At 43.4% G+C, this 129,640-nt stretch overlaps 3 protein-coding genes across 3 annotated transcripts; 1 reads left to right on the forward strand and 2 right to left on the reverse strand.

The window, feature by feature from the left end:
* Positions 1 to 3,353: 3,353 nt before the first annotated feature.
* Positions 3,354 to 77,070, forward strand: LOC310786261 (connector enhancer of kinase suppressor of ras 2-like; the record flags this gene model as incomplete). Its single annotated transcript, XM_083647420.1, has 22 exons — positions 3,354 to 3,417; positions 9,314 to 9,477; positions 14,990 to 15,192; positions 21,280 to 21,367; positions 27,403 to 27,444; positions 27,532 to 27,651; positions 29,503 to 29,562; positions 31,788 to 31,856; positions 43,362 to 43,508; positions 49,035 to 49,168; positions 49,824 to 50,026; positions 50,209 to 50,298; positions 55,264 to 55,454; positions 55,558 to 55,606; positions 61,163 to 61,341; positions 61,467 to 61,540; positions 67,459 to 67,530; positions 68,358 to 68,425; positions 70,218 to 70,318; positions 70,423 to 70,912; positions 76,714 to 76,913; positions 77,023 to 77,070. 22 exons carry the CDS (start codon positions 3,354 to 3,356, stop codon positions 77,068 to 77,070), a joined length of 2,856 nt encoding a protein of 951 aa, XP_083503546.1.
* A 14,088-nt stretch (positions 77,071 to 91,158) lies between these two features.
* On the reverse strand, positions 91,159 to 92,103 carry LOC310779335 (putative olfactory receptor 7A2; the record flags this gene model as incomplete). The annotated part of the gene is made up of 1 exon (XM_083639873.1): positions 91,159 to 92,103. The coding sequence occupies one exon, from the start codon at positions 92,101 to 92,103 to the stop codon at positions 91,159 to 91,161; it is 945 nt and encodes a 314-aa protein (XP_083495999.1).
* Positions 92,104 to 100,425: 8,322 nt separating this feature from the next.
* Positions 100,426 to 101,391, reverse strand: LOC310779439 (olfactory receptor 51L1-like; the record flags this gene model as incomplete). The annotated part of the gene is made up of 1 exon (XM_083639972.1): positions 100,426 to 101,391. The coding sequence occupies one exon, from the start codon at positions 101,389 to 101,391 to the stop codon at positions 100,426 to 100,428; it is 966 nt and encodes a 321-aa protein (XP_083496098.1).
* Positions 101,392 to 129,640: the final 28,249 nt, after the last annotated feature.

Here is a 129,640-nt window from a genome sequence, read left to right on the forward strand (position 1 = left end):
GCACATTCTTAGTTGCCTATTAATTGTAGGATCCCCAAAGGACCAGTGGTAAACAAAACAATAGCCATGTGCTAGGTCGCTAGGCTCCACTTTTGGTCCATATATGGTCAATGATGTCACCCTTTACTTTATTGGTATTTAGCAGACGCCTTTATCCAAAGCGACTTACATCATGATCATACAGCACACAATAACATGAATAGATAAAATAGAAAGACAGTAGTAAAAATATGAGAAGCCAATATAAAAGGGGAGATTAAAGGTGAGAACAATTAAAGGAGCAAACATTTAAGAAACAGAAAATTCAATTAAAAACACATGGAAAGCAGGCAGAGAGAAGGGAGGGAATTCAGGAAGAGTCAATATAAAGTCTTAAGAGATGAGTTTTAAGTTTTCTGCCGAAAATGGGGAGTGATGCGGCAGTCCTGATGTCCGGGGGAAGTTCATTCCACCATTTTGGAGCCAGGTAGGAGAAAAGTCTCAACCGAGAGCGGGGCTGCGTTCCAATACCCATACTTGTACTTTCTTGTAGTATGTACTGCCGCTGCCTTCACAAAGTATGGATTGTAGTGTGCAGCATGCATGCAAAATGCATACTATTGGGACACACTACATCTGTCGTCACGTGAGCTTCCTGAACTCCGACCTCTTGCTCACTTCCGCCGACGTCCGCAGCGCCACATTTGAGTTTTTTTTTTTTTTTTTTTTTTTAAATTCAATAAACAAAGTCTGGCAGTAACAAACAGTACATTATACAAAAAATTCAGACTAAACATTTACAAAATTGGAACAGACAATCAAATAAACAAAATAAAATAAATAAAGCAAAAACATTAAGTCAGAGTTCTAAACAGGAATCAAGATATGCATGTTTTGGTACACACTCCATGCTTGTTTGGTTTTAACATATTTCAAGGCTTTTAAAGTTAATTATCTCATTCATGAACACGCAGCTCAGTCAGTGCGACGTAACTCCAGTAGGTGGCGGTAATGCACAAAAGGTTGTTTGCCAACCGCCATAAAACATTAGAAGAAGAAGAAGAAGATGTAACTTCCTGCTGCGCAAAGGATTGTGGGGAAGATTGGCTGACGCAGCATGCATCGATGCATACTCCGAAATAGGAGCTGATGTAGTACAACATCCTGGTACTCTTGGCATACTGCATCTGACATACTATGTATTGGGACATACTAATTCTTTTTTTGCCTACTAAATAGTATGGAAGTATGGGTATTGGAACGGGGCCCGGGTTCTGAGCCCACGTAGCAGGGGAGGGGCGAGACGTCCTGCACTAGTGGAGGGGCGGAGCAGGCGGTGAGAGGTTTGAAAAGTGACCATAGACTGTAAGTACGAGGGGGCTGTTTGGTGAAGGGCCTTGAAAGCTAGTGCCAGAGTTTTGAATTTGATGCGTGCTAGGATGGGAAGCCAGTGAAGCTCTCGGAAAAAGGGGGTGACATGGGAAAATCTAGGTAAATTGTAGACCAGACGGGCTGCTGTGTTCTGAATGAGCTGAAGAGGAAGTATTTTAGAGGCAGGGAGGCCTGCCAAAAGGATGTTGCAGTAGTCGACAATACCAGTGACTGTACCAGAATTTGTGTCGCTTCTCTGGTGAGAAATGGGCGTATCTTACGAATATTGAAGAGGGAGAACCGGCAGGAGCGTGCTGTTGCGGCAATGTAGGCAGAGAAGGTGAGTTGGTGGTCAAGGATCACTCCCAGGTTTTTAGCTGTTTGAGATGGAGTTGTCAATGGATATGGAGAGGTCAGTCAGGGGGGATTCTTTGCCAGGGAGGAAGATGATCTCGGTTTTTTCAAAGAGGAGTCTCCGCTAAAGACATGTTTGAAGAGAAGACACGTTCGTATTTTCCCATACAATGTATGAGGCAATCCAGTAAACTAAATTTAAAGCTATAGCGTTAGCCGAGTAAGCTACATGAGGGCAAGTGGTGGACTGGACATAATACAGCATGGAAGTTTATTTGGAGTATTGCACTGCACGGCAGCAGAAACCGTAAGTTCGCTCCTTTTATAGTGCTGTGAAATGTCGGGTGCATGGCGGGGGCGGATCTATAAATAGTATGAAATAATTTGCGTGGATTTATGGCGGGCGGTTGGTTCATGCATACACGCGGATTAGGATGGCATAAAAGCTAATCCGCGCATCTCTAATACATACATACATACATACTATACATAGGCTACATACATACATACACTACATACATATGTACATACATACATACATACATACATACAGTACATACATACATAGGCCGTAGTCATTTTCACCTCTAGATCTGGGAACCCAGAGTCTATTTTGGCACGTAAATAGACTGGAACAGCCGTACTTTTTTTTTTAGGCTTCCTGTCCAGTGCCTTTTAAAAACATACATTTCGTCGCTTTTATTTTGAATGATAAACATTAGAATTCTTATATATTCACTAGCATTCAGGACCGGAACTCTTATATTCACCAGTACAACAACAGTACGGCACTGTGCGGAGGCGGAAGTCCCGGGCGGAAGATTCGCGCTCTACAGGAATCCTTAAAAAAAGGTACGGCTGTCCCAGACTCTATTTACCTGCCAAAATAAACTCTGGATTCCCAGATTGCTAGATTCTAAACTCTATAATCTCTCATCATAAATACCAAATTGAGAGATTAATGCATTTATTGTGACCTTCTTGCATGCCAGGACATTTATGTCCTAGGTTAATTTCTATTATGCTAATTCCTACATACATACATACATGCATACCGGTACATGCATACATGCATACATACATACAGATATACATACATAGGTTTGCCCATTCATGTGTAAGATATGAATAATTATATTCATAGGCATATATTTTAATTTTCTCCCCAAAAAGCGGTGCAGTGTGAAAGTTCTCCCCTCCTCCAGCTTCTTTGCGGCATGAATCACCCCTCATACCTAATACACAGCACGGTGCGGGCTATGACTCCATCATGTCTGTGTATGAGAGGGAGGATTGTGTAGACTAGAGCGAAGCAGCAAACCTTCCCAGACACCAGGGTGATGCGCAGCGCGTTGTTCTCCTAGGCTAGCTGCTCTGGATGCTATTGAGATGTATTTGAAAAGGGGGTCGGGCGGCCAGCAGCAGCCTGCCAGCATCACCGCCGAGCCTGACATGAATGACAAATAAAAGGGCTCTTTCAATATCAAAGGAAAGTGCAGAAGTCTGTCGGGCTACACTCAAGCTGCTCAAAGCGACATTTTGGACCTACCACGTTTGTAAACACCCAACGTAGTGCTCCTTGGGAATTTTTGTAGGGGTGGGTTTGTTGGGGTTTTCTTTGTCAGGCGTGAACAAGGCAAACTTCTACCATGGCACTGGTCATGGAGCCTGTGAGCAAGTGGAGCTCCAGTCAAGTGGTTGACTGGATGAAAGGTAGGTTATAAAACTGAAATTTAGATCACCAAACTGATCTTTCGAAATAGCCTACTAGGCTACTGCACGGAAATGAAAGGGCAAAACACCTGCTGAGCATCCGTTTCGCGTTCATATCTGCATGTGGAAGGCTATTTTAAGAATAACTTGGAACAATCGATTTATCAGTCACTAGCAATATGTAAATCATTCGCCCTTACAGACCACACATTCTCTTGAACCTGATCATTTCAAATTAGCCCACTTAAACGGTGTATTGTCAATTGTGGTTATTGTTGAACGGGATCGCCTCGCGGGTAGCCTATTGGAAAACACTTGGCGGAAATCCAGTAATTACAGAAATACCTTCAGTTAATCTTCTGGGGTCAAACTCTATGATAGAAAGTTAGCAGTGTAGCCTATTCAGAAGCATTCGGCTACATTACCGCTGCTGCAGTAACGTTTGCTAGTTTATATTTTTGCAAAAATATTGAGGAGAACTTAGGCTAAATGCATGTTGCCCATGCCTAGAGATTAACCCGTATAAATAATGCACTGAAACACAAAGGTGATGATAGCCCACTACTAGACCATCCAATATATTATTAAAGGAGACATGTTCTTTGTGTCTACAGACCTTTTGTCAGACATGCGAGCATTGTATTTGTTGCTGACCTTACTGACAGAACAGCTCTTCAAATAAGAAACATACAGACCATGCAGTGGCCACAGTTGAAATGCACGTGTAGTGTACAGATATGGCCAGTTGTTAATCAAGCTTGCTCCACAGAGACAGCATCATTTTTCTAGAAGTCTCTGAATGTAACTATTTTTGGACATGTGGACATTCAGTTTGATTCATTCATCTAAAAAGATGAACTTGATATCATTCATGTGATTCTGTCTGTTGGATGAATACAGAGGATCCTCAGAGTTCTAGGAAAAATTGTCCTTTCTTCAGTGAGCGTCTTTCTCTCCAGATATCTAGATGGCCTGTATCTTGTCTGCTGACACTGACAGCAAAGACAGTAACATGTAAAAACTCACAAGACTAACACCATTAAGACAACAAACTGTTAGGCTACGCTAGTTGAATGAATGCATGACTTTATTTAAGACAGTTGTTAAAAATACAAATGAACAGATAAAATCCATACACTGGTATTAAAATTGTTGAGGAATAAAAGTTAAAACACAACAACGTCCATGACTTGTTTCCATTGTGGTCCTCATTTGTAAACACACACACACACACACACACACACACACACACACACACACACACACACACACACACACACACACACACACACACACACACACACAGTGGTCGGATCGGCCCAGCACGAGCCATCCATGACAGAATAAAACAGCACATCGAAAATACACACAACACCAACAGAAACCACAAACAAGTTAATGAACTTGTGACCTATTGCTTAGCAACAAAGATGACAAAGCAATAATGAGAGGAAAGATTTTTACCTAATGAAAGATAATGAGAATGTAAAGTTAGAATGCAATGTTATACATTTATTAATAATATTCATACACTGTCTGAGTCTGTGTGTGTGGGTGTGCATTTTCTGTAAACATAATATTCTCTGTACAGTGTGCTGTTTTTGCAGAGCGACATGCTTACAATATGTGACAGTTCACAGCCTTTGAGAGATGCTCAACATAAAACATATGTTGCTGCCTCAAAACACGCAGACATTCCAAAGTCGTAGGCCTTTTTCTGCTGGCTCAGATGAATGCACCACGGATCAGACGTCAATCAGTAGTTGTGTATTACATGTGTGCCTGGATCCCACAGTGTCTTTTTTTAATCTTGTGAGCATGCCAGCCGAGTTAAGAGACAAAGCTTAAGTGTAGCTGGAGGAGTGGAGTTCCTGTAGGACACAGAGAAAGAGAGACAGTAGTTAGCATGAGATCTAAGATGATGTGGATGAGGGCGTCACATGAGTGAGAGATGCAAGGAATGAGAAGCGGAGATTGGATGAGAGAGGGCTCTTTATTGGCCCACATCTGACAAGTGGAGCAGAGACAAATTCTTGTGTCCAGAGTCCAGTAATGCTAATTTAAAGTGTGTGTGTGTGTGTGTGTGTGTGTGTGTGTGTGTGTGTGTGTGTGTGTGTGAGAGAGAGAGAGAGAGAGAGAGAGAGAGAGAGAGAGAGAGAGAGAGAGAGAGAGAGAGAGAGAGAGAGAGAGAGAGAGAGAGAGAGAGAGAGAGAGAGAGAGAGAGAGAGAGAGAGAGAGAGAGAGAGAGAGAGAGAGAGAGAGAGAGAGAGAACATCCACTCTGAGGACTGGCAGCATTTCATCATTAGCATTCACAAGGTCCATTATTAGCATACAGCGCAGTGATGTCACTGGAGGCCAAACAGGGCTGCCCTGTGACCTTCCCACAATCCCACTCTCCATCCCCCTTGGTGTTTTGTGTAACCAAGACACTATTCCCAGCTATGACAAAGCCCCTTCAAAGGAGAGATTTGCATTACGAAAGGCTTTCACTGATAGTTTGTGCTTGACATACCAAGTGCAGTTTAGTTTTGATCTGTGATATGTTTTAGTATTTGTTTTTACCTGCATGTTTTGAGGTACTCTCAGAGACATTTCAGACACAAAACTAACACACGCTTTGCATAATGATGTGTTGGGCCTGGAAGTGTGCATGCATTGGAGCCCGACCGATACTGGATTTTTGAGGCTGATGCCGATACTGATTTTAAGGAGTAAAAAAATTCCGATAACAATATATCGGCCGATATTCTTATATTATATATACCGTACACATTATATTACACAATTTCTTTTGCAATGATCCCTCAAATATGAAACACTTGACAAAGATATGACTTGACATGACTTGAGATATTTAATGTAGGTAGGATATTTTACAGCTTATCAATAAATGTTATTGTCTAAATTAATATCAATGCAATGAATAAACATCACTGGGAATTTAATAATGATAAATAACTAGAAATACAAAAACACAAATAGAACGAATATAATGTAACTTGAGTTAAGAAAAAGGATCAAATATACACAACATGCTGTCTATAACTTAAAACAATATATATATATCGGCCAATATGTTGGCCGATACCGATATATCGGTCATCGGCCAATATTGGCCGTTAATATCGGTGGACCGATATATCGGTCGGGGTCTAGCATGCATATAATTAATGTTTTGTAACATAACTTTTTATCTTTATACTTCATACAAATGATCTTTCTTTCAGTCTTTCTCACTCAGTCACTCATCATTCTCTCTTTAAATTCTCTCTATAAACACATGCACACACACTTTATTTCTTGACAGTGATCAATGAGAAGTGAGATGAACAAAAAACAAAAAAGCCAATATGGGAGTGTTTACATCCCTAAATGTATTTCTCGCACACCACATTCTGAGCTGGATTATCTATCATGATGTGTCAGCTCTATGCTTTTCATTTGTCTTTAGTGTGCCTGGTAATCTGACCCATACACAGAATGGACAGGGCAACTGATGTAGGAGACATCACTTAGTTCAGTATATGTCGTCAGGGGGCTCTATCTGGGACAGCTGTCAACAATATTACAATCAAAAGAGGAAAAGTGTTTGTATGGACTATGGAGCATGATATGGTCCCTCAGTGCACTGGAACACCACTACAGCACTGCAGGATGAAGTATTTTATCTGGTGCCAGACTTTCATATACTACTGTTACTGTAATATAATGTTTATTAGTGATGGTTACTTTTTCACATCTTGGCTCTTTGTGAAATCATAGTGGTTCTCTTAGTTGTGTGAATTTTATATTATTGATAATAACCATTATACTATCCTTTATTTATACAGCAAATGCTTTACAATGGCACAAGTAAGTACAAATAAATAAATAGGGCTCTCTGTCTTTGTATGAGTTGTTCATATTCCACACAGTCCAGAGGGGAGTTCTGTAATGAGCAATATATTCCCATTGAAATTAGCAGATAAATTGGCTAGATCGTTCATGCTACCAGCTATTCACTTTTTCTTTTTTCTTTTTCCGAAAAAGCACCCTTCTCTTCTCTTATTTGTTTGTTTTGTCCTGCAGTCAGGGAGAATCGCTGCCAAAACCCTGCTTCATGGTTTCTATGGAAACATGGGAATACACTGACATAATGAGTCTCAATTAACTTGGTAAAGAGGCTGATTAGTTAAGCCTTTACATTTTATGCAAAACCATGAAACTCCCGCCCATGTTTCCTCTCCATGATTTAGCTGCCAGCTGAACTCGAGGTGAATGCCTGATTAGATTTAGGCAGAGGAAAACACCTAGACTGGTTCATATACGATTGATCTATCTACACTCCTTTTTTCTGTGGGACACTGATGAAAGGAAGAGAGAGTAAAGAGTTGGATGAGAGAGAAGGGAGAGACAGAGAGGAGCTGGAAGCAGAGTTAGAAAGAGTGTCCAGGGAATGCTTAACAAGGACTCTGCTTTCCACACACCAACTCTGCTCTATATACTGTATATAGGGGCAACTGTAGGATTTGTTTCAAGAAGTGGCCAAGGATAACCAGAGGACATTGTGTGGTGACATTCAGCTATGATACCTGCGAAGTTGTATTGTTGATTTCTTATTTTAACCCAACTAGTATAGATTTTACTGGAACTGTAAACTCCAAACTTCAAAACCAGATCCTTTCATGGGCCAAAGCAAATTGCATTATAATAATGTGCTGCACACAACACTACCATAGACACTGATACATTACATTCACTACATTCAATCAACACTATTTATCAAATTGTTTCAATTAGTAATATTTTTACCCTTAATTAGTGTGCATACTTGCTATCAAAGTTGTTTCAATCATGAGAGACTAGTAGAAAGTTTAACAAGCTTTAATGATACAAAAAATTAATTTTGGCGTATGACTCCATGATATGATGACGCTCTCCTGAGATGATGAGAGGGCGTCGTCAGTGAAGAATAGGATAGGAAGTCCCCCATAGGGAATTCTTCAATCAGGAGTCATGACAATGGTGGTGGTTAGGGGAGGAGGTGGGGCAAAAACCGCTTCAGCGATGATAAGCAACTGAGAATGACACATGGCACATACACAGCACATAGCAAACAGAATAAAACATGGACCCTGATATACGCTGATTAGGTGATTGGGATCAGCTGGAGAGGAATAGTTTGGGCTGATTGGTTATTGCCACATGTGTGATAAACTGTGAATGGGTGAGGAGACAGCATCAGAGAAGGGGGGCGAGCCTAACAATGAATGGGTTATACAACCTCAAAGAAAGGGGGCGTGCACTGTGATATGACCTGAACTGGGCGTTAGCTGCTAAGTAGTCTTCATTATTGAAAATAGTCCAAGACATTATTTCTCGACAAAAGTTTAGCAATAATACACTGGCACGCACTGAGACAGACATTTTGAATCCAAAACAGGTTTCAGTATTTAAGGAACAAAATTCAGAAGTATTATGAAAAAGTATTTGCTAGTTTAGTTATCTGTAACATAAAATTGTACTGACAATTTAAACATAGTGGTCTTAGGGGAGTGGGCAGGTCTGAGTTCATGTGTGTATGTGTTAGTCTAATCATGCATAAGTCTGAATGTTTCTGTCAGATACCTGCTTTTTAATAAAACTTTTTCTTTATGTTATTGTCTAGTTTTAGATATAGCCAGATCAAAGTCAAGGCTTCTTAATTTTTTATATTTCTAAAGCTTTTTTTTCAGTTTGCTTTTATTTTTTACTTTATGTTTCAGTTACAGCTGTAGACTGCTGTTTAAGGCTGAAAATGCACCGATCAGATCATGACTGTCAGATCAGATTGATACAGATGATGAAGCAAAATAAAGCTGTCTTATATGGATCCACACTGAGAGTATCCCTCTTGTCCTGTGCTTCTCCCCCAGGCCTGGATGACTGCCTGCAACAGTACATCAAGACCTTTGAGAGGGAGAAGGTAGGGGGCGACCAGTTGCTTCGTATCACCCACCAGGAGCTGGAGGACCTGTGTGTCTCCAGAATTGGCCACCAGGAGCTCATACTGGAGGCCGTGGACCTACTCTGTGCTCTGGTCAGTCCAAGCTTCCCATAATATTGTCAAAACTACACTGCATTAACCCTCTGAAGAGTCACACATATCACAGAAAATCTTGCAAACTTACTTGGTGATTGTCATGTTTTCAGTTGAAGAATCACATGCTCCACTATGGGCTGAGAATTTTTTTTTACCTCTTGGACTTATGAAACCCATTCAAAACCCATTGGATAATGGTAAAAAAAAATCATCAAGCTACAAACGAGGCTGTGTTTCTTAATTCCTGAAAAGCTGACATTGTGGAGATATGAGGTTTTCATCCAAGAGCGACGATATGCTGAACAAATGATCTTAAGTATCCTAGTGGCATCCGCACATACAGTACAGTATCATCCAGTAGCCACTGATGGCTTCATACATTTCCTTTTTCATTTTTATAAGTGATGGTTAATGTCTCCAATTGTTCCTGGAGGCAATATATGACTCATTGCTTAATCGGCGAGACAACCATTCCAGGAATTAGCGATTGTACATTCCTGCAAATATTATATTATACAAGGACATGCATTTGACCATTTGACCTTCAATCACCACAGAAGAAGAACATGCTTAAAGGCTGCCATTTTCATAAATCAGATAGAATCTACCACAGTTGATAGTCTAATCGAAATATTCCCTACAGGCAAATCTTACAACTGTCATTCATGCTGACATGGATGAAGCCTGTTCTTGGGGTGATTTCATGATCGACTGCTGTTCTGCTGATTGGGTTCATGTATAATGAGAGCAGTGAAAGCATATTTATTAGTCGTCTTGTTATGCTCAGTCCCTATACTCACTGCACATGCCACTACAGTGACCCTGGCTAGCGAGCTGTGTTGCCTTGTTGTGATCCAGGTTAACAGCAAGGACTGTATCTTCCTCTCTTCCCAGTCTTGAACCCACAAGTCCTGATAGAAAGCTGCAGCACTGAACTAATTCAAAAGCACCCGAATCTGAAGAATAGTATATAGTAGAGAGACTCGAGGGAAAAAAATCAATTCATTTATACAAATCACTCTTTATACGTGACCCCCCCCCCCCCCCCAAACGTTTTTCATAAAAGCATTTTTTCTTTCTTTCTGGACATCTGCAGAATAATCAAGCTGTTTTATTTACAACTGGTCATAATCAAACTGTTGATTTTCTAATTATTCATCTGCGTTGTTTTTATTGATTATTTGCTTGCTTATGATTTGTTTTTTCATTATTTCTTGATTATTTACTTGTTTTTTTAGATATGTGTATATGTATTTATGTATTTACATACATTATTCATACTGTACATCAGCGATTCCCAACCTTTACCAACTCAGGGCCTGCGTTCACACCAGGGTGAAAAAAAGCTTCACTTGCACAAATTATTTGCCACAGTTGAAAATTTCAACTCGAGCGAACGGGCGATGAGGCGAAAATCGCACCGAAAATTCACTTTTGCATTGCCTTTGTATGTAATTTCATCACGTGAATTTGCGAAAATCACCCCAGTGTGAATGCCCAGTAACTCTGTTGGCGGAGGTAATAAACATCGATGATCTTTGGTAATGCCCAGGATTAATCACCAATCTGCTGCAGTCTCTCACAAATACACAGAGATGCTTTGAGCTGTGATGCACTGCTGAACAATGGGAAAAGAAGTGAACATTAGGAATTAGGGATGGGCATTTCTAGCAAAAACACTATTTGAAATTCGCTGGCCAAAGTCGACTTTTAATCGAAATTCGGAAATAAAAATGTAAAAAAAATTCAAAATGTAAAAAAAGATTTATTTTTTCATTTTAGCACGGCGTGGGGGGCCCAGGGGGGGCTGTGCCCCCCCGGATAATTTTTTTTGTCCATTTTAAAGTAAAATGCTTCAATCTGGTGCACTTTGAGAGCAAAATGAAGAGGCTAGATCTATAAAGAACTACATACATCATGTTAGATTAATATCCTCTTTACTGTGCTGTTGCTTTAAAATGATCCAAAAAATAAATGTCTCCCCATATGATATAATTTATATTCTGCATACAGGTCACATGGCAGAATACTGCTCAATTAAATACAATGGCCCATCTACACAAACATCACTTACAGGGGAGTTACTTACCCATTCACTTCAATAGAACTGTCCCCAAAGTCTAGCCCCAATCTAGCCTCAATGCAAAATCTGAATGTTGTGAGTTATCTCTCTTCCTTCTATAGCACACAGAGAGGAAGCAAATTGTTGCATTTCCGATCAACTGTCGCATTAAAACATCAATGACAGATTAATAGATCTGGGGACCGGGGCTATTTTTCAATTTTTCAATTTTTTTTTTTTTGGTGTGGAAAATACCGAGGTCATGACCTCGGTGTCCTCAATGGTAGCTACGGGCCTGCATGTTACATGACATTGACATTTTCGAAAATAAAAAACAGTTTTGACAATCATGAGTGGTTCATTAAATATTTAGTAGGCTCAGGTCTGAGTGCCAAAGGGGTGCCAAAGTCACCCCCTCTCCCTCTTCATGGGATTTCATCCGCCATTCATTTTTCCATAAACCTTGCTTAAAATGCTTATAAAAATTGTTTTACTTGCTCAAACCAAGCGATTCGACTATACTTAGAATCAGGGGAGACAATGCAACATTTCACAATTTTTTTTTTCGAATTTCGAATTTCGAATTTCAATAATAAAAGTCGACCTTGATAATAACAACGATTATTCGAAAATTCGAAATTCGATGCCCATCCCTATTAGGAATGAAGAGGAGAAAGTGGAGTGGACTGGAGAGGGAGAAAGATGTGTTTTAGCCGAAGAGACCAAGAGAGATTGGATTGAGAATTAGTGGACTGAGGTCGCAGATGTTATCTGGATCTAAAGCCCTCTCATCCAAAGCCCCTTATGTAACTGGGATTTGGTCTTAAGTAGGGGTGTCACAATATATCGTCCCACGAAATTTCGCGATAGTAAAACGTCACGATATGTATCGTTGAGATGAAATATCATATCGCAAAAAAAAAAAAAAAAAAAAATTTTTTTTTTTTTTTTTTCCAAAAAATAGACTAAGAAACGTCTTTGTTCGTTGAAGTTCAATGTGTGGAAAGTAGTTCAGTTGAACAAGTCTCTGAAGAGACACATGAGAAGTTATACAGGAGAGAAACCATTCAATTGAGTTTCTGGCAAAACTGTTTACTTGACAGGAAAAACTGAAGATGCATAAAAAATAGATTAAGAAAAGTCTTGTTGTTTGAGTTTGAAGAAAAACTGAAGATGCATAATGAGAATTTATACTGCTGAGAAACCTTTTAGTTCAAAGTAAATCTAAGTGACGGTGTAACTCATTCTATTTCAAGATAAGCCTTATCTCCAATCTCATGTTTTTTCTAGTTGTTATTGTAATAACAATTTCCCACAACAGCATGTTTTGTATTTGTGCATTTCAAATAAAATACTACTTTTCCAGTCATATATTGTGATTATTCAAGTTTAAAAAAATATTGTTAAAATCGTATCGTATCGTATCGTTATCGTGAACCCAGTATCGTGATACGTATCGTATCGTGAACTGAGTGTATCGTGACACCCCTAGTCTTAAGTCTCTCAGGCACTGCTGTATTAAATATGACTAGAAATCTTGTGCGCTGCGCATGCTCGATTCCTGATGCGGAGACTGGATATAATGCACCATCATCGGTGCAGTTATGGAAATTGCCCGCTCCGCGGGCTCGCAGACGCAGCTTGGACGCTTCAATCACAGTTGCTCGAGTGACATCACAACTGCCCGAGTGACATCACAGTTGAAGTTGAACAATTCGGTCCGTAAAGTTGCTCGGGTGACTGTGCGCTATGAGCAACTGTGCGAGCTCTCCAAAATTGACATCACAGTTGAGGCATCTGTGCGCCTGTGCAACTGTGCGCCAATGGCTCTCCAATTACAGTATGAACAGATTACTCCCCCTCCTGCCGTGCAACCCCCTCTCAAGAAAGTCTGACATGACAGATGCCTACAGGCCTGCACGTGCAGTGTGGCATTGTGGGTAGCGAGCGTTCCACTTTCCCCAGACATGCAAAGTGACAGCTGGAGGGGAGCGGGGCTGGGCGGACGGGTCAGTGCTTTCTTCCTCACATGTTTGTCATATCAGCACGATCTCCAGTAGCACAACAAGGTGGACTTGGCCCCCCTGCCAGCTCCTTTCACTGTTTCTGTCTTTATTTACAAGACAAATCATCTACAATGAGATGGCATAGTGCCAGTCACTTGTTTGTGTTCTCTGGTGTCCCTACATGTGAGGCACTTTCAACACATTTGATGTATGGGTATGGGGCATCTGGGTAGTGTAGTGGTAAAAGCACTCACTCGCCTACCACTATTCAATTCCCGGCGGCGGTACTTACGGCTTGGTCAGATGTTCCTACAGACACAGTTGGTCGTGTCTGCGGGTGGGAAGCCGGTGGGGGTATGAGTCCTGGTCGCTGCACTAGTGCCTCCTCTGGTCTGTTTGGCAGGGAGGGGAACTGGGGGGAATAGCGTGATCCTCCCACGCGGTATGTTCTGCCGGTGAAACTCCTCGCTGTCAGGTGAAAAGAAGCAGCTGGCGACTACACATGTATCAGAGGAAGCATGTGCTAGTCTATGGCCCAGAGGGGGTGGGGCAACAAGCGGGACTGCAGGGGAAATAGAGTACTGCAGGGATGACGTATTTTTGTAGTCGGAAGGCGGAAGTCCCGGACGTTGGAGTTTACGGGGAAAAGTGAATGGGGTTGGGGGGATATGGGGTTTCACTTAAATGCATAAAATAAGGTCTGTGATTAACAAAAGTTTATGGGAGTGGTAATTTGTGTTCAGCAGCATAATCTTCATGAATGTGAATCACTTTTATGCATTTTGAAGTGTTTTCTGAAAGTCGTGTTTAAAGAAATGCATTTACGTTTCAAAAGTCATAAAAGTGATTCACGTTTGTGAAGATTATTCTGATGAACACAAATTACCACTCCCATAAACTTTTGTTAACCACACACTTTTTTTCTGCATTGAAGTGATAGCAATGTCAGACATTGATGGAAGCCACACAGTTTTTTGACCGTGCGTTTAACATTGTAACTTTGTGTTTTCAAGTAAACATTTTAAATTGAAAGTTGTCTTGTCTCGTTTCTCAAGTTACAAATACTGTTTGTAGACTTACTCCAACAAGGGGTACAGTCATGAGGAAGAAGAATGAAACGGAGTGCTACTACAGTCTTGTTTTCTGTCTTTTTAAATGCCATGGACTCTCTTCTGAGTCTGAAATAAAGTTTTGAAAATAAATTTTTGAATTGAATTCATCATCATCATCTTCAACCGCTTATCTGGGATCGGGTCGTGGAGGTAGCAGTTCCAGCAGAATTGAATTGAATTGAATTGAATTAAATCTCCACCACTATTTAGTGTGGTGAAAAGGCATTTCAGTCTTTATGTTGGTGACATTTTTGGAACTCTCTGTGTAATTAAAGCAAACAATGAAAAACCGGCCACACAAAGCAAATATAATTTCCCCTCTCCTTTAGAATTATGGGCTGGAGACGGAGAATCTGAAGACGCTGTCTCACAAGCTCCATGCATCTGCCAAGAACCTGCAGAACTTCATCACAGGGAGGCGTCGCAGCGGGCATTACGACGGCCGCGCCACACGTAAGCTGCCCAACGACTTCCTTACCTCCGTGGTGGATCTCATCGCCGCCGCCAAAAGCCTTCTGGCGTGGTTAGATAGGTGAGATTTGCAAAGAGTTGCATCCATAACACATACACACATGTTAAATGACTTATGTTGTTCCATTAGTTTCTGCAGCAATGGTGGGAAGGGTAATTTTGGCTTTAATTTTGCATCTCTGTTTTGGTGCAATTTTGTTCTTTGGGCAGGTTTTACTTTCATCTGGATACTTTATTATGACTAGTGCTGATACCCAGGCCGTTGGAGCATGCAATCACTAATTGGTTATTTAGTGAGCCTTAATGACCAAATAAAAAGAACTTGGCCCTGTCACTGTCTGCTCACGAGCCCTGGTGGTATCTGTGCCAAATATCAATCAATGCTACCTGGCGATGGTTGCCCTCTCCCGTGAACGGCGTTGCTGGTAAAACAACTGGTAAACCTGTATTTTCTCTTTGGCGGCATATTCATTCATGAAAGTTGACTGCCTGCAAATTGACTTTGTGCGTTTGTGTATCCCTGGTGTGTGTGTGTGCGTGTGTGTGTGTGTGTGTGTGTGTGTGTGTGTGTGTGCATGCGTGCGTGCGCCCACATTGTGTGCCACCTGCTTGCTGCTGTGGGTAGTGCTATCACTAATTGGCTGTTTTTGGCTGTTTAATCGGCCATAATGACCTAATTCCAAAATCTGGCCCTGTCACCGTCTGCTCGGGACCTCTGCCGGTACCCGTGCCAAATAGGAATGCTGTCAGGCCGACGGTGGCCGAGGAAATTGAAACATTTATGTGCTCATTTATGTGTAAGATGTGTAAGATGATGGTGCTATTTCTCTCAGATTTCTGTCTGTCCAAAATATTGACTTGTTTTGGAGAAACTTGGCTAAATACAGTGGGGCCCCTATCGTTGCATCGGCGCAGTTTCTAGGCCGAGCGGCAGGCGCAGATCAAAGCAGTGGGCGTGGACAGGCGCACTTGATATCGTCGTGCTGGCGCTAGATGCAGCCCAAAGCATTACAACCACGCCTTTTAGGCGTAAAATTATGCACCGTCATGCTCATTGGATAAGTGCAATAAACGAATCGCACGCTTGCCTTTTTAGCTCCAATTCCAGTGATCCCGCAAAACCAGACGAAAGCCAAACGCTCTGCCCCCCCCCCCCTCCCTTCATCCAGCCTGTCTGTCTGCATTATAGGCTATTATTCCATATTATTATGCTTCTCAAACCAATCTAACTGCAGTTTCAATACTGCAAGCATGTAAATACGCTACACTATAGCAAGATCAAAGTGAAAATAATGTTCTATGCATCAGCTAGAAAAATATAGCCTATTAGATTGGTGAAAGTTTGTCCAGAAAGATATCATTTTCTCTCGCCTGCTGCAGGAAGGATGATGCACATAAATATACCCTACATTATGTCAAGTCATTGCATAAATGTGTTTTTATTGTAAAACTAAATGTGAAATAGGGCCAAGTTATTGGAGGGACATCACAGTATAGCAGATGCCATTAGAAGCGCGTTCCGAAGCGCGTTCCGCTGTTACTTCTCTAAATCACGTTAACTCGACAAGGGGTATATATAGGCCCAGGAGGACATATATGTTTCACATAGGGTGGTGTTTTCATTTCGATGTTTTATTTGGTCCAATATTGAAATGTTGACAATGGCAGGCTGTGTTACCATTACACATTAATTTAGAACTACCTTTTATATCTATTTTGGCTCATTTGGTGGCTATTTAGTAGCGAAATGAAGAAACACAATGCATGCTGGGAACTCAGAGAGAGAGAGAGAGAAGGGTGACAGAGAAGAAGCAGTGAAGGCAGAGAATAGGCCTGCTTTTCAAAAGCGCAAAGCGCTAAATGTAGGCCAGGTCCCAAGATATCACTAGGCTGGTATTTAGCGCCGACACGCCCACTTTGGGACTGCGCCACGCCCATTCGGCCTAAAGCGCATTTGGCAGCCTAAAGCCTATTGCTATCTTGCCGAAACAGGCGCAAGGCACGTTTTTTTGCGGTTAAGGCCCGTAATAGCGCCGATGGCCTGTGGGAGAATAGAGCCCATGGCCCCTATCGTTGCATCGGCGCAGTTTCTAGGCCGAGCGGCAGGCGCAGATCAAAGCAGTGGGCGTGGACAGGCGCACTTGATATCGTCGTGCTGGCGCTAGATGCAGCCCAAAGCATTACAACCACGCCTTTTAGGCGTAAAATTATGCACCGTCATGCTCATTGGATAAGTGCAATAAACGAATCGCACGCTTGCCTTTTTAGCTCCAATTCCAGTGATCCCGCAAAACCAGACGAAAGCCAAACGCTCTGCCCCCCCCCCCCCCCTCCCTTCATCCAGCCTGTCTGTCTGCATTATAGGCTATTATTCCATATTATTATGCTTCTCAAACCAATCTAACTGCAGTTTCAATACTGCAAGCATGTAAATACGCTACACTATAGCAAGATCAAAGTGAAAATAATGTTCTATGCATCAGCTAGAAAAATATAGCCTATTAGATTGGTGAAAGTTTGTCCAGAAAGATATCATTTTCTCTCGCCTGCTGCAGGAAGGATGATGCACATAAATATACCCTACATTATGTCAAGTCATTGCATAAATGTGTTTTTATTGTAAAACTAAATGTGAAATAGGGCCAAGTTATTGGAGGGACATCACAGTATAGCAGATGCCATTAGAAGCGCGTTCCGAAGCGCGTTCCGCTGTTACTTCTCTAAATCACGTTAACTCGACAAGGGGTATATATAGGCCCAGGAGGACATATATGTTTCACATAGGGTGGTGTTTTCATTTCGATGTTTTATTTGGTCCAATATTGAAATGTTGACAATGGCAGGCTGTGTTACCATTACACATTAATTTAGAACTACCTTTTATATCTATTTTGGCTCATTTGGTGGCTATTTAGTAGCGAAATGAAGAAACACAATGCATGCTGGGAACTCAGAGAGAGAGAGAGAGAAGGGTGACAGAGAAGAAGCAGTGAAGGCACAGAATAGGCCTGCTTTTAAAAAGCGCAAAGCGCTAAATGTAGGCCAGGTCCCAAGATATCACTAGGCTGGTATTTAGCGCCGACACGCCCACTTTGGGACTGCGCCACGCCCATTCGGCCTAAAGCGCATTTGGCAGCCTAAAGCCTATTGCTATCTTGCCGAAACAGGCGCAAGGCACGTTTTTTTGCGGTTAAGGCCCGTAATAGCGCCGATGGCCTGTGGGAGAATAGAGCCCCATATGTTTTCAATTTCACATTTTGTTTAACATAGGTGCAATTGACCTGTTGTTGTGCTGCAGCCTGCACCACTGCAGAATGAATATAGTGGAAGCACAATGTTGACTAGTATGAAGCAGTCATGGTTATGTGGCTTGATGCAATGGTTAGTGCATAGTGGAAACTGCAGTGTTTTGACCACGTGTTTTGACCACGTATTGGTGTTGACCACGTCAACACCAATATGTTTGTTTTCTTAGACAAAAGGTTTATGTGTGTGTGTGTGTGTGTGTGTGTGTGTGTGTGTGTGTGTGTGTGTGTGTGTGTGTGTGTGTGTGTGTGTGTGTGTGAGAGAGAAAGACAGACACCACATTTGATTATTAGACATTTATAAAATAAAAGGGTTAAAATATATTTGTATATATTGAAGAGTTCATTTCCAAAAACAGGTATCTCCGTTTGGATTTTTTTTAATAATTTCATATTATGTATTGGTGTATTTGTATTGTAATTTATTTACTTTTTGATAAAATTTTTCAATCAATCAATCAATCAATCAATCAATCAATCAATCAATCAATCAATCAATCAATCAAACCTTTATTGACAGACACTTGGTCCATAGATGTCACATACACAATTACAAATGTGACAAATATTATTATTCCTATGACAATATATATTTCAAAAATAGGTTTATTTATTTATTTATTTGTTTATTTATTTAATTTTAATATTTTGTATCCATCGACTAGTCATTTGTCGTTCAGACCACCAAACAATTGGCTTTTTTGGTCAATGTGTAGTTGATCTAGTAGTGCAAGTCACCAATTCTCTGGTATAGGTGAAACATCGCCACACCTGACTATTTCGACCACCATGTCGGACTGGGGGTTTTATGCACTGTTTGCATTAAGTTCTCATGTGGTTGTCTCCTCACGTAAGCTCTCTCTGATTGCAACTGTAAAGTTCAAACTTTGATTCATCTGTAAACAGGACATTCTTCCAGTCAAAACAGTGAAATTTTGTTATTGCGTAGCCCATTTTTAACATTCAGACTTGTTTTGTCATCAGAGAAGTTGTTTGGAAACGGCTACTCTCCCATTAAGGCTGCAGTTTGCAAATCGTCTTTTGACTGTACTTTTACTAACTGGAGCAGAGTCCTGCGCGGGTCTGATTTTCAAGACCCGGTTCCGCCCGGCCCCGCGACGTGCAGTACCGACCCCGCTCCGCGAACCCGCACATATGATCAATCAGTACCGCAACCCACCCCGCCCCGCAGACATGAGGCCCGCCCCCCGACCCGGAACCGCATATATATAATAACCGTTAATCTGCAGTGCAAACATTTTGTAGTGAACCAAACGAAACTGCCACCGTTTCACACGAGAGGCGAACAGCAGTCTTTCTGGCCGAGACTCGTCAGCTAATGTACGTTAATTAGCTTTTAGCAGCTGCTAGCTCACTAACCAGCTGGATAGCTCTGTTATCAGACACACAGACAGTTACAGCAAGCAAAGTGACTTACCAGCTATTTCCAATATGTCCGGTATAATCCATACTGCCTTTATGATTGCTGTTGGAGGAACGTAAATCCACGTTGGGATGAGACCTCTCCACTTTCACGCTATCTATCCATGACATGTTCTTGCCTGTTGCTATGAAAACAGCCAGTGTGTATGTTTGACTGGAAGCTAACGTAGCCTACTATATTATCTGTCCGACTCGTATTGTCTCCAATCAATCACCTTGACCGCAGCTGAGTTTTGAATGTTTTGTGCAGTCCATATAGCGTCACACATTGCACAGTATGCGCATACTTGAAACGATGCCGGTTATGTAAACAAACTGCGAAAACGTGCGTCAGAAACTTTTCTCCTGTTCGAGTCAGACCAGCTGCCAGACACCCCCCCTGCCAGACACCCCCCCCCCTGCCAGACACACCCCCTGCCTCCATCTGAGTGCAACAGAAAAACATACAAGGCTCATACGTTGTCGTTGTTCCACCCGCCGCCCGTCCGCATTTATTAATTTTTACCCGCCGCCCGACCCACCAATTTACAGAAGTGTATTTTTTACCCGCCCCCCCGCGTTTTTTTGCGGGAACCCCGACCCGGTGCAGGACTCTGAACTGGAGTGGGCCGTTCTTTGTTCAGTTTGCCTTGTATCTTGGATACAGATGCTGCTCTGTCTCGTGAAGATGTTTGTGTGATATATACTGGTCTTCAGAGATGGTGTGGTCACTTTAGGTCTGCGTGGTCTTGCCTTGGACGAAAATGACTTTGTTTGTGAAAATCACTCAAGCGCGTGCTGTAGGCTACTGCTCCCTTAGAAACTTTCGATTCAGCTGCAAATTGTCGCTGTGATAGTTTTTCAGTTCTCCGGAGAACAATTTGGCGGCTGAACCACTTCACTAAGCTCTTTTGACATTGTCACGGATAATAACAGCTGGATAATATTTTTCAACACAAGTCCCTTTTCAAAGTTAAAGCATTAGCAGTTACAACAATAACAGATGCAGGACCATCCATATTACTCTAACGTAGTCAACATCTGGTATTATTTGTTACACATTTTATGGGTTCTTCCTTGCCCCATGCTACACCCTTGTAAAACAAAACAATTCACATTGTCTATAAGGAGCATAGATTTGTTCATATTTGAATGAAATATATTGTGTGACAACAAATTATATTCAGATATATTTCAATTTCATGCAAGCATACAAACTTTTTGATTTGTATTCTTGAATGTTGAATACAATTACAATGTTCACTGTGTATCCAGATTGCTTCTCAGAAACATGATATGAGAAAATATCTACTTGGGAATATTGAACTAATGTGAGTGGCATATGCAATATATTTACCAATGAATCAGGCTCAAAGTAAGAATGATCTTATGGTTCATTCCAGGTCCTACTTCTTTTTCAGGTCTCCATTTGCCGCAGTGGCAGACTACTCCATAACAAGAAACAATGTGATCCAACTGTGTCTTGAGCTCACTACAATCGTACAACAGGTAATTTTTTTTTAATAAAACACAGCTCAAACCCAGTTATTACTGTTATTCCAAATGAAATGTTCCATTATAAATACCTGTAACAGTAACCCAATATAGTACCGCAGGGATGACATATTTTTGTAGGCTTAACCAGAAATTGCGGCCATTTTGGTTCGTCAGGGAGAAAGGAAATTTCACTTAAAATTAGGGGTGTCACGATACACTCAGTTCACGATACGATACGTATCACGATACTGGGTTCACGATAACGATACGATACGATACGATTTTAACAATATTTTTTTAAACTTGAATAATGACAATATATGACTGGAAAAGTAGTATTTTATTTGAAATGCACAAATACAAAACATGCTGTTGTGGGAAATTGTTATTACAATAACAACTAGAAAAAACATGAGATTGGAGATAAGGCTTATCTTGAAATAGAATGAGTTACACCGTCACTTAGATTTACTTTGAACTAAAAGGTTTCTCAGCAGTATAAATTCTCATTATGCATCTTCAGTTTTTGTTCAAACTCAAACAACAAGACTTTTCTTAGTCTATTTTTTATGCATCTTCAGTTTTTCCTGTCAAGTAAACAGTTTTGCCAGAAACTCAATTGAATGGTTTCTCTCCTGTATAACTTCTCATGTGTCTCTTCAGAGACTTGTTCAACTGAACTACTTTCCACACATTGAACTTCAACAAACAAAGACGTTTCTTTGTCTATTTTTGAAAAAAAAAAAAAAAAAAAAAAAATCACGATATGAGATTTCATCTCAACGATACATATCGTGACGTTTTACTATCGCGAAATTTCGTGGGACGATATATTGTGACACCCCTACTTAAAATGCATAAAATAATTCAGAACCCCTGGTTCTGAATGACCACCATCTAGAAGTGGTGCCGTCAGTCATGGTCCTTGGCCTATGGATCCAAGATAACTTAAAATGGGACCAGCAGGTCAACCAAATGCTTTCCACTGCCAACTGTAAGCTGCATGTCTTGCGTAGACTTAAACGCTTCGGTGTAGGCAGAGCTGATCTAGTGACCATTTTCAAAACATACATCCGACCCACTATAGAATATAGTACTCCAGTGTGGCACTCCTCCCTATCAGCTTTCCAATCCATGCAGTTGGAGAAAATCCAAAAAAGAGCCTGTCGCATTATTCTGGGCCGGGAGTATGAACACTACCAGCCGTCCCTCAGTATCCTTGGCATCTGCCGATTCTCGGAGAGAAGAGAAGAACTGTGTTGGAGTTACGCTCACCATGTCCAAAACTCCCACCTGAGAGAACTCCTCCCCCCCTCCAATGGCTCTGTCTTGCCGCAGCACAAGAGAGGCCTGTAAGCTCCAATCTGTGAGAACAAGAACTGAGCCCTAGAAGCCCCTCAAGGACCCCTGGTGGTTGGTAGGATGGGCTGGTTGAGCCAATGTTAAAACGATCTTTATTTATTATTTATTTTTACTTTAAAACTCTATCTTTTAATTCGGTGCCAATACCATTTGTAATGACACCTTTGTAAATTAAGTGATGGCTTTGTTGCTCAACATTAAAGTAATTATTTTCAGATTTGTTGATGTCTTTCTAGTCACACAATTTAATAGTCAGTGTTTCCCATACACTGATCTATTTGTGGCGGTACACCCCAAATAGATTTTGACCACCACAACTGCCACATATTAATTTCAACTATAGTTGACTGCAAACTCCTGCTTTAGGGCTTACAGTATATTATTATCTTGTCTGAATATTATTCCAGCCAATAAGTTAGGAAGTTCCCTTTTGATTTCATTTTACTGTTGTTTTCAAAGCAAATGTTACTTCAGTTGAGTTCTCCCCTGGCAGTGATTTTGGTATATGGATCATTGTATTATTTAAGCAAGCAGAATTCTACCATATACCTGTATGCAGAATATATACTGTATATAGGGAGACAATTATTTTTTCATCATTTTAAAGCCACAGAACAGTAAAGAGGATATTAATGTGATATGTGTAGTTCTTCATAGATCTAGGGCCCTATCGTTGTATGGCGCTATCGTTTGCGCTGCCTTTGTGCTGCGTTTGCGCGCCTCTTATTGCTATCGTCTGCCTCCACCGTCCAGTTTTGTGCTGTGATGACACAGGTGTAGGCGTGGCCCAGGCGTGTCGGTGGGCCTCTAGCCTATCATGTGTCTCGCGCAAGTGTAATTTAGCGCTGTGGGGAAGATACCGTCGGTATGTGGCGAGCGCAAAGAGAGGTTTGGGAGTTGCTCTCAATTTTAACGCCAGGAAATAGCTGGTCTTAGCGCAAACGCAGACGTACGCCTGAGCGCAGACAGTCTCCACATCTCCGTGCAGTGCAGGAAATCCTTGATTGGATCCATTTATGCACAGCATGGATGCCACTCCACTCGCGCCTGCACACACTCTTCTCTCCTCGGAATGCCACGTTGATTTTCAACTATTGCCTACATTGCAGAAAAAACACACCTTGATTTAAAAATGAGAATTCATTCAAGTTTGTCATGGTTTTATTAGGCTACATAATTCCCGACCATACAGGTCTGTGGTGTAACATTACATTACTTTAGGTAGGAGAGGGTAGGAGAAAATAAAAAGCAAATGTTGATCTTTTCCAACCATTATACGTTTAATAGCACCGCAATAGCCCTCTCCACTTCCCTCGTCGGGGGAGAGAGAGAGAGACACCCTCTCCCCATCAAGCAGACAGTGACGGAAGCATGTGTCTTTATGTGCGCCTAAATTGGTGGGATTCGATGTAAATATATTAATAGAAACAAATAGAAAATAGCTGATTAATAAAATGTGTGCTGGTGGAACAAAATTCAACTTCAAATAGAGCAGCATCACTCATCGCCGGCTCTCAGTACGCTGCGCAATTACGCATATACTGTATGCCCGCAGCGGAGATGCAGGAGAAGAGAGCCCGAAAAGGAATAGGCTAAGCATACGTCCATGTTCAAACAAACTGGCATAATCCAGCAGCGAGCACACTCACAGGTGTTTTTAAAGTTTCGGTGCACGGCACAGGAGATACTTAGTAGGAGAAAGAGAGCCAGCACACAAAAATGTCCTTTCGTTGAGTTTATTCAGCAACACCAGGTACAGCACACGGACGTTTCAGCCTAACGGCCTTCTTCAGCGTGTGAACACGCTGAAGAAGGCCGTTAGGCTGAAATGAACACATGAACACATGAACACATTTTCAATTCGATTACAGATTTATGATTTGTGTAGTCTTTGATATCGATAAAAAATGCAAGGAACGTTTCACATAATACCGTGTATAAACATCTGGGGCTCTATCGTTGCAACGGCCTAAAAACTGCACTTAGTGCCAGGCGCAGCGCAGATTAGTGGGTGTGGACCAGCGCACTCGATATTTTGGTGTCGGCGCTACAGGTGGCCTTAAGCATTATAACCACGCCTTTCAATCTGGCTTTAGCACCAAGGAAAAAATAGGGAATGCGCGTGACCATGCCCACTAATAGCTCTGGGCCAAGCCATAAACGCAAATTTAAGGCCAGGGGGAGAATAGAGCCCTTAGTGTGCTAGCTAATCATCCTTTATTGATCTAGATAACCTTTTATAGTTCTTTTTAACAATTGTCTCCAGAGAAGAGTATGGGCTCTATTCTCCCACAGGCCATCGGCGCTATTACGGGCCTTAACCGCAAAAAAACGTGCCTTGCGCCTGTTTCGGCAAGATAGCAATAGGCTTTAGGCTGCCAAATGCGCTTTAGGCCGAATGGGCGTGGCGCAGTCCCAAAGTAGGCGTGTCGGCGCTAAATACCAGCCTAGTAATATCTTGGGAGCTGGCCTACATTTAGCGCTTTGCGCTTTTGAAAAGCAGGCCTATTCTCTGCCTTCACTGCTTCTTCTCTGTCACCCTTCTCTCTCTCTCTCTCTGAGTTCCCAGCATGCATTGTGTTTCTTCATTTCGCTACTAAATAGCCACCAAATGAGCCAAAATAGATATAAAAGGTAGTTCTAAATTAATGTGTAATGGTAACACAGCCTGCCATTGTCAACATTTCAATATTGGACCAAATAAAACCTCGAAATGAAAACACCACCCTATGTGAAACATATATGTCCTCCTGGGCCTATATATATCCCTTGTCGAGTTAACGTGATTTAGAGAAGTAACAGCGGAACGCGCTTCGGAACGCGCTTCTAATGGCATCTGCTATACTGTGATGTCCATCCAAAAACTTGGCCCTATTTCACATTTAGTTTTACAATAAAAACACATTTATGCAATCACTTGACATAATGTAGGGTATATTTATGTGCATCATCCTTCCTGCAGCAGGCGAGAGAAAATGATATCTTTCTGGACAAACTTTCACCAATCTAATAGGCTATATTTTTCTAGCTGATGCATAGAACATTATTTTCACTTTGATCTTGCTATAGTGTAGCGTATTTACATGCTTGCAGTATTGAAACTGCAGTTAGATTGGTTTGAGAAGCATAATAATATGGAATAATAGCCTATAATGCAGACAGATAGGCTGGATGAAGGGAGGGGGGGGGGGGGGGGGGGGGGCAGAGCGTTTGGCTTTCGTCTGGTTTTGCGGGATCACTGGAATTGGAGCTAAAAAGGCAAGCGTGCGATTCGTTTATTGCACTTATCCAATGAGCATGACGGTGCATAATTTTACGCCTAAAAGGCGTGGTTGTAATGCTTTGGGCTGCATCTAGCGCCAGCACGACGATATCAAGTGCGCCTTTCCACGCCCACTGCTTTGATCTGCGCCTGCCGCTCGGCCTAGAAACTGCGCCGATGCAACGATAGGGGCCTATATATCTAGTTCCAAGTACCTGAAGGTTGAGACTATTGGTATCTCTGAGTCAAGATTTAGGTTAGTCAATGATATGAATCATGGAAAGTCACCAGGCTGGGATGGTATTCCACCAGAACTGTATCTAAGGTTTTGAACTAGGCCCTTTTTTTTTACATTGAATGATGCAAACTGATATCCACGAAGGGAGTTTTCATAGAGATGTGAATACAGCAATCATCTCTTTGCTCCACAAGACTGGTAAAGACCCTAGTTTATGTTCATATTGGCGCCCCCTATCTCTTATTAATGGAGATATTAAATGATATGCCAAAGTTTTGGCTCGACGCCTTGAGACCATTTTTCCTGCATTAGTGCATCCTGATCAGACAGGTTTTATCAGACATAGACTGGCATCAGATAACATTAGAAGACTTTTACACATTTTCCGTTCAGCATCTTCTATAGCATCACCATGTGCATGTCAGTTGATGCTGAAAAGGCATTTGATCGCCTTGAATGGCAATACTTATGGCACACTTTACAGAGTATGGGTTTCGAAACAAAGTACATGAATATGTTGAAAACCTTATAGAGTAATCTAACAGCAATGGTCTTAACTGGTAGTCAGTGCTCCCGCCCCTTTGCTATAGCATGAGTACGCACCAAGGATGTCCAGCCTCACTGTTTGCCCTATCACTTGATTGAGCCCTTAGCACAAAAGATATTGCAGAATTGCCAGGAGGTGAGGCAAATAGTGGTGGGGGGTACGAACCATAAGACAGCTCTTTATGCGGATGATTTGTTATTGTTTCTTGATCATGTCCCACTATCACTACCAACTGTTTTCAATATTTTCAGGGACTTCAGGTCAATTTCTGGCTATAAAATTAATTTGAATAAATCTGCCCTATTATCATTCAATACAGCTTTTGTTTTTGGATGGGCACCATGGAAGATAATGTCTACATGGAGTTCAGAGGAAAATAAAACTAGGAAAAATTAAAGGTGGGAGCGAGAGAGGCTGGAAGGCAGAGAGAGAGAGAAGGGGAGGGGGAGAGAGGCCTCTGCATTGGTGACTCATATGTTTTGTGTTTGTGCATGTACATGTATGTGTGGGTGTATTGGGGTTATAGGTGCCAAGCTGCTCAGTGTTTGCTTATATCCACCTCCATCAGAAATTCCAATAATAACTCCATTTTGACACATTCTATTGAGATAACAGCACTCTCTAAATGTTCCTTTCAGGACTGCTCTGTGTTCGAAACAGAAAACAAAATCTTACATGTGGTGAGTTGCCCACTTTATTCCACTTCATCCAATGGAAATGAATTCTCACTCTTAAAGATGCTATTCATCATCATATCTCATCCCTAGTGTAAGACTCTGTCTGGAGTGTGCGACCACATCATCTCTCTGTCCTCGGATCCCATGGTGTCGCAGGCTGCCCATTTGGAGGTGGTGCAGCTAGCCAACATCAAATCCACTGAGGGCTTGGTAAGATCATGTCTAAATGACTACACTGACTTTTTGGGAGTTTGGCCCATTCATGAGAGGATTGGCACCAAGTCACCTCTGTGTCTCCAGTAGATATATGTCCAGTGTGCATGCTAAGGCTTTAGCATACATTATGCTGAGTCATCGTAGGCGATTAGCTTTATCTTAAAAGTGAGAAAATGTAAATTCATATTTGAAAAAAGAAGGCACTTCCAGTGGCAGAAGATCTCTCCTCCTACAAGCTTATGAGCATAACTTATTGAACTTATTGATTGAACTTATGATGAAGACTGAGATTTAGTTTTCAAGAGTTATGAATCTACAGGCCATAGAATGAAAACCAATATGAATTTGAATTATTATTTTATATTTCCATACTTGGGATAACCTACAATTACTAAACATACTGTGTTAGCATGCACACTGGACAAATGTAGGCTACTTGAGACACAGATCATTTTAGTGCCAATCCTGTCATCACATATTGGGTAAGATCGGTTACCAATGGGCCAAACTCCAGAATTTCTCTGTCCCCCTTTAATTAATTCATTTTTAAGACTTTTGACACATATTTGGCTTCAGTGTGGGTCATATTATGTGCAAATTATCTTGTAGTATGCTGGTTTATTTTATACCACTCCTAAAAATGACAGCACAAAGCTTTGACAGCTGCCACCATCACATAACTACCGTATGTCTACTGAACATCAAACAACATAGACTTGTCCCTTTTGGCACCTTGAAATCAGCAGAACATGTACAAAAAGGAATTCTTAAACTCTTCACACATTATGGCTGAAAATACCATAAAATTAAAACTGACAGTTGGCACTTAAACCTCAGTCTATGCGTCATTTCACATCCAAAGAAGAATATCGAGCGAAAACATTAAAACTGAGTGCTGCGGTCTTGTAACGCTAAAGATATTTTCAATGTAACAAGTGATTATCTTTATACTTATTTTTGAGATACAATGACTATGTTTAATACCAGAGAAGGCACTTTACCTGTCACTGTATAACTATCCGCTTCCATCTTAGCACTGACCCACACTCAGTATGAGTGTCCTGCTTGGGGCAGTAAAGACCCCCACCCCCACCCAAATGCTTGGGCATGGAAGTTCTCTCATCCGTTCAATAAAACCTGTACACAACACTGGGCCAAGCGGCCTAAAAATAAACCTCTTACACTCATCTTGGACTGGAGACTGTCATGCTGTTTATACGCGTGTGTGCGGACTGTGTGCTGGCACGTCTGTGTGTGTGTGTGTGTGTCTTTTATTTGCTATGCACTTTAGACCTCTAATCCTCTATTATGGCCTGCATTATTACTATTATTATTACTATTAATGCAAGCTTTGTGTTTTATGTTCTCTATCGACAGACTTGGGTCAGACATTATTGGCAAATAATTCTCTCTGTTTGTTTCAGTCTGCTTGGATGAGCATTAGGGGGGGGTTCACCACATTCACCGTGGCAATTCAGATTGTGTTAGGTAATTGTCAAACACAGGAAAGTATACCAAATTGATTTTAAAAAGTTCCCTGTAATTATCTCAACATTTTGTATTGTCTGATAAAGCAAATCCTAGCTCAGTTGTAAAAGAGTGACACACACCTGCAAGTCTTTCACATGGTGCTGGACAATAATGAAGATCAATCCATATAAGATGCTACACATCTTGGAGAAGAAATGCTGAGATGCAAAAATGTTGTTGTTTGGCCTTGGTCTCTTGTGCGGTGCTGAAGCCAGATGCAGTGTGTTTAATGAGCCTTGTGTTTGTGTCTGTGTTTGCATTTGAGTGTGCATTAAAATGTCAATGTGACTTTGTATTCCTACTGTCTTTCTACAGGGCATGTATATCAAATCAACATATGATGGTTTGCATGTAATCACTGGGACTACAGAGGGAGTAAGTACTCGACTTTTCTAGAGCGCTCTGTCAGAACTAGCGGATATTTGGCACACTGATCATCCACTGTTGGTTGTATCACAGTCAATGTAGGAAATTTTAAAAAATATTTTGGGGGAAACTTTTTTCCCCCATTGTCTAGAAAATCGGGGCATTTACAAAATGTTGAGGGCACTTAAAAAAATAAGTAATTAATGCATTAGTTGCTAAAGTGTAATGTGAACAACAGCGTTGTTTGTGTGTTTTTCGTCGTCTTCTTCTGGCAACCATCTTGCAGGTGCTGAGTGTGTGTTAGATGGAAATGGAAAGTAAATTAATTGAATGAAATTTAAATTATGAAATCTTGGGGGCAATTTTTGACCCTCGATCAGGGTTTTTAGGGGTATTCTAAGATTTCTTGGGGCATTTTAATTTCATTTATTTATGTAAAGTAGGGACAGGGCCCAGTTGCACAAAGCACCTTAGGTTAAGATTTCCCTTAGAGTCAGAGTTGATGGGCTCTATTCTCCCACAGGCCATCGGCGCTATTACGGGCCTTAACCGCAAAAAAACGTGCCTTGCGCCTGTTTCGGCAAGATAGCAATAGGCTTTAGGCTGCCAAATGCGCTTTAGGCCGAATGGGCGTGGCGCAGTCCCAAAGTGGGCGTGTCGGCGCTAAATACCAGCCTAGTGATATCTTGGGAGCTGGCCTACATTTAGCGCTTTGCGCTTTTGAAAAGCAGGCCTATTCTTTGCCTTCACTGCTTCTTCTCTGTCACCCTTCTCTCTCTCTCTCTCTGAGTTCCCAGCATGCATTGTGTTTCTTCATTTCGCTACTAAATAGCCACCAAATGAGCCAAAATAGATATAAAAGGTAGTTCTAAATTAATGTGTAATGGTAACACAGCCTGCCATTGTCAACATTTCAATATTGGACCAAATAAAAAATCGAAATGAAAACACCACCCTATGTGAAACATATATGTCCTCCTGGGCATATATATACCCCTTGTCGAGTTAACGTGATTTAGAGAAGTAACAGCGGAACGCGCTTCGGAACGCGCTTCTAATGGCATCTGCTATACTGTGATGTCCCTCCAATAACTTGGCCCTATTTCACATTTAGTTTTACAATAAAAACACATTTATGCAATGACTTGACATAATGTAGGGTATATTTATGTGCATCATCCTTCCTGCAGCAGGCGAGAGAAAATTATATCTTTCTGGACAAACTTTCACCAATCTAATAGGCTATATTTTTCTAGCTGATGCATAGAACATTATTTTCACTTTGATCTTGCTATAGTGTAGCGTATTTACATGCTTGCAGTATTGAAACTGCAGTTAGATTGGTTTGAGAAGCATAATAATAAGGAATAATAGCCTATAATGCAGACAGACAGGCTGGATGAAGGGAGGGGGGGGGGGGCAGAGCGTTTGGCTTTCGTCTGGTTTTGCGGGATCACTGGAATTGGAGCTAAAAAGGCAAGCGTGCGATTCGTTTATTGCACTTATCCAATGAGCATGACGGTGCATAATTTTACGCCTAAAAGGCGTGGTTGTAATGCTTTGGGCTGCATCTAGCGCCAGCACGGCGATATCAAGTGCGCCTTTCCACGCCCACTGCTTTGATCTGCGCCTGCCGCTCGGCCTAGAAACTGCGCCGATGCAACGATAGGGGCCTAGGTGTCCATAAAATAGAATCGGCTGCACAAAACACCCTTAAATCTTCTCCATAAGGTTAAACATTTTAAGGAAAACATAAGCACAAGATTTAAGGGTGTTTTGTGCAGCTGATTCTATTTTATGGACACCTTAACTGAACTCTGACTCTAAGGGAAATCTTAACCTATAGGTGCTTTGTGCAACTGGGCCCAGATACATATAACATATAATATTTGTCAACATCTGATATGTACCACAGTATTTGTAGCCGTGGCTAGTTTGCAATGCCTGTCCCTAGATGTTATTAAAAGCACCTGTTAAATGCAAAGTACAGTAAAATGCAGTAAAATATACAGTAAACATAAACAAGGATATCATAAAATCAGTCAGTCAATCAACCAATCAATCATGGAGCAACACAAACAATCATACATAAAGGATATAAACATGTATATTGTAATTTTCTTCCCTTGCCCCTGGCTAAATTCCTACACTCACAGTAAATCTCTATCATGACAATGAACAGAAGCAGCAGCGGCTATAGTGTGTTTATGACTCTGCCTCTGTCTGTCCATCAGTCCCTGGCTGACCGCTGTAAGAAAATCCATGCTGGCGATGAAGTCATCCAGGTCAATCATCAGACAGTGGTGAGGCTCTCTGCTTAACTCATATTTGCCCTTTGGCTTGATTTGTTTTGTTTTTGTTTTTATCACCATCCCCCCTCCCATTTTCTCCCCAATTGTACTTGGTCAATTCCCCCTGCTGTCCCGGTCGTTGCTCCACCCCCTCTGCTGATCTGGGGAGAGCCATAGACTAGCACATGCTTCCTCCGATACATGCAAAGTCGCCAGCCACTTCTTTTCACCTGACAGGGAGGAGTTTCACTGGCAGGACGTAGCACGTGGGAGGATCACACTATTCCCCCAGTTCACTCCCCACCGAACAGGCGCCCCGACCACCCAGAGGAGGCGCTAGTGTAGCGACCAGGACTCATACCCCACCGGCTTCCCACCCGCAGACATGGCCAATTGTGTCTGTAGGAACGTCTGACCAAGCCGGAAGTACCGCTGCCGGGAATTGAACCTGGGTCTCCGTGGTGGTAGGCGAGTACTTTTATCTCTACAGAGTCTACACCAGTGTTGGGCAAGTTACTTTAAATTAGTAACTTAGTTACAGTTACTAGTTACTGCTCTGAAAAGTAACTTAGTTACTTTAAGTTACTCATTATTTATCAGGTAACTAGTTACTAGGAAGTAACTTTTGAGTAACTTTTTTTAAACTCTCAATTCTCTTATTAATGCACACACATTATTTTGGGGTTGCTGTAGCACAGTGTGGGACAAGACAACTGTCAAATTTGACCATTGTACCATTACGTCATTTGGCAGACGCTTTTATCCAAAGCGACTTACAATAACACATTTTTGTCAGCAATAGGGCAATCAACTATGTAACACAGTCTGTGACAACTACAACTTCTGAAGGAACAGTGGTACAAGTTTAGTTTAGGTTAGGTTAGTTTTTTTGTTTTTTGTTTTTTAAGAGAAAGAAGTTAGTTCAAGAAGGGCCCAGATGGAGCCTGAAAAGGTGTACCCATTATCACTACGACGAAAAGTAATGGAACAAGAAAACACAACATTTAGGCATTGAGGCATATTTATTGTTGCCTTCAAAAAGTAGCCAGTACACTTTTGGCAGTGTATAATTAACAACTCAGTAGTATCAGTAGTAGTCTATAATATCCTGGCTGAACAACATAAACACTGTGGTTACTGTGGTTGTAACAGCGGAGTGACAGTGACCAGCAGAGCCCAGCGCTGCAGATAGGGACAGAGCAGAGCCCCAAAGCAGCCGCTCGTCGCGGCTGCCTTTAATAGCAGTTCGTCTCCAAAAGGCAGCAGACTTGCAGGCATTTTTTTTTCCATTTCATGACCAAACAACGTGAACACCCTCCAACGCGAGGGGAATCTGTGAGTGAGAGACGAGTGCTTGCCTGGTGCAGGGTAACCTCGCGTCACCAGGCTCTTCTCGGCGAGAAAGAGCCTGGCCTCCCTTTACAAGTGATTTTGTCACCCTGCCTGTGGCCTACAGCCCGCCCTAGACAGGAAGCAACAGCGGAAATAGCTCGTTAACTTGACAATCAGACACAACGAATAAGAAAATAAAACGGCAAACAACAAAACAAAAGATGGACGTACCGAACAAAGTTTTTGAAGAAGTTCTTGTAGAAACATCGCGGATTCACAATATCACATATTTTAAGCCAATACAGAAGCTTTACTTTTCAAACAAATGGCCAGTTGATGGAATAGTTATAACGCTAGTTGTCTGTACGCTGTTATCGATAATGGAGGATCAAGTACAACAGTTGAAGCATCTCTGCTGCCTGTGCTGGGAACAGGGCCGGCGCCAGGATGAAATGGAGCTGAGCATTGCATAATGTGAAATGTGGGACCTGTCTGGAGCACACTGAACATATATGTCTATGAAAAGTCATAGAATAAACAATTGCTGCAAAAATCAACAAAAACTAAACAAAATAATAGCCAGTCAGTGCCAGGTTCATTAAATTAAAGAAATAAAGTGATCAGATGAGTTGTCTCCGTCTTTCTGCTCATGGCATGCTGTGTGCTTGGGTGCAGCTGATTTCTCTGTGTGTGTGTGTGTGTGTGTGTGTGTGTGTGTGTGTGTGTGTGTGTGTGTGTGTGTGTGTGTGTGTGTGTGTGTTTTAATCACGTCATGATCACTACAACATGCTGTGAGGTTCAAATTTAATAAATAGCTACAGTACATCTCTGACACCTTGTGACAACCAAAGCACAGCAAATAGCGCTTCCCTGCCAATTCTGAAACAACAGAGCTATGTTTATAGGGGGTAGCCTACATTAACTTAAACTGATCAAATTTGATGAAGACTGCAGAAACAGCAGCCGAAACATGTCAGGTACAAACATTGCCTAACTGGCCTTTATAGATGAACTATTCTAAAAAAAAAAAAAAAAAGTGAGGGGGCAGAAAATTGAACTGAGGGTGCAAAGCCCCCTGGCGCCCCCTCGTGGCACCGGGCCCGGCTGGGAAAGACATGGACATTGATCATATTATTTCACATAGCGAGTACTCCATTGTCTGTGGCTCTCCAGAAACCTTCCTCGGCAGTGACTAGAAATGTGCTAACGCTACTATACAACTTGTGTTGTTGTTCTTTTCAGGCTCTAGCTAATGTAACCTCGCCGCGTCAAGCTAACGGCAACAAAGACGTTTTTGGCGCACTTATTTCCCGTGTTGTTTCCTGTTTCCTTGGTTTACGCCCCCATGACACAAAGCGGAGTAAAAGGTGCCCAGACTAGGTGCAGGGTGACAGACAGCCTGGGAGTGGAGCGAGGAGGAGAGGGCTCCATGCTGCTGACTCGCCGAGCTGCCCGAGCGGTGTGAAGTGAACACCGCTACCGTACACAACACAGCTTGCGCAAAATGACCCGTTTCACTATCAGAATTTGGTCCAGTAACATTAGAAAGTATAGAAGTGCCGCATGATTACTTCCTCATCAGACCGCCGCCAGACTCCAGGCATTTTCCTCTCTACCCTCGCTGCTGTAGGTCCCGCACAGAATCGTTTTACCTGGAAATACTCAGTGATTAAGGGGCTCATGTGCAAATGCAGTTTGACTTAAAAAAAGTGAAGTAACGAGTAACAAGCCTGTTTAAATCGCAATAACTATAACTGCGTTACTGATTTTGACAAAGTAATTAGTTACAACACTCCGAAAAAGTAACGTAGTTACTATAACGCGTTACTTAGTACTTAGTAAGCGTTAGTCCCAACACTGGTCTACACTACTCGGATGTCCCGCCCTTTGGCTTAGTGAGTGTGTGTGTGTGTGTAATTGTGCAATACAATTGTTTTTAAATTTGGCGGGTTTGTTGAGCAAACACTGCTTCACATTGATTCAGTTCATTCAGACACATTCACACCTGGGAGCTGCCCCAGTACAAACACAGTCTGTCTACTGTCCAGTGAGTATAGTGCCACTGGGCCTGTTTTGGGTTATGTGTCCTTGACAATCATTTTTGAGGAAGTGGATGTACTAGTTTGTTGACTTTTCCAGCCCAGATGTTCCCAGATTGTCAATTCAAATCATCAAACATGCCCTAATTTCTGTAACCTTTAACCCAACGCTGTCCCCAGTGCAGTACATTTCTGCTCATATAGAGTGGATCGTCACAAGCAGTTAGGTGGAAAGAGATATTTGAAAGAAGGAATCATATTGTAACTGTAGGAAATCCTTTTGGTTCAACTCCTGTATTTGGCTCAATAACTAGGTAGTAACGAAGTTGTCCAAGTTGGGAGACAGATCTGTAGGCCACATTCCAATCAAGCAGTGGACACCTACATGTACCTTCTTAAGGTCCTTAGCAGGGTGTGAACATGTTTTTTCACCATATGCAGTGTGTATGGTGTCTGTGAGTAGGGGACACATGTGGCTGCAGTGTACATGACACATACAAACTGCCTGTGGCTGCAGTGTACATGACACATACAAACTGCCTGTGGCTGCAGTGTACATGGCATGCTAACTTCAGAGGTGGTGAAGACAAAAAGACAAAATGACTTTGATGCACAATTTAAATATAGCACCATTCCTCCAAAATAATAGCTACTTGCATGCCATGCACAACAGAAAGAGGTACGATGATGACATTGCTGAAGTCAAGTTCACTTTAGTCAGACAAATTGAATATGAACATCTTTATAGAGACTAAATGTAAATACTGATATCATTTTGTCGCTAAGTCTCTGTTTCGTGCTTCCTGTGAAGCCTAATTTAAAGCCAGCCAAAAGCGAGAGCAGGGATACAGCTGGCCCATGGGCAAAGATAGATCAAACGGACGGAGCTCACAGATTTGTGGCCCAATAGACCCTTCTCACGGGGGCCATTTTGTGTCGAAAAGGCAGGGTTAACACAGGTGCAAGCAAAACACTAATGAGGGTTTCAAACATCCATGATTGGCATGTGGAAACCCTCATTAGTGTTTTGCTCGCACCTGTGTTTATTCTGCCTTTTCGACACAAAACGGCCCCCGTGAAAAGGGTCTATTGGTGCTGGCAATGTTCGAGCTCAGCTGACACGTCAGCTGATCGAGAGCTGCAGCGCCACTCAAGTTGTCTGCCTGAATTAGCTTCACAGACTTTGCTTCGTTTATACAAAAATACTAACAATTAATTCAATTCAGTACGGCTCATACTTAAGAACAGATTGATGGTGGCACCGCTAGTGTCGGGAAACAGAGGAAAACTCAGGGGGCCCCAGGCTAGAAGGCCTCCTCAGAAAAATGAGGTGGTACTGTACTAAGTTAGAAGCATCGGGATGGGGGGGGGGCTTTGGGGGGTCAGCATCACATCCTGTCAGGAAGCTCAGAATTCCTTGCAGCAGCAGCAGCAGCAGATATCGTGGGAACAGACCCGTACTGCATGGAAAGAAAGACGCTCCTGGCCTGAAAAGAAGAGGTGCTTGATTGAAATAGATCAGGGACCTGATCTATAATTCTTCAAAAGGCAGTTGGGTGAAGTCCAGCAGTAGGATACAGACAAAATCCCTACCCACCCCTCGAATCCCGACATTCTACGATCTTCCTATCCCTAGCTATGGTCCCTTTTACTTAGCCCCGCCCCCTTCCTTGATGGAACGGACGTGAAGTCACAGTGACCTTGAACTTGACCTTTGACCACCAAAATTTAATCACTTCATCCTTGAGTCCAAGTGGATGTTTGAACCAAATTTGAAGAAATTCCCTCACGGCATTCCTGAGATATCACATTGACGAGCATGGAACGGTTGGTCGTGAGGTCACAGTGACCTTGAACTTTGACCTTTGACAACACAAATCTAATCAGTTCGTTGAGCCCACGTGGCCAAATTTGAAGAAATTCCCTCAAGGCGTTCCTGAGATTTCGCGTTAATGACGGACATGCGTACTCACGGACGGACAACCCGAAAACAATGCCACGGCGAACATTCCATGGCAATCGCCGGCATAGGTATAAAAAAAAAGAAAAAAGAAAAAAGAATAAGCTAAAGGCTAAAGAAATTGGAGATTATTTGATACTATGGGGCACAAAGATTCGAACGCTGTAACGAAAAGTCAGCAGAAATAACACCAGGCAACAATGACAAATTGAACTTGTGGTGAAGGAATGCTCAATTATGAGAAAAGCTTCAGACAAACAAGGGAAGTGCCCCAGTGTAGCACAAGACTTTAACAACCATCTGGTAACACTGGAGAGAACAGAGAATCTTAAAGGAAAAAATACGTAGAAGGAACCAACAAGACAATGTTTAATTCTAAGGAGATAAGGAGCCATTTAAACCAAATATGTCTTCACTAAGGGAGAAGAGTAGATGTCTGAAAGCAACACATCGTCGGGGGCTCTAAAATCACTTCAAACCGGCACAGGGATTTATTTTGGCAAAACAATCTTTAAATCCTGCAATACAGCAGTAATACAGCAGGGGTTTCGTTCTAAAAGTGAGTCTACTTCAACCTCTCTGCCTCCTTAATGGACTTTCTGTGTAGTACTGTAGCTGTCAGGGTGACAAATTACTTAGAAAGGTACCAACTGACTGCTAGGTCAGTGCTCAAAGAATACCTGCTTTCTCAAGCTGCTTGGAAAACACGAGATGAACTTGAATCCAGACAGGTCAGCCGAACATGAAAGGCTATTTCTCCATAAACTGCATCTGGCATATTTGGTTCAGCAGCAGACAGTGTTTCTGTGGGTAGGATTGTATTTTGTGCCAAACATAATCATAATTGGGTTAAAGCCTACTTATAGACCAGACCATTTTGACTGGGGTGGCCCAGGTGGGGCACAGACTGAAGCAAGGGTGGCACTGAGTGCGGCATTCAAGGAGGATGTAGAAATGTTTTCCCTCGCCAAAATTTGCCTAAATTTGGAGCATTATTTACCCACCTTCCCAACTGGGTAGAATAACATGGTTGATAGCAATGGATGCCTGTCTTCTAGTTTAATATATCAGTATCTTCACTGTAGCTTTATAAATGAGCCCGCTGCAGCCTCTGAAAGACAGTAATGTCAGCCACAGATGCCAGCACCCTCAGGATTTTGGGGTGGCACCTGGGGTGGCCAATTAGATTTCAGGAGTGGCCAGTGCCACCCCTGGCCACTCCCTAGAAACACCCCTGGTTCCCACACAGACCGACTGTATCCATGCCCACCAAACAAGCGACAATGTACCTCAAAGCCTGTTGTGCACCATTGCACACACACCATTTCAAGGAAACATTACGTTCAACCCAGAAACCGTAGCACACGGTGCACACTGTTTCGCAGATTGAACTAGGGCAGGGGTTTTCAAAGTCTGACACTGCGGGTAGGGTGACCAGATGTCCCAGTTTGACCGGGACAGTCCCGATTTCAGGATGGCCGTCCCGAGTCCTGACAGATATCTCTTGGGACACTGAAAGGTCCCTTCAACACACTCACTGCCAAATTGTCCCGGTTTCCACCACACACACACACACAAAAAAGTATTATACTTGTTTTTTAGTGCTTACATAGACGTTTATCATGTTCTGTCATGTGGAATGAAGTTGAATGAACCTCCATATGAAAAAGTGCACCATGAGAAGCACAAAATGCAGCCAAAATCAAAGCTGTATAGATCCTGACAAGAGGCCTCACTCTGGCCATAAAAGAAAGATCATTTCCCCCCAGTACGTGTTCTGTTCTCCAAATCATTCCACTGATGTTTTGGCCCTGAAAGGTGTGAGCAGAGTGATGCATCTTGTGTGTTAGAGAGAGAGAGAGAGAGAGAGAGAGACTGATGCTGTCCCCACCAAGGGATTCATTCATTCCGCCATTCATTTTTCCATATAAATTTCATAAAATGCGAATAAAAATTGTTTTATTTGGTCAGACCAGGCAATTCAGCTATATTCAGAATCAGGAGAGACCATACGTCAGATCGGCAATACGTAATTTTGTAGGCGCCACATGTTCCCGCCCCCTTTTAGGTTCAAAACACAAGCCTCTCCCTGTTGACTTCAATGTAAAATAGCTCAACCAAAACAAAATATAGAAAAATAACAGAATATTTCTTGTTTATTAATTACCCCAAAACACCATGACATGACAATATATTACAACTCGCCTGGCCATAGAATGGGCAAGATACATCGGAAATATTACTTTGACCCATCTAAAATCATGTAACTCATGACCAGTCTCCAGGGCCGGCGCCAGGATGAAATGACTGAGGGGGCGGTTATAACTGGGTGACTGATTTTCTCTTTTTTTTTCTCTTTTTTTTTTTATGATATTTTTATATCGTAAAACATAAGTTATATACCCGCTATGCCTATTTCTGGACTTTTTAACCATAATAACCTCTGAAAAGCGCAATATCAACACAAGAAAGACTACTATTCAAAATCAAATAAAACATTTATTTCACAGCAGCAGATTAAGGCATTAATAGAGCTGAGCTTTGCATAACGTGAAATGCGGGACCTGTCTGGAGCACTCTGAACATATATGTCTATATGAAAAGTCATAGAATAAACAATTGCTGCAAAAATCGACAAAAAAATAAACGAAATAATAGCCAGTCAGTGCCAGGTTCATTAAATTAAAGAAATAAAGTGATCAGATGCGTTGTCTCCATCTTTCTGCTCATGGCATGCTGTGTGCTTGGGTGCAGCTGATTTCTCTGTGTGTGTGTGTGTGTGTGTGTGTGTGTGTGTGTGTGTGTGTGTGTGTGTGTGTGTGTGTGTGTGTGTGTGTGTGTGTGTGTGTGTGTGTGTGTGTGTGTGTGTGTGTGTGTTTTAATCACGTCATGATCACTACAACATGCAGTGAGGTTCAAATGTAATAAATAGCTACATCTCTGACACCTTGTGACAACCAAAGCACAGCAAATAGCGCTTCCCTGCCAATTCTGAAACAACAGAGCTATGTTTACAGGGGGTAGCCTACATCAACTTAAACTGATCAAATTTGATGAAGACTGTAGAAACAGCAGCCGAAACATGTCAGGTACAAACATTGCCTAACTGGCCTTTATAGATGAACTATTCTTTAATTAATTAATTTTTTAAGTGAGGGGGCAGAAAATTGAACTGAGGGGGCAAAACCCCCTTAGGCCCCCTCGTGGCGCCGGGCCCGCCAGTCTCTGACCTACTCACCACCACGGTGTCCGCTTGTTGCTAATTCTCTTCTGTTATTTCCATCAGTGTTTTGTGTTACTGCCTTCGGCTCTGGTGAAGTAAAATCGATCTCCTTGCTCAGCCTTAACATGACGGTTTTCAATTGTTTTGAGAGAGAAAAAGTCCGCTGCTCGGGAACCCCCTGTAGTTGTGTGTGGGGTTTAGTGAAGCCGCGGTCTTGCCTGGTGAGAGGCCGCCAGGGTAGTAACTTCCCTTCTCACCGGCCCATGGTGCAACTCCCATCCCCCGCGCAGCGCAAGCTGGGGTGGCTTCCCTTCTCCCCGTAGCGTGCATGCATGTAGGCTAAATAACAACAAATTGATATCCATTCTCCTGGCCGATGGTCTCATTGCCCATGTAACGTTAGGTCATATAGAGGCAACAGGATTTCCTAACCAGTTTAAAGTTCTGTGTATGGCTTTAATTTTAACGTTATACGTTATAGCCTACTTGGGCTATGGGCGCTATGGCGATCAGCTGGGGCTGTAATGTAATTATGTGAGTCACATGATTTTAGATGCAAAGTAATATTTCCGATGTATCTTGCCCATTCTATGGCCAGGCGAGTTGTAATATATAGTCATGTCATGGTGCTTTGGCGTCATTAATAAACGAGATTGATTCTATTATTTTTCTATAATTTTCTGGGGTAGTGCTATTTTACATTGAAGTCAACGGGGAAAGGCTTGTGTTTTCGCCCTAAAAGGGGGCGGGGCCTAATTGCGATCTGATGTATTGAACATTTCACTCGGACTAAAACTAGAAAAGTATAAAAATAAAAATAATCCCTTTTCTTTTTTATCTTTTGAGTTGGTATGCACCCCGCCCGCTCTGCCCTTTGGCATCAGCATGCGCCATCAGTAGGTGGAGGCTGCAGTATTTGCAGTATCTGCAGAGATTATTACAGTAATGACTATAACAGCACAGATTATTACAGTAATGACTATAACAGCACAGATTATTACAGTAATGACTATAACAGCACAGATTATTACAGTAATGACTATAACAGCACCTTATACAAAAATGAAAAGCCCAAAATGAGTTTGAATCAAGAGGTATCTCTCGTGTGAAAGGAAAACTGCCTTAAAAAAAGAAGGGGAAAAAAGGGTTTTAGTTTGAAGTAGTGTGACTAAGCGGAAGTAGGCTGCAGGTATAAACTCTGCCATTGGTGCTGTCAATTTCAGACCGAGCCGAAGGTGAATCCCCTTCTGCTTCTGCTATTGGCGTGCTTTTCAAAGTACATGTCACTATGTGAAACGCTGAAAATGGCAAGTTTGACATGCTCAACATACTTTAAAAATAAAATATATATATGTGGCATTTTCTTTTGCAGGGATTTAGCAATTTGGTTCCACCAAAACAAGTTCGCCCCTGACGATATATCGCAAGGACACCGTCGCTGGGCTTAGCGCTGCCCAAGACAATTGTGATTGGTTTAAGAAATGCAAACAAGTGTTTTTTCCCTATACCAGAATGAGCCATACCTTTCTCCACCACTGGCATAGTACTATGTGGAGATAGGTCTTGCCAAGCCAGACTAAGTTTGAAGTGCCAATTCCAACAATATTGGAGTCAATCTAGTCAAAAGTTTAACAAGACAAAAAGCAGATTCAGGAGTTGAGACAGGAGACATCTTAATATGACCCAAGTCTATTTGTATTAAGACTTATTAACATATTTTTTTGTTGTACATCCAAAATATTGAAATCAGACATTTCAGCGCCTGCCCCACTGTTTGCCAAGCTTTTGTTGTCAGAAAGTGGGTGGGTTTTCAATGCATCTCACTCACGTAAACCCCTTTCAATTGGATGGCTTAGAAGATAGATAGATAGATAGCCTAGAAGGCCCTTTTTTATTTTTTCTGATTTCCCCCCATTTTCTCCCCAATTATACTTGGCCAATTTATCCCCATGCTGCCCTATAGAGACATTGCATGAAATAGGCCACACCCAACACGGGGGAAAGTTCTCCATTCAGGTCCATACACCAGCATCATTTTCCTTGAATTAAACATAGCTAAAAGCTGTTGTGTGGTGGGTTGCGCAGACAACAAATGTAAAAAATTGTCAATCTTTTTTTTTGTACTGCCGATCTTTGTGTTCAACACGTGACATAGGAGAACGCCAGGATTGGGTGGGAGTTTTTGTTTACCCCCCGTTTTGGGCGTGGTTTCTGAATGATGACGTGCTCTGCAGTGTCTCTGTTGCCTGCCCCGGTCGCTGCTCCACCCTCTGCCGATCTGGGGAGAGCCAAGACTAGCACCATGCTTCCTCCGACACTTAATCAACATGTCATCATCGTCAATCATTTGACTTTTTTATTGTTATTTATTTATTATTCACCATTTGGATAGCTTTGGGAGTGATCAGTAAAATTATAGAGAAAGTAGAAATGGGAATGGGACATTTGCTTGTTGCTCTGTCCATCTGTTTGTCCTGTGTGATATCTCGGCACCACTGACTATATATATTATTTTTTTTGGCAGGGGAACAAGGCTTCTAACCACTGTTTCACCATTTTCAAAATGACACTGATTAGCCAAAGGGCCATGCCACATTTACACATCTGTAGTGAGTGATGTATTTTATTAGTGATTGGTTCAGAAGGGGGCTGCATCATTCGTGGATGACGACATGTTTACTGTTGCCTTGTAATTACAGTTAAATTATGAAATTTATGAAATAATCGAACAAGCAAAAACCATGAAATACATCACACAGGATTTTATTTTTATTTTATTTTTAGAACAGCAAACAGATTTTATAAACTGGCTATAGATTGAATCACTGTTGTGTGACAGCAGCACAATTTATTTATATAAAAATGTTGCAGATTATTACATTAAATTGTTAGTGTAAATCAAGAACATCTACATGCCTGTATATCGAGGAAACCTATAACTCTATCATGCTGCTCTGTGGTAGGTGGGCTGGCAGCTGAAGAACCTGGTGAATTCACTGCGTGGGGACCCTGCAGGTGTCACTCTGACGCTGAAGAAACGCCCACAGAGCACACTCACATCCACTCCTGCTCTCCTGAAGAACATGCGATGGAAGCCCCTGGCTCTGCAAGTATGACTACTGCTTCCATCCTCCACACTCTTGAATATCTCTGTGTGTGTGTGTGTGTGTGTGTGTGTGTGTGTGTGTGTGTGTGTGTGTGTGTGTGTGTGTGTGTGTGTGTGTGTGTGTGTCCACTCACATTAAAAATAAGACAGCACAGCTTCTTATCAAAAATCAGCCCGTAAATGGCAGAGATAAAAGCGGAATATAATGAATACAAAGTGAAGAGATCTATAATTGTATGATCGTGTTTGTCTGTCAGGTGAGTTAACACAGATGAAATGTGAGTCTGCCTAATGTGATGCATATTGCATATGTGGGGATGATTATGGAAATTAGTGTTTTCAAGATAGTTATGGTATTCTATTTTTTGAGCTAATAGAAAAAGTAAATTCCTGCAAACATAGGGTCACCTCTTCTCGGTATTAATAAAGGTCACCTTTTCTAAATTTGAAAGGCCATAACTGCTACATCACTGGTCTGGTTTTTACAAAAGTTAGAGGGATGATGCATGTTTAATGTTGTTTATTTTTGTTGACAGTGTTCAAAACGGGAAAGGGTAGGAAGGTGGTAGAGAGTCGGGATTTGAGGGATGGCTAGGGGGATGTGGGTAGTGGGAGTGGGCGTGCGTGGTGCCATAAAGCGGATTGGCTACAGTCTAGCCAGTCCAACAGTGTACCGTAGTCAATACAACAACAAACACAAACCTTTAAGCAAACCTTTAAGGCGGACGGTGCAGTGCTGCACCGTCGGCTTAAAGGTTTGCATCTGTCTTGTGTACATATTTTGGCCTTAGGCAATTATATTAGGATGATGTGCCTGAGATGGACTGGGTGGGAAATGGGAATGAGAAGGGTGTGTATTTTGTGTGTATTTTACAGTATTTTGTATGTGTGTATTTTACAGTGTGCATTAACTTATCACGAGTCCTCTGCCAGAGGACCAGCATACTTAACCAGCAGCTGCTAGTTATGTATTAGCATAGTTTGAACAGTGATGAATTGCTCTTCTATTGTAGAAAGGATTTCCATTTGTGGTCTTTTTTGATATGCTCTGCAAAGCAGAGTTTGGATAAATCTATCATACCCCATGATTTATCATTAGAAAATATGCATCTGTGATAGGATTATACCTCTTTCAGTGTAATTCTGCTAGAAAAGTTACAAGGCTATAGTTCATCATATAAGATTTATACGGTACCAGTCACAAGTTTGAACACACCTTCCCATTCACTTAAATGAGAAAGTGTATCCAAATGTGTGACTAGTACTGTATATAATACAATATCTACGATTTAAAGAAGATGCCATAATAAATACAAGAGAAACAAAAGTGACCTATTTGCATGTAGAGCATTTAAACTGATAGACTATGTAGGCTATGACCAGATTTTCCTTGACCTGAATGGGAGGGATGACTAAACTGCACAGTGCACACCAGCCTGCCTCGCTCGCGCACCAGTCAGAATTGGAACATCTTAAACGTACAGCGCATTGCTCATCTCATGGTGGAGATGCCCAGCTGGACAGTCTGAATGTCTCCTAACTAACTGATAGGCAGCACTGTGAATTCAAAAATGTCAGTGTGCCAATCCACTAAACCAGGGATACTCAACTTGCTTTGCCCGGGGGGCACTTTCGTGAAATGATAGAAGGCCAGGGGCCAGTTAATAAACAAACAATATAATTTTTTCTGTAGCGGATTGTAGGTTTTTGGGGTGTCAGCCGGAGTTTAGTCTGACAATGTTGTGCACACCGGATAGTTAGTTAGGTTAAGTTAGTTAGGTTAAGTACATACATAAGTGACTGGGTAGCGAGCAGACAGCGGTATTTGACAATTTAGCAGCTAAATCATAGATTATTGAAAGATATTCCATATTCCAGACTGAAATGCTATAACAGAAGTGGAGTATTGGCCAGAATGACATGAACATTTGGACACTTATTCAGCGGGTATCTTGCATGTTGCATTCAGGTGCACTGTAAAAAAAATCTTTTTTGCAATTCCACCCGGGGCCGCATGTGGCCCGCGGGCCGCAAGTTGAGTATCACTCTCGCTGGCCAGCCTCCTCTCCCCAGGAGTCTGGCGCCGCAGGTCTCCATAGTGGAGGAGTGGCATAAAAACTTTTGGAGGAGGGAGCGGAAGCCGCTCTGATTGACATGGTCAGAGCCAATGACAGAGTTTGTAATAAGCCGGGAGCGGACATCCGGCTGCCACCGAAACAGTCGCTCCAATGGGAGAGCAGCTGTAGAGCAGGGGAGGGTTTATCCCAGTTGCCTGTTTCCGTGGCGCCAGACTCCTCGGATGGAAGGGAGAGGAGGCTGGCCAGCGAGACTAAGTATCACTGCACTAAACCAATGGTCTTCAACATTTTTCAGCCCACAGAGTAGGGACCCCCTACGACAGTGATACTCAACTTACGGCCCGGGGGCCAGATGCGGCCCGCGATAGGGTGCAGAGTGGCCCCCTGACCATTTTCTAATTCACAATGAAAACAAATGATAAAGTTTGACTGAGGTCCTGCTAAATTGTCAAATATAGCCACCTGCTCACCGCCCAGGGACTTACTTACTTATGTACTTACTTACATGTACTTAACTAAATTAACCTAACTATCCTGTGTGCGCACAATTGTCAGACTAAACTCTGGCTGACGACCCAAAAACCTACAGTCTGCTACAGAAAAATGTATATTAATGTTTGTTTATTAACTGGCCCATGGCCTCCTGTCATTTAGGTAAAGTGGCCCCCGGGCAAAGCAAGTTGAGTAACCCTGATTTAAAATAAAATAAAATTGTGTTGAATTTTAAGGGCCCTATCGTTGTACGGCGCTATCGTTTGCGCTGCCTTTGCGCGCCTCTTATTGCTATCTTCCCAGCGTCTAAGCTATCGTCTGCCTCCACCGTCCAGTTTTGCGCTGTGACACAGGTGTAGGCGTGGCCCAGGCGTGTTGGTGGGCCTCTAGCCTATCATGTGTCTTGCGCAAGTGTCATTTAGCACTGTGGGGAAGATACCGTCGGTATGTGCTGAGCGCAAAGAGAGGTTTGGGAGTTGCCCGTTCCAAAATAGGCGTTCCAGTGCAATGTGTTTGAAAAAATCGCCTTGGATGCTCTCAATTTTAACGGCAGGAAATAGCTGGTCTTAGCGCAAACGCAGACGTACACCTGAGCGCAGACAGTCTCCACATCTCCGTGCAGTGCAAGATATCCTTGCTTGGATCCATTTACGCAAGGCATGGATGTCACTCTCCACTCGTGCCTGCACACACTCTTCTCTCCTCGGAATGCACGTTGATTTTCAACTATAGCCTACATTGCAGAAAAAACACACCTTGATTTAAAAATGAGAATTTGTTTGTCATGGTTTTATTAGGGTACATAATTCCCGACCATACAGGTTTGTGGTGTGAGGTAACAATAGATTGCTTTTGAGAAAGTTGTGACGGTGTTGTGCCAAGCTGCCTCTCCCCACCCTGGCCGGCCCAAAACACCCAGGGCACCGACCCACACCCACCCCACCACCAAGCCTGCATACCCGTCCAGCTCCCACCTTCTCGGGGGAGACCCCCCTCCAGCACCCGGCGCAAACAGACTCCCGCCCCGCCAGACCCTCGTTCCCCTAATCCAATTCAAAATGCACAACACCTGTGTCCGGCCAGTACAGTAACCTTCTCCACAGCGCGGATGGCAACTGAAGTCCCTCTCGCCATCAAGCAGACAGTGACGGAAGCATGTGTCTTTATGTGCGCCAAGGGAAAATGACAGACTAAATTGGTGGGATTTGATGTATATATATTAATAGAAACGAATAGAAAATAGCTGATTAATAAAATGTGTGCTGGTGGAACGAAATTCAACTTCTTCAAATAGAGCAGCATTACGGCTCTCAGTATGCTGCGTAATTACGCATGCAGTATATTACCGCAGCGGAGATAGAAGAGAGAAAAGAGATAAGCATACAGACGTTTTCTCTCTCCCTCTTTCTCTCTCTCTCTCACTCCCTCTCAGTGAAGGAGGAAGCTGCTGACGTGACGCTGTGGTTTTATGGGCATGACCACACCTCCACTATGCTTTTGGGCATAAACACGCCTATACGGAGATGTGCGCAGAGATGACGTGAAGCGCAGCGGGCCGACACCGCCACAATTAGGGTTTTGCGCGGCGCTATTCCAGCGCAAAATGGGCGCTAATGCAAAATTACCGCCGGTGGGAAGATAGAGCCCTAAGTGTGTCCAATCCTATCTCAAACTAGAAAAGATCAAACATGCTGTTAATGGTGCCCTTCAGAGTTCAGAACTTCCATAAGACATGGGATAATTTTATTCAGTTCATAGAACAGATAGATGGGCATCAATTAGAGTGATAATATTCCAGCAGAGCTGACTTACCTTACCTGGCTGATAGAACGCAGTTCTCACCTGGACTCACCCCTCCCCTCCCCTGCTCCCTTTTTGATGTTATTTTTGTTTTTTATTTTATTAAAGGTGCATTCACACCGAGATATTTATTTTTCGCTCTGTCGCTCAAGTCAACCCTTTGGAATCGCTCTGTCGCTCTGTTTAAATCGCTCATCAACAGGCACACGAAATGACGGACATGTGGGGGATATAACGTTACGCAATGTCATGCTGTTTGTCCACTACGAGCCACCGTCATTGTTTACAAGCTAAGCCTATCAGCGTGCTCCTAATGCGAGCTGCATACCGGTAGTACAGACTTCACTTCATGTCAGCTGTCAGCCTGTCAATGTGGTTTGTTGCCACACAATAAACCAGCGGTTTGTTCCAAGCCAGAGTGATCCTTGACTCGCTCTCACACGGCAGCCAATCAGCATTGAACAGCGAGCGACTGATGCCAGCGTATTTTCGCTCGAGTTGGAATATTTCATCTTGAGCGACGAGCGTATTTTCTCCCTATCGCTCTGTCTCTGCCGCTCGGACGCCCAGCGATTATTCTCCCAGGCGAATATACGCTCAATCGCTCGTTTGCATTGACTTTGTATGTAAACTCGACGCCAGCGACAAACTTTAATAGGTCGGTGTGAACGCAGCTTTATTTATTTTTCTTCTCCTTACTTATCATTATTTTTATTTTATTTTCTCTCTTCTGTGTGTCTTATATTTTTTCTTCTTTGTTTGTTTGTCTGTTTTGTTTTCTACTGGTTTGGTCTGGTTTCTACTGGTTTTGTTTTATTGTGGTATGTTTTACTTTATACCATATTTTGTAATCGTTTAGAAAATTAAATAAAAATAATTTTGAATGATCAGGATTGACACTTTCGTTTCGCATATTGCTTTATCAGATTTGCGCTTTTTTTCTTCCAAAAGTAGCTTATTATTATTGCCTATTAATGTTTGGAGTTTAATATGCAATATTATAAGTTTTAGTCTAAAATAAAATCCACAAACTACTTTGACAAAAGTACCTCTGCGGACCACCTAGGGGTCACGGACCCCTGGTTGATGACCACTGCACTAAACCATCTCTCTCCCTCTCTCTCTCTCTCTCTCTCTCTTTCTCTCTCTAACACACGCAGCCACTTTTCCCTCCGAGCCCCAGCAGTAGTGTTGCCACGCCCACTAGCACTCTAAGCACTCCATCTAGGAGGGATAGCTGTGCCCTGCAGGACCTCTACATCCCTCCTCCACCAACAGAACCCTACACCCCCAGGTGAACACACACACTCACACACACACACACACACATAAACACCACAGACAAAACACATGCTTTGACAAAAATGTAGAAGGATTACAGGTTCTATGTGTTGAGAGAAATACTCTGGCCTCTTTGGCTTAAACTAAAAGCAAGGCCGGATTTCTTAGTTCCTGAAAAGTTGGCATGTTGGAGAGTCTTCACTTAGCACGATCACCCTGCTTTCTGTTTTTGGTGTCATGTGTATCGGTGTCATTGCCACCTAGATGCAATACGGAGAGGCACAGGAAATCATTCCTGCCTGTGACCATTGGACTCTTTAACGCCTCACTTAAAAGAGCACCTCGGAGACACTCAGTCTCCCTGAGACTGAGTCAGCCGATAGGTTAACTGTGCCTTAGCTGAGCCACGTGTAATGGGCAAGCTGACTTAATATAAGTCCAGTGTGCAATAACTGCAATTTGACACGTAATGTACATTCTACTTTATTATACTTTATTATACTTTACTCTACTTACTCTACTTTATTTTTTTATGCTATGTGTGTTCTGAGTGCGAGCTGCTGTAACCTGTCCCAATTTCCCCCCGGGGATCATTAAAGTCTTTCTGATTCTGATTCTGATTCTGATTCTGATTCTGATAAAATGCCTTCCTGCGTTCTTCACCACAGAGATGACAAGGGCAACCTGCCGGGCGACGATCCCCTGTCAGACGTCCAAGTCGCAAAGGGCTCCGAGTCACCTAATGCCTACCTGGACGAGGAGTGTCGGCGGCGCTTCCCCCTGGTGGAGGAGGATGCCATACTGTACTGTTACGAGTACGACCAGAACCACGGCGTGTCACCGGTGCGCAGGGGGAGCACTCCCACCTACGGTAAGACCTCACCCTCCCCCTTCTCCATCTGAGGATCCGCCGGTCCGAACGGTGCGTGGGAGCCACGGGCTCAAAAGCAGCGCTTTTTGCAAGTGTGACGTTTGTATCTCTGAGATGTCTGCAGTGGCTTTGATGTGGGTGAGCTGTGTAATATGGACGTTCCCCTGCACTCTGTGCTGCAGGCAGGCTCAGGCCCATCTCAATGCCGCTGGAATACAACTGGGTGGGAGACAATGAAGACCCGGCCAAGCTGAAGAGAGAGAGCAGGAGAGGTGAGTGGGAGGTAGTGGGAGGGAGCCAAAGAAAGGGAGGCAGAGAGACAGAGAGAGAGAGACAGACAGCTAAGGTGGGTGGATATATCTCAGAATATGGCTAAGGGATGAGTTTTTACCTCAGCCTCTCAGATCTCGGAGCCAAAAAGCAGACAGGCTGAGCAGGCTTGTCAAAATTGAAACGATGCTGAATCTCTTCCCATCCAATACTGTTGTCTGTCTGTCAGTTCGTGCATCTATCTCTTCCCTATTATCATTAAATCTCACTCCTGTTATTTTTTTTTCTTTCTTTCTCATCTCACTCTTTCTCACCCTCTCTCTGTTTCCCTATTTCTCTCTGTTTTTGGATGCCGAAGGTATGCTGTTGCCATGGCAACTGCAAATTAAAAAAAAATTAATAACCAAGATTTTGCTGGTTACCACTGAGCTTGGTGGTAAATAGAGTGGGAAGAGACGGATTGTCTTATTTCAGTCTTGAAGAAACAGCTCGGGAGCGATATTCTGTGTGTGTGTGTGTGTGTGTGTGTGTGTGTGTGTGTGTGTGTGTGTGTGTGTGTGTGTGTGTGTGTGTGTGTGTGTGTGTGTAGGTGTGTGTGTGTGTGTGTGTTTGTGTGTGTGTGTGTGTGTGTGTGTGTGTGTGTGTGTAGGTGTGTGTGTGTGTGTGTGTGTGTTTTTCTTGGGCATGGTAGTGAAATGATGTTCCTTTGGGCTTTTCAGCCTAAGTGAGCGGGCTATATTTATCTAGGAGAGACATTATTTTGAAGTTTTCAGTGCTTCCTACAGCCTTCTTCTGTAGTGTTTTTAAAAATGCCTTACAGATATTGTAATGACCTTGTCCTTTTGAAATGTCAGCAGCATTCACTGATGCAGTTACTGTAAGCCACACAATTGACTGGACTTACATTGGGTTAGGCCAGTGGATCTCAAACTTTTTCACATGAAGGACCCCTAAACTGACACAAATTAACCACGGACCACCATTTGATGAGATTTTGTCCCAGGATCACCCAGCTGATAAGATTTTAGCTTTCCATGGATTATGGATGGCATTATGGATCCGGGTTGTCCGTCTGTCCGATGTTCGTTAACGCGATATCTGAGGAACGCCTTCATGGAATTTCATCAAATTTGCCTCAAACATCGACTTAGACTCAAGGATGATCTGATTAGATTTTGGTGGTCAAAGGTCAAGGTCACTGTGACCTCTCGAACGCCATTTTCAAGCTTGTTAACGCGATATTTCAGGAATGCCTTGACGGAATTTCATCAAATTTGCCTCAAACATCGACTTGGACTCAAGGATGAACTGATTAGATTTTTGTGGTCAAAGGTCAAAGGCCAAGGTCACTGTGACGTCTCGAATGCCATTTCCAAGCTTGTTAACGCAATATCTCAGGAATGTTTCATAAGATTTGCCTCAAACATCGACTTGGACTCAAGGATGAATGTGTCATTACTTTATTAATATCTTACCTGGATAAGCTCAAATGATGTTGTTTATATTATCAGTCCGACTTGGAAGCACTTTCTCCCGGCCAGTCAGGCGGGAGAGAGTCGTATGCTCATGCACGAGCCCCAAGCTCCGGGCCGAGGGGGCGCGCGCAGGAGCAACAGCATTGCCCCTCGCCTCTCATGGCCGAGGCGGGGGCTTTTGCATGGGGTGAGAAATAGTCTGACATAACGTAGCGTTAACGTTACTTTATTCTCGTCCGAAAACACTCCGATTTGTATGTTAAAACAAGTTTGCAGCCTAGGAATAACTGGAAAACATTTGATTAATATATTAACGTCAGAGGAAGCCAGGATTAGTCAAAACGATATGAGAAATACACAGCACGTCTGCCGTGTGACTTTTCCGGGTTTATTGTCCTGCGTGGGGGGATACAGACGGAGGTAGGGGACAAATTTCGAGGTTTGACTGACAGATTGAGGGCGAATGGCGTTACGAATTTACTCACAAGCTCATTTTAATGCTTTTCCATTGGTTGCATTTGTTAAAAACCACACAGACGTGAAGGGTGACCAATGGTACTGATTTATGACAAAAAGTAAAAAAAAGTGAAAAAAGGGACATTCGAGGTCCTGGCACAACAGCGACGATATATATATAAAAACAAAACAGACAACCCTTCCACCCATCCCACCCACGTGAACACAGAGGACACTAACCCAGAGCAACTTAATGTCTAAACGATGTTTAGATCTATATAGCGTATAAACAAAGTCACATTTAACCATGCACAATGGTATACACAATATCCATACCACCATCTATGCAAGCATGCCCAAAGTAGGGTGGCATGTAAAGAAAGACAGAGAACCCAAACTGTTGATACCTTAAAAGAAAAAAAAATAATGAGGAAAAAAAAGGTTGTAGTCTATGTGGCTGATTGTCTCCAATCGAGGGAAGACTGCTAAGAGGTGTCGGGCAGACTTTTAAGTTTGTCTAAATATATCAGGACTGGATCCCAGATGGAAAGGAACTTGTCCCTGGATCCCCTAAGTGAGTATTTTATCTTCTCTAGCTGTATGAATTGCATCAAGTCACTCACCCACTAGACACTTTGGGTGGGTTTTTTGATTTCCAATGTAATAATATTCTTCTGCGTGCAAGTAGAGTCGTAAAAGCAATGATGCTTTTATGTCCTGTCCTTATTATAGAATATTCTCTCACTGTGACGCCAAATATGGCATTGGGTTGAAAATCAATATTCAGTGCATAAACTGCTAAAGATCATAGACCAGTAAGTTACCAGTTATTAAAACAATAATTTGTTAACTAAAACTAGTATTTGTGTTGTAAAAACTAAGGGGAAATAACTAGACAACACAAACTACATTAAACAAACGAACACAACAAAAGTTGCATTGGTGAGGAGGGAGAGAGACTGAATGGTCTGAAGGTCTTGTTAAGCTCAATGAGTGCACTGAGCCCAGTTGCACCCAATCAGCCTAATGACTCCAACACCAACTCCTGGAAGACAGGGCCAGGAGAGTCGGAGGGTCATCACACTTTTAGATGTTTTTACAGAAAGTGTATGAAACCCATGATAACCAAAATAGTCATACATTCTGTCATTGTGTTACTTATGGTTGGAATTCTAGTGAAAATGAATTATTACCCTTTTGCTGGGAACCCCCTGGAACCCCGGACCCGACTTTGAGAACCACTGATATAGGCCACAAAGTTTGGCCAGTGACATACTGTACATTCAAGATTCAAGATTCAAGATTCAAGATTTTTATTGTCACTCCGTAGTACAAGTATCACGTGTGAAATTCTTGTGCTGTAGGCTCCGTTACAACATAGTGCAAAAAATAAAAGATATATAAATAAAAAACAAGAGGCAACAAGCAATAAAGCAGTAAGACATGCCACAGACAGTGGCGTATTCACTGCCCATAGTGCAAATGGCATGAACATACTTTAAACATAATTCAACATAATAACATTCTGTTAGGTGCAAATAGCGTATACCTAATTAAACATACTATTGAACAACATTAGTCATACATAATGGTAGCATCTACAGTGCGGTACAGTACGGCTACTACACTATTTGTATATGTTAAGGAGTCTCGTGACCTGTGAGAAGAAACTGTCCCTCAAGCGATTTGTGCGTGCTCTTGGGACCCTGTATCTCCTCCCTGAGGGTAGCACGGAGAACAGACTGTTGTGGGGGTGGTTTGTGTCTTTGATGATCTTCAGGGACCTCCTGAGGCACCGCTGGTTGTACAGATCTTGCAGTTCTGGCAGCTCACATCCTGTTATGTGCTGGGCCGGGCGCCTCACCCTTCTTAGCGCCCTGCGGTCCATGGTGGTGCAGTTCCCGTACCAGGTGGTGAAGCAGCCAGTCAGCAGGCTTTCAATGGTGCCTCTGTAGAAGTCCCTGAGGATTTTTGGCCTTAGCCCGAATTTCTTCAGGCGCCTGAGTCCGTGTAGTCGCTGTTGGGCCTTTTTGACAACAGTGGCGTTCCAGGGCCTCCACCTCCTTTCTGTAGGCTGTCTCGTCGCTCCTGGAGATCCGCCCCACGACCGCTGTGTCGTCTGCAAACTTCACGATGGTGTTCGAAGTTTGAATCGCCACGCAGTCGTGGGTGTAGAGGTCATACCAGAAGGGGCTGGAGACGCACCCCTGTGGCGCTCCTATGCTGATGGTCAGTGGGGAGGAGGTGAGGTTGCCCACTTTCACCACCTGGCGGCGGTCTGTTAGAAAGTCCAGGATCCAGTCACACATCGCTTTGCTTAGTCCCAGATCCTTGAGTTTGCTTACCAGCCTGGAGGGTACTATGGTGTTGAATGCTGAGCTCTAGTCCACGAACAGCATTCTCACATAGGTGTCCTTCCCCTCCAGGTGGGAGAGGGCGGTGTGGAGCACGTGTGCTACTGCATCCGCTGTGCTCCTGTTGGGGCGGTATGCGAATTGTAGCGGGTCGTGGTCCGGGGGGAGTGTGGGGCATACTACAAACATAATGACATATGGTAAACAGACCAACATAGCAACTGTTGTCAAGCCCCTGGTGGTCTATCTATGTTTATTTCAAGAGCAGAGTGAAGGAGAAAACACACACATCCAAGTCCAAAATGGGCAGGTGCCGCCATCTTGGATGGCCTCTCACAGTCCTACGCCAGTCTGATGAAGAGCTTGACGCTCGAAACGTTACTTTTTGGGTGTTAAAATAAAATCACTGGAAACTGGAGCCCATGCAGTGTGCAAGCATTTTATTTATTTTTTCACTATTTCAAGGGCAGAGACAAGAAAGTGTGCAAAGTTCATACACAAGGCAGCTGAATGTTTGTGTTTGTGTTCATCTTTTTATGCTACTAAACTTGGGCAGCAACTTAGGATGCAAATGCATTCTGTGGAGCCGCAGAAAGGATTGAGTATGTAAATGATAGATTTGTGAAGATGAATTTGTTGAAATGTATGCAGTAAAGGGCTTTGCTTTGTTGTGTCCCTGTAGAGAACTCCGTGCTGCGTTATACGGGTGAAGACAAAACCCCGGGGGAGGAGTACCTGCTGGGACGCAGCCTGAGCCAGAGCAGGAAGAAGAGTGAGAAAGCAGGCAGCCCCGCTCCTTACACGCTGGTCCCCGCACTCCAGATGGAAATCTCCCTGTCTACATCCAGCTCTGACTCCGCCTCCCTCTACCATGTCAGTCCCTTGTCCCATTGTCATTCAAGTCTCATTATTTATATGTGAGATGCAGCAGTAGCAGGAGCAGTTCAACATGACATTGTCCTGTTTTACTTTGCAGGTGTTTGAACGCTCCTCGCTGCTCTCAAGGTCAAAGAAGAAGAGTAAAGGTAAGCGCGCTTGTTGAAGTAGTTTTAACTTGAGCGCTCATGTGTCCTCGAACAGCAGGAGCAGAGATCACGCACTATAGAGACTAGCGGAATCGCTTTGTGAATGTAAATGTTGCATTTGACTCTATGCTGGCAGGCTGGCCGGGGCAGGTGTGTTCCCGAGACCCATAAATGTCGTAAAAATCATCGAAAATAGCTCACCAACAGATACAAAAACATGAGCATATAGCTACAGTTGTTACTCATTTGATTTGGCCACTTTACTGCTGGGTTTGCAAGGTACTGCTGTGCTGCCATCGCAGCAGTGAGGGGGTGCTTTTGTAAAGAACAAAACATTTAAATAACAAAAGCACCCACTTTTACTGCTGTGGCAGTACTGCAGCAGTACCACAGCAAAGTGGCCAAACTACTTGAGTAACAACTGTATGTGTTTAATGTACATGCAAAGAAGTGCTGCGTCATTTGTGAAATGCACATTTAAAAAAATCTCGATTTGCCTTTCCCTGGAGCTCACTGGAGCCCGACTGCAGATGTTCCGCCCCGGCAGAGTGGCATGGTGGAGGCTTTCCAGGTTCAGATATTAATCTGCAGGGTAGTCTCTCCCCAGACTCAAATATTAATTAATCTGCAGGGTAGTCTCTCCCCAGACTCAAATATTAATTAATCTGCAGGGTAGTCTCTCCCCAGACTCAAATATTAATTAATCTGCAGGGTAGTCTCTCCCCAGACTCAAATATTAATTAATCTGCAGGGTAGTCTCTCCCCAGACTCAAATATTAATTAATCTGCAGGGGGGTAGTCTCTCCCCAGACTCAAATATTAATTAATCTGCAGGGTAGTCTCTCCCCAGACTCAAATATTAATTAATCTGCAGGGTAGTCTCTCCCCAGACTCAAATATTAATTAATCTGCAGGGTAGTCTCTCCCCAGACTCAAATATTAATTAATCTGCAGGGGGGTAGTCTCTCCCCAGACTCAAATATTAATTAATCTGCAGGGTAGTCTCTCCCCAGACTCAAATATTAATTAATCTGCAGGGTAGTCTCTCCCCAGACTCAAATATTAATTAATCTGCAGGGGGGTAGTCTCTCCCCAGACTCAAATATTAATTAATCTGCAGGGTAGTCTCTCCCCAGACTCAAATATTAATTAATCTGCAGGGTAGTCTCTCCCCAGACTCAAATATTAATTAATCTGCAGGGGGGTAGTCTCTCCCCAGACTCAAATATTAATTAATCTGCAGGGTAGTCTCTCCCCAGACTCAAATATTAATTAATCTGCAGGGGGGTAGTCTCTCCCCACACTCAAATATTAATTAATCTGCAGGGTAGTCTCTCCCAGACTCAAATATTAATTAATCTGCAGGGTTGTCTCTCCCCAGACTCAAATATTAATTAATCTGCAGGGGGGTAGTCTCTCCCCAGACTCAAATATTAATTAATCTGCAGGGTAGTCTCTCCCCAGACTCAAATATTAATTAATCTGCAGGGGGGTAGTCTCTCCCCAGACTCAAATATTAATTAATCTGCAGGGGGGTAGTCTCTCCCCAGACTCAAATATTAATTAATCTGCAGGGTAGTCTCTCCCCAGACTCAAATATTAATTAATCTGCAGGGGGGTAGTCTCTCCCCAGACTCAAATATTAATTAATCTGCAGGGTAGTCTCTCCCCAGACTCAAATATTAATTAATCTGCAGGGTAGTCTCTCCCCAGACTCAAATATTAATTAATCTGCAGGGTAGTCTCTCCCAGACTCAAATATTAATTAATCTGCAGGGGGGTAGTCTCTCCCCAGACTCAAATATTAATTAATCTGCAGGGTAGTCTCTCCCCAGACTCAAATATTAATTAATCTGCAGGGGGGTAGTCTCTCCCCAGACTCAAATATTAATTAATCTGCAGGGTAGTCTCTCCCCAGACTCAAATATTAATTAATCTGCAGGGTAGTCTCTCCCCAGACTCAAATATTAATTAATCTGCAGGGGGGTAGTCTCTCCCCAGACTCAAATATTAATTAATCTGCAGGGTAGTCTCTCCCCAGACTCAAATATTAATTAATCTGCAGGGTAGTCTCTCCCCAGACTCAAATATTAATTAATCTGCAGGGTAGTCTCTCCCCAGACTCAAATATTAATTAATCTGCAGGGGGGTAGTCTCTCCCCAGACTCAAATATTAATTAATCTGCAGGGTAGTCTCTCCCCAGACTCAAATATTAATTAATCTGCAGGGTAGTCTCTCCCCAGACTCAAATATTAATTAATCTGCAGGGTAGTCTCTCCCAGACTCAAATATTAATTAATCTGCAGGGGGGTAGTCTCTCCCCAGACTCAAATATTAATTAATCTGCAGGGTAGTCTCTCCCCAGACTCAAATATTAATTAATCTGCAGGGGGGTAGTCTCTCCCCAGACTCAAATATTAATTAATCTGCAGGGTAGTCTCTCCCCAGACTCAAATATTAATTAATCTGCAGGGTAGTCTCTCCCCAGACTCAAATATTAATTAATCTGCAGGGGGGTAGTCTCTCCCCAGACTCAAATATTAATTAATCTGCAGGGTAGTCTCTCCCCAGACTCAAATATTAATTAATCTGCAGGGTAGTCTCTCCCCAGACTCAAATATTAATTAATCTGCAGGGGGGTAGTCTCTCCCCAGACTCAAATATTAATTAATCTGCAGGGGGGTAGTCTCTCCCCAGACTCAAATATTAATTAATCTGCAGGGTAGTCTCTCCCCAGACTCAAATATTACGTTGAATCGCTGCGCTCCGCATACTACATAAGTGAGCCAGTGCCAGTTAACAGCCACTGCTGGTTTTGAAGGCGGGTTGAAATTGAATGAGTGACAGGTCGTAGCACCGATGAGAGAGCAAATGGGCTGCGCCTCCCGTGTTGTCTGATCGCAAAGTCGTTAGTGATTGGAGAGGACTGAAGCCATCACTGGCATACAGTATGACTGGCCAAAGGAACGGTTCCCTCCCATAACCAGCCCTCTGAGGGAAAGTGTCCCAGACCCAGAGAGAGCTCTGCAGCATGCAGTAACGTAGTGTAGCAGCGTAGGAACTCTCATGGGTCTGGCGTCGAGACTACCTGCAGGGGTGCTCTTTACACTTTCTGAAATATTCAGCGCGTTAGCATGTAAAATGGCATAACTGTGGCCGAACACAATTCTGCTCAATCACAGACAGAGACTTTGCATACTTATAGACCACGTCACTGCACATTGCATTCTGGGATTGTTTTTCTGTCATATTGTTTGATTTCTTTCTTGTTTACAACCATAACTCATTCATAATATTGGCTACACAAGGATACTACCAGCTGGCCTTTTCTGGTCTGTGTTCAAGCTCCACCCCCTCTCCACCGCGAGACCCATTATTGCAGCCTTTGACATAACTCACCCACCCCACCGACCAATAAAAGGAAGCGAATGAAAATAAATTACTCTAATTCAAAGAAAACACCAGCACAGACACTGTGTGACAGCAAAAAGTATGGCGAAAGTGGGTGGGTCACTCCAGACACTTGACATTACGTTCCCGAGCCCAATTATAGGATTGTTCATGCCAGGCTCCACCAACAGTATGAAATGGTACTGTATACTCTTCTGGTCTCTAACAAAAACAGAAAATAACAAGCGGGGGGATGGTGGGGGGAACGTCTTTATTTTAGTTTTTGCTCCAACTTGGAGCAACCCTTTCACTTGGAGCCTCCAAGTGAAATGTTTTATGGTCACTCACGATTCAGTAGGTCACGGGTTGGCTTGGTTCCACCCTTAAAGGAGAATTCAGTTTTTTTTTTTACACCCTGGACCTTATTTCTAGCTTTAAATGTGGTTTCTAAGTCACCCTGACAAGTTCGGTTTAATATAATTTGCTGAAACGATAATTTGTTTTGAACTTCTTCTTCTTCTTCTTCTTCTTCTTCTTCTTCTTCATCTTCTTCTTTTTCTTTTTCTTCTTCTTCTTCTTCTTCTTCTTCTTCGAAGAAGAAGAAGCACATCCGGGTGACTTGCAGGGTTGACTGTAGTTAGCTGTTATGTAGCTTAGCATGATAAACATTGCTGATATATCTGTTTTCATGAATATAGACGATTCATTTGAATTCGATGGCCACCCATATGGAATAATGTCAGATATGGATTATAGCAGCAGTGGGGGATACGCTGGGGGCTGCTATCTACATGTATGTGACGAACAGCAAACAGAACAGGCTGCCAGTGGCACGGAGGTAAATAGATCGCTCATATTCTGTTGCCTCCATAATATAATAAGCATATTAGCCGCTGTGTGTCGGAAAATAATCTATATAGCCTACAGGACATAAATACAGGCATTTCACATGCCCTGTTTTTATCGTTTTCAGGTTGCAGTTCAAAACAAATTATCGTTTCAGAAAAAAATATCAAACCAAACTTGTCAGGGTGACTTAAAAATCACATTTAAAGCTAGAAATAAGGTCCAGGGTGTAAAAAAACAGAATTCTCCTATGGAGAAAATGAATGGGAAACTCACTTCCGGGTGAAGAGACTCTATAGACTCTATAGACTCTATAGACTCTATAGACTCAGGACCTGCTGCTACTCTCCTAAGGGGGCGTGGCATTGGCGAAGTCCACATGACACAGACACAGGAAAGTGACTGGAGGTTGAGCTATCTCTATCCACCTTATTTTTGAATGCCCTGCTGAAAAATAATTATGGGTGCAAGGTCCGGTCTAGAACGTGACTGTTGCAGCTGGCGCATTTCCTCATTAAAACTCCGACGCTGGGGGGGAAAAGTTGTTTGTCACAATAAAGAACACTCGTTTGACAACTTATTTGAGAGAATGTAATAATTTTATCTATCACATCCGCTATTTCTGTTGCTCTTTGAACAACTCGGGATATTTATCGACAAGATTTTTGCCAAGCTGGACGTGATTTGCTCCGCTCGCCTGCAGCTGTCATTTACAGATGGGCTATACTATGTTGTGTCTGAGTCAGCAACGTAACGGGGGAGGGGGCTGGGAGGACTACACCGGAAGAAGCACCCATATTTCACGTAAGGCATCATGGCAGCTGGAAATAAGGTGGATAGTCCATGATCTCTGGCAGGAGTGCACTCTGATCTCTCCTCTGCTCTGGTGTCCCTCTCACCCTGCATGATCTCTGGCAGGAGTGCACTCTGATCTCTCCTCTGCTCTGGTGTCCCTCTCACCCTGCATGATCTCTGGCAGGAGTGCACTCTGATTTCTCCTCTGCTCTGGTGTCCCTCTCACCCTGCATGATCTCTGGCAGGAGTGCACTCTGATCTCTCCTCTGCTCTGGTGTCCCTCTCACCCTGCATGATCTCTGGCAGGAGTGCACTCTGATCTCTCCTCTGCTCTGGTGTCCCTCTCACCCTGCATGATCTCTGGCAGGAGTGCACTCTGATCTCTGCTCTGCTCTGGTGTCCCTCTCACCCTGCATGATCTCTGGCAGGAGTGCACTCTGATCTCTGCTCTGCTCTGGTGTCCCTCTCACCCTGCATGCTCTCTGGCAGGAGTGCACTCTGATCTCTCCTCTGTCACCCTGCAGCTGGAAGCCCCATGTCTTCAATGAGTAAGCGGCGGATTTCCTGCAAGGACTTGGGTCAGGGGGACTGCGAGGGCTGGCTGTGGAAAAAGAAGGATGCTAAAAGCTATTTTTCCCAGAAATGGAAGAAGTACTGGTTCATCCTGAAAGACACCTGCCTGTACTGGTACATGAACGAGGAGGTGAATATGTCACGTTGTTGGGTTGGTGTCCATGTTGAAAAAAAGGGCAAGACTGAAGCGTTGACTTAGGTCAGAATGATTAATCGCCCTCATTTTGCTTGTCTCTTACATTTTGCTTGTCCCAGGATGAGAAGGCAGAAGGCTTTGTAAGCCTCCCAGAGTTCAAGATAGATCGTGCCACCGAGTGCAGAAGGAAGTTGTGAGTACTGATTTTCACCAGGGTGCCGAGGATCAACTTTAGTCAAAGTTTGATTGCTTCTGCTCAATTGGATGCAATTCACTAACCAAGTACAATGAATGGAGACTTCACCAAGCATGTCCACCTACAATACTGGAAGAGTATTGTCCAGTATTGAGTATTGTCCATTGGAAGTAATCCTATGCTAGTTGTTTTTGATAGAAAACAATTGGCATATACAATAGTATATTGAATGACGTATGGGTTTGACCATGCAAAACGGACTATTGCGACTAATGTGTGACTCGCAAACAATATGGGCTCACGTCGTCAACTAGCAAATAATATTTTAATATTGTGGCAGTAGGACAGTAGCCTGGTAAACCAGCCGGTCACGTGAACTCACATTTCATTTCGTTCTACCAGACTGTCTGGCCTCAACTCTGGGAGGGCTTTCTGCAGAAACTGCAAAGCGGACGAGCCAATCAGCGACCCGCCTCGTAGTTGACATCGTAACGGCCAATCAGGAACGTCGCTAGCAAAACCGTAATAGCCGCCTCCTTGCCTGTCCGCCTCGAGGAGTAATGTCAACGTTCAACTAGTTTAAACAGCCATAAAGTGCAGTTATTGCAGAAATAGACTCAATAACAACAATTAACACATTCACTGCCAGCCGTTTTTTTTTTACTGTAGGTAGCTTCTGCCAGAGGGTTTTTTGGAGGATTCTGGCTCATTTTACAAGAGCCGAGGATTATTTTCTGCTTGGACTTTGTGAACACAAAGTTCACAAAAGTACTAATAGAATGTTTGCTTTCTCTGTCTAAAAGAGTTAGTTTGTAGAGTTAGTAGTTATAGATATTAGCCGTTGAGTACAGCATGGTTTCAGCGTCTGAGACTGAAAGCTGAGATAATCGCAGTTTTGTGAAATTCAATCAAACAGGCAGAACAGTCACTTTAACCATTTATTTTTGGCATCAGTGAGAGATCAGACATCTAAACAATATAGTTCTGAACGCCCTCTCCTTCAAACTCCTCCCTCCGTGGGCGTGTCTGATGTGGCTTTCAGCAGCGTTCGTCACAAGCAGTTTCTACTGCCTGTCTGAGCAGTGAGCAGCCTCCCTCCCTGGGAGTGTGGATGGGGCTCACTCGTTTCTTGGGTTTGAAAGCTTTGATGAAGCTTTGTGCGATTCTAGGCTTTATGCTGCGTGTTTCAAAGTGTGTTTTCCACCCAGTCTATTTTTGGAACCCCCCACCGTTGTGCGCCCGTGTGCGCCAGCGTGAAAGCGTTTTCGCCTACAGTATGAGAATGAGGCTCGTTCGTTTCTGGGTTTTCGGTTGAGAAACCCCAAGAAACGGGGTTTCTTTTGCGATTGTGGTCTTATTTATGCTGCGTGTTTCAAAGTGTGTTGCACCCATAATCTATTATGCAAATTTGCAATCCCCCACCACCAGCAATCAGCGCGAAAGCGAAAGCGTTTTCGCCAATCCATTTTACAGTAGGAGAATGGTTTCATCGCGCGTTCCCCTGCAGTTTTGGCTCGACTTTTTCTAGAACGGAGAGCACTGTCGCCACTTAGTGGGTCGGTGGAATGGGTTGTACACGTTCGGTGGCTCCAATATTTTTATAGGAGACGTGGGGGGCGTTGATCCACGTCCCACCGTCAAAATTTTTTTTTTTTTTTTTTTTTGACGACTCAACTCGTCATTGGCAGTCAACCGTTGGATTTTTTTTGACGACTCAACTCGTCATTGGCAGTGAACGTGTTAAACAAACAGGAGTAAGCAACAGCGGAGTTTCTGGGAGGAAAATATGTTTTTGCCATTCTCCCGAGTGGATTTGGGTACAAGCAAGTACACCCGCCCAACTTCCGCCCACTGCAAAGACTGGGTGAAAGCTTCGATCCAAACGGAAACGAAGAACGAAATGAAATGTGAGTTCACGTGACTGGCTGGTTTACCAGGCTAGTAGGACAACAGATATATAAATATGTGGATTTATTCATCATTGCAGTGGGTAAAAATGAGTAGGCTTACACTTAATTTTTTTCTTCTTAATGAACCATCAACTGAACAGGAAAAGGAGAATTTGGGATTACCGTACTGTATTTGTAGACCAGATTCGATCATCTAGATTTTTTATCAATTTGTTTTTACATTTTTCTCAGATTTTCTCCCCAATTGTATTTGTTTAGTTTAGTTTAGTTTAGTTTATTAAAGGATCCCCATTAGAAGGACATGAATGCACCCTCTAATCTTCCTGGGGTCCTGGACATAGAAAATACAAACATATAATAAAAATAAAATAAAAAAATAGACTCAACATAAGATAAATAGACAATTAGACACTGATTGTAAACAACACAAACTAATAAGGTCAACAGATATACAACTGAGTGAAAATATGAAATGACCAGTACAATTAAACACACTAGACAGAGAAAAAAACATGAAATAGACCACTGAACAGATTGACAAAAGCTATTTAGCAAGGTATTGCTTTGTTAGTTTTCTAAAAGTAGTTTTATTGTTAACAGTAGATATGATGTCCTTTGGCAGAGAGTTCCAGAGTGTTATTGATCTACCGTAAATTCCGGACTATAAGCCGCACCTTTTTTCCCGTTTTTTGGCCTTTTTTGGCCCCTGCGGCTTATATAACGGTGCGGCTTATCTATGGATTTTTTCCAAAAAAAAAAAAAAAAAATCTCTCTTTTTTAAGATTCAAGATTCAAGTTTATTATTTGTCCCCGAAGGGCAATTTGTGTGCAGCAGATATAAAAAGCATAGCGAATACATGAAAAAACAAAACATGAACAAATTAAAACAAACATGGAGTATGGCAGCAGTTTTCCAGCAGAAAAAGGATCAAGTAAACACAGGATAAAAGTAAAATAAAAACAAAATAAAAACACACCTCAAGGGATCTGTACAATGTACTTAAAAGTAGTAAAGACACGTACAATGTACTTAAAAGTAGTAAAAGACACGTACATGAACTTAAAAGTAATAAGAGTCCAGGACTATTTGAGCTCACATAAATAGGTAGGTAAAAAATAAATAAAGATATATCTCGAATATAAAATATATAAAGAATATTTGTAGCAGCAATACCTACCTAAGAAGAGTGACAAGGAGAGAGAGTGCATCATCTCCTCCGCCCAGCAGCGTTTAAGCTGCACGAGAGACAGAGAAAAGAGAGCGAGACAGAGAGAGAGAGAGAGAGAGAGAGTGCACTATCTCCTCCTCTCAGCAGCATTTAAAGCTGTGATGGAAACAGGAACGAAAGACAATTTATATCTGTTTTTCGTAGCCCTCGGAACCTTTAGCCGAAGGCCCGAAGGGAGCAGCACATACTCTGGACAGAGAGGATGAGTATCGTCCATGCGAATGGACATGGCCTTTTTAAGCACCTGTTTGTTAAAAATGTGGTCCAGGCTACTAAAATTTACTCCGGCTATTTTAGATGCCGCTCTCACGATCCTCCCGAGAGAGTTCCTCCCTTGAATACCAAGGTTTCCATACCAACAGATAATAGAGAATGAGATTACAGACTCGATATAGGCACAATAAAACAGTTTCATCAGAGTCCTGTCAACCTGGAATCTAGCAAGCTTCCTTAGGCAAAAGAGACGTTGTTGACCTTTTTTGCACAGCATTTCACAGTTTAGATCGAACTTCAACTTGCTGTCAAAAATAGTGCCAAGATATTTATAATTGGTCACCAAGTCTACTGGTTGCCCATGGACAACACTGTTCTGGGGAACTGGGGAGGATCGTCTAAAATCAACACAGATCTCTTTAGTCTTTGAGACGTTAAGTTGGAGGAAGGCTTCTTCACACCAGGACAGAAAATCATTTAAAACCTGGCCATGACCGACCTCAACCCCATCAAGCAGGCTGACAATAATGGAATCATCAGCGTACTTGATGATGAATCTGTCTTAGCACTCTTTCTAACTATAAATCCTATATAACTATAATAAGTTTTAATTTCCTCTCTTGCCCTCTTTTCACCACACTGTATGACACTGTATGACACTGTGCACTGTAAAAAACAACACAGGTGGTGTTGTGTTATGTTGTTTTGTTGAAATGTTAATAAATGGGAGCTTCCTCAAACAGCCATCTCTTTCCCGACAATCCCCTCTGTGCATGAACCCTTACATATGGTAATTAAACATTAAAACACACAAAAAAACAAAAAAACAAAAAAAAACAAAAAAAACCATTAAAACACCCGCGGCTTATAGTCCGGTGCGGCTTATATAAGAAAAAAATAGTCAACTTTGCAGGTGCGGCTTATACACCGGTGCGGCTTATAGTCCGGAATTTACGGTATATATAATGGTAATTTTCAGAAAATTGGTTCTTGGAGCTGGGAGTGTAAAGTGACCAGCCGCAGCACCTCTAGTGCTGTATCCATGCCCAGAGGTCATATGTAACAGATCAGCCAAGCTAGATGGTTTGTTATGACTAATTATGCTCCGCAGTAACATTAAGAGACACAGAGACATTTTCTGTACAACCATCAGCCACGACAGCCGTGCATGCATGAGGTTTATACTTGTTCTGTATGAACAACTGAGTGCTAAACGAGCCGCCCTATTTTGAGCAACCTGCAACTTTTTCAGATCAGATTGTGAAGCAGAGCATCAGATTACAGGACAGTATTCTAAATGGGAGAGAACCAAGGAATGAATAACTGATTTGAGTATTGAGGGACTGATGAACGCAGAACACTTCCTAGTGATTCTGATTCCACTTCCCATTTTGGTGACAATATTATTTATATGTTTAGACCAGGATAGCGAGTTGTCAATTGTCATGCCCAGAAGTTTTATTGTGTCAACTTATTCAATATTTGTGGTATTTATTACCAGTTTTAGTTGAGGGTTGTTGGCCAACATATGTCGGGATCCAAACAAAATTTGTCTAATTCTCTGTGCTGTTCCGGTCTTTGATCCACCCCCTCTGCCGATTTGGGAAAAACTGTAGAATAGCTTATGCTTTCTCCGATACATGTGGCGCTTCTTTTCATCTGATGGTGAGGAGTTTCACGTTTCAGGACGCAGCGCGTGGGAGGATCACGCTATTCCCCCCACTTCACCTCCCCCGCGAGCACCCTGAAAACCACTAGCCACCCCACTGGCTTCCCACCTGCAGACACAGCCAATTGTGTCTGTAGGAACGTCTGACCAAGCCGGAATTATCGCTACTTGGAATTGAACCTGGTTTTCTGCGGTGGTAGGGGAGTGCTTTTTGCATCTACACTACCCGGACGCCCCGATCATTTTCAATTTCTATGTTTTGACAACAAAAGCAAAGACCCGGAATTTGATGTCAATTCCATTGCTGATCATGCAAGGGCCAGACTGCTTGGAGTGCATAACTAGCTCACCTGGATGAACACTAGTAACCTGAGGGTTGTCTGAGTTATAGCTGCTAGAGATCGGTAAGATTTTTATTTATTTAGACTGAAATAAATTCTATGTCAGCAAATAGCCTATCAATAATTGAGCCTAATTTCTGATCTGCTAAAAATCTTTCATTTTCAAGTTTAAATTAAATCTTGCAGTGTAGTAAATATTGCAATTATAGGCAGTTGAACATAGTCAGAAGAATGGGTGAGTGCAATTTATGTGGTGGCAATCAGTTGCTAACAAATGGAATGGGTTTATTGTTCACAAATGGGTGAATTGTCAGCAGATGCAGTGGGTTTGAAAATTACACCTTACCTTAGGCTGATGTGCCTGCAATTCTTATTGAAACAGACACACACTTTATAGCTCTCACAAATGAACAGGGCAATTTACCTTACCTGAATGTGTGATCATGTGCCAAGTTTATCTTCTGTAGGCCTACCTTACTTACTTACGTATGTCTCTATATAATATTCTGCTTATGTATACATGTGATTAGATATACCCTTGGTTCTCTTTCAGCGCTTTCAAGGCATGTCATCCGAAGATAAAGAGTTTCTACTTCGCAGCGGAAAATGTAGACGACATGTCCCGGTGAGTTAATGAGGCAGAGCTGCTGTGAGTGGCTGCTATTCAATTGAACCTGAAGGGGAGATGTGCAGAGAGATAGTTATGTGGTATCTCCCCCACCTCTGCAGCCCTAGAGACACTGCAGAGCACGTCATCATTCAGAAACCACGCCCCAAAACGGAGGAAAACAACATCCCCCCCAATCCTGGCGTTCTCCTATGTCGTGTGTTGCACACAAAGATCATATATACGGAAGTTGACAGCTAAATCCACATTCTTCTTCTCGCCAAATACTCAATGGCTTCCTTGTTTTGCTCGGGAGTACAAAAAAAGGAGATTTTTTACATTTGTTGTCTGCGCTTTCCCCCGTGATGGCCGTGGCCTATTTCATGCAGTGTCTCTATACCTGAAGGGGAGACATGCAGAGAGATAGTTATGTGGTACCTCCCCCACCTCTGCATCCATACCTGAAGGGGAGACGTGCAGAGAGATAGTTATGTGGTATCTCCCCCACCTCTGCAGCCACACCCATACTCTCACTAACCTGCGATTGAATCGTGCTGGTGGACTGCACTCATTCCTTAATAAAGACACAAATAAAAACTCTTCATCTTCTTCTTCTTCTTCTTCTTCTTCTTCTTCTTCTTCTTCAAATTTATATATTTTCAAAATACTCTAATATTTGGATGATTTATTCTTATATTTTTCCATTTTCTCCTTTCTCGCAAGTATCCCCTGTAGTACCTCCACGTACCCCTAGTGTACGCATTTGAGAAGCATGTGGTTGTACAAGATGTCAGGCTGCAGTGCCATGTGTCATTAATGTTGTGAATGGCTGTTGTCCTCCTCAGGTGGCTGAGTCGACTCAGCATGGCGGTGGCCGGCTACTCGGAGCAGGAGAAGATTCGTCACGACCGAGGTGAGATTAGTCACAGACACACAACTGTTCACAGCACTGCTAAAGATGCTCCATCTGTTAAGGTCACCCGTCCGAAATGATGATGAACACTAAGCAGTGTGAGGCCAAGCTGTTGCATGTACTTTTCATAACAAGCTGTTGCATGTACTTTTCATAACAAGCTGTTGCATGTACTTTTCATAACAAGCTGTTGCATGTACTTTTCATAACAAGCTGTTGCATGTACTTTTCATAACAAGCTGTTGCATGTACTTTTCCATCGTAGAATCGTACATTTTGATGAATGCAGGGATAATTATTTTGCCTAGTCTCCACTTGGAGAGGTTGAGATTTGCTATAGCGAGCTCACAGCACTGTCATTATAACCTGTCTGCACCTTCAGCTGGGTGTCATACATGCTGCAAACGAGAAGCTGAGGACTACATGCTCCCATACTTTAACACTCAACCAACTGAGGAATCTGTCTATGAGCATATTTATTTCACTGCCTAATTTGTGTCTCTGGAAATCCCCTAAATAATACATTGTGATTGGAATATGCAGACTAAACCTTAGACATTACAGCCCAATATAGTATCCTTAAAATTGTATAGTAGCAAACAAAATTAACATACTTAAACAACAAAAATGTATGTTGGACATAAATACAACATAACTCCATCTTAAATTAACATGTTGCCTAGTTTTGTTTTGCACAGCTTATGCTTTGAATCTAACAATCTAGAAAGTGATGTTTTAAGAGTTTTAAAATCTTTCATTGGTGTCTGTTGCTCTGATAGGAAGTCTATAGGCTGACTTTAGGCTATGTCAATATCTTTTCTTCTTTGCCAATTGTAAAAATTTTAAAGGACTAGTACTTGTAAATCATAATGTTTAAATCATAATGTTATCTTTTTGGAATTTGATATGTTAACCTGGCAAAATAGACATGGCTGCTTTCGAGAGCAACAGAAGATGTTTTGAAACACCTCTTCCTGGTTGCCCTTGCACTTCAGAACTGATTCAGGCGTCTCTGCTTTGTGCTGAATATAAATCCTAATTTTAGGTGCAGAAGGCGTGCTTGTTATTTTCGTGTTCTGATGTTCTTTGGCTTCTTGCAAATGCACAGGATCTGATGTAACTAACACAACTAATGTGCTATTTAGAGCCTTTATGTAGAAACCTAGGTGGGGTGGTGGGGGGGGGGGCAGGTGACAATGGGTTTGTCATTTGGTCTGTCAAGGGGGCTCCTGGCATCACAGATACAGTATGCTGCTGAATTGGGCCCACTACGCCTCCAGAAGGTTCAAGTTCAAGGAAATTCTGCCATCCCAGATTCATCACCCTCTGCATTTCCTCTCAACACGACTCAGGCCTATTCTTATCTACAGGACACCTACACTATCCTCCTGACATCACACCTACGCAAATGCCTACTTTGAGACCAGAACACCCAAAAATATCTGACCTCCCACCAAGCACTTACAATTGGCTAGAGTGATGCTGACTCTTCTGGCTTGGAACGGCAGTGTAGAAGTTGTATAAGCAATTGTATATCATTTGTTTCTTCTTCTAAGTTAATAAATGAGTATGCAAACCAAAGCATAGTCTCATCATGGTTATCCCCATTCTGACTGAGCACAGGTATTGGAAGCCAACTATAATTATTATTAACCTTAGGTATCAATATAACCTTTTTTGTGTGTGTGAAGTAGTCTCCTCACTTTGGAATTCAGCAATATTGATTGTGATTCCGAAGAAATAATCACTCGTTGTCTAATTTCTGTAATGATAGTGTCTTTGTTCACGCCAGATTACTGGAGTGAGAGTGATCATGAGGACATGGAGTTGTCTTCAATGCCCAAACAGGACAGTCCGCCACCGCCTTATGACACCTATCCCAGACCATCCTCAGTGAGTCTCTGTCTGTCTGTAGTTGCATAGAGAGCACCATAAATGACAAACCTGTCTTTTATTTACCTGCACTTCACTGTTTTAATACTAACCATGTGGTTTAGGTGAGTCCCTACCTGGAGCCCAAACACGGCCACCTCTCCTCATCTGAGACATTCCAGTCACGCTCCTCTCATGAGGAGTTCCACCCCGAACCTCAGGACGGCAGCAACAACAACGTCTCCCCCGGACAGAAGTCAGGCAGCCACCGCAACTCGTGGCAGGACCTGATGGAGGCGCCCCTGAGCAACACGAGGCTGCACTACCTCCAGGCGCTGCCGGTGGACGGGTCCCTGCTCCGCGAGGACAGAGGGCCACTGGCCATGGAGTACCGCAGGCAGTCCACCCTGCCCGCGCAGCGCAGCCTGCTGCCGGAGCAGTACGGTCCGCTGCCCGTGCCCCTCGGCCCCAACATCATGGCGGAGGCAGGGGGGAAGCCCCGCAGCTTCACTCTGCCCCGGGACAGCGGGCTGCACGCCGTCCTGGCAGCCACCGCCAACGCTTCAGATTACACAGAGCCACATCATTACCAGCTGGACCAGGCCAGAGACATAGGTCAGTTATCAACATGGAGCACCAACATGATCAGGCACCAACATGGTCAGGCACCAACATGGTCAGTTACCAAAATGGTCAGTTACCAACATGCTCACTTACCAACATGCTCACTTACCAACATGCTCACTTACCAACATGGTAAGGCACGGCCACCAACATGGTCAGTTACCAAAATGGTCAGGCACCAACATGCTCAGTTACCAACATGGTCAGGCACCAACATGGTCAGTTACCAACATGGTCAGTTACCAACATGGTCAGGCACCAACATGGTCAGGCACCAACACGGTGAGTTACCAACATGGTCAGTTACCAACATGGTCAGTTACCAACATGGTCACGCATGCACGCCGTCCTGGCAGCCACCGCCAACGCTTCAGATTACACAGAGCCACATCATTACCAGCTGGACCAGGCCAGAGACATAGGTCAGTTATCAACATGGTCAGTTACCAAAATGGTCAGGCACCAACATGCTCAGTTACCAACATGGTCAGATACCAACACAGTCAGATACCAACATGGTCAGATACCAACACGGTCAGATACCAACATGGTCAGATACCAACATGGTCAGATACCAACATGGTCAGATACCAACAGTCAGATACCAACATGGTCAGGCACCAACATGGTCAGGCACCAACATGGTCAGATACCAACATGGTCAGGCACCAACATGGTCAGATACCAACACAGTCAGATACCAACACGGTCAGATACCAACACGGTCAGATACCAACATGGTCAGATACCAACATAGTCAGATACCAACATGGTCAGATACCAACATAGTCAGGCACCAACATAGTCAGATACCAACATGGTCAGATACCAACATGGTCAGGCACCAACATAGTCAGATACCAACATGGTCAGATACCAACACGGTCAGATACCAACATGGTCAGGCACCAACATAGTCAGATACCAACACGGTCAGATACCAACATGGTCAGGCACCAACATGGTCAGGCACCAACATGGTCAGATACCAACATGGTCAGGCACCAACATGGTCAGATACCAACACAGTCAGATACCAACATGGTCAGATACCAACATGGTCAGATACCAACATGGTCAGATACCAACACAGTCAGATACCAACATGGTCAGGCACCAACATGGTCAGGCATCAACATGGTCAGGCACCAACATGGTCAGATACCAACATGGTCAGATACCAACATGGTCAAGGCACCAACATAGTCAGGCACCAACCTGGTCAGTTACCAACATGTCAGACAGTGGGCTAGTTCCTAGCCCTGTTTGTGAAGACAATACGTAAGTAACTTAAACCTGTATTATTTCGAATGACCTGCAGGGGGCGACTCCACTGGCTGCAAAAAGAAATCCGGTAACATGGAAGTGAATGGGAAAATGGCCGTACTGCTTACTTGATTTATGGCCTAAGTAAACAATTTCCTAATAAATGTATGGCCTCAATCTCTATTTTCAAGTCTTCTTCAATACATGATGTTCATTTAGAATTATGGTCCTATTTAGAGTAAAATAGATAGCAGGCCACACGGCTCTTCTCGTCCAAATTCACGTCACTTCTGGCTCCAAGATGGCAACTGTGAAACCTCGTGCCAACCTCGAGACTTCAAAACGCCGTGACGTCATGGTAGCTATGTCCAAATGTTTTTACGGTCTATGGTTAGACACCAACAGACACAAGACGAAACATCTTCTCCCCTCCTTCACATTGTTTTGCAAATACCTTAGGCTGGGGACACACCAGAAGACCTTTAAAATCCTAACTGATTTTGAAAATGCATTAGATCATAATGACAGATTTCACTGACGTTTCTCATGGGAGCTTGCGCCATCCACTGTGAATCAATATGTATATTAATACAATATCAACGTTAATGTGAGGTGCATTAATATTCCAAAAAAAAAGAGAGAGAATTTGCATGAAGTCGTGGCTGGAGGAACGCGGTCAGTGTGGGCTGAACACCTTTCAGTAGAGCTGGAGAAGACCAGGCTTCATCAGGATAACGGTAATGGCCACTAATTTCACTGATTAGCCCATCTTCAGCCAGAGAGGAAGAGCTCATCAGTGATTAGCCCACCTTCAGCCAGAGTAGCTCATCAGTGATTAGCTCACCTTCAGCCAGAGAGGAAGAGCTCATCAGTGATTAGTCCATCTTCAGCCAGAGAGGAAGAGCTCATCAGTGATTAGCCCACCTTCAGCCAGAGACGAGGAGCTCATCAGTGATTAGCCCACCTTCAGCCAGAGAGGAAGAGCTCATCAGTGATTAGCCCATCTTCAGCCAGAGAGGAAGAGCTCATCAGTGATTAGCCCACCTTCAGCCAGAGAGGAAGAGCTCATCAGTGATTAGCCCACCTTCAGCCAGAGAGGAAGAGCTCATCAGTGATTAGCCCACCTTCAGCCAGAGAGGAAGAGCTCATCAGTGATTAGCCCATCTTCAGCCAGAGAGGAAGAGCTCATCAGTGATTAGCCCACCTTCAGTCAGAGAGGAAGAGCTCATCAGTGATTAGCCCACCTTCAGCCAGAGAGGAAGAGCTCATCAGTGATTAGCCCACCTTCAGCCAGAGAGGAAGAGCTCATCAGTGATTAGCCCATCTTCAGCCAGAGAGGAAGAGCTCATCAGTGATTAGCCCACCTTCAGCCAGAGAGGAAGAGCTCATCAGTGATTAGCCCATCTTCAGCCAGAGAGGAAGAGCTCATCAGTGATTAGCCCACCTTCAGCCAGAGAGGAAGAGCTCATCAGTGATTAGCCCACCTTCAGCCAGAGAGGAAGAGCTCATCAGTGAGTCAGCTGCTGTAGCGTTTGGTTGGAATGAAAACCTGCAGCCTCTCGGCCCTCTGTGGCACATGACTGCCTCCTCCTGCTGCATTGTGGACCAGATGGAGTCATGTCAATTAAAATGCTCGCTGCTATTGTTTCTGTCTTTTGATTGGCATATGATTGCGTGTGTACACTTGTTTGTAGCCATTTTGTAAGTGGTTATAATCTGTAATTTGTTATCAAGCGAAGCTTTCAATAGGCATTCAGAGCCAGCAAGTGTTAGAGGTTGGATTGGAAGCCGGCCCATTTCCCATCCCTACTAGTCCATGGGCCAGAGCTCAAAATTTCACTTGCCGGTACCACTCAAGGTGGCAAAACTTACTTATGATTTTTGATAAGATACATGTCTGTACATTGCAGTAGATGATATTTTGGTATGATAGCCATTCCTGAGTGGTAGCTGTGAGACAGTTACCAGCAGCAGCGTGGCTGTAGCCTGGGTAAACCCAGCCCCCAGTGACCTGCTCTCAGGCTTAACCCTGCTCACGAGTCACAAGGTAGTGACTGAGAGCATGTCTGAGAGCAGGTCACGTGGCGGCTGGGTTTAGCGCTGCCTAGTATATATATATAGAGAGTTATTTCCTGGTTTCACCTAATTACATAATGTATGCAAATTAAGCTCATGAAGAAAGGTTTCATTAGTTTAGTTAGGGCAAGAGATGCATTTCTATCAAAACATAGACTTGACCTGACCATAGATTTTGACCTAATCTTTACATAATTTATATAATTTATGCTAATGAGGAAAGGTTGCATAACTACACCATGGTAATAGATTAATTTCTGGAAGCAACAAACGTAGACTTGACAATTACTCAAATTAGCCAGCAACCAAGTTGAATTTCATCCACTAGGGCTATAGATGACATTTCAATCATAAAGGTTCATATGAAACACCATTACTGGATCAAAGAAATTTCCAGTAGACTAAAGTAATTCTTCCAATTTAAGGCTTATACATTACATCTCATAATGAAATAGTCTGGCTATATTATACATTTCCTGAATCCTTAGTCCTTTGAGTATTCCAGTTTTTGTGTTTTGTGTTTCTGATGTTCCTTGATGCCACAGGGCTAAAGAAAGTATACAATTTTGGTGAAAATTGTGGAAAAAGGTGTGTCATTGACAGTTTGAAGAGCTCAAGTGACCTCTATATTTGTCAGAAAAATTCACAACTGGCCTTAAATGAAAGCTAAGAAGGTCCCCTTTAAAATAGGACCACACCAAACACAATATTATAAGACATTGAAAAAAGCCCTGACCATGTGTCTAAACCAGGATATGCACCAGCATCTAAAATGCAATTTACTTTAGGGGTGGTTAACTTCACAAGGAACTACCACTCAGGAATGGCTATCATACCAAAATATCATCTACAGACATGTATCTTATCAAAAATTATAAGCAAGTTTTGCCACCTTGAGTGGTACTGGAATCTGGTCTGGCCCATGGACTATACAAGACCTCCAGGGCACTTCTCTAAGTGAGATGAAATTTAGTGTCCTAATTGACACTGATTTATCTTGGCAGTACGCTCGCTCTCTCTCTTGTCTGTCTCTCTCCCTCTGTCTCTCTCTCTCTCTCTCAATTGCTCTCTCATACACACTCTCACGCTCATGCTTTCTTTTCCTTTCCCTCTCTTGCCCGATGGAAATGTCATTGTGCCCCTTGGCAGTGTTTGGATGGCGAAGTGAGGACGAATCCTTTCAGTCCATGTTAATGTTGAATTCTGCACAGGACAAAGAAACACGCCTAAGGGGCCTTTCTTCTTGTCCTCATTTATCTGTTGCTCTACCAGCCCTTTTCTCCACCGCTGTCTGTAAAGTCCAGAGAGGCAGGCAGCAAATAAAACATTATACACTTCAAAGCAGTGCCCCAAAGCTTCATAGCTCACCACCCTCCTTACAAAGCGCACTTTGTGCTGACAACTAACAGCTTTAGAGTGCTAGTGAGGCTCGGTGGGTTTTTAGTGCAGTGTTAGAATCGGCCATCAGAGGGCAGTGTTTAAAAACAACAGACAAGGGGTGGACTGGTACAGTAGTTTGTTGGTGCATCATGTGCTGCACACTCAGTGTTTTGGGCTTGAGGGCAGCTGTCACTCTGTGCTCCCTAGTGATGCAGAAATAAGCAATGTTTTTATGATTATATATGTTTTGGTTTGATTAGGGGTAGGGTTGGGGGTTAGAGTTGCATGTCCAAAAAACTGAAATCCTGAAAGCACCGTAAAAAAATGTCCATGTTAACAATTCCTTTAATCAAATTTTTTCTGTTAAAAGTATATACATTTTTGTTAAACAAGTGCAAAATTCAACTTCCAATGCAGTTTCTTTTTTCAAGTGTCAGTATTTTGAGATAGGGCGGAATGAGACAGAAGAAGAAAGTGACGCTTAATTAAGAAAATTCTTGAAACAAGTTGATCAGCATTGGAAACAAGTTAGCCTCACTGCAGGGAGCTTCTTTTTTTCTTTTTTCTTTTGCTTTATAGAAGAAAAATAAGGTTGCAAGATGCAATACTAGAATAAATGAATACATGTCAAGATGTATATAATTTTTGCAGTGAAAACAAATGTGAAAAATGTCATCCTTGGCCGTCTGGGTAGTGCAGCGGTAGATTCCATGCCTCCAGCTTGGTCGGGCATCCATACAGGCACAATTGGCCGTGTCTGCGGGTGGGAATCCGGATTAAGGGTATGTGTCTTTGTCGGTGTACTAGTGCCTCTGGTGGGGGGAAATAGCATGACATGAACTCCTTGCTGTAAGGTGAAAAGAAGCGAATGGCAACTGCATGTGTCGGACGAAGCATGCGCTAGTATACAACTCTCCGCTGATCGGCAGAGGGGGGTGGAGCAACGACCAGGACAGCAAGGGGAATTGGCCAAGTACAACAAGGAAGAAAATGGGAGAAAAATCAGAAAAAACCTGATTAAAAAAAGAGTGGTCCTTGAGCTGAGTGTAGTGTTTGTTTTGTGTTGCCAGGCTGTGAGCGGAACAGGAGGCTGCAGGCAGACTCTCTGGGGGATTTGTACCGGGCCTTGGAGCAGACGAGTCTGTCCGGCATGGTGGACCACAGACCTGCCGCCCGCCTGGAGTACAAGCGCTCATTCGTCCGCCGAGTTCACGACCCGCTGCTCAGTGAAAAACTTCACCGCCTCCGCATCCTACATAGTTCACTTAAGGTACGTAACACTATAACCCTTTCTTTCTCTTTGCATTTGTGTTTTTTTTTGCTAGATGGGTGAGTGTTTTATTGCCTCATTAATAATTCATACATTCAACTCCTTACAGAATGTCCCTCTTCAAGACAGAGACCCATCGCTGGGTTTTTTAGGGTAGCCTGTGAGGATGGGCGTGCAGGTAAAGCCTCAAACATCTGTGCCTCACCCAGCCGGCACCCTATTCTCCTGGAACCAGAGGCCCCGTCAACCTTCCTCTAGCCACCCGTCCACCTGTCCAGCTCCCCTCCTCTTACGGCTCCTTACACCCGGCTCGCCCTGCAGGAGAACAGGGACTCCCGCGTCTCACTCTGTTATAGAGTTGTTACAGAAGGCAATAAAAGACGTCTCGCTTGTAATCTGTAAGAAGTTGTACCATGCGCAGCGCTTCATGCCTGGCAGACAAGCGCATTGCGTCCCTCAAAAAGACTGTAATTCGCCGCTCACATGCATGGCCATTACCCTCTCGCTTCCGTAAAAGCAGTGTTGAATCTTTTTGCTGGAGTTGTACAGCCTCTCAGTACGTCCCGATAGGTAAAGGGATTGAAAGCAAAGGTATTTTGGATGTCTACAATATTTTCTTATGCATGTGTGTATGTGTGTGTGTGTGTGTGTGTGTGTGTGTGTGTGTGTGTGTGTGTGTGTGTGTGTGTGTGTGTGTGTGTGTTGTGTGTGTGTGTGTGTGTGTGTGTGGTTAACGAGTGCTTCTGTTCCATGAGTGTACAGGATGTTAAAGATAAATTCACCCAAAAATTAAAATTCACTCATTATCTACTCACCCCCATGCCGATGGAAGGACGGGTTAGGCGTGGAGTGTTTTCAGTCCATAAATTAAACATTAGTGGAGTTTCACTGCAAAAAAACGCTGGATAATTCTAAAAAGACACAATTGAAGTGGAAGGTGACCAACTTTCAAACGTTAAAAAAACAACAGAAAATAAATAAAAAAATAGAATGCTTCCATACTGCTCATCTGGTGTAATCCAAGTCTCAACAAGCCAGCAGGTGCTCCAACAAGGTGAGGTGCAGTTACTGTAGCCTGCTGCAGTGAAGATGGCAGCTAAAAACGGGGACACCTCGCCATTCCGAAGTGTCGGCATTCCGATCATTGACTTCTATGCTTTCGGAGAGGCGGCCCTTTTTTTATCTAAAAAAAATGTTTCGCCGAGAGGTTAGGTTAGGCTTAGGCGTGGGGGGTGGGAGAGGTTAGGTTTAGGGTTAGGGTCTGGGGGAGGGTTCTTTCGCAATGGCGAGGTTAGGGTTAGAATTTTGTCGGAATGCCGGTATTTCGGAGTGCCGACATTTCGGAATGCCGAGGTGTCCCCGCTAAAAACAGGGTGTAAATGACATATTTTCACGTCAACTTGGCTTGTGGAGACTTGGATTACTCCAGGTGAGCAAACTTTTATTTGAAAGTTGGTCATCAGCCACTTCAATAGAAATGAGTGCGCTGCGCGCTTATTTCTAGGGTGGAGACCCTGGAGACAATGCGCCATGGGCGCACTTTTTCGGGGGGTTGTGACCAAACTCATGCCGAAATTCGGCACTGCATTCTGTTGGGTAGGGTTGTGCAATGTCAACCAAATAGCCATTGCGATGGTTCCACAGTGAAACATCATGTTGGACGATGGCATCGTCGTCATAGGCACCGAAACTGAGCACCCACGGAAAGAGCCGAGCACCTACGTGGAAAATGAAGGGAGGAAGAGAGACAGACAGAATTGATATGCATACTGGATGTGCCTGTTGCTGGGCAGAGTCAATTAAGTTTACATTGTTTTGATAGCAAATTCCACCCGGCCCGCCGGCCCCGGGTTGCAAAACGAGTTGATCAAAAGTCATAGCTTCGTTAGCTTAACTCTGATTGGCTGCCTGACGCAGTGCACTACCTGTCAAGACGTCAACACACTTGTGCACTTGCACCATTAATCTCACAAAGGAGAGAGACTGAGAAAGCATCGAGCAACGCTGCTGCTGATTATGACGTGTAGTGTATGTTGATCTCAATGTGTCTGTGGGTCGCTGTTCATGTCCCACCTATGGTACTGAAATGAGTGTGTGTGCTTACAGTGGTCGCTTGTTTCCTATTGTGCTGAAGTGGGGGGGGGGGGTCGCTGCTAATCTCCTATAGTGCTGAAATGTGTGCGTTTGACAAGTCATTGCAGCTTTATTGTGGTTGGGTCGCCCCAGGGAATGGGGGGTCAAGCCTGCAGAACTGCAGCACTGGCAGAAACATAAATTGGTGCCAGGGCGGGCTCTAGCCATTTTGAGGCCATAGGCGAGATTTGATTTGGCGCCCCCACCCACTCTCCCTCCCTCCCTCTCTTTAACGTCTTCCACTCCACCCCTCCCTACCAGACACCAATTTTGTCTCTTTTAGGGGGAGCAAGGGATCTTTATGGTGAGATAGCAGGTCAACAGTATATTATGCCACATAGAAGTGGTACACATCATCTGAAAGCTGTGAACCTGAAGACCTCATTTGAGTTGCAGCTCGGCACACGTCAAGTTTTTCAAGTCATAATTCTGTAATAAACATGTTTGGTCAGGCGTTTCGAGTGTATTGGGCTTGGAACATTGTGATGGAACATATATGATGGTCATCCCCATGCTCACTTACGTTGAGCATGGGGTTTTGCATAACGTTTTGCAGCAATGTTTGGGGTGATGCCATTTGTTACACAGATTTGGTGTGAGATTTAACCATTTTTGACAATGCGAGAATTTATTTAAAAAAGCTCCAAAATACCACATAGACACAAGACCTCGAGAAACACCATAGAAAAATGCATGCAGTGATTTGGTATCAACAACTTTTGACATTTGGAGATTTCTGTAAGCGTTTCTGTTGCGTTTGGGTATCAAGCACTTCTGTTGTAGCAATTGCTCAGACACCCCCTTATTGTCAATATACATAGGAAAGCCGTACATCCCCTGAATCCGCTAGGTCTCTAGTTTGTGGTTGTACAGTTTCATCAGGCTGTGAATATCCTAGAGGTCACAATAGGTCATTTTATACAGTGAGGTCAACATTTGAAAAATGGTCTCACTACAATGAAATGGCTATACTATGTGGACTACTGTAACATCATCACTATACAGTCTATGAGCATTACACATGAATACAATTGGCTCATTGAATCCACAAGTCTAAGCTTTCCAGTCATATCCAATTTATGCAATTCCAAGAGTGCTTAGGGACCCCAGTATGTAGAAATATAAAATGTGTCTGTAACTTTATGCTGCTTTCTTGGCCAGGTCTCTCTTGAAAAAGAGATTTTCAATCTCAATGAGACTAACCTGGTTAAATAAAGGTCAAATAAAATAAAAAAATAACAATAGAATAGGAAAAAATAACACATTTGGACTGCATGCCTCATCCTCATTCAGATATCTTGAGCTGAGAGGTCCAGGGACCCCTTTGAAAATGACCATGTCAGTTTTTCCATTGCCAAAATTGTGCATAACTTTAGCCCCCTTACTGACAAGCTAGCATGACATGGTACCAATGGATGCATTAGGACTTCTACTTTCATATGACACCAGTCGCTTCACTTTAGCTTTAGAAATGAGCCCGCTGGCCTCTGAAAGACTGTAATATCGGCATCCAACCAGTGCAGTGACCGTGGTGCCCTAAGCGACTGTCTATGTGGCCTATGCTTAGTAGAACCGGCCCTGATCGGCACCTATGATCGTCATTGATTGTGGGGGGGGGGGGGTATTTAATGATTTATGAAGTCGCTGTGATACCATTTGGCAATGCACGTTCATGTGTACAACAGGACAGCCTGCTGAGCTCTGCATGGAGAGGCAGCCAACTGAAGCAGTAGGAGTAGGCTATTACTACCAGCAATATTGAAAGGTGCAAATCAAATAACATTAACGTTACAGGTTCCACACTTTAGTGTCAATTAGTGACGGTGCTTGTTAAAAATGAAATGTACCTGTGTACGGTGCCCACTGTACATACATACATATTACATGCATACAGCTCTCTAATTATAGTTCAGTCAGGAACACACTCCTCATAGATTTAACCATTTATTGCAACAAATGGAAATACAGTTATGTTTGGCGCTGATACAGATCCACTCTTCACAGAAGATGCTTCCTGGATTAGCCAATCAGCATGCTAAGCTAGTCAGGGGACACAATACAGAATCCCCCATGGGTAATTGCTTGTGTATACAAGAGTGGGCCCAAAGCAAGGTGTTGAATACATGTTTAACCTCTGAGGCATGCAGACTCTGAACTAGAAAGTTGGAGGCTGGGGTGGTGCAGGCAAAGCTTTGCAGCAGCAATGTGTGTGGCAGCATTGGAAAAGCAAAGGCCACTGTAGAAGGGAGCCATATTGAAATGGGCCGCCTTGTTGTGAGAATGCATGTGATTGGTGAACGATTAAATGTTGATCCATTTAGTGGGCTGTCAGCTGATTACAGCTGGGGTGTAGCCTATGACTTCCATGTCCTGCATGAACTAACGCAATGCTTCATTAGTAGAATTCTGCAATGATGTTTTGCTGTGAAACTCCATGAATGTTTTGTTGAGTAAAAAAACTTCACCTGTCCTTCCATCAGCATGGTGGTGAATAAATAATGACTGGGGGAGGGTGAACTTATGCTTTAAGTATATATTTAATATTACAGTGACTACACAATGTTTCGGGTGCAAATGCAATTTGTAAATGAAGTGCTGTGCCTCAGTGATTGTGCATGTACATTGTACCATTCCAAGATAAATGAGAAAAGATATCAGCGGCAAGCTATTCCTCAATCCTGGGGCACAGAAACATGAAGCGTGGCAATAATGAACTCGTATTGTAAATGATAATGGAAAGATCAGAATAGTTGTCTATTTTTGTATGCATGCCGTCTACCTGAATGTTTGTAAATGGTTTTGTATGTGTTTGTCAACCCTCATTTCACATTGTGTTTCTAAGAATTATTTTACCTTTAACTGCAGAAATTGACTTTTCTAAGTGTTCTCCGCAAAAGAGGAATAACTGTATTTATAAACTGTTTAATGTGAGAGCATGCTTTGTATAACTAAAACACATTAGCATGCCATTCAAAACTGACTGGTGTTGCACAAGTGTGCCATTGTAGCTACTTTACTTTTGTATTCAATAAACTATGGCATGGGCATACTAAAGCCCCGTCGTTAAACATTATGATTCCTCATGATCTCCCCCCCCCCCCCCCCCCCCCCCCTTCCAATTGCTATAGAGCTGAACAGTCACGTGACATCTTGCCCCGGAAGTGAGGTTCTCATTCATTTTCTCCATAGTCTTTTCCGAAAGATCGGCAGTGATTCAGCTGTCCTGACCGAAGGTGGAAGCTCGTTCCACCATTGAGGTGCCAGGGAGGGACGAGAAGAGTCGAGATCGGGATGAACGACTTTTGAGCCCCCATAGCGAAGGATGGGCGAGGCGTCCTGCACTGGTGGAGGAGCGAAGGGAGCGTTGAGAGGTTTGGAACCTGACCATAGATTGCAGGTACAGGGGAGCTGACTGGTGTACTGCCCTGTAGGCCAGTACCAGTGTCTTGAATTTGATGCGTTGCAGCGTTCTGAATGAGCTGAAGCGGTCGGATGTCGGAGCACGTTGCAGTAGTCCAGGCGAGAGATGATAAGTGACTGGACCAGGAGTTGAGTCGCTTCTCTTGTGAGAAAGGGACGGATTTTGCGGATGTTGTAGAGGGAGAACCTACAGGAGCGTGCTGTCGCAGCTATGTTGGCTGAGCAAGACAGCTGGTTGTCAAGGATCACCCCAAGGTTCTTAGCTGTTTGGGAGGGAAGTACAGTGGTATTGTCAATGGAGATGGAGAGATCTGCGAGAGGGCAGTCTTTCCCTGGGAGGAAGAGTAGTTCTGTCTTACGAAGGTTGAGCTTGAGGTGGTGGGCAGACATCCAGTCGCCAATGTCTTTGAGGCATGCAGAGATGCGAGCCTCGATTTGAGTGTCGGAGGGGGGAAGGAAAGGAAAAGCTGGGTCTCATCATACCATCTTGCGGTCCAGACTCAAAGCTCTCGGTATCGAAGGCACCGCACTCAGTTGGCTCCAGTCCTACCTCTCCAACCGCTGTCATTTAATTTCCCTCCACAATCACTCCTCTGCCCCCTCCACAGTTTACACATGGTGTCCCTCAAGGTTCTGTACTCGGCCCACTCCTCTTCATCATCTACATCCTCCCCCTCGGTCAGATCCTCCGCCACTTCAACCTCAACCTCCACTGCTATGCCGATGACACCCAGATTTACCTCAGCACCAAATCCCCCCACAACCCACCCCTCTCCCATATCAACTCCTGTCTGTCTGCAATAAAAGTCTGGATGCAACACAGCTTTCTACAACTCAACAGTGACAAAACTGAACTACTCCTCATGAGCTCCAAATCCACCCTCAGCAAACTCAACAACCCCTCACTCACCATCGACTGCACCACTGTTTCCCCATCTCCTCAGGCACGCAACCTTGGTGTGATCCTCGACCCCACCCTTTCCCTTGAGCCCCACATCCGCCAAATCCTCATTCTACCATCTCCGAAACCAAAACATCGGTCCTCCCTTTCTCATCCTGCTGCTGAAACGCTCATCCACGCCTTCATCTCCTCCCGTCTCGACTACTGCAACTCACTTCTCTATGGCATCAACTCCACCCTCATCAATAGACTCCAACTGGTCCAGAACGCAGCCGCCCGACTCCTCACCCACACCAATTCCTGGCACCATATCACCCCAGTCCTAAAACAACTCCACTGGCTTCCCGTCTCCTCCCAGATCACCTACAAAATCCTCGTCATCACATACAAAGCTCTTCACCAACTGGCCCCCCAATATCTCACCAACCTCCTCTCCCCCTACCAACCCTCCCGGTCCCTCAGATCCACCTCTGCCGGCCTTCTCTCCACTCCCAAGTCCAACCTCCACAGTTTCGGTGACAGAGCCTTCTCCAGGGCAGCTCCCAAGCTCTGGAACTCTCTCCCCCCGGATATTAGAGAATCAGAGTCCCTCACTGTATTCCAATCCTGCCTCAAGACCCATCTTTTCTCCTCTGCCTTCTCTTAAGTTCCCCCTGCCTATCCCTGTGTGTCTGTGTCGTGTTTGTCCATTGTCTGTTTCACCTTCGTCGCCCCCGCCCTTTTAGTGTTTAGTGTAAAGCGAGTCCTTGAAAATCCCGTATTTATCCCATATTTAATATTATTATTATCATTTGTCAGTTGTGTCTAAACTTTTACAGTCTGTTAGTTTATTCTTCACATTTTCACAACACAACCACTCAGCTCTGCAGTGGCTGAGAATAGCATAGTACTGTCTGCACTTGCCTTGACATCATGTGAATGTGCGTTTGTTTTTATTCGGCCGATGTCCCGGTTTGGCGGACTTTGTCATGTTTAAATACAAACGTACCGCCTGGCTGGGAATTTGTGGGAAATGAGAGGCTGCACGTTGCCCGCAATGGGAAAAACAGTACAGTACATCTGCACCATGTTGCCACAGATGTATCACTAATGGTGTGTTCGTAAATCCACTCTGACACTCCACACTGAAATGAGAGTGTGGAGCGCAGTACATTACAACAGCACTCCCTATTTACGAATGGTCCAGTGTGCGCTCTGGTGCTCGGAGTGGCTATTTCCTAACGCACACTAACTGAACACTAGGGCTGTCCTCGACTCAGGATTCTGCCAGTCGAATCGGATTCGACTGTCAATACAAATATTCGACTATTCTATACAAAAAAAAATTAATAATATCTTCAGTGATTAAAGTTATTATTTCAACCACATTAACAGTCAATACAACAGAGTGATGGGGACATATTTTTGAGCATTTAAAAATCAATAAGAGACTCTATATGATCATGCTAGATTTGAATAGACCCTTTTCATGGGGACCATTTTGTGTAGAAACGGCATGTTAAACACAGGTGCAAGCAAAACACTAATGAGGGTTCCCAAATTCCAATCATGGAAGTTGGAAACCCTCATTACTGTTTTTGTTGCACCTGTGTGTTTACCCTGCCTTTTCTACACAAAATGGCCCCCGTGAAAAGGGTCTATTGCCGACATCGGGCTATTGAATAATGGATTTGTCTGAATAATGAGACAGGCAGGACACACATATTTCTTTTTTATTTTATTAAGCTCTTATAGCCATTTTTTTAAATTTCACCTTTTAAACATTAAGACAACATGTAGCCTTCATGGATAACAACTTAACTTCCTTAATGTTCAACAAAGTTCTTCATCAGAAACATGGTTGCAATGATATTCACCAAATTCTGTGTTTAATTTAAAAATGGGCACGTGGGGGGGAGAGGAGTCAAAATTTCCTTAGTGGTATAAGCACTTCAACTGATCAAATAAAATTATTGAACACTGAAAATGTGATGTTTACTTTATAGTATTCCTGCATTATACTGTATATATACAATTGACCACGAGGGAGAGGGAGAGAATGACAAACTGATCCAAACCCAAAATGCCATGAACAGAAAAGCTGAGCTCCAGCCTGCTGACCCCCCAAGATGCCTCGAGCAAAGGCCAAGCAGTTAGAGATCTGTATAGTCTACTGATTTGAATTCAACACTTTTCAGTACTGGCCGATCTATTCTCCTTTCGGTTTAAAGGTCGAACTTGACTTTTACTTGACAGGAGAGCCTGTATGCCATGTGTCTCCACTCTCCAGACTATTGTGCAAATGAAAATGAAAACCAAAGTGGACGCAATAACAGCTTTTAAACAACTGCCACAGGTAATATGATACAAAATTTCAACTATAACACAATGTTTCATTCAACATCATTCAATGTATCTAGCCTATAGAAAAATTTACATAATGATATGCTGTGTTTGTGTGTGTGTGTGTGTGTGTGTGTGTGTGAGTGAGAGAGAGTGTGTGTTCTCCCTGCAGGTCCCCTCCCAAGGCGTAGGGTTCTGATTGGTCAAATTGCACCAAATTCAACACTGCACTTCCTTGGGTTCTGAGCAGCGCACCCACCAAGTTTGAAGTCGATCAGACAAATGGTTATCGCAATACATGAAAGCCGTTCTCTGATTAGTCGAATTGCACAAAATTTGACACTGCACTTTCTCGGGTCCCCAGCAGCGTACCCGCCAATTTTGAAGTCGATCGGAAAAACGGTCCTTGAGATATGTAAATGCCGTGTTCTGATGGGTCAAATTGCACGAAAGCTGAAGCACGGCACTGCACTTTCTCGGGTCCCCAGCAGTGCACCCGCCAAGTTTGAAGCTATCGGATGAATGGTTATCAAGATAGGCGAAAGCCTTGAGATATGTAATTGCCATGTTCTGATTGGTCAAATTGCACGAAAGCTGAAGCATGGCACGCAGCTCACGTGAGATGGGGGTTTCCCAGAGCCGCAGCTCCGCCTGCTATTGGTCCGTGATCGGCAAGCTGCGCGATCACTGGACAGGCGATCACCCCCTTTTCTATAATCTATTGTACTCCAAACGGGCGAGTTATATAAAAATGGACCCCCCTGCAGTTGTTATGAAAAGGTGAAATTAGCTATATAGACCAAAATTGTGTTAAGGCCCAGGCTGTAAAGATGCTTAATTACTGTTACAAAGTGGAGCATTTTAACAGGAACGACGTGACTTCTGAGCCCTGCCTCAAGTGGCCATTTGAGGAATTACAGCTTAAACAAAGACTTCCACATCTTCCTGGGAAAGGGGCAGAGCTTGCCCACTGGTTCATATGTTGTAATTTGTACTATGCTATAATCTTGATACTCCTCATCTTTCTTCTTACTAAAAGCCTAACTAGAGACAGGAGTTGAAAACTAGCAATAGCTATAAACTCTGTATGAACATCAGTTACTTTAACTTGTTTGAAATGAGTGAACGGTTGCTATGTAAACTTGCATTATCCCTATCAAATAAACGATAAATACTGTAATCCAATAACACATCATGCTCTCCCACTCTTCACCACCCCCCACTGCCCCACCACCACCACCCCATCTCGATTCTCCCCCTGCTTGCACCGCTCCCCACAATAGAGCACCGCAGAAATGAGTCCGGAAGTAGCGCTTGGGTTCGTAAGAGGAAGAGTGAATAGGATTTTAGAATGGGGATTTCACTTAAATGCATAAAATAAGGTCTGTGGTTAACAAACATTTATGGGAGCGCGAATTTGGGTTCAGCAGGATAATCTTCACAAACATGAATAACTTTTATGACTTTTGGAACGTAAATGCTTTTTTTTAAACATGATTTTTAGAAAACGCTTCAAAAGGCATAAAAGTGCTTAACGTTCGTGAAGATTATTCTGCTGAACCCAAATTTGTGCTCCCATAAACTTTTGTTAACCACAGACCTTATTTGATGCATTTAAGTGAAATCCCGATTCTGGCGATTTCTGGTTAAGCCTACAAGAATATGTCATCCCTGCGGTACTGTATTGGTCGAATTGTATGATATTCGACACTGCATTTTCTTAGGTCCCCAGCGCACCCACCAATTTTCCAAGTGAATCGGTTTTCGAGATAGGTTCAAAAGGGGGGGAATTGTGAGCAATTGTGCTTTTGCACTCTTTTTTCGGTAAATGTATCCTTTGTTGATGCAGTTAGCCTAATAAAAAATAAATAAATGAATAAACATTTAATATTGACCCATCTACCATAACCCATCTACACTTGTTTCATCACAGTTACATCAGATAATGTAGGGTCATTTTTGCTCATGTCCTCTCCAGGTGTTGTTGTTCCCTGGATGGTCTGAGTCTCAGTCCTGAGGAGTTCCTAATTGCTTCCAAAGGGATGGAAAACAATGTGCAAAGACAGCAGGCAAAATCATCTATAGCATCAAATGTTTTTGACCAAAACACTGCACTATAAATGTATCGCCATATTCATAATCCATTGGTGAAGCACCCTAAACAAAAATATATTTGATTGCCATTACTAAATTGTTGCAGGGGGTGAGAATAAGGAGAGGCCAGTATAATCAGCAGGAACAAACGGCAATCATAGTTTGCACTGCTGCAGGACAATGCAAGAAATATACAGTGCAGAAGCATAAAATGTGGATAAAAATTCCCTTTCATAATTCTTAGTTTTCCTTAATGTTCAACAAAGTTCATCAGAAACATGGGGTTAGTCTTCGGTTTTATGAAGTTTATTTGTCAGGGACCATTTGCAAAAGATAACATTGATCTCAAAGAGAAAAGATGCTTTGCTCTAGATTCTAACAAATTGCTAATTTCCATCCGCAGTCCCAGGGCAGGTTGCCAGCACAAACAATACAACAATACAATAAATTACAAGGTACATAACAGATATCAAAAAAAGAAATGATCTCTGCGCTACTGTGTGCGTCAGGTGCGTCGGAGAAGTAGGACAACTAGAAGAGGCAAGAAGCTCCCGCAAAGACTTCACTAAAGCAAGACTTTGTTATTCAAAATGCACCGTTTCGGTCAACTGTCCTTCATCTGTCATATTATGCCAGATGGAGGTTGACCAAAAATGGTTGACCGAAACATTGCATTTTGAATAAGAAAAGTCTTGCTTTAGTGAAGTCAGTGTGCGGGAGCTTCTTGCCTCACATAACAGATATCAACACATCTTAATTTATAGCTACATATCACCACAAGTCATACAACCACAATTTATACACACTGCCCACTATATAATATCACATTATAGCCTACAGCTCTAAATAGAAAGTGAGAAAGTGTTAAAATCTGTACAGACTTTCAGGTCAGTGGGGACTGGGGAGTTTGTTCCAATCCTTTATGGCTTTAAATTAAAAGCAGGATTGAGCATCGGCAGAGCCTCTATTGGGAACTCTCCCACTGGACAAAGGTCTTAAGGGGTGGGGGAGCAGCATTACTGATGATCTTGAACACCATGCGGATATTTGAGTACATGATTGTACTTTCAAAATTTAACATTTTATATCGAGAGATTATGTGGCAGTGGTGATATTGTCATTGTTTCCTGTCAAATATTTTCAGAGCTTGTTTATGAAGAGACTCAAGCATCCGCGCGGGAACCTATTTCCCACAAGGGGGGCTGAAGCATATACCCCGACCTGCGCAGCGCGCTTCGCTTCGCACGTGCATGCACCTTGTGCGAGCATGCTGCGTGAAGTAGGTTGGCACTTGTATTGCACATTGTCTTAAAACTTGCATGGAATAGCCTAATATTACAGCACAATGGCTCTAAATAAATCTTGGTCAGCATAATTGTAACTAACAAACACAAACTGTAGGCCTATTAGCTATCATGCTTTATTCGATCTATCACAAACAGCCGGTTTGGAAAGAAAACTTTCCCACTGAATCCCACACATCATGCATTAGCACTGAAAGGGACAAAACGGTAGGCTAAACACATGGCTATTCACTTTTCCACTTTTCTCCTTTAGCAGACATTTCAAACTGTCATTTTATAGAAAACCACACAGTTAAGTTCACATTTAGAACGCATTTGAAGAGAGAAGAGAACCCCGACAGTTGATATGAACCACAAACTATAGATCTTTTATTTTATGATTTATTATTTATTTAACTCGGTCTCTTCAGTCAGCGGATTTACATTCTGAGTGTATCTTACTCCAGTTTCAAGTTTCTTTCTCTATCTCTCACACACTCTCTCTCTATCTCACACACACTCTCTCTCTATCTCTCACACACTCTCTCTCTATCTCACACACACTCTCTCTCATACATTCGATTCAAAGCTTTGTTGCGCTGTAGTGATGCACGGGCCGCAGTTATAACCGCGTTGACCGCGGATATCCCGACCCGCGGGCGGCCTGGATCTTAAAAATAAACATTCTGATTAATAGCGGATGGGTTGCGGGCGGTTGAAACGATGTATCATTAATGAGGAAAAATAATATTAATTACGTTCTCTAGTCTATGAACGTATTTTAAGCTACATTTTTCATCAGGCACATTCTTAGTCGCCTATTTTTGATCCATAAAAGGACCCACGGCCGTAAACCAAACAATAGCCATGTGCTAGGTCGCTAGGCTCCATTTATAGTGTTTTATAGCGTTTATAGCGTCGGGTGCATGGCGGGCGCGGATCTATAAATAGTATTTATGGCGGGCGGACGGTTCATGCATACACACGGATTAGGATGGCACAAAAGCTCATCCGCGCTGTCCTAAAGTAAAGTGGCTTTGCTGTCTGTGGTGCTGAAAGCGATAGTCTGTAGTCGTCAACTTTAAAGCTGTTAGAATAGCGCAGCGGCAGACAGGAGATCACAGGAGTTTCGCCAAGTGAAGATGCAGGGCTGGGGGGGGGGGGGGGGGGGCAGGGGCAGAGGCCGCCACCAGGGGGGGCTGCAGCCCCGGCAGCTCCCCACTTCCAGCGCCATTGGACTCAAGCAGCTTCAAGGTTGTCTTATTTGCCCGAGACCAACATGAAATACAGTAGGGGAAATAAGAGAAAATCATTGCATTTAAGAAGATATTAGATGCCACCGTTGTAAGCGAATTTCTGATGTGTCTAAAATTGGCTAGGTGTTTGTCTCATCTTTCTGATTACGCTTTTTAAAGCTCAGAGTGGGATCCAAAATAACATCAACATTTTTTATTTTTAGTCCATTTACAAAAAAGTCAGGATAGTCACTGTGTCTTTTATTTGTTTGTTAGAGAAATACATAGTCTTCTGTGTCTTCTCAACATTCAAGGTTATACAGGAATCATTTAGCCACATTGCCGCTTTGACCATAGCAAGTGAAAGTTTGGCAGCAACATGAGATGCATCTTTGCCATGAGTGTATATGACTGTATCATCAGCGTACATCAAAATCTCCACTCTATCACATTCATGGTTGCAATGATATTCGCCAAATTCGGTGTTTAATTTAAAAAGGGGCACGGGGTGGGGGGGTTTTGGTCAAAATGTCCTTAGTGGAATAAGCACATCAACTGATCCAAATAAAATGATTGAACATTGAAAATGTGATGTTTATTTTATAGTATTCCTGCATTAGGTATATACAGTTGACCACGAGATGGGAGAGACAGGGAGAGAATGACAAACTCATCCAAACCCAAAACACCATGAACAGAAAAGCCTGCTGACCTCGATGCCTCGAGCAAAGGCATAAAATAGCAAGATTAGACAACAGCGAGAGACAGGAGAGCCTGTATGTCATGAGTCTCCACTCTCCAGAGGCATCAGCCTTCACAACACTCAGATCAACGCACAATAAGAACACCGCTCCCGGCTACTTCACTGACACCATGCTCCTCTTACCTCGGAAGATTTTAAACAGTTGTGCTCTTATGGCTCGAATACTCACACCATAGATTACTGGATTAAGAATGGGGGGGAATATCAGAAAGTACACAGACATAAACACCTTTGTTTCATAAGGCAGGTGACTTGCGTCAAATCGGCTTTGTACTATTTCAATAAAGCACCCGATAGCGTAGTTGGTTATTGCTAAAAGGTGGGGAGAGCAGGTTCGCAGGGCTTTGAGCTTGGAGTCTTTAGATGACTTTGCACTTATCTTCAGGATGTGTGCATATGAGTAAAGCACCATGATGAGCTGTGGGACTGAGTATACAACCACAGACAGCAGGCCCACTATGTTAACGACATACGTGTCTGTGCAGGAGAGTTTCACCATCGAGTAATTGGAGCAGTACAGCCTCTCCATTTTCTTCTCACAAAACCGTAGCTGAAGAACCAAAATGAAAACTATAAGAAATGCGACCATGGGGTAAAGCCAAGTAAAAGTAATAAGCTTATACACTCTAGTCAGTGACATCATGACATGATACTGCAGCGGATAACATATGGCCACATACCTATCGTAACTCATTGCTGCCAAAATTGTAAATTCAGCAATGGCATATGTATGTATAGCATAGATCTGTGTTTGACAGAAGGACAGAGACACCTCATATGAATCTGAAAATATATTGCTCAGTAGTGCCGGCAAGAGAGCCGTACTGCCATAGAGGCCGTTTGCAGTCAAGTTACACACCAACAAATACATTGGCTCATGCAGTGTTTTTTCAGTATAGATCACTCCAATTAACAGCACATTCTCAACAATAATGGCAATGTAGATAATCAGAAATATACAGAAATACATGGGCTTCAGTTCTTCCATCCCATTGTATGCAAACAGAATAACTGATGTCACTCCAGATGAATTTGCCATGCCGAGGCACATTTGTCCAGGGGCTGCAGAAAACATCTGAGTTAGTCACAATCTACCATACATACAGTATAGTGCTTTGTATGAACATCTGAGTTAGTCACAATCTACCATACATACAGTACAGTGCTTTGTATGAACATCTGAGTTAGTCACAATCTACCATACATACAGTATAGTGCTTTGTATGAACATCTGAGTTAGTCACAATCTACCATACATACAGTATAGTGCTTTGTATGAACATCTGAGTTAGTCACAATCTACCATACATACAGTATAGTGCTTTGTATGAACATCTGAGTTAGTCACAATCTACCATACATACAGTATAGTGCTTTGTATGAACAAGAGACAAAATATACTTTACCTTTGTGTGATGTCCCCTCCACCACTTCACTGAACTGAGTTTTATACTTGTCACTTCTCTTCCCCTCTGAAAACAAGTCATGTGGTTTTACCAAAAAACCCAATGAGCAATGACCCAGTGAGAGGGAGGGAGGGAGAGAGAGAGAGAGACAGAGAGAGAGAGAGAGAGAGAGAGAGAGAGAGAGAGAGAGAGAGAGAGAGAGAGATACTTTTGTATAGACTGCTAAAAGTGTACTGTATATGTGAAATATTTAGATAAAACTTTGGCTGGCATGGGAAACACTAAAGTACCAAGATAACAAGATGCCTTGAGAAACTGCCTTGTTTTATATATATATCTATCTCTCTATATATACAGTATATCTATATCTATATCTATATATCTATATATATCTATATCTATATCTATATATATATATATATATATAAATTCATGTTCAGATAAAATGTTCAGATAAAAATGTGTTGTGAAGGTTGAAAGGTTCTGCAGCATGTCAGCTTTTCTAAATGTGTTATGAAGGTTCTGCAGCATGTCATCTTTTCTAAACTACGCCAACTAGGCCACGCATGCTCGATTCCTAGGTTCGCTCGTATTCGCAGCAAGGCCGCTGCGTGGCCTTGGCCGCAGCTCGGCTGCTGTGCACCCTTGCCTTCCCTATTGGCGCACAGTGTCTCCCTCTCTCCCTCAGTCTCTCTCCCCCTCTCCTCTCTCTCGCTCTCCTTCAATCTCTCTCCCTCTCCTCTCCCTCAGTCTCTCTCCCTCTCCCTCAGTCTCTCTCCCCCTCTCTCTCTCCCTCTCCTCTCTCTCCCTCTCCCTGGGTCTCTCTCGTGAGCCTCCTCAGTCTCTCTCGTGAGCCTCAGACTGATCGCTGATGACATCATCACTGATGACATCGCTGATGACATCATCACTAAAGACATCACTGGTGACATCATCACTGATGTCATCAGTAATGATGTCATCAATGATGTCATCAGTCTGTCTCTTTTGTGTGTGTGTTTGTGTGAGCATGTGTGTGTGTGCCTGTCTGTCTCTTGTGTGTGTGTATGTGTGTGTGTGTGTGTGTGTATGTGTGTGTGTGTGTGTGTGTGTGTGTGTGTGTGTGTGTGTGTGTTTTTGAGACTCTTGTGTGTGTGTGTGTGTGTGTGTGTGTGTGTGTGTGTGTGTGTGTGTGTGTGTGTGTGTGTGTGTGTGTGTGTGTAATTGTATGTGTACATCACTGATGATGTCACAATGCCCTTTGACATCATGATGTCACAATTTATGACATCACTGATTACATCATCACTGGGACTTTGTGTGTGAGTGAATTTATGACATCACTGATGATGTCATCAGTGGGACAGACAGGGAAACAAACAAACAAAAAACAGACAGAGCCCCAGCTTTTATAGATATAATATAGATAGATATAGATAGATAGATAGATAGATAGATAGATAGATAGATAGATAGATAGATAGATAGATAGATAGATAGATAGATAGATAGATAGATAGATAGAAGATGTGTTGTGAAGGTTCTGCAGCATGTCAGCTTTGCTTGTGTGTTGCTTGAAGACAGAACTGCTAACACATCAGAAACGCTTTTCTTTTTCTTCCTGTGATTAATTCGCACATTACTAATAGTAGCTCATTCAGAATGCTGCTGCTAGAGTTCTAACAAAGACTAAGAACGCTGATCATGTTACTCCAGTTCTTAGGTCCTTACACTGGTTGCCAGTGTGTCATAGAATAGATTTTAAAATACTGTTACTAGTCTACAAATCACTTAACAGCCTAGGCCCAAAATACATCGCTGAATTGCTCCCACGCTACGAACTGTCTAGACCTCTCAGGTCAGCAGGGTCCGGCTTACTAACTGTCCCTAGGATCAAATCAAATCATGGGAAGGCCGCATTCACCCACTATGCTTCTGTTAGCTGGAACAAACTGCCTGAAGACCTCAGATCTGCCCCAACTTTACTTACTTTTAAAAATAGACTAAAGACTTTTATGTTTACCGTCGCTTTTAACTGCTGACAGCTGTTTTTTGGAGATGTGTGTGGCCTATAAAGGTTCGAGTCCAACTATTATAAAGGCTATGGACATTTTTCCAATCGTGTGTGTAATCATGTTTTCTTATATAGACATGATTTCGGGTGATTTAATATAGAAAAATGTATTTATCCTACCAATTGAGCAAATATTATCTGATTTTATGTAACCCAATGATGTTTCAAGTCCTCTGTAAGTTTTTAGCTATTTTTGTAACTACTACGCTTGTCGCCTAATGCACTTTTTATGCTCTTTCTCAAAGTTCTGTTGTGATGCTCTTAAATGTCTATTTTATCCTCTTCTTTTATTATTTTCTTTTCTTGTGTCATCCATTTTATGTGAAGCTTTGAATAGCCTCTGTGTATGAAATGTGCTATACAAATAAACTTGACTTGACTTGACTTGACTTGACTTGACTTGACTTGACTTGACTTGACTTGACTAGTGCAGTGCCCGTTCAAAACATGCCTGGTCGGAACTGCTGGTCGGAACAGGCCCATATGCATGGCCTCCATTATTGCTGCTTGCTTGCCGTTCGTTATCTTGAGAATTGCTAACCCAACAACTTCACACTCCACACTGCAGTTGCACTTCTTTGGTCCCAATACACCTGCCGTAACCATGGCTAATTCAAGATTCACTTTAATAGCCACAGTAAGTAATCAGATTACAAATGAATAATTTGACTTGGTGCAAATATGCAGTGCAGTCAACAGCATCAACAGTAGAAGACAAAGCAATACAGACAAAAAATCACAAATTATCAAGTGCAAAATATAAAATCCTTTAAAATGACATGATGGGGGGAGGGTAGGATAATGTCCCTGGGGGGGACCCCATCCTGTTACTAAGCCGGCTGTGCTCAGGGGGAATCAGGGTGTGTGGGTGTGTGTGTGTGTGTGTGTGTGTGGGGGGGGGGGGGTTGATAAACTCAATTGAGGGGGATTGCTTGTTGAAGAGGCAGATGGCAGTTGGGAAGAAACTATCCCTGTGATGAGAGGTTCTGGTACCCGCCAGACCTCAGTCTTCTGCCAAGGGGGAGAGCCTCAAAGAGTATATGACCTGGGTGTGTGTGTGTATGTGGGTAGGGGGGGGTCGGCCATGATTTTGCAAGATCGCTTCAGCGTTCTGCCAGTGTGCAGGTCCTGAGGGGATGGCAGGCTGCATCCGACCACCATTTCAGCATGGCGGATGATGCACTGCAGTCTGGAGATGTTCTTGAAGGCAGTAGCAGCATACCAGACAGTGATGGAGGAGGTGAGGGTGGACTCGGCGTTGGAGGTGTGAAAGCACCAACTCTGCCTTTGGCACCTTGAACTTTCTCAGCCGCTGCAGGAAGTAAGTACAGTACATCCTTTTGTGTGCCTTCTTGGTCAGAGCTCTGGGGCCACATTACAGAAACTCCCTATCTTATGTCTTAAGTTAGGATAGGACTAGTTTAAGATAGTATTTTTTCTGATTTGGTATTACAGAAGCAAATCCTAACTAACTTTAGGAATCCTATCTTATCTTGCTAAATCCTATCGTATGTCTTGTTAGGAAATCCTAAATACTCATCCAGCATCGGTTATCAACTTTTCTGTCTGTTACCCTAGCAACCAGTAGCAACAGACACCACCACCTTTCTCAACTCGCGGGGGAAGTAGGACCGCTAGTAGCCTGCTATTAGCTAGTAGGCTAACGATGTGTGTTGTTGTTCCTCCCCCCTTGGAAACTGTATGTACCGAGGAGCCAAATTGCTGATGGCTGTTGCTACCTCAGTTAAATTACGTGACATAGCAGGCTGAGATATTTTGGATATGTCAGCCACTTCAGTTTGAAAATCTCCCTTCGCAAAAAACCGAAGTGCATTTGTAAGTTGTACTACAACCGGCAGAGCCCCGTGTCGCCTAGTCGGTCTCTCCAACACAGGTGTCAGCTCCTCGGCTAGCTGCAGTATCATGTCCCGGGGCGGTCTGTATCGATTAACGAGCGTTCTGTCATGAAAACGCAAAACGTCATTCGGGTCCCGCGTGAGCCTTTCGGCAAATAAATTGCGCCTGTTGACATTTTGTTGGTTTTGAATGTAATAACAGCGCAGCCATAACGTAGGTAGGTAGGCTATAAATAGGCTATAAATTATAACGAGATGCAAGATGGCTGTTGTTCCAGTTGAAAATAGCGTAAATTAGTTAGGACAGTATAGCTGGCATCTTAAAGTTAGGAGAGCTTTTTTAAGATTTTGGGGAGTTGGGACGCTTCTGTAATACGCTTTTCCCATTTTAAATTAGGATGAGAATATTGACTTAGGAACTGTTGTTCTGTAATGGGTGTTTTCCTAAATCAAGTCCTAACTCTAATTACCATGGTTACCAATCATTTAGGATAGGATTTGGAATTTAGGAAGTTTCTGTAATGTCGCCCCTGATGTACAGCTTCCTTTTGCAGGTCCCGGCTGATGTTGGAACCCAGGAAGTGAAACGACTCCATAGCATTGACTGGGGAGTCACCCAGGGTGATGGGGGAAGGTGGGGCTGCATTACTCCTGTAGTCCACAACCATCTCCACTGTCTTTTGAGCATTGAGCTCCAGGTTGTTTTGACTGCACCAAGTCATCAGGTGGTCGATCTCAATGGGGTCCATCCCCCCACTGGGCCGCTCTGATCATAACCTGGTGCGGCTATACCCCCTTTACATTCCCATGGTACAAAATCAACCCCCAACCACAAGAACAGTGAAGGGCATGTCTGAACAAGCCAGTGAGGCGCCGAGGGACTGTTTTGAAACCACAGACTGGGAAGTGCTCTGCGGGCTCTCTCCATCTCATCCACTCGTCCCCCCTCCAGTCTCGCTTTAACTGCTGACCAGGTGAGGGGGGAGTTAAGAAAAAATCAAAGGAAGGAAGGCCACGGGCCCTGATGGAATTAGCTCCAGACTGCTCAAAGACTGCGCTGACCAGCTCTGTGAAGTGGTTCTGTCTATTTTCAATCTGAGCCTCAGTCTGGAGCGAGTCCCTGTGCTGTGGAAAACTTCCTGTCTGGTTCCTGTCCCAAAGGTCTCTCACCCAAGGGAGCCCAATCACTTCAGACCGGTGGCCTTAACTTCTCACCTCATGAAGACTATGGAGAGGATCTTACTCAAACACCTCCGTCCTCTGGTGAGCTCTGTGATGGACCCACTTCAGTTCGCTTACCAACCGGGCATTGGGGTTGATGACGCCATCACCTTCCTTCTGCACAGATCCCTTTCACATCTGGAGAATGCTGGGTGCACTGTGAGGGTCATGTTTTTTGACTTTTCAAGTGCATTCAACACGATACAACCATCTTTGCTCAGGTTGAAGCTTGAAGAAGCAGGAGTAGACTGTATGGATCATTGACTACCTCACCAACAGGCCACAGTATGTGAGGCTGCGTAACTGTGTGTCTGATGTGGTGCTGTGCAGCACGGGGGCACCCCAGGGGACGGTGTTTGCCCCTTTCCTCTTCACCCTGTACACAGCAGACTTCAGACACCACACGAACAGCTGCCACATCCAGAAGTTCTCTGATGATACAGCCATCGTTGGGTGTGTATCAGGGGAGGACGAACAGGAATATAGGGGGGTCATCAAGGACTTTGTTGACTGGTGTGAGCGTAACCATCTCCAGTTGAACGCCAGCAAGACAAAGGAGATGGTGATTGAATTCCGAAGGAAGAAGCCCCAAACTCAATCACCGGTGAACATCCAGGGAGTTGACATTGAGGTGGTAGGAACCTATAAATACCTGGGTGTTCACCTCAACAATAAACTGGACTGGTCAAATAACACTGACATCCTCTACAAGAAGGGTAAAGTCTTCTCCACCTTCTGAGGAGACTGAGCTCCTTTGGTGTATGCAGGTCTCTGTTAAGCACTTTTTATGACACTATTGTGGCTTCTGCAATCTTCTATGCAGTGGTCTGCTGGGGAGGAGGGATCACTGAGCGGGAAAGGAAAAGGCTGAATAGACTGGTGAAAAAGGCTGGCTCGGTCCTGCCCTCTGGACCCCGTTGAAGTGGTGAGTGAGAGGAGGATGCTTGCCAAGCTGACGACAATCATGGGCAACTCCTCTCACCTAGCCTGGGTAAACCCAGCCTCCACGTGACCTCTATCTATGTGTGACTGATAGCACATAGATAGAGGTCACGTGGAGGCTGGGTTTACCCAGGCTACCTCTCACCCCCTGCATGAGACTGTGGGTGCCTTAAGCAGCTCCTTCAGTGCCAGACTGATACATTCACGGTGTAAGAAGAAGCGCTACCGCACGTCCTTTGTCCCTACGGCTGTCAGACTTTTTAACATCCAATAATAGTTCACCACAATGTAGCACTGTTGTTGTTGTCGTTTTTATTGGTAACTATTGTTATTGTGTGCTGCTGGCTATAGTTTTGCACTTTATAGTTTTGCACTTTACCATTCTAATGGATTTTGCTGCTGTTGCTATTGTTAGTTGTTGTTGGTAAGTATTGTTGCTGTTCTTATCTTTTAGTGTGTGTATTGGATTTATCTTTGTGTTTTATTTTTAGAGCTGTTTTTATGTCTTCCTTGTGAGAGCTGCTGTAACAAGTACATTTCCCCACTGTGGGATTAATAAAGGCAATCAATCAATCAATCTCATGATCCCCCATGATCCTCTTTACCACAGAGCATCCATGACCCAGAACAACCGCAGCATCAGAAGACATGTTCCACAAAACAACTACATGAAAAGACATTTAGGCCTAATATGCAAACTGTTAAATTCCCAAATTGACCAGGGGAGAAAGGATGTAACGGGGCGGCTTTAGCTCAGGAGGTAGAGCGGGTCGGCCAATGACGCAAGGGTTGGCGGTTCGATCCCCACTCCCTCCCAGCTGCTGTCGTTGTGTCCTTGGGCAAGACACTTAACCCTCCTTGCTCCCGATGGTGTGGCAGCCTGCCGCCATCGGTGTATGAATGGGTGAATGTAGACTATCTACTGATTGTAAAGCGCTTTGGATAAAAGCGCTATATAAATGCAGGCCATTTACCATTTACCATGTAACATATAAAAACAAAGCAAACCGGGGGACAAAGGAGACAGAGAGATTGTTCACAATAATCAGGTTTGTATTACAACAATAAGGTTTATTTGAAAAGGTTACAGGACACAAGTGTGTCGGTTGGCTTAACCACAAACAAGTATAAGTTAAGGGTGGCCCCACCATAAGCAGAAATCAACAAGCCGGGGATCGACCCCGCAACCAATGAACATGCCAAACTAACTAAAGAAGCACACTCGACAAGAGTTAAAGTTCACACTCTCCAGAAGAGATTTACCGATACCGGAGAGAAAATGGTAAGCACCACACACACAGCACCAAGCTGTCAAATGGCCCACTGGCCCTGACTGTCTGTCTCTCCAGGGTTTGAAGCTGTAGTATTGGCAGAGTGAGTACACCTGTGCTCTCCTGCACAGGTGCCACAGTAAGGGCAGGGCTTGGAGAGGATCAGTGAGTAGAGACAGACATTAAGTACAGGCCACAAACACAGAGATATATAGACAATAATCGGTGTCCACTCGGTAACAGATTATCAATGAATAAAATGCATAATAGCACAATAGCACAATAGCATATTGTTGTGATCTTCAAAACAGTCAAATGCATGCTACTTCAGAGTAAACACTTAATAAATGAATGTTATCAAATTCAACAACATATACTTGGTAAGTGAAATAAGCATTTTCATTTTTGCATTTCAAAATCTAAAACAACTTCTAATTACAAGTTATAGACTTCTTGGTTTGCCTGTTGTCCTCAAGGTTGTATTAAAAAAAACACACAAAAAAACAGCTGATATTGTATAAAAACAATTATGTCTGAATTAATTATTATCATCGTGTACATTATCAAGCCAAAAATAATAGCAAATGCCAGTGTGATGGAGTTAGTTTGTACTTATGCTGCTGCAGCCGCTATCTTTCTTCTTTTTGGTCGCAGGCTCTTACATTTAAAATATAGTTTAAAAATGTGAACTCTTATTAGTTGAGTTCCAAGGCCATATAGCACTGGGTTTGCAATCGATGGAATTATGACAAAGTATACCGACATGAAGATCCGTGCCTCAGGCGCGATGTGACTCATGTCAAATCTACTTTGAATAATCTCAAAAAAGGAACCTATGGTGTAGTTTGCCAAAGATAATAAATGTGGGATACAAGTTTTAAGAGCTTTAGCTTGAGATTCTTTTGATAATCGTTTGCATACTCTGAGAATTTGCATATAAGAGAAAAGAATCATCAGTAGCTGAGGGACTATTAGGAACATAATAAGTGTAAGTCCCACAATATTAATGTGAGGCGCCATCGAACACGAGTTTTTGACCAGTTCAAAATTCACACAATGTAATTTCTGTATGACTCTTTCACAGAATTTCAGCTGTACAGTTAGGGAGAAATAAGCAGCAAAAAGAATGAGTGGGTACAGGTATGCCAACACAACCAGCCTGCTCACTTTTGAATCAGACATGATGCTGTGGTAATGCAGTGGGTAACAGATGGCAACATATCTGTCGTATCCCATAACAGCTAAAACACTAAATGTAATACTTGCATATGTGTGTAAAAAATAGATTTGAGCCAGACACCATTTCAATGTGACCTCATACGTGTCGGATGTAAGCATGCCCAAAGTTGCAGGCAGCAACGCAGTGCTACCGTACATTTCATTGATGGATAAAAAACATATGAACACATACATAGGTTGATGCAATTCCTTCTGTTGATATATAGCAGAAATCAGCTGTACGTTCAAAGTGATGATGATTAGATACAGCAGGAGAAATATAGTGAACTGCACATATTTGTAGTTTTCCATGACTGCATATGCAGCCAATGTGAAAGTTGTTACTGAAACATTGTCCATACTTCAGTTAACTTCTGAAAAGAAAAAAAGGACATGGATCACACTTAGTTGCCAAAAGTTAAATACATTACTGATCCAGATCATTTTAAAATGGTTGACCCAAGCAAAGTTTTTTTCGGAGCTGAGCTGATTCATGCCACAAAAGAAATAAAAAGAAAAACCCCTTTTTGACACAAATCTAAAATTCTAACGAGTAACATTATATCACCTAGAATTCATACCAACTATCATTGTTTTATGAACCAATTTCTGTACTACTGAAGGCAATATACTATTTGAGTTATTAGTGTGTTTGTCAGGGTTGCTGGTTCAAAGTATACAGAGACACATTTAGAAAGCTTTACCGAGTCTACAGTAGGCTACCTGGATGGTCCTCTTCTCGATGCAGGGAAGTCTGTGAGGCATGGACGGCCTTTTAATACCGGCCATGGTGGAGGAGTGGGATGTTGATGTCACTGGCTAAAGTGCGTATGCTTCATTATTACCGGGAATGTGTTTCTTGTTACTAAGGTTACCAAATTGTGTTACTAAGGCTTAACTCCTTGACTATGGTGAGTCTCTAGGAAGCGCAATCACCTGACTGATGTTGTTTAAGACTTTCTTTGTAAAAGGTGTAAGGCAACGTCTGATGTAAGACTGGGTCTGATGATCACGTGAGACTAATACAACGATGTCAGGCTGAGTCTGAGGCTCACTCAAATTTCACACAAAGTAAATTTCAGTGAGCCTCAGTCAGCTTGCACAGACAGGAGCGTGAGCCCATTGACCTTGTATTGATGATAATAATAATAATAATAATAATAATAATAATAATAATAATAATAATAATAATAATAATAATAATAATAATATAATAGTTTCTTCCCCTAGGCAGTCAGGTTGCTGAACAGCTGAACCATATGCACTGCAATGCACTTGTCACTTTGGTTGCATTGTAAATGTGGACTGTGGTATATACACTGAGTGTATAGCTCTGTATAGTTGTGACTGTGTAGCCTACATAGTTATGTAGGTTTACACCTTCCTTTTCTTTTCTGTCGGTCCTTTGTGATCATGTCCTGTGTGTTTAGGCAGAGGGTGCTCAGAAGATAACAATTTCATTGTATTTATACATATAACAATAAAGTTGAACTTGAACTTGAACTATAGGCTACTAGAGATTGAGCGCACGAAACGTGCTCCTTTCTAGTGTCCCTCGCTGGCTCGCCCACTGAACTCGCAGCTCTCATTTCTATCCTCCTGAGTTCCACGGGGTTCCTGCGAGAACATCACATTTTGCTGTTTCTACACTATAATAATACTGTAGCGATCCAGAGTTACATGTAATGTGGTGAGCAATAGAAGTGTCTCGATTGCAGCTAGGAACTGATGTGTGAGAGTGTTACTGGGGGGGAACGCTTGGGGAAGACTTCCGGTCGGACAGAGCATGCGTGAGTCAGTCTCCATATACCGCCAGAAGAGAAGCAGCTAGCTAGCAATCGGCGTAGCAACCGCCAAGAGTTGTCAGATAACTAACTGTGAATAAAGAACCCTGTACCAACAAGAAGCCTCATGATTCCATAAATACCAGGAACGCTACATTGGCGTCAGAAGTTAAGCGGTGAATATTGCCTCCGTATCGGCAAGATGGTGAAGAAGTTCCCGAGGAAAGAGCGGAGAAGAATCAAACGAGAGGCGGGAAGAGAAAGAGCCGGGGCAGACAGCCAGGCGTCCGAAGAGGAGCAGGACCGGGCAGACATAGCCGCTCCTGCAGAGATCCAAGCGGAGCAGACAGTAGGAAGCCGGGTGCTGGTGGGGGTGAAGCCCGAGCTAGACAGCGCTGCCGCCGTAGCCACGGAAGCTATCCCACGGCCCAGCGAAGCTAGCCCGCGGGTCAGTGAAGCGGGACAGGCAGTGGAAAGCCAGGGGCTGGTGAGAGTGAAGACCGGGCCAGACGACATTGTCGCCGTAGCCATGGAGGCTATTCCGCGGCCCAGCGAGGCTAGCCTGCGGGCCAGTGACGGGGAAGTGGCGCGGATCGAGACGGCGCGGGACGGCGCCCGCCGAGGCAAGAAGGAAGTGACTCCGCCGAAATACAACTGTAAAGGCGAGTGGGAGCGATATTGCACAATGTTTAACATGGCAGCGGACATGAATGGCTGGTCGAGGGAGGAGAGAGCCAGCCATCTAGTGATGTCCCTCGAAGGCGAAGCTATAACGTGCGTGGCGGCGATGGCCGATACAAAAGACTTAGATGTGGTGTGGGCGGCCCTGCGGAGGCGTTTCGGCCAATGCAAAGAGGAAGGCATCGTGGTTGCGGAACTGTGTAACAGGCGTAGACGACCGGGGGAGTCGCTGCGGGCACTGGCAACAGACATTGAGATCCTCAGCCGGCGCGTATACAGCCGGCTGCCGCCAGAGTCGCTGGATGAGTTGGCCAGAAATTACTTTATCCAGGCAATCGTGCCGCGAAGTCTAAGCGATCAAGTAATGCTGAAACGGCCAAAGACACTAGAGGAAGCGCTGGAGTTGGCGCTTGAAAGAGAGACAGTGGAGGGTTGGGCCGTGAGCAGCGGCACGAAGGGAGCCGCCCCCGTGGTGAGAGTGGTGGCGGAGAGCCCGTTACAAGAAGAGCCAGCGTGGAAGATGGCGTTGGCGGAGCAAGGCAACATGGTGAGAGAACTGTCCGAGTCGGTGCAGCAGCTAAAAGAATAACTGCTCCGAAGCGCGACCCTGCAGCCCACCCCCGCTCGACAGCCCACCCCGCGGAACAATAACTGGACCAGAGGGGCGGGGAGCATGACATCGGGAAGCAGAGTGCCGCCGGAGAACGTGGAACCAGGGAAACGGCACGGGGCCCGTCTAGATGGGGCGAGACGGGCCTCCGATGTCATATTCCCCGCAGCCACGTTGTCGCGGGAGGGAGCCCACCGACATCAACGGGGAGGTGGGGCTCCGCCTTCCCCCGAAGTAGACGACATCGCTGGAGCTGTCAGCATGCAGAACGGGCTGCGCACGATGAACGGCTGCCATGTTCCAGTCTACCTGCAGGGGAGGTACTGTGTCGCCCTGGTGGACACGGGGTGTACGGCAACGCTGGTGAACGCCAACATGATGCCCGAGGGAACGCTTCTGGAGCAGCCAGCGACACAGCTGCTGAGGACAGTATCCGGTGAGTTGATGCCGATGAGGGGAAGGGGGTCCGTGATGATAACTGTGGGGGGACAGACAGTGAACTTTCCAGTATGGGTAGTAGAGATGGCGGGGCCCTGTATCTTGGGGGAGGACTTGACGCTAAACCAATGCACAGTAGACCTAGGGAAGAGCACACTCACGTTCGCAGGGGGGCCAGTAGTCCAGATGGGTCACCCTCCCACCGCTCCAGGGGAGCAACCAAACGTAAATAGCATCACAGTACACCGCGTCACTGTTGAGCACGAGCCCCACCCAGCGAACCAAGCCCCTCACCCAAACCAAGCCCCTCCCCCAACCCAGACCCCTGCCCCGCACCAAACCCCTCCCCAAAACCATGCCCCTGGCCCACCTCCGAACACTTTCCCTCAGCCACCGCTACAGGCGGAGGGGGAGACCGAGAGGTTAGAGATGTTGAGAAGATTGCATCAACGCCAGAGTGAGGGTTTAGAACCCCAACAGAGCGAAGAACTGTGGCGAGTACTAGGGGAATATAAAGACATTTTCGCGATGTCCGATGATGAGCTAGGCTGTACCCACCTGGTGCAGCATCAAATAGACACTGAGGGGGCGCGGCCCATCAGGTCGCATCCCCGTCGAGTCCCAGCAGCGCGGAGGGAGATAGCGAACGAAGCTGTAGAGAACATGCTGCGTGCGGGGATCATTGAGCCGTCCGAGAGCCCGTGGGCGTCGGGGGTAGTGTTGGTAAAGAAGAAAAATAGCTTGAAGATGCGATTCTGCGTAGACTACAGGGGGCTGAACAGGGTGACTAAGAAAGCCGCGTACCCGCTGCCCATCATCGAGGAGCTGTTAGATGCGGTGGGGGAGTCATCCTGGTTCTCATCCCTAGACCTCCGCAGCGGGTACTGGCAGGTGCCCCTCTGCGACGATGCCAAGCCAAAGACCGCCTTCCGCACCGAGAGGGGGCTGTGGCAGTTTCGAGTACTCAGTTTCGGTCTGTGCAACGCACCAGCAACGTTCGAGAGATTAATGGAGAAGCTGCTGGGAGACATTCCCCAAACCGAATGCGTCGTGTACTTAGATGACATCTTGACACACGGGGGCTCATTTCAGGCAGCAGTGGGGGCGTTACGGAAGGTCCTGCAGAAGATAGCAGAGGCGGGTCTGAAGTTACACCCAGATAAGTGCCACTTCCTGAAGAGGAGGGTAGAGTTCTTAGGGCATGGCATCGGCGCGGGGGGCATCCACACCCTGGAAGAGAAGACACGGGCGCTCATAGAGTGGCCCACCCCCAGAGACAAGGGAGAACTCGAGAGCTTCGTAGGGTTAGCCTCATACTATAGGAAATTCGTAAAGGGGTTTTCTAAAATCGCAGAGCCACTGTTCCGGCTAAAGGAAAAGAACACAGACTTCCACTGGACGACAGAATGCCACCTAGCCTTCGAATCCCTCAAGAAAGCGCTGACCGAGTCTCCGGTGCTTAGAGCACCAGACCCCACACTGCCGTTTCTATTGGACACTGACGCCAGCAATGGGGGTATGGGGGCCGTGCTGTCCCAGACGGGGGCTCCTCGCCGTCGTAGAAGCATTACGGCACTTCCGATACTACCTCCTGGGACAGCCTCGGTTCACCATCCGGACGGATCACTCGGCGCTGCAGTGGCTGTGGTCCTTCCGGGAGCCGGAGGGACAGGTGTGCCGCTGGTTAGAAAGGATGGCAGACTACAACTTCACCATAGAGCACAGGGCAGGGGCGCGCCACGTCAACGCAGACGCCCTGTCACGATGGCCCTGCGCAGAGAGAGGGTATGTGTACTGCGAGAAGAGAGAAGGAAGGGAGAGAGAGCTCCAAGAGGAAGCGAGGATATGCCCTAACCATATGGGGGATGGACCAGTGTGCAAGGCGCTGCAGGTGGCAGAAGCGGCAGATTGGAGGGTCCATCAAGAGAATGACATGGAGCTGCAGTGGGTAGAAGAGGGCCAGAAGCCGCCGTGGGAAGAGGTGGCCGGGGTCACCGACGCAACCAAGGGGCTGTGGTCAGAGTTCGAAACCCTTAGATTGAGCAATGGGGTGCTGATGAAGTCCTGGAAAGAGCCAGCGACGGGAGAGAGCAAGTGGCGGAAAGTAGTGCCGACGACGTTGAGAGAGGCGGTGTGCAGGAGCTGCCATGGAACTGGAGGGGCCGGACATTTTGGGGTAAATAAAACCCTCCGTCGCCTTACGTCGCGGTTTTTATTGGGGGAGGATGAGGAGAGACGTGCAGAACTTTTGCCGCCGTTGCGACCTCTGCGCAGCGTACAAGGGTCTGTTAGACCAGTCTCGCGCCCCGCTCCAGCAGCTAGCAGCAGGAGCTCCCATGGAGAGGGTGGCAGTGGACGTGATGGGACCGTTTCCGCGCACGGAAAATGGGAATCGATACGTCCTGGCCGCCATGGACTATTTCACAAAATGGCCAGAAGCATACGCGCTGCCCGACCAGGAGGCGGGAACGGTGGTCGACGCACTGGTGGCGGGCATGTTCAGTAGGTTCGGAGCACCGGAGACCCTCCACAGTGACCAAGGGAGGAACTTTTTTTTTGTGATCAAATGTTTTTTATTTTTCACTTTCAGTTTCAGTTCACAGATCATACATGACAAAAACAAACAGACAAGAACAAAACAGTGATAAACAAATAGACAGACAAATTGTCAGGTAAAGCCATAAACTGGCAGCAAGCGACGCACCGAAATGCATCCATACCTCCTAACCTAGATAGACTATAGTCCATAGGAATCCCAGCACAGAGAAATCAATAGACCCCCTCAATATCTCCTCAGAATCTCAGTGCTAATTCCGCCGCAGCAGCAATAGGGTGTGGATCACTGGGCTCATAAGGATTATACTTAGATAGCAACCACTGACATCACAGACTGCCAAATTCAGAGCACCACCTGTAAAGGAAAACAAAAGAAGAAGAAAACAAAACAGACATGACGACAAATTAAAATGAAATTAAATGAAAAGAAATCAAATGAAATCAAATGAAATCAAATGTATGGCGCCAGCCCCCACTCATTTATCAGTTTCATCGCATGTAGTCTGCGTGGGGTGAGATAAGTTCTGTGTACATAATTGAAGTGAATCTGTTGATGATTGGGGTTTCGGGAAGCCTCCCTGATGTTATCCCATACTCAGGTATGGGATAACCCAGTCAAAATCGGGGTCTAGCTCCGGACAATCACATCTCCACAGCCTATCCACTGGTAAGTCAGAATAAGAAGAATCTAAAAAAAAGCTGTACAATTTGGAAACCAATCCCTTATTATCTCTTTGCATAGTGAGCAGATTATACAATGGATGAACGGATAGTGATTGTAGAGGAATACCATGTGCTTTAAGGGCGTGTATGAGTTGTAAATAAAAATAAAATGAAGAAGCTGGTAAATCATAAGTGACCTTGATGTCCTGAAAGGACCGCAAACCCGACTCATTATAGATGTCCCCTAGACAACGGATGGCATCCCTGCTCCAGGGAGATGTTGTTATCGGTCTACCTCCAATCAAGAGCTCTCTGTTATGGAATAATGGTGAAAGAGTATGCCATTTACAACCAGTTTTGAATTGGGATTCACATGTGCGCCAGGTCTGAATGAGAAAAGAAATAATTGGACCAAAACGCAATTGGCACTGCTTGTTGGAAATATTAGCAAATAAAACCTCCTGCAAGTTCAAAGGTCGAACACTATTTTCCTCTAGTTTATACCAAGAGACAGGAGCATTGGGGATATCCCACACAAACAGAGGTCTAAGCACAAATGAATAAAAATAAAACTTGAAATTGGGAACACTCAAACCACCGTCCTCCCTTCCTCTCTGCAGGGTTGCCAATTTCAAGCGCGGTCGCTTCTTGTTCCACACAAAGCGGGAGATGCTCGAGTGGATGTTTTTCCAATAGTTAACAGGAGGCGCAAGGGGGATCATCGAGCTCACAAAATTAATTCTAGGCAAAACATTCATCTTCACAATAGAGATACGGGCTTGAAGGGAATTTGGGAGGCTGGTCCACCTTTCTAAGTCTGATTTGATTTTGTTCCAAATGTCTAAATAGTTATAGGTTACAATACGATTTAGGGATGGGAAAATTTGTATTCCAAGATATTTAAATTGCTGCACGACAGGAATATTAGCTGGGAATTGTAGGGCTTTAGCTGTATCATTAAGGGGCATTAAAGCAGATTTGTTCCAGTTAATCCTGAATCCAGATAAACAACCAAACTCCTCGCAGATGGAGAGCAGACTAGGCAGCGACTGCACTGGATTCTCCATGAACACCAACACGTCATCAGCATATAACGCTAGATGGTGAAAGGTGTTACCCACCGAAATAGGTCTTACAACAGTGGATTGTCGGATCATTTGGGCCAGGGGTTCTAGTGAAATTGCGAACAGCGCCGGACTCAAGGGGCAACCCTGCCGAGAAGACCTGGAGACAGGAAACAGTGCAGATGACAATTGACCAGTGAGAACAAGAGCAGAAGGGTTAGAATATAGAACCTTCACCATATGTATAAAGCCCACCCCAAAGCCCATTTTTTCCATTACAGCCAACAAAAACGACCACTCCAACCTATCAAAGGCCTTCATGGCATCCAATGAAAGGACCGCAGACGGGGTATTCCTACCCGCCGCTGCATCAATTATGTGCATGAGGCGCCTGACGTTGTCAGAAGCCAACCTGCTCTTTATGAAGCCTGTTTGGTCAGAATGAACCAAAGTAGGCATATATTCCTGAATACGTCTGGCAAGCACCTTCGCAAATATCTTAAGATCGGCGTTTAACAAACTAAGAGGTCTATAGCTGGCACACTCAACTGGGTCCTTGTCTTTTTTTCACAATAATGATATTATAGCCAAGTTAACATCCCTTGAGAAGCTCCCTTTGTCTATTGATGTTCTTATCATCTCTAGAAGTAGAGGTCCGAGCTTGTCCCAGAATGTGATATAGAATTCAGGTGGTATCCCGTCTAATCCTGGAGATTTATTCCTTTGCATAGCTATTGTTGTCTCCTTCAGTTCAGCTAAAGAGATGGGAGCAAGGGAGGAACTTTGAGTCACGGGTGTTCGCCACCATGTGCGAGAAACTGAACATAAAAAAGACGCGGACCACAGCACTGCACCCCCAGAGCGATGGCCTGGTGGAGAGATTCAATCGGACACTGAAAAAGCAGTTGGCCATCCTCACCGAGGACCACCAGAAAGACTGGGACACGCACCTGCCCCTCATCCTCATGGCCTACAGATCTGCCGCCCAAGAGTCCACCTCCTGCACACCCGCTCTGCTCATGTTGGGCCGAGAACTGTGGACACCAGCGGAGATGGCGTTTGGCAAACCACCGGACGCACTGGATGCGCCCCCGGGGCGAGAGTACGCCAGGAGGCTGCAAGATCGGTTAGAGTCCGCTCATAACTTCGCTCGAGGCCAGCTGGAGAAAGCGGGCATGAGACAAAAAAGGAACTATGATGTGAGGGCGAAGGGAAACCATTTCCGGGAGGGGGAGTTGGTCTGGGTGTACGCACCCCGGAGGAAGAAAGGGCGATGCCCTAAACTGGACTGTCACTGGACAGGCCCATGCAGGGTCCTGGAGAGAATGGGGGAGGTGGTGTACCGAGTGCAGATGCCACTTGGTGGCAGGAAGGTACTCCACCGGGACAGGTTGGCCCCGTACCGGAGGGGGTGCACCCTTCCCCCAGATCTCAGCCGCCCAGCGGTCTCACCTAGACGTGCTGGGAGAAGGAATCTGTTTCCACAGAGAGGGGCGTCCGGCTATGACCGGACGGCCACCACCCAGGGACTTGAAGTCTCAGAGACACTGCAGGTGGGGTCGGTCCCACAGGCAGAATCACAGAGAGCAACACGGCCGCGCAGAGAGCCACGGGCTCCGGGACATTTCCAGGACTTTGAGCGTTATTAAAAAAAAAAAAAAAAGAGGATGGTGGTGGTTGGAAATGGATGTAAAAAAAGAAAAGATAATGTACATGGCATGAGATATTGTGGGGGATGAAAGATGTGGGAGAAAGGCTGGAGAATGAAGGGATAGAATGTGTTTGAAAAAAAGAAAGTTGCTAAAAAAGAAAGAAGTGTTGGTGTGTTTTGGTACAGGGATGTGTGGGTTATGGTGCCAGCGTGGGAGCTGGCCTTATTGTTGGGCGGGGAGTATGTAGCGATCCAGAGTTACATGTAATGTGGTGAGCAATAGAAGTGTCTCGATTGCAGCTAGGAACTGATGTGTGAGAGTGTTACTGGGGGGGAACACTATGCTTGGGGAAGACTTCCGGTCGGACAGAGCATGCGTGAGTCAGTCTCCATATACCGCCAGAAGAGAAGCAGCTAGCTAGCTATGGGCGTAGCAACCGCCAAGAGTTGTCAGATAACTAACTGTGAATAAAGAACCCTGTACCAACAAGAAGCCTCATGATTCCATAAATACCAGGAACGCTACAATACTTATTTCTGCTGAACTCAGACCTCTTGGGGACACCTAAGCTACTATTTTGTCATAGTAGAACTTAGAAAAATCTACTTCCTGTCAATACAAGATGGCTAGCATATCAACCAAATCCTTCTACCAGCACTCCTGAGACAAACGTGGCCAAGGTAATAAACCTGGTCAAATTGTACGGATGAAACTTGTTGATTTATGCTTAGGACCCTTTGAAGTTTGTAAAGACATGCAGGTTTGAAAGAAATTTGCATTAGTAACAAAGTACAGTGTTACTAAAGTTGAAGCACTTGTGCAGCAGTGGGTTAATCTTTCCTAAATTGAAGCACTTGTGCGAGAACAGTGGGTTAATCCTTCCGTTTTCTAAGGTGAAGATATAAGTGAGAAAACATTATTTGGGGAGATAAGGGAAGACACTATAATAGTTTACAAGAGTCTAAATAGTTATTGGGTGTGGTATAAAATATAAATATAAACAATAAATATCAATTATAAATATAAATAATAAATACTATAAATCATACATATTTTTACGTGTTTTTTTGTGTTTCCAGGGTATGTTGATCTGACAGCAGCTGAAAAATTGCTGTATCGGATAACAGGCAACCTCTCTGAGCTGGAGGATGTTTTTCTGCAGACATTTTATTTTTGCACAGCCATGATAGGCATTCAAATAAAGAGAAACACTTTATTACAAGTTGGTGACTTTATTGTGTTAACGAAAAGACTGCACCAGTGACCTTATGTGAGGACATCATTTTAACTATTTTCTCAATTTCTTTTTTTTTTCTTTTTTTTTAGTACTTAGTTTTCCGAAGTAATTCCAAATAGCACTACTAAGGAAAAATGGCAGGTCATTGAGGAAAACATTGACGAGGAGGAATGGAGACAGATTTGTTCAAATATACACTCTGGCTCATATAACTGGAGACATAAACTCTTACAATTCAAGATTGTGCATAGAACATATTATATACCCCAGAAAAACTTCATGCCATGCACTCAGAAATGTCCTTTTTGTGCTGGAGGTGCAAGAGACAAAAGGGCTCGCTTTTGCATATGCTGTGGTCTTGCTGTAAACTGACCCCCTTTTGGGAGGAAATATGTTTTGTTATCTCATCATGCTTGCAACTTAATCTAATGCCCACTCCTCGTCTCTGTTCACTCGTCAACTTTAATGTTGGTGATTGTCACCAAAGGAAATTTTGTAATCTTGCATTTATTGCTGCAATTTTTTTTATTGCTGTTGGCTGGAAGGCCTCCTATCCCCCAACACTGTCTCAGTGGAAGGCAGAGATGTCAGGCTATATCACTCTTGATCATCTGTATTACAAAATGAAAGGAAAGCTTGACATATATGACAAAATATGGACCCCTTATGTGACTTTTATGGATAACTGTTAAACATCGGTTGAATTATGCTTTTCTACAAGACTACTGTGACATATTCATTTACTGATTTCCTCATCTTCATATACTGTTTTTTCTTTCTTCCCCTTTTTGAGATTTGATTTGAGATGTGTGTATGTATGTAGGAGTATGTGTATGCATATATATGTGGATATACGTGTGTACAGTATATGTATGTGTGTACATGTATGTATGTATATATATGCACATATATCTGTAGTTGCAACCCTAGCATTGTTTTGTCTACCGTGTCTGTTTAAGTTGCATTGTCTTGTTTGTCCTGTTTCGTTATCTTGTCCCACCTGCTTAAGGGTATCATACATACATATACAAAGCATACACATAGCACTGACTCTCACTCTGCGGTGAGTGGCTCTGGGCGAGGGCATGGCCCCCATAGTAACCCAGTTCCACCTCTGTGGGAGGAAACACTTTCGCAAATACAGGGAGGGTTGTGGGGTATGCTGCACATTGTAATGTATTGTATGATGTCTGTTTGTAATGCAAAAATAAATAAAAAATTGTATAAAAAAAAATAGCAAAGAGAAATCAAAAATCCAATGCAGCTAATGGGGTCGGGACTCAGGAGGCTATATTATCAATATTTTTTCTGTTTCCCCCCATTTTCTCCCAAAATGTACTTGGCCAATTTTTGCTGCCCCTGCTGCCCTGGTTGCTGCTCCACCCTCTGCCAATCTGGGGAGAGCCGAGAGTAGCACCATGCTTCCTCTGACACATGCGCAGTTGCCAGCTGCTTCTTTTCAGCTGACAGCGGGGCGCTTCACCGGCAGGACGTAGCACGTGGGAGGCTCACGTTATTCCCACCAGTTCCCTTCCACCCTGACCAGGCGCCCCGACCGACCAGAGGAGGCGCTAGTGCTTCCCACCCGCAGACACAGCCAATCGTGCCTGTATGGACGTCCGACGAAGCCGGAGGCAACTGCACCCCTGTGTTTGTAGGCAGGGAATCTACCATTACACTACCCGGAGGCCCCAGAGCGCTCGTGCCTCATTGGTTTGCCCTTGAGGTCTCGGCCGCTGAGCAATTGTGCTCCGCACCCCCTGGCCTTATATCCAGGCAATAGTAGAATATATATTAGTAGGCTATACTGTACGTAGATTTAGAACACGGCTCTCTTGAATACTCGATTCTGATTGGTCAATCAACAATATTCACCGGTCATTATTTCTCGACAACCGACCGCTGCTCTGCCACACCTGGATTAATCAGTTGATAAGAGCCTTTTGTCAGCAAGCCACTACTAATTAGGCCAACCAGTTGCAGCTGTGGTGTCTTGTGTGCCAATTACGAATGAAACCGCTTTGTCGTTGAAAACGCTATTAAAAAATATATTTGAATAATTATTTTTGTCAGATTATTGAATGATTTAGTTGTAGGCCGTGTTCTAAGCGGGATAATGTATATTGATGCGGTGATTACTGGGAAATAATACGCGTCGGGCTCAATCCACCTGTCGGTCATTATTTCCGCCGTAATCACCGCCTCAATATACATTATCCCTTACGTATAGCCTACTAGTATAGATATTATACAAGAAAATGTTTAAATGTTTAATTCTACTTGAAGCAGCTTGTGAGGGGTCAAACTAGGAGTTTTTCATGATTCTGAATCAATTACATGCATTTGTTTTGCACCAAAACCACTACTTGTCATGAAAGCGGCCACGCCCACTTTCCCCTGATCGTAGTAAACCCATTTACCAAATAATCTTTTCAATGGTTTGGCCTACAATGTTAGGTTTCTGGGACTTTCTGGGTTGAGGAATTCAGAATTGATGTTGGGTGCATTTGATAATAGCACTCCGAGCGCCCAGAGCGCACATTGGACTGTTCGTAAATTGGGAGCGCCTTTGTAATGTACCATAGAGTGGATTTACGAACGCACCCGTTGTTTTGATTATTTGACCTATTTTTTACCTTCAAATCCAAGATGGCCACCTGATTTTCAGCTCCGAAAGGTCAATTTGTCAAAGTTGTCATAGAGCCATTGGGCTCTAATGAAAGCTCTGCTCATGCTGAGTTGAGTTATAAACAGTAAAACAACATGTAAGTACACAGAGGTAATCTCAGAGGTCAAGAAGGTCAACATTTGTGGTTCATAAGAAAAAGCTGGATGATTCAGATTACTGCTGGAGTGACTACCTTCTCACACCACGCTATTACGGTAATAATAATAATTGATTGGATTTATATAGCGTCTTAGATACTCAAAGCACTTCACATATCAGGGGAGGGGGAGGGGAGGAAACTCAACTCATTCACCCACCTTGGTGATGCACAGCAGCCAGTTTGTGCCACAACGCTCACCACACATCAGCTATCACGGTGGAGAGTTGACGACTGACAGTGCCAATTAACTAATGAGGGATGTTTAGGTGGCCATGATTGAAGGAAGGCCTGTGTGGGAATTTAGCCATGGCACCGGGGTTACACCCCTACTCTTGCAAAGTAGTAATTACCACAGAGTCAGGACCTCAGTTTAATGTCTCATCCGAAGGACAGTGCTCACTCACAGGACAGAGTCCCTGTCTCTGCCCTGACAGGCTAATACATGCCTCATTGTGAGTTATTATCTTGAGCACGATCGTCAGGCAGAAAAACATCCACACATTCCAAATGTTTTCCCCAAGCTCAAAGACAGGTTCCCAGGAGCTGCTGAGTTCAACAAGCATAGTCAACTCAGGAGACAAGGTCAGACTGCAAAGCTCGTGAAGGAACAGTTGAAGACACAAGTTGGCTGCATGCAGGGTGACGTCATATACTGTACTGCGAGGGAGAACGTCAACCAACCTGGGCAATGACGTGGCAAAACTGGTTAAACTGAGGACCAGGAACTAAACCAAAACAGTTGTACTAGACTGGGAAGACACAGACGTGTTTATCCAAGCAGCTTATGTCTCGCAACAACTCCGAGGTGATCTGCTGACTAACACAAGCATGCATTCATCAATGCCATGGCATGCTCTCAGAAGAGGCTGCAGACATTGTCATACTTGTCCATGTGACCACTGGCAGTGACCACACCTCAGGGCTCTATGGGCATGGGAAGAAGGGAGAAGGTGATGACTTAAGGTGACCAGACGTCCCCGATTTTCAGGGACAGTCCCCGTTTTTCGTCACCTGTCCCCGGCTGGAGCTGTCCCCGAAAATGTCCCCGATTTTCTACTCCTCATCTAGCCGACATTACTGCCTATCAGATGCTCCGGTGAGAGTGAAGATGCTTATATATCATGCAACTTTACAACCACAAACTAGAGACCTATAGGGCATTCAGGGGATGTATGGTCTTCCAATGATGACTAAACCTGAGGCAAGAGAGCTCCTGGCACAAGTGGATGAGAATCTGGAGTTAGAAGACGGAGTCAGAGCTGACATGAAGGATTTGTTCCCTCAATCCTCTATGGTGTGAGTGCAGATGTTATCTGCGGGTAGGCCAGAGCTTCCAAGTGGCACAAACTGAAGAAGTGTACAATCCACCTGATGATGACTTGATGGATCTTCATGTGGAATATTGCATATTCCATTACAAGCTGCTCAAGTGTCCCTCTCTCATTGGTCATAATTGGGAACTCATGAATGGGAAGTGCCGACCAGTGTGTCACACCCTTCCCTTTTTGCCCCAGGAGCTCACATTTCATGACTGTTCAGATGGAAGTAGTGATGATGAGAGGAGTGAGTGAGTATCAACAAATTCAGATTAAGAGAAGCGGTCCATGTCCTAATCATTGTAAAGTTGCAAATTCACCTTTAATTTCTGTGCTAAATATCTTGTTAAATGGTTAAATACTTTGTTAAATACCTTGTACTGCTATAAAGTGGATATTGATGTACAAATGTATGCCAATGTATTCCAATAAACGGGTGTATGTACCTGAAAAAAGGATTTTAATTTAACTTCAAATATTACACACAAAAATGATAGTTGTGTAGTACTGACTCTTAAATTTCCTAAAACATACGTGGTATTTTGTATTGGAATATGAATCTATTCACCAACTTATTGGATTAGTCCCTAAAATTGGCATAATGGTGTGACTGTGACCTGAAAGTTATTGCATATAAAATAAAAAAACGGTATAAGGGTATCTTCTCCTTACTAGCAATCTCGTGCGCTCAATTCCTAGGCTTGCCCGCTGCGTGGGCTCGCGGCCTTGCCCGCCCTGCAGCTCGCCCACTGCGTGTCGCATACTGCGTGTCAGCATGTGCTGCATGTGCTGCGTGGCAGCATACGGCCTCACCTGCTCTATGACATCACTGATTACATCATCACGGATGACATCACTGATGATGCTCACTGATTACATCATCACTGAACTTATAGTCTCAGCCAGGAAGGATGACATCACTGATGGCATCATCATTGATGGCATCACTGATGACATCACATCATTAGGTAATTAGGGCAATCACCTAATTAAAAAATCCCGCTCCATCATGTGTGTGTGTGTGTGTGTGTGTGTGTGTGTGTGTGTGTGTTGCTCACAAAATGTTATTGCCCTTAAGTTTACATGCGCGGGTGTGTGTGTGTGTGTGTGTGTGTGTGTGTGTGTACAATGCCTCCTTGTGTGTGTGTGCGCCCCCTTATGACATCACTGATGACATCATCAGTGTGTGTGTGTGTGTGTGTGTGTGTGTGTGTGTGTGTGTGTGTGTGTGTGTGTGCCCCTTATGACTTCACTGATGACTTCATCAGTCTTATGACATCACTGATGACATCATCAGGCGTTCCTGAGATATCATGTTCACGAGCATGGAATGGACGGACATGAGGTCACAGTGAGCTTGAACTTTGACCTTTGACCACCAAAATTTAAGCAGTTCATCCTTGAGTCCAAATTGATGTTTGAGCCAAATTTGAAGAAATTCCCTCAAGGTGTTCCTGAGATATCGCATTAACGAGCATGGAATGGATGGTCGTGAGGTCACAGTGACCTTGAACTTTGACCTTTGACCACCAAACTCTATCTGGAATCTGGAAATTCTAAGTATTCTAAGACATGTAACAACAAGCACATCATTTGTGGTGAGCTGCGATCTATTTGGCTCTATGAAACCATATGAAAGCCAGTTTATTGGTTATACAACAATGTATCCAGCTCCCATCACATTGATCTTATATCTTATTTTTTTTATACAGCTTGAGGATGCTGCTTCATCATAGTTATCAGTGATGCAACTTTGGAATCAATAGTCTAGTCTGGTTTATACAAATATCTATAGTAATGTGTAGGATAGATAGACAGATAGATAGATAGATGGATATATAGATAGATAGATAGATAGATAGATAGATAGATAGATAGATAGATGGATATATAGATAGATAGATATATGGATATATAGATAGATAGATAGATAGATAGATAGATAGATAGATAGATAGACAGACAGACAGACAGATATATAGATAGATGGATATATAGATAGATAGATAGATAGATAGATAGATAGATAGATGGATATATAGATAGATAGATAGATAGATAGATGGATATATAGATAGATAGATAGATAGATAGATAGATAGATAGATAGATAGATAGATAGATAGATATATAGATACTGATGATGCAACTCATAAATGGGTAAACATACTTATTAGAAGTCATTAGTCCACTTTGCACTTCCATCCCTCTAGAAAGCAATTAAGCCACATGCAGTCAGGCCACAGAGAGATGTTTGGACAGCACCTTGAGAATAGAGAGAGTGGTGAGAAGGAAACAGTAATGACTTCCCATCGGACGACAATGATGTAACACTGATGAGACTGTGTCCAAAGACCCAAGACTCACAACAATCAGTTAATTGCTATCAGAATCAGAAGAACGTTATTGATCCCCGAGGGGAAATTTAGAAATGCTACAGTTGCTCACACTCAAGTAGGGAAAAATATAACATAGAGACATTATAAGAAGAATAGGAATACACAATAAAACAAAAAAATAAGTTAGCTATATAAAGTGTCAAAAACAGTATTATTAAGTAAGAGGATCAGATTGAAATATAGATAACATAAGTTATATTTAAATACTATTGATTATAATATTGATTTACTGATACTTTGATGTTGATTATTGATTGTTTATCTCTAATTTGTTCATGAATTTAAAATTCAGCACATCCTACACTTCTTGGCAAAAGTATTAAACAGGACAAGACACAGGTTTCAAAATAATCCACTTGAAACGTATCCATTCACTCGATCTGGTTTAACTGGTTTAACCCATTCAGAGTTTTACACCTCTATTTAATAATAACCATCTTGACTGATATTAATAAAGTGAACATGAAACATTTGATCATATGACTCTAGTTAATTTGCATTTCACCTCTAACAAGACAGGACACTGCTTTTAAGTCTGAAATTTACCTCATTGGCTAGAAAGATTAGAAACATATACCTGTTTGATGATGTCACTAGGTTGACTGTACAGTACAGTATAAGGATTTTGAACATTTTGATGAATCAAAACAACGACAATCTAAATCAGAAACACAACAGCCTGCTGTGAGCCTGTTAGAATTCAAAATACTTACCACAGTACTGTACTGTACAGTCAACCTAGTAGTGACATCATCAAGCAGCGCCCCAGTTGGCGAAAAAGTGAAATGTTATCTTTCTAGCAAATCTAGGTAAATTTCCAACTTGAAAGCAGTCTCCTGCCTTGTCTGAGATTAAATTCAAATGAACTAGTCATATGATTAAATATTCTGAAGTTAAATGTTTAATGTGTTTCACTGTAGTGTTGATCATGTTTTTGTTCCTGTTGATCAGTTTACTGTACACTTTTACAAGGTGTCATTGACATTGTCATTGTGTCACGACATCGGCTCTGGCATAGGCCGCGGAACCGCCCGGGCCACATTTCAGTCCCCAAACCCCCCCCACCACCAACAGATTTTTTTTTTTTTTTTTTTTTACAAATAAACCTCATTTACTTATTTCAATCATGAGAGACCAGAGGGTAGAGTTTTAACAAGCAAGCTTTATTCAAGTATGGCAGAGCGATAAGATCTATGGCATGGGACGATATGGCAACTAATTCTGATGGCATGGCAGCATGGCGACTAGTTCTTTGGCGTAATGACTCCATGCTAAGATGCCTCTCTTCTTGCGGTGAGAGAGGGCATCTGCTCAGACTAGAATAGAGAATCCCCCCCCGTAGGGGATTCTTCAGGAGTCAAGACATTGGTGATGGCCTGGGGAGGTGGGTGGGTCGAAACGCAGCTTTCAGAGAATGGGATGCGATCAGCTCGGGTACAGCGACCAGAAGATCAGGGAAAGAGAACGATGACCCACAGAGCATGGCTATAAATACTGCTACGTCATAGCCTCGGCACTGACGACATTATCGGCGTCATATTCACCTTATTCTTTGCCCACACATGGACGCTTCCGCATTACGTCATTTTGTAATAGTATTTCCGTTTTGACTTGCCAAAAACTCCGCAGGCAAGATGGCTGCGCACACTCCGCTCCTAAAGTGACAAAATTACTCCCCCATAAACTAACATATCTTGGCCAATACGTATGTAACATACAAAATAAAACAACCCGTAATATCTTAATTTTATGTAGAATGCAGAGGATATGTAACTGTTTAGTTAAACTTGCATTCCAGGAATATTGTGCTCTTAAGATGACGTTAGTGGAGTCGAGGCTGTTGCGTCCTGAAACCCACTAGCGTAACCTATGTGCGATTCGAAATAACGCATCCGAGATAGAAACGTTATGAATATAGCCACGTTATAAACAACAAACTAACGCTGGTGATCCGTATGGAAACAGTGTTACTCGAAATGGTTAAAAGTTATTATCAATTTGGTCATTCAGTGGCATTTTACTGCCATATAACATAACTAACTAGTGGCTAACCACAGAAGCCACAGAAGGCAACAGCGCTGAACCGGAAGAACAAATACGAAAAAGTGGGCGTGGTGAATAAGGTGAATAGGCAAGTGCGTCACGCGGACGTCACGCTGGGATTACACTTGTGCTCGTCACACTAGGATTACAAGAGGTGAGGTCATTAGGATTGCGCGTGGTGCGAGGCAACGTGTCTGGTCTTCATCTTGAAACTAGGTCGAGACCACCATTACACTCGACTGGTTGTTTTTCAGATGTGATGTGAATCTAAAGTGAACTAAACAAGTCAGATCCACTATAAATGTTTTTCAGTAGATGCTGTGATGTAGCCACAAGAAAGGTGCAATATTAATGTTTTTCAGGAGATGGCGATGTTGCTAGCTATAGGTTCTAAACAAGAAATATGGTTCAAATGTTTACAGTAGTTTTCCTTCCTTGCTGCACTATAATGTTACAATGCTGTGAGACAGAGCTAAACACAAAAGATGCAATATTAATAGTTTTTCATGAGATACTCAGTATTTAATACTAATACTAATACTAATAATAGAAAAGGAGAAGATACTGAATAATGACATCACAACAGTATGGGCCCTATTCTCCCACAAGCCTTCGGCGCTAAAACGGGCCTTAAACGCAAAAAAACGTGCCTTGCGCCTGTTTTGGGACGATATCAATATGGCTTTAGGCTGCCAAATGCGCTTTAGGCCGAATGGGCGTGGCGCAGCCCCAGAATGGGCCAAAGTGGGCGTGTCGGCCTTAAATCTCGGCGTACTGATATCTTGGCACCTGCCTTAAATTTAGCGCTTTGCGCCTTTGAAAACCAGGCCTATTCACTGCGCCAGTGCACTTGTGCCTCTCCCCTGTCACCCTTCTCTGTCTCTCTCTGAAACCAGGCGTATTCAGTGCGCCAGTGCTCTTCTGCCTCTGAGTCACCCTTCTCTCTCTCTCTCTGACTCCCTCGCTCAAACAGACACAACACATAGCAGCCACGCAGCACCCAGCTTCCCATAGGAAATAGCAGTTGTAAGTTTACTGCCTGTGAATGTCCACTCCCAGCATGCAATTGGGTCCTCCATTTCGCTACTAAATAGAGCCGAAATAGATATAAAAGGTAGATCTAAAATAATGTGTAATGGTAAGACAACCTGCAATTGTCGAACATTTCAATATTGGACCAAATAAAACATGAAATGAAACACCACCCTATGTGAAACATATATGTCCTCTTGAGCCTATATATACCCTGTGTGGATTTAACGTGATTTAGGTAAGTGACAGCGGAACGCGCTTCGGATGATGTGCGCTCCAATAACTTCGCCCTACTCCACATTTAGTTTTACAATAAAAACACATTTATGCAATGACTTTACATAATGTAGGGTATATTTATGTGCATCATTCTACCTGCAGCAGGGGAGAGAAAACGATATCTTTCTGGACAAACTTTCACCAATCTAATAGGCTATATTTTTCTAGCTGATGCGTTTAGTACATTATTTTCACTTTGATCTTGCTATAGTGTAGCGTATTTACATGCTTGCAGTATTGAAACTGCAGTTAGATTGGTTTGAGAAGCATAATAATATGGAATAATAGCCTATAATGCAGACAGACAGGCTGGATGAAGAGAGGGGGGGGGGGGCAGAGCGTTTGGCTTTCGTCTGGTTTTGCGGGATCACTGGAATTGGAGCTAAAAAGGCAAGCGTGCGATTCGTTTATTGCACTTATCCAATGAGCATGACGGTGCATAATTTTACGCCTAAAAGGCGTGGTTGTAATGCTTTGGGCTGCATCTAGCGCCAGCACGACGATATCAAGTGCGCCTTTCCACGCCCACTGCTTTGATCTGCGCCTGCCGCTCGGCCTAGAAACTGCGCCGATGCAACGATAGGGGCCTATAATCCTATTGTTAATTTAAAATTAAATATTTTTCTAAATATGGATAAAAGTCCAAAAAACATAAAATTTTCTTCGACACTGACGAGATTCCATTCCTTACAGCACCCCTGACGTCGATCGGCATCAAAGTAAATAGTAACGTTCAGTGCCAATGACGTCGATCGGCGTCAAATGCGTTTTTTGACGATGGGACGGTGGGCCAAACCATTCTCAGCAGTCCGGTTTGGCTTTTCCGTGTCGCGCTGGGAGCCGGCGCACAAAAACGGAGCACTCCGAAAATAGACGCTGGGTGCGTGAGGCTGTGTGTTAGTGTGGGGAGGAGTTTGCAGCTGAGGGGGGGGAGGGGGGTGGGGCACGCAGGGCACCACACAACTACACCACGTCACTACATCAGAAAATATTAGCTTCAGTCAGTGAATGTGCTTGAAATGCTTCATTTCACAAAAGGCTGAATATCTCAGGTTCTAATTTGAAACGCCTGTTTTTGCTGAAAACAACCTATCTTCTCCGGCTCATAACTAAAGAACGGAAAATGGTATCAATAAACTTTTTTTTGCTGATGATACAATAGAGTCTCCTCGTTCTTTGTGCATGTTCGGTGTTTACATAAACAACGTAATATCACACAATATTCTGTGGGCCTCGAGAAATCACTGAAAACGCTCTGAAAATCTGGCACTGGGAGCGTCCGTTCTCCAAAAGTGGCTGGCACTCAATGAGTTAATAATAGTTCCAGCGCGGCTGCGAAAATGTGGTGGCGTATTGTGTCAAGTGTACTGGCTCGGGGAACGGTCCGGCCCCTGGTCCCTTAGGTTTCTGACAATGTGGCCCCCTGAACAATTTAGTTAAATAGCCCTGCTGTAATTTATAGATTCATTATGCTATAACTTATTTGTACTGATACGTATGCTTATATTAACCCAGTGGCACTCATATTCTGGTTTATTTCAAGAAAAACATTTTGGCTAGTTGAAATTAATTGGCTCGTAACTTTAAAATCTAGCAGCCATATTGGCTGGTGATAAAAAAAAAAGTTTAATCTCAAACCCTGCAGGGAGAGCAGGTGGTGACATAGGAGTGAGTGAGAAAAGGAACAAATATATGATTGTTAAGACTGAATACTGACATCGCAACCGTCTAATCCTAATGTTAATTTAAAATTAGATATTCCTATATGACACGCCCCCCGGCCCCCCCAAGTTCAGATGCGTTCCACTGCCTATGGGCTCTGGGCAGTGGGCATCACAATTGGGAACACAATCAGTGACAGCACAATAAGATTCAGTAGTGTGGTGGCCTGGAAGTACAAGGTAAAATAATTACAAAAACAAAGTAACATGGTGAAAATGAATAAGCAATTCAGAAAACAGAAAACCTTTAAAGAATTCCCAGTGAATAAGAAATATTTAAACAGCTATACACCTTTATGTTACGTGTTCTGATCATGTTGCTCAGTATGATTGTGTCAAGTGTAGTTTTGGAAGAGGACACTGCTCTTACTCAATGGGCTGCTGGCACACATCGTCTGATTTTGCTGGAGTCTGGGACATCTCCTTTTTTTCTGCAGACCCTCTCCTGGGGGAGAAAGTCAAGAGCTTTTTTTGCTAAATCAGCCAAATGAAATAGACTACATGTAAGCCACACACAAAAAATCTATCCAACTAACCAAAATAAAATGACTTTTGTTTTTGAAAAAATATATATTTTGGGGACAAATTTGAGGTTTGATAAATCAGACTTGCCATCAAGCTGTCTCATGCAAACAATCGATTAGAATCATCGTACTTCTTTACCTCTGAAATGTTTATGTTCATAACAATGTGCTGCTTTGCAATTTTTGTAAACAAAGGAAAAGTTTTATCTCTACAAAAATAGATGCATTAGAAAATGCTGTGACCTTTAGCATGGAAAATGTTGACCTTAACGCTGCTTGCACTTTGTCACAGAAAGCTTTCTCTCACACTGAAATACCAAGGTTAAGGATTAGCATGAGTTTTACATCAGCTGCAAAAACCTCCTGTTTTTGGGAGGGAGTTTTCCTGTCTCATGACAGCATTGATCACGCGACGATCGCAGGGGAAGACGTTTTCCTAAATGTGATTAAGAACAATATGTTCTTTCTAGGGTGCTCATAATTATATTATAAAGAAAACCTAGTGACCATTATGCTGTTTCATATTAACTTCGCTCCTCCCCTGAGACCAAAATAAAAGCAGGCTGAGGGCTATTCCTTCATTTTGGACAACAATATTGGGGTAACAACATCAGAAACAAGGATGTCTTGTTATCGTGTGATGGTTTTGGCTGTATTGGTTGTCTTGTCACTGAATAGTAAGTCTTGATTTGACATTTCTGCATGTTTTTTCCCAGCTGTGAATGGTTAACAGTTGTGCTTTCAGAGATTATGTATTATTATTATTTGTATAACAAAAGGAATGAAACAACATTAAATCCTGGCAAAATGATTTCCTCCCTTTGATTGTAGTTGTTGAAAATGAGGCTGCAGCCTTCCCCTGGTCCTGCCCCAGTCTAAGCGGAGTGTGTAGAAAGGTTTGCCTTCCAACAGAGCTGTTCTTCGGACCTTTGGGCTGTGGAAAAGGCTTCTTGTAAGTTCTGTCATTCAATTGAATATTCTTATAATGCATGAATGTATTGGGTGTTTTGCATTGTATGTATTGTATTATTTGTGTGTTATGGTCAGAAGTAGCCTAATATATTCTTTTTGAAATCTTCCCAGATGCTGTGTGTCTCATTTTCTATAGAGCCGAGCACCTTGGGATATGAATATAAGTCTGCTCCAGCAATGTGTTCCTGAAAAATGTCATCCAGCCATAACAAAAGACTTGACAACTGACACAGCAGACTCAACAGATGAGACTATCATGGAGGGATATATCTAAATTGGCATAACTATTATAATTATTTTGGTTTTGTAAACTAATGTAACATTATTAACTCTAGAATGTTATCAACATGTAATTTTTGCTGATTTCAATGCAGCTCAAATGACATGGGTTGAATAAAGTATTACACAAAACATCTTTGCTTCCTGGTAGTTTTTACATGTCACTTTGGAGTGTTTGTCACATTATGATCCAATCTCACACTTTAATAAAAAAAAATGAACCAGGGGTGTTATTTTCCATGGCACAGTTCTGCTGTCAAAGCCCAAATCAAACATGGGATGTGTTTTCTTAGAATTTTGTGAAATTTTCTGTTTTACATTGATAGATGTAGCCTACAGATCTCCCACAAGTTTGTGGTACAGCAAATGAAGAATTGAAGGTTGCCTTCACTTAAGCATACAACTGTAGGATATGTCTGCCAGCTGTCTAGCCTGATACGATCCTATGAACTTCCCATTTTTGTTTTCATTCATATTTATTCATTGAGCTCATTTAGCAAAAAGAAATAAAGGACTGCTGCAGTGCAGCTGGTAGCTTGTTGTAACCAAGTCTTAATAGGCTCCAAAACTGATTAAGCAAGATCTGGCACCTTTTCAATGTACACATGTTATTACATATTCAATCACTAGTCATTTGAGGGAGGGGGGGGGGGGCTTTTTGGGGACAATCCTTAGCCACTGTGGACAACTGCAAAAGAAAGTATTGAGATTTGAGAAGTGCAATAGTCCAATAGTTTGGATGTAACACTTTTTTAGACTTGTGATGATCGGTGTGCTAAATACATGCATATAGCCACAAACTGTTGATGTGACGTGCCTTCTGCGGTTTCAGGCCTATTTTAATCAATTTCACTATATATATTTTTTCAATTAACATTAATTTACCCCACAAACCCATTCAACCATTTTGATTTGCACATACAATCCAAGCATGCACCTTAAATAACCATAAATAATTAAACCAAAATAAACATTTATCACAGATTTCTAGCCTACATTGCCAGCAAAAACATTTCTGAAGTTGTACATACAATAAATGGGCCTGTATCAAAATTAATTAATTTACATATAATTCTCTATGTGCTGTGGAACTTTTACTGGACATTTTGGCTGGGCAAGCTGGAAGTGCAAGGGTCTGAGTTTTTTTTCTTTTTCCTTTTTCTTTTTAAGGAGAAGATGTTGCCTTGACCATGATAACTTCATGATATTTCAGCCTTCGATTGTTTGACTATGGGCTTTATACCATCTGTGACAGCAGATGCCAGCATGACCATATGGATAAACATGAACACTACTGACACTTCTGCGGCAGCGTGTGTTTCAGTGAGATGCAGACTATATACAGCATCTGGAAATCTTGACAACATATCGCATGGCAAATAAGGTTTTTTATATGATTCACTGCTGATTGGTTGTATCAGAATCAGAATCAGAGTCAGAATCACTTTTATTGCCACATTATGCAAGTTACATAACGAGGAATTTGTCTTAGTGTCTGTATGTAGCGTAGCGGTTACATCAATATACAGAGATAAGAAGTAGGAAGATAACTACGGCAATCGCAAGGTTGCAAGTGCAATCAAATCGAGTCAATATATACAATATGTACATGAGTGGTGAAGTGTTCTGTGGATGATAAATATGAATTTACGTTGGATTTACATGAGATTTACAGACTGAGTTAAATATATGTTAAATAGGCAGTGGATTTACATGAATTTACAGTCAGAGTTAGATAAGAGTTTACATTGAATGTACATGAAATTTACAGGCTAAGTTAAATAGGCATTAATGTGCAGGGAATTTACATCAATTTACCAGTCCCAGTTAGACAGGCATTAAATTAGATACAGTATGAGTTCCAGTTTTATGGGGGGGGAGTTCAGTTGAGTTTAGGAGGAGGTAGTGAGATTGGCTGAGTTTCCCAACAAAGAAGCTTCTTAACTCTAGAACACTAACGTCGGGTGATTTTCACCCGGACAAATGAATTCACGTGATTTTCATTGTCTTGCTGCTGTCTGAGGTGGGCGGGTCCTTAGGTACCTTCAGGATGCTCACTGACGTCATTGAATGTAGGTTTGTTTCCCTGCTCCCATTCATGATTTTTTCTACCGGCTATGTGTTCGGGTGATTTTCACCCGACATTAGTGATAGAGGGTAAAATATCTTCGGGTTAGTTACAATGGTATTGTGGTGACTTTTTTTTTTTTTTCACCACACAAGTCCCATGAATGGGTGGACCGAAAGAGAAGTTGGGAGCTCCTGTTTTTTTGTTTTTTTTTATTATTTTATAACGATTACCTCATTTTTCCCGAATTTGACATATTTTTTATAGTGTCCCCCATAATAAACTTTCTTGTGTTTTTTGTGATATTTCACATTTAAAAACAAAAGAAGAGTACCTCAATTTGCCATGTATTGTTGTACTTTAAGATATTTTGATGAGAAGTATGTTTTATGGGGTATATTGCATCGGGTGAAAAACACCCGACGTTAGTGATGGTGTGACTTTAAATCACGTTAGTGTTCTAGGGTTAACAGCTTTCTTAACACTTAGCTAAAGAAGGATCTTAAGAAGCATCTTAACTGGAGCTGTCCACCATCTCGATGTGAGAGGTCCTCTGCAGCCCACTAGATGGCACTCTGAGCCCACCAGTGGGCCACGACCCAGTGGTTGAGAAACACTGTTGTAGAATAACCTAATCGTGGTCATGTTAAACAAGAACTTCTTCTATTAAACATTATTTATTTCAGACATGGACTGCAGTTCAAATTGCTTTATATACACAGCATACAACAAAATTGCGAGAAACACTACAGAATTTAAGCGACCTTGGGTTCTGTGAAAGGTGCTATATAAATCCACAACATTCTTATTATAAAAGGAATCCATTCTGATTAGAGGAATATAGCCTACGGTAAAACATTTAAAACACAAGTAACCATACATACAGGGGAGATTTTCAAGTGTTCCCCAATTTTAAACACTAAAGGGTGCATGAAAGAAAGGAAAAATGGAAGAACACAAGAGGAACAGTGGACACAAGTATCTCCTTTTGCCTGACGCGGCTGGATCTGCCAGTGTTTCGTCATTAAGAAGGTGTTAAGAATGCCCCAGACCCTTCTTACAAAACCTTCTTAACGAAAGATCATCTTAGCACTAAGAAGCTTTTGGGAAACGCAGCCTTCTTAACGGAAGATAATTTTAGGCTAAGAAGCAATCGGGAAACGCGTTTGCTTCTTAAGGGGGCCTTAAGAAGGGTTAAAGAAGCTTCTTAGCGCTAAGAAGCTTTTGGGAAACCCAGCCTTTGTGTGTGTGTGTGTGTGTGGGGGGGGGTTGTTGGTGAGGCTCTTGGCGGAAGGGGTTTCCGGGCCTTGTTGGTGAGGCTGATGGCAGTTGGGAAGAAGCTGGTCTTGTGGCGGGTGGTTCTGGTCTTGGCAGACCTCAGTCTCTTGCCGTGGGGGAGTGTCTTAAAGAGTTTGTGGCCAGGGTGGGAGGGGTCAGCCATGATCTTGCGAGACCGCTTCAGTGTCCTGGCTGCATGCAGGTCCTGGAAGGATGGCAGGTTGCATCCGATTATCCTCTCAGCGCAGCGGATGATGCGCTGAAGTCTGTTGATGTCTTTTTGAGTGGCAGCAGCATACCAGACGGTGATGGAGGAGGTGAGGATGGACTCAACGATGGAGGTGTAGAAGTGCACCATCGTGGCCTTTGGCACTTTGAATTTCTTCAGCTGCCGCACAAAGTATATCCTCTGCTGTGCCTTCTTGGTGAGAGCTCTGATGTTCAGCTCCCATTTTAGGTCCTGGCTGATGATGGTCCCCAGGAAACGGAAGGACTCCACAGTGTTGACTGGGGAGTCACCCAGGGTGATGGGGGAAGGTGGGGCTTTGTGCTTCCTGTAATCCACAATCATCTCCATTGTTTTTTGAGCATTTAACACCAGGTTGTTTTGACTGCACCAAGTCACCAGATGGTCAACTTCCTGTCTGTATTCCGCCTCATCTCCGTCTGTGATGAGCCCTATGAGGGTGCTATTGTCTGCGAACTTCAGGAGCTTGACGGACTGGTGACTGGAGGTGCAGCTGTTGGTGTACAGACCGAAGAAGTAGGGAGAGAAGACACCGCCCTGGGCAGCGCCGGTGCTGATGGACCGAAAGTCAGTGATGTGCTTATAAACAATATTCATGTAATGTAAGTCACTCAAAAGGTCAATTTCAGTCTCAAAATCAACTGCATGGACTGCTAAGCATTGGCCCCTCGGAACAGGAACTATTACTCTGCCATGTGGCGGGGGTCTTTATCACTGTCACTCCACATCTATTTGACAAAGATGTCTGTCAATCATCGCCATCTGTTTGGATTTAATTTTGGGACGTACAAAGTTGATGACTGAAGCCAGAGGCAAGACAGAGTGGAGGAGATTGGGACAAGAGATGAAAGAAGATAATCATTTTTTTTTTTTTTTTTAATGCAATTGAATATAGTTTTGCATCAAACAGCCACTGATTATGAACCAGGCTATAGTGG

This window comes from Poromitra crassiceps, assembly GCF_964638095.1.
Source record: "Poromitra crassiceps genome assembly, chromosome: 1".
NCBI lineage: Eukaryota > Metazoa > Chordata > Actinopteri > Beryciformes > Melamphaidae > Poromitra > Poromitra crassiceps.